A 137,267-nucleotide genomic window follows, 5' to 3' on the forward strand; every position below is an offset into this window, starting at 1 on the left:
TTTCACCGTGTTAGCCAGGGTGGTCTCGATCTCCTGACCTCGTGATCTCCTGATCTCGATCTCCTGACCTCGTGATCCGCCCGCCTGGGATTACAGGCATGAGCCACCGCGCCTGGCCAGGGTATTCTTAATTTATGGCAATTTGCACATGTGCAAGAAGAATCTTATGATGGACACAATTGGAGACACTAGTTATTTTACCAGGACTTTCACTGGAATGGCATGTGTTCAAATATAAACAGACTGCTTTTGTGTTTTGTTTTGTTTTGTTTTTTTGAGATGGAGTCTCGCTCTGCTGCCCAGGCTGGAGTGCAATGGCCGAATCTCAGCTCACTGCAAGCCCCGCCTCCTGGGTTTACGCCATTCTCCTGCCTCAGCCTCCCAAGTAGCTGGGACTACAGGCTCCCGCCACGTCGCCCGGCTAGTTTTTTGTATTTTTTAGTAGAGACGGGGGTTTCACCGTGTTAGCCAGGATGGTCTCGATCTCCTGACCTCGTGATCCGCTCGTCTCGGCCTCCCAAAGTGCTGGGATTACAGGCTTGAGCCACCGCGCCCGGCCTGTTTTGTTTTTGAGACTGAGTCTTGCTCTATTGCCAGGCTGGAGTGCAGTGGCATGATCTCAGCTCACTGCAACCTCCACCTCCTGGGTTCAAGCGATTCTCCTGCCTCAGCCTCCAGAGTAGCTGGGACTACAGGCACCCACCACCATGCCCAGCTAATTTTTTTTTTGTATTTTTAGTACCGGCGGGGTTTCACTGTGTTAGCCAGGATGGTCTCGATCTCCTGACCTCATGATCTACCCGCCTTGGCCTCCCAAAGTGCTGGGATTACAGGCGTGAGCCACCATGCCCGGCAACGGACTGCTTTAAGGAATCAAAGTTGACTTAGCCAATAAAAGCCGCTTGGGAGTACTGACCTCGTACCTTGTCTGTATAATCTCTGTATGGGATTCCTAACCTGCGGTGGGTAAAGAATGTCACTTTCTGACAGCTCCAAGAGACCCAAGTTATCTTTGGGCCTAGAGGAGAGAAATTCACACAATTCATGTAGTATTGGTAAGCACAGGTAAATCCGTGGCTGGGTCGAAGGTTTTAAAAAGTCTAATCTGAGATTCCTTATGGAAAAAAGTTTCAGCAAAGCCAACTTCAAAACCAAGCTAGATGGCAAATAATTATTCTTGCTGCACTTTATGCAAATAATCTGGCCAAGCATGGTAAGACTAAGATTTGTTCTACTATGATTTGTCCTGAATAAAAACGGAGACTAGAGAGAGAAAAATGTTTCAGAAACACCATAGTAGTAAACCTGTTGTTAGAGTCTTGTTCATTGTTTTTGAGTTTTTATTGTTTTCTGCAATGTGATCTGAGTCCTGAATTGTTTCTGGGCTACAAGTCCCCACACTAATACTTTCAAATTTGTCTTTTGTTTTTCTGACCTGGACTCAGTGAAATTGCTACTTTTTCCTGAGGTCCAGAAAGTTGAAGTTATTCTTTGTAATACAGGTGAAAACATTGTGTCAGACTGCCAGGGGCTTCCTCCTCTGTATCTAAAGATGCTTTGAGTCTAACATCTGGATAGTTTGTGTCCAACAGTAAACTTTGTTTTTCTTCTGTTTTCACAGAAATGCCTCTTATTAAAAATATGTTCGGCCGGGCGCGGTGGCTCAAGCCTGTAATCCCAGCACTTTGGGAGGCCGAGACGGCTGGATCACGAGGTCAGGAGATCGAGACCATCCTGGCTGACATGGTGAAACCCCGTCTCTACTAAAAATACAAAAAGAAAACTAGCTGGGCGAGGTGGCGGGCGCCTGTGGTCCCAGCTACTCCGGAGGCTGAGGCAGGAGAATGGCGTAAACCCGGGAGGCGGAGCTTGCAGTGAGCTGAGATCGGGCCACTGCACTCCAGTCTGGGCGACAGAGCGAGACTCCGTCTCAAAAAAAAAAAAAAAAAAAAATGTTCACCTCCCTTATATACCTAAGTCTAGCCCATCTGCAGTGCTGCCTCCTGTGATGGGAAATAGCTGTTTAACTGAACTGATCTTGTCTCAGGACCCGGAAATCAACTAAAAAGATATGTGACAGTGTATCTAAATTTGTTCTTTCCTGTCTATCCCAATGTGTATGTCTTTTTTTTTTTTTTTTTTTTGAGATGGAGTCTTGCTCTTGTCGCCCAGGCTGGACTGCAGTGGCGGGATCTCAGCTCACTGCAACCTGTGCCTCCGGTGTTCAAGCGATTCTCCTGCCTCAGCCTCCTGAGTAGCTGGGATTATGGGTGTGCGTCACCATATCCAGCTAATTTTTGTATTTTTAGTAGAGATGAGGTTTCACCATGTTGGCCAGAGTGGTCTTGAACTCCTGACCTCGTGATCCGCCCACTTCGGCCTTCCAAAGTGTGGCGTGAGCCACCATGCCCGGCCCAGAGGGATCTTTTGAAAATGAAATTATAACACTTCTCTGCTCGAAATCCTCCAGGGGAGATACCCACCACACCAGTTGTTGGTGTGGACACAGGAACTGCTGGAGCACTCACACCTCCCAGCAGGAACATGAAAAGGCACAACCACCATGGGAGAAAGTTCATGCATCCTAAGAATTAAAGTCACTGCACGTGACCAAGCCATTCTGTTGCTAAATATTGCCGAGGAGAATGAAAGCATATCTCCACACAGTGATGTACACACAAATGTTTATAGTAGCTTTTTTTATAATAGCAAACACTGGAAACAGCCCAGACGGCCATCAACAGGTGAATGGATAGACACAGTGTGGTCATCCATGGATACTCAGCAGTAAGAGGGATAAACCACAGACATCTGCTGCCACATGGATGTGTCTCAAAATAAGTATTTTTTTTTTTTTTTTGAGACAGAGTCTCACTCTGTCACCCAGGCTGGAGTGCAGTGGTGTGATCTCGGCTCACTGCCAGCTCCGCCTCCCGGGTTCATGCCATTCTCCTGCTCCAGCCTCCCGAGTAGCTGGGACTACAGGCGCCCACCACCACACCCGGCTAATTTTTTGTATTTTTTTTTTATTAGAGACGGGGTTTCACCGTGTTGACCAGGATGGTCTTGATCTCCTGACCTCGTGGTGATCCACCAGCTTCAGCCTCCCAATGTGCTGGGATTACAGGCATGAGCCACCACACTCGGTCTCTTAACAGCTTTGTTGAGATAGAATCAACATACAATAAATTGCACATGTGTAAGGGTAGAACTGGATAGATTTTGACATATGTATACATCTGAGAAACTACGACCATGATCAGTGATGTGATGAGCATCAAGAAGGGAGCAGATAGGAAACCTATCTTCCATCAACAGATGAATGGATAAAGAAAATGTGGCACTTTACACAACGGAGTACTATTCAGCCATAAAAAAGAGTGAGATCCTGTCATTTGCAACAACATGGATGGAACTGGAAGTCATTATGTTAAGTGAAATAAGCCAGGCACAGAAAGACAAGCTTTGCACGTTTTCATTTATCCTCCATTTATTGTGGAGGCTAAAAGAAAATTAAAACAATTGACCTGGCCAGGCGCAGTGGCTCAGCCTGTAATCCCAGCACTTTGGGAGGCTGAGGCAGGCGGATCACGAGGTCAGAAGATCGAGACCATCCTGGTTAACACAGTGAAACCCCGTCTCTACTAAAAATACAAAAAATTAGCTGGGTCTGGCGGCGGGTGCCTGCTGTCCCATCTACTCAGGAGACTGAGGCCAGAGAATGGCAGGAACCCAGGAGGTGGAGCTTGCAGTGAGCCGAGATCGTGCCACTGCACTTTAGCCTGGGTGACAGAGCAAGACTCCATCTCAAAAAAAAAAAAAAAAAAATTGGGCTGGGCGCGGTGGCTCACGCCTGTAATCCTAGCTACTTGGGAGGCTGAGGCAGAAGAATTGCTTGAAACTGGGAGGTAGAGGTTGCAGTGAGTCGAGATCACACTACTACACTCCAGCCTGGCAGAAGAGCGAGACTCCGTCTCCCACCCCTCCCCCTGAAAAAATTAGGAAGGCGTGGTGGTATGTGCGTGTAGCCCTGGCTACTAGGGAGGCTGAGGCAGGAGGATCCCTTGAGTCCAAGAGGTTGAGGCTGCAGTGAGCCGAGACTGTGCCACTGCACTCCAGCCTGGGTGACAGAGTGAGACCCTGTATCAGAAAAAAAAAAAGGCTGAGAGAAATTTCCAACGGCTCCTATCTCACCACAAATCAAAGCCAATGTGTTTACCATTAGCTCATAGCCTCCCATCTCTGGTCCTCTCCCCTCACTTCACCTTGTGCTAAACTCCAGCCACATGGACCTGCTTCAAGTTCCTCACTCATAGGAGGCTCTTTTGGTTCCTTGAGGGCTTTGCACTTGCGTTTCTACCTTGATGCCCCTCCACTCTTCAGTGGTTCTCTCCTTCTGACCCCTGAGTCTTGGCTCAAGCATCTTCCTTCCCTGATCTCAGTCACTGTCTCATCAAACTGTTTATTTCCTTCTTGGTGCTTATCACATCTCTGATTAATTTGCATCTTTGCTTATTGTCTGGTTCCTTGAGTGATGGGACCTTGTCTGTTTTCTCACCACAGTGTCCTAGTGCTTTGACCAGAGCATGGCATATAGTTGGTGCTCAATAAATTTATTTGTGGTGGCTCATGCCTGAAATCCTAGAATTCTGGGAGGCTGAGGTGGGCAGATCAATTGAGCTCAGGATTTGGGGACCAGCCTGGGCAACCCCATCTGAAACAAAACAAAACAAAACAAAACAAAATAGTAAATGTTCTAAACCAGTATATGAATTCTCTGTAACTGTAGATTCTCCCAGAACTCTGGGATGCTAAGGCTGGAGGATCACTCGAACCCAGACAGTCAAGGTTGCAGTGAGCTATGCTCATGCTGCTATGCTTAAGCAGAGTGAGACCTTGTCTCTTAAAAAATACGAATAAAATAGGGCCAGGCGTGGTAGCTCACGCCTGCAATCCCAGCACTCTGGTAGGCTGAGGTGGGTGGATCACTTGGGTCCAGGATTCCGAGATCAGCCTGGGCAATGTGGCAAATGTCTCCACAAAAAATACAAATAAAATTAGCCAGGTGGTGGCGCTTGCCTGCGATCCCGGCTACTCCGGAGGCTGACGTGGGAGAACCACTTGAGCCTCGGAGGTGGAGGTTGCAGTGAGGTGAGACTGAGCCACTGCACTCCAGCCTGGATGACAGAGCGAGACCCTGTCCCAAAATAAATAAAAATTTAAAAATTAAAAGTGTTGTTGAATGTCTACAGAGGAATAGAGATGGTCATGACACACTCTATGTTTGTTTGTTTACTTATTTATTTAATTTTAGAGACAGGTTCTTGCTCTATCACCCAAGCTGGAGTGCAGTGGGCCACTGCAGCCTCAGATTCCTGGGCTCAAGCAATCCTGCCACCTCGGCATCCCAAAGTGCTGGGATTACAGGCATGAGCCACCGCGCCCAGCCCACACCTTCTGATTAAGAAAGTAGACTTTAAACTGCATGGAGAGTGTGGGTTTATCTTTGTATCTCCTTGGAGGAGGGTTCCCATTGCTTTTGTAGACACTGGTTCAGATCAACAACCGGTTCTAACATGCATCTGGGCAGTGGGTCATCTGCTGGGTGGAACCTCCTTCCTCTCAGGGCCAGCCTCAACCGGGGACCCATTCCTTTCTTAGTCTATGTGAGGAGGCACCCTCTGTGTCCAGGCACTGGCTTCACCGCAGCAAAGAAAGGCAACAAAACGCTGCCTGCAGCTCTTAGCTTCTGGTGGTTGAGGGGTGGGGTTAAGAAATAATAAATAGGCCGGGCGCGGTGGCTCAAGCCTGTAATCCCAGCACTTTGGGAGGCCGAGACGGGCGGATCACGAGGTCAGGAGATCGAGACCATCCTGGCTAACACGGTGAAACCCCATCTCTACTAAAAAATACAAAAAACTAGCCGGACGAGGTGGCGGGCGCCTGTAGTCCCAGCTACTCGGGAGGCTGAGGCAGGAGAATGGCGTAAACCCGGGAGGCGGAGCTTGCAGTGAGCTGAGATCCGGCCACTGCACTCCAGCCTGGGCGACAGAGCGAGACTCCGTCTCAAAAAAAAAAAAAAAAAAAAAAAAGAAATAAATAAAAATGTGCAAAACAGAAGACAACAGTGACGAGTGATTAGGGAGATGATGAGTGAGTGAGGGGAAGGGCCCTGCCTCCCAGAGATCACTGAGTACCACTGAGCAGAGGCAAGGAGGAGATGTTCGGGTTACTGGGGAGGAGTGCTCCACAGAGGCTCAGCCAGGCAGGGGCCCCACTGGGAGTGGGCCTGGCCTGTTGGGAGAGGAGCCAGGAGGTGAAGGTGGGGGTGGGGGTGGGCCTGGCCTGTTGGGAGGAGTCAGGAGGTGAAGGTGGGGGTGGGGGTGGGCCTGGCCTGTTGGGAGGAGTCAGGAGGTGAAGGTGGGGGTGGGGGTGGGCCTGGCCTGTTGGGAGGAGTCAGGAGGTGAAGGTGGGGGTGGGGGTGGGCCTGGCCTGTTGGGAGGAGTCAGGAGGTGAAGGTGGGGGTGGGGGTGGGCCTGGCCTGTTGGGAGGAGTCAGGAGGTGAAGGTGAGGGCTAACTTCTTCCCAAGGCCCCTCTGACTGCCAGGCTGAGGATGAATTGTGGGGCCCAGGTGGGACCTGAGATGGGGAGGGGCTTTTCCAGAAGGAGGAGCTGGGAGAGAGGCCAGGTGGACGTGGAATCTCTAGGACTGAGGACCTTGAAGCAGCAGACAGAGCGGCAGCTCAAGGCAGTCTCCCTCCAGATCTGAGTGCATGGAGGAGCACAGGGTCCGAAGCTACGCTGAGCTGGGGTGGAATCTTGTTCCGCACCTTCTGAGCAATGTGGCCTTGGTGGGGCCGATGGAGTTGCCTGTCCTGTAGGTGACTGCTGGCCCCCAGGCTTCGACAGGGTTAAATGAGATGGTGTTTGTTTGGACAAACGGAGGCAAGATGGCGCAGTTCCAGGTTCTTCACCCGTCAACTTTCCGGCCACCGGGAAAGACACAGGTCGACTGCGCAGGTGCAACCCGACCTCCGACGGAGAAAAAGCGGAACCTGCCTAGCCACGCCTACTGCCCGCGGGACCCGCCTATGTCCCGCCCACTGCCCGCCCACTCCCAGGCCTAGGACATAAAAGCTGCTTCCCGCGGGCACCGGGCGTGAACTTCTCAGCCCCCACTCCTGTTGGGACTGCATTAGGAACCTCCCCGAGAGCTCCACCGGGCGACTCCCTTGGCCTCCACTGTCGGAGACCGAAGGACCTCACCCCTCCCCCACAAAGCTGGCTGACCAAAAAATAAATTTGCAGTTTTGCTCCTAGCCTTGCCTACTCGCTGGTCCTTTAATACTCGCCCTGGTGAGCCTAGAAAGCAAATCAGTGTTGGGAACAGGTCCCCCAAAATCTGGCCATAAACTGGCCCCAAAACTGGCCATAAATAAAATCTCTGCAGCACTGTGACATGTTCATGATGGCTGTAACACCCACGCTGGAAGGTTGTGGGTTTACCAGAATGAGGGCAAGGAACACCTGGCCCACCCAGGGCAGAAAACTGCTTAAAGGCTTCTTAAACCACAAACAATAACATGAGCGCTCTGTGCCTTAAGGACATGCTCCTGCTGCAGATAACTAGCCAATCCCATCCCTTTATTTCAGCCCGTCCCTTTATTTCCCATAAGGAATACTTTTAGTTAATCTATAGAAACAATGCTTACCACTGGCTTGCTGTTAATAAAATACCTGGGTAAATCTCTGTTCAAGGCTCTCAGCTCTGAAGGTTGTGAGACCCCTGATTTCCCATTACACACTCTATATTTCTGTGTGTGTGTCTTTAATTCCTCTAGCGCTGCTGGGCCAGGGTCTCCCCGACCCAGCTGGTCTCCCTAAGATAGTGTGTGGCTCCCACTGGGGAGGCCCCCAGTTACTGGCACTGTCATCACGATGCCCACTGAACAAAGTGGGCCAAGCCCAGAGGCAGCCAAAACCACATCTTTCTGCACAGAGGGGAAACTGAGTCCGCGAGCTCAGGACAAGGGCACCAGGCCCATATGCTGGCTTTCATCTGTCCTCAGCTCCTCCCTGCGGGCACAAGCGGGGACAGGTGAAGAATCTTCCAGCTGAGAAGTGTAAGAGTAGGGATATGGGGGCGGGGAGCAGCAGGCCTGCTCTGTGTATAAACAGCAGGACAGCAGGAACGATGCCAGGGCCCACAGACACCAGCTGCCTCCGAAGTCCCGCTGCCCGGCGCCTCCATGGAGGAGCCTCCTAAGCGCAGCGTGGCCGTGTCCTCCGTAAAGAGGGTGGAGCCGCACGGAGCCCCGCGCTCTCCAGCCGTGAAACCCCCGCCGGGCCCTGCAGGTGGCAACCCGCAAGCTGCCCGCACACGCTGGTTCTCTGTTCCTTTTTTCTCCTCAACCGCTGGGGTTAAAAAAAAAAAAAGTTAAAAGCCACCTGTTTTTTTTTTTTAAACGTGTTGTGGCTTGGATTTCAGCCAGACCTTTTGTGGTGACAGGAAACCCAGGCCAGGCAGCCCCGGCCCAGGGGCGCGGGCCGGGCGGACTCCGGGGCTCGCAGACGCGGGGCCCGCGTGCCATGAACCTCCGCGCCGGAGGCGGCAGCAGCGGGCGCCGGGCGGATCAGCGCAGCGAGGCGGCCGAGCGGATCCAGCGCAGCCGGGAGGCCGGGCAGATGCGGGGCGGCGCGGCGGCGGTCAGGTGAGCGGCACGGGGCTGGCGGGGACGGGCTGGGAGGGCGGCCCGCCCGGCGCGGGGCCTCGAGACCTCGGCCGCCCCACCCCGGGGACCCGCCGCTGCTCCGGCGTCCACACCAGCTACGTGCGGGGCACCCGGGCGGCCCAGGGGACCTGCGTGGCTGTGTCCCCTTCCTGGGCTGCTCCGAGCCTCAGTTTCCCCATCTGTGGAATGGGGGGGTGGGACAGACCTGCCCCGCGAGGAGCCCGGGACACCAGGGTACCCCGAGCGAGCTCCTGCGGGTGTGGTAGGTGGGGGAGGCACAGTCCTGGGGTGGCTTCTCCCTGCAGCAGGTGGCGAACCCACGGCCAGGCTTCCGTGGCAAGCAGCCCTAGAGGAATGACCGTCCTGTCCCTGAGAGCCCCTGGGCCCTGGCAGGCGATCCAGGTATGGGCAGACAGGGTGCTGTTGACTCCGCACACCGCGGTGACTTCTCAGGTTCTGGGGGTGGCAGCTGCAGTGATGACACCACTTCCTGGTGGTCACACCGCGGGCAGGACGCGGGAGGCCAGCTCCATGCATCCGGAGTGTCCTGAGCTTCAGCCCAGGGTCCCTCTGTGTCCCGGAGCCCCGCCGGCTGTTCTTCTGTTTCCTTTCAGTGCTAAGTTGTGGAGTCCTCCCCATGAGAGCAATGGGCTCTAGAGGAGGGGCCGGGGGTGGCCGGACCTCAGAGCAATGGGCTCTAGAGGAGGGGCCGGGGGTGGCCGGACCTCTGCTTTCATTCTCCTACTTCCTGCCTGCTCCTTTCTGAGGCCAAGTCCGACATCTGGGTGCAGAACTGGTGGGTGAGCCTGGTGGGAAGGGCAGGCTGGCATTCTGCTCAGGGTCGGCCACTGCGGCCAGCATCCCCAGGTCAGCGTGTGGGGAGATGCTAAGGCTGTGAGGCCAAAGGCCTCCCCTCATTCATCCCCTGCCCATGCGCCAGGCCTGGGGCTGGCACTGACTCTCAGTAAATAGGCAAATAAAAGATGCCTTTTTTTCACAGCCCAGAGGAGAGCTCGTAGCCTAGAGTACAGCTGCTGGGCAGAGCAGAGGTGTCCGTGCCAGCGTGCCTGCTTTGACGCTCCTCTGGCCGTGTTTTACACAGCAGGAGGTTTCCAGGGGCTGCCCCAGGTGTAGCTCCTGCACCCTTTTTCCTGGGCTGGTCACCATATGTGACGACAGTGCCAGTCTGTTCTGAGCAGCTCTGGGCTCCTGGCTTCACTGACATCATCTACAAGTCCTTAGGCCTTCCATCCACCCCAGAAAGTAGGTGTTCCCCCCGATTTATAGGCAGGAAAATGGAGAACCAGAGTCTAAATCAGGGCTGATTTATTTTTATTTATTTATTTTTATTTTTTTTGAGATGGAGTTTTGCTGTGTTGCCCAGGCTGAAGTGCAGTGGCACAATCTCAGCTCACAGCAACCTCCACCTCCCATGTTCAAGCGATTCTCTTGCCTCGGCTTCCCGAGTAGCTGGATTACAGGTGTGCACCACCATGCCCAGCTAATTTGTTTGTATTTTTAGTAGAGACAGGGTTTCACCATGTTGGTCAGGCTGGTTTTGAACTCTTGACCTCAAATGATCCACCCGCCTCAGCCTCCCAAAGTGAGCCACTATGCCCGACCATGATTCTTTTTTTTTTTTTTTGAGACGGAGTCTCGCTCTGTCCCCCACGCTGGAGTGCAGTGGTGTGATCTCGGCTCACTGCCAGCTCTGCCTCCCAGGTTCACGCCATTCTCCCGCCTCAGCCTCCCGAGTAGCTGGGACTACAGGCACCCACCACCACGCCTGGCTTATTTTTTTATATTTTTAGTAGAGACGGGGTTTCACCATGTTAGCCAGGATAGTCTCAATCTCCTGACCTTGTGATCCGCACGCCTGGGCCTCCCAAAGTGCTGGGATTACAGGTGTGAGCCACTGTGTCTGGCTGCGCCCAGCCATGATTCTTAAAAGTAATGATACTAGGCCAGGCGTGGTGGCTCCTACCTATAATCCCAGCACTTTGGGAGGCTGAGGCAGGCAGATCACCTGAGGTTAGGTGTTCCAGACCAGCCTGGGCATCAGAGCGAGACTCCGTCTCTACAAAAAGTTAAAAAACATTAGCTGAGTATGGTGGCACACATCTGGAGTTCCAGCTACTTGGGAGGCTAATATGGGAGGACCCCTTAAGCCCAGGAGCTTGAGGCTGCAGTGAGCTATGATTGCACCACTGCACTCCCGCCTGGGTGACAGAGCAACACCCTGTCTCAAAAAAAAAAAAGTAATAATGATAAGTCGTAATCAGTATTTATTGGGTGCTTACTATGTGCTGGCCAGTGTTCTCTGAACTTAGTATTAACTACTTTAATCTTGATAATAACCCTGTATGGTACTATTGTAATCCCCATTTGAGACATGAGAGAATGGAGGCAGAGAAAGGTTTATCTACTTACCCAAGGTCACGCAGCTAGGAGCTGGCAGAGCTGGGTTTCAAGTTGGGCGTGTCTGTCTTGTTACCATGAGACTATTGGGATCATCAGTCAGAATCTTTTTTTTTTTTTTTTTTGAGGTGGAATCTCGCTCTATTGCCCAGGCTGGAGTGCAGTGGCTCAATCTCGGCTCACTGCAGCCTCCGCCTCCCGGGTTCACGCCATTCTCCTGTCTCAGCCTCCCGAGTAGCTGGGACTACAGGCGCCCGCCACCACGCCCAGCTAATTTTTTGTATTTTAGTAGAGACCATGTTGGCCAGGATGGTCTTGATCTCCTGACCTCGTGATCCACCCGCCTTGGCCTCCCAAAATGCTGGGATTACAGGTGTGAGCCACTGTGCCCGGCCCATATTTATGTAAAATTTAATAGAGATGGGTCCTCACTGCATTGGGCCTGGCCTAATGCCGTCCTCCTGCCTTGGCTGTCCAGAGTTCTGGGATTATAGGTGTGAGCTACCACACCTGGCCCGTTACTGTTATTTTCAGATAGCCCTGATTGAGTCTCTGGTTCTCCATTTTCTTGCCTATAAATCAGGGAGAACACGTACTTCCTGGGGTGGATGGAGGGGTAAGGACTTGTGTGTGTCAGTGAAACCAGGAGCCCAGAGCCACTCAGATCTGCCTGATCTTCTCAAGCCCAGAGCATCAGAACTCTCAGTCACTTTACTAAGTGTATCTGCTGGGGAGGCTGGGAAGTTGTGCGATAAACAAAAATGAGGCTCCCCATTCAGGAAGAAGGAGGAGTGATGTTGGGACGGCCTGATTTCTCCTGTGTCTTGGGTGCTCCCTGGGAGACTGGGGAGGTCCTGGCATCGGGCGGCCGCCTCTGACTCTGTGACCCACCGAAAGTCATCAGGTAATAAGAGAAAGAGGTGGGACTGGGGCCCACACCCCTTGTGTCTTCCCGGTGCCTCCCTGTTTGGGTCCACGGGCAGCCTGTCAATGGGTGCTGGATCCTTTCAGGCTGGCGTGCAGGTGCCCAACCCACACTCCTGCCCCACAGGCACAACAGGCAGGACAGGTCCCATAGGTGGTGTGGAGTCTTGCCCAGTTGCCGGGTAGTCATGTGGAGCTGGGGTGGCCTCCTTATCCCACTGCCAGTGAGGCAACAAGTTCAAATCCCAGTTCCCCCAGGCCACAGCGTGACTCTGAGCAGAGCCGTCCCCTCTGGGCTCACCTCTCTTTCTTTTGGGAGAAGGGGCAGAGGATAAATCATAGGATTGTTTATTCTGTTTGTGAATTATTTCAGGCTGTAACAGGTGTAGTGAAAGCATAACTAACACTGATGCGGTTACTGAACAACTTTAAAAAGACACCTCCGACTTCCTATAACATCAACAGACCTTACAGCGAGCTTACTTTGTGCTCAGTCTCTGTTAACTCATTTCACCCTCACAATGGCCCATTACGGATGGGGAAATGGAGGCAGAGAGGCTAAGGAATGTGACCCAGGAAGTTATGTGGGAGGGCTGCATGCAAACTGCCTCTACTCCCACCCCAACCAAAGTCCCTTCCTCCCTGCCAGGAGCCGTCAGCCCTGTGCATTCTGCAATTTTCTGAGCCTCAGGGTGGAAAAAGAGCGTTCTTGATACTTAGCTTCTGCCACGCGGAGAACTAGGCCCTTCCTGCCTGTTTCCTGGGCTCCTGAGGCACAGAGCCGTGGGCCTGGTTCAGCTCATGTTGCTCATCCCATGATCAGAACCCAGGCCAGAGAGCCTGGATGCATTTGTGGGGGCTTCTCCGTGTGCTGGCAGGGAACCCTCCCAAGATCCCCCACTCCTGGCATGGGGAAGGTGGGCCCTGCTCACCCACATGCGGCAGAGAGGAATGGGCCCTGGCACTGTCCCCAAGTGTCCAACCCTGAGTCCTGAGACAGGGGCTGTGGTTTCAGGCTCTGACAAGGAAGCACTTTTGGTTGGGGGCCCAGGAAGGAGGAACCCATTTCTGGGAGGTCTGTCTCATAGGAGCAGGTGGATAGCAAGCTAGAGTGGGGCTGAGTGAGTATCTGGGGCTGAGGCCTAGAGAGGATCCCATAGGTAGCTCTAGGGCTGGAGCTCTGCAATGTCGGGCCAGAGGACCCTGTGCTGGGAAGGAAGATGGGCCACATGCCCTCGTGGGACCCTCATTGTCACCGTGAGCTCTTTCCAAGGCGACACCACCAGTGGGGGCCTGGGCAGGATGCAGCAGAGGTGTTTCAGGAAAAGGCTGAAGATTGAGGCTGTGGTGTGAGGACTACCCACTTTAGGGAAGTGAAAGAGGCCAGCCTCACCCCAGACACCCCAGTGTGGTTGGGGAAAGGGGATGGTCCGTGGTGAGCCTGGTACCTGGGGACTCATCCTGGCCCTGCCTGGCCCTCAGGTGGGATGCTATGGAATATGATGAGAAGCTGGCCCGGTTCCGGCAGGCGCACCTCAACCCCTTCAACAAGCAGTCTGGGCCAAGACAGCATGAGCAGGGCCCTGGGGAGGAGGCCCCGGACATCACTGCTGAAGGTGGGTGCTGGTGGGAGTCAGGGTGGGAGCTGGGCAGGTCTCTGACCGTGTATGTGGACACCCCCGTCTTCCTGCTGCCTCCTGTGCAGCCCTGACTTTCCCACGGAGCCGTCACCTGCTGGCTCTTTTCTTTTTCCCGTCTGTTCTGTGGTTTGTTTCTGTGTCCCTGCTAGAATTCACACTCCAAGAGCAGGATTTGTGCCTGACCTGTCCCCGCTGTATCCTAGGGCCCAGCACGCAGCAGGTGCCCAGAGAACACTTGCTGAGTGAGGTCAGCTGAGACCTAGTGACAGAGAGGTTAGCCGAGGGAACGTGCTCTGGGTTCCCTTGTCAGAAGGTGGCGTGAGCCTTAGAAACTGCAGATGAGGCCATCAGGGAGTGCTTGGAGCGGGGCAGCTGCAAAGACGGCCTGGAGTCAACACTGGGGTTGGTGGACTTTGCCATGTAGCCATCCAGTGGTTTTTCTGTAATCCCCACGGTCATCCATGAGGTGTCTGCCTTAGAAATGGGATGTTTCTGTCATGCTATCTCGAGGACCTTTTGGCAGTGAGTATCATTCCACCTCCTCCTTTCGAATGTCTCTTTCCTGTCTGCACAAGGCTATGGGCTCCTCTGAATGCAAACTGGACGGTGTGCAGATTCTGAGTGGTGCCCAGCTCCCACAGTGCCTCCTTTCTGTGCAGCTTCCTGAATCCCTTTCCCACTCCTGGCTATCTCAGCTCCTCCCTAGGGGATGGGAGGCAGGAGGCAGCAGCTGACCCTCCACACCTGTCCCCGTCTTCCCCTAGAGGCCCTGCCTGAGCTGCCCCCTGGGGAGCCAGAGTTCCGCTGCCCTGAACGCGTGATGGATCTCGGCCTGTCTGAGGACCACTTCTCCCGCCCTGTGGTAAGGTTTCGGATCTGGAAGGGGAGAGGGACTGAGGGAGCCCCCAAGGCAGGAAGGGCCGGGGTTTCCATGTCACTCCCTCCCAGATGGCGGGACGGCGTCCTGTGAGCTGGGGTATAGCCTCACTCCATTGTCAGGCTCAGCAGCCCCCACCTCAGCCGGGGCTCCTGGCTTTGAGTCTGAGGCCTGCATGACACCACAGACCCCCACCCTCAGAGCCTGAGTGAAGGCAGGTTGAGACAGCTGGGGATTGGGGTTCGTGAACCTGGGGCTTCTCCTATCCCCTGAGCTCCATGTCTTCATGAAGCAAATGTGCAGAGAGTCGGTTCCCTCTGGGGTCCTTGAGGTCCTATAGACTTGCCGAGAGTCAGGGTGTGGGAGGTAAGGGGGAAGCTGCTTGTCTTCCTCCTACTGACCAGTCGGTATTACAGGGCCACTCTTGTTTGTTCTGTATTTTGTTCCATGGAAGCCTTGTGTTGAAGAAGAAAAGGGGGAGGCTATAATGATTTTTTTAAAAAGTTTGAGGCTGGGCGCGGTGGCTCACACCTGTAATCCCAGCACTTTGTGAGGCCGAGGCGGGCGGATCACGAGGTCAGGAGATTGACGCCATCGTGGCTAACACGGTGAAACCCGGTCTCTACTAAAAAACAGAAAAAATTAGCCCGGTGTGGTGGCGGGTGCCTGTAGTCCCAGCTACTCGGGAGGCTGAGGCAAGAGAATGGCATGAACCCGGGAGGCGGAGCTTGCAGTGAGCCGAGATTGGACCAGTGCACTCCAGCCTGGGCAACAGAACGAGACTCCGTCTCAAAAAAAAAGTTTGAAGACCTTTTATTTTTGTGCAAACCATCTCCAACTTTTGAGGGAAACATTACAGTAACATTGAAATGTAACTTTGAAATGATTTGGGCCAGGCACGGTGGCTCATGTCTGTAATCCCAGCACTTTAAGGTAGGCAGATCACCAGGTCAGGAGTTCAAGACCATCCTGGCTAACATGGTGAAACCCCATCTCTACTAAAAATACAAAAAATTAGCCAGGTGTGGTGGCAGGTGCCTGTAGTCCCAGCTACTCAGGAGGCTGAGGCAGGAGAATCGTTTGAACCTGGGAGGCGGAGGTTGCAGTGGGCCGAGATCGCGTAGCTGCACCGCTCCAGCCTGGGGGACAGAGCGGGACTCCGTCTCAAAAAAAAAAGAGAGACTTCATATGCGTGTTTCGTGTCTTTTTTTTTTTTCTTTTTCTTGAGATAAGGTCTCTCTCTCTGTTGCCCCTGATCTGGAGTACAGTGGCGTGATCATGGCTCACTGCAGCCTCGACCTCCTGGGCTCAAGTGATCCTCCCACCTCAGCTTCCTGATTAGCTGAGACTACAGGTGTGCACTACAATGCTCAGATAATTTTCAATTTTGTTTATAGACACGGGGTCTTGCTTTGTTGCCCAGGCTGGTCTCAGGCTCCTTAGCTCAAGTGATCCACCCACCTCCGCCTCCCAAAGTGCTGGCATTATAGGTGTGACCCACTGCACTCAGCTTGTTTCGTGTATTACAACATTTTGAGCACTTCCTTTAGGCCACAGACTGAGCTGCAAGGGGGAGGGGAGGGTGCCACCTCCCCTTTGCCTGGGTCTCAGAGCCCAGCAGCCTGGAGGAGGAGGATGGCTCCTGAGGGCAGGATCCAGGCCCCCAGCTCTGAGACCTGATCCCGTCTTCCCCAGGAGCACCAGAGTGTTCTGAGTCTGGGGCCTTGCTGGGCCCTGAGCCCCCTGGTCATTATGTGGCGAAAGCAGCCGGAAGTGCTGGGACTGGCTCTTGGCATCTGCCTGGGCTTGGCAGTTAAGCTGGAGGCCACTTACTCTCCTTCACAACAGCAAATGTCATTTCTCTAGCTTTCCTCCAAGAGGAAACTCTTCAGAAGTAAGTGAAGTGATGTAACAAAAAAAGCATCTGGATTTCTCAAAGAAGGAAGTTGTCTTTTGAAAAGCATCTTTCAAACATTAGATTTTCAGAGGCCCGTGGGCAGACAGGTCGGGCTGGGACTGTGCAGCACCAGGTGGACCTTGACTGTGCTGCCACCTTTCCTGTCCTTGAGCAAGTCCTCGGTGCCCTCTGGCTTCAGTTTCCTTCTCTGGGTGAGGGGTGTCGGGGTCTGCTCTGGGCCTGTCTCGGCAGATGGGCCTTAACAGGGAGATCCTGCAGGGTGGGTATTTGACTGCCCCCGCCCCCCAACCCGGGCAGGGTCTGTTCCTGGCCTCTGACGTCCAGCAGCTGCGGCAGGCGATCGAGGAGTGCAAGCAGGTGATTCTGGAGCTGCCCGAGCAGTCCGAGAAGCAGAAGGATGCCGTGGTGCGTCTCATCCACCTCCGGCTGAAGCTCCAGGAGCTGAAGGTGGGTGTGGGGCCGCCCCACCGTGGGGCAGCCTGGGGCCGAGGCCAGGACTGTGGAACCAGGAGGACCCTGCAGCCTCTGGATCCCTCTCAGGTGGTGGTCTCCCTCTTGGCCACAGGGGCTGAAGTAGAAAGGCTCCAGACAGGCAAGGTGGAAGACGGGCCGTCACCCCACGGCGGGAAGTTTCCCTGTTAGTCTAGACCCTCCTGTTGGAAGGAACACAAACCCAACCTTAAGTAGCTTAAAGCAGAAAGAAAAATGTATTTTCTTGGTGACTGGAAGGTCCTCCAATGTCAGGAATCTTGCTGTCTCCCAACTCGACTTTCTGTGTCTGATCCAGCCTCAGGTAGGCTTTCCAAAACTGTGCGGTGGCAGAGATGGTCCCGGCAACCACACCTTGCTTTCCAGCAGCCGAGCCTCCTGTGCAGATGACAGCTGCCTTTTCTCAGTGGTCATAGCAGGAACCTCAGGCCTGACTTTCATTGGCCAGTCCTGGGCCCACCCCTGACCTGATGACGGTGACTGATTGGCCAGTTCTGGGTCGTGTGCCCACCCCTTACCCAATGACAGTGGCTGATTGGCTAGTTCTGGGCTGTGTGCCTACCCACTGAGGCAAGAGGGTGAGCTGAGTTCCTCCCTGAGTGAGCCACATGACCTGGACAAGGACGGGTGGTGTCTTGAAGGTGACAACAAAAGAAGGTGGGGGCCCCAGGCCACAGATGTTCCTGATGCAGTCCTTGGGTCTGTGTGTGCTTTGGCCTGGGTGCCCTGTGTGCCCTGTGCTGATTCATGAGTCCCTGGGAATGCAGAAAGTAGAATATTCGTGAGGAAATAGGTAAATTGGTGGTAACAAAAAACCCCAAAACATAGTGGCTTAGAGAAGATGTGTTCGTTTCCTCACATAAAAATCCCATGGGTGGTCTGGGGCCCCTATGGCAGCTAATGGTGTTGGAGAGGGCCTCCTTTTCCATTGCCCTGCACCTAACCAGCAGAAAGCGGGAGGGGCAGAGAGGCCGCGTCGCTCCTGCTCACATGCCCGTGGCCCAGCGCAATCCCACACAGCACGTCGCTGCAAGGGATGCTGGGAAAGGTAGCAAGGGATGCTGGGAAAGGTAGCAAGGGATGCTGGGAAAGGTAGCATGTGACCTTGGTGGTGCTTGTCCAGCTGATCATTGTTTACTGTGAAAGGGAGAAAAGGGACGTGGCATTATGCTGAAACTCACAATCTCTGCTCTAAATGGTGCGTGGAAGAAATAAGCTGAGGGGCTTGTGCGAAGGGAAAGGAACTTCAGCCCAGCTCACCTGTGACCCCTCCCTGACTCACCCTCTGCAGGACCCCAATGAGGATGAGCCAAACATCCGAGTGCTCCTTGAGCACCGCTTCTACAAGGAGAAGAGCAAGAGTGTCAAGCAGACCTGTGACAAGTGTAACACCATCATCTGGGGGCTCATCCAGACCTGGTACACCTGCACAGGTGGGCCGAGACCCAGATGAGGAGTGAGGAATGAGAGACTCCGCTGGGCTCACGTTCAGATCTGAGCTGTCCAGTGTGGTGGTCACTAGCCAAATGTGGCCAAAGTTAAATGAACTAAATATACATTTCCTCAGTTGTACTGCCTGCATCGAACAGTGCTGTTCTGGATGAGAATTAAACTAGTGAATTACATGGTGTGTCAGTTTGTACAGTGAAGAAAAAGGGAAAGGAACTAGCACGTGTTAAGGTAAAGCGAATGTGACTTTAGGGCAGAATGTAAAGGCATCACGTGACTTTTTTTTTTTTGAGACGGAGTCTTGCTCTGTTGCCCGGGCTGGAGTGCAGTGGCCGGATCTCAGCTCACTGCAAGCTCCGCCTCCCGGGTTCATGCCATTCTCCTGCCTCAGCCTCCGGAGTAACTGGGACTACAGGCGCCTGCCACCACGCCTGGCTAATTTTTTGTATTTTTAGTAGAGACAGGGTTTCACTGTGTTCGCCAGGATGGTCTCGATCTCCTGACCTCGTGATCCGCCTGCCTTGGCCTCCCAAAGTGCTGGGATGACAGGCATGAGCCACCGTGCCCGGCCGGCATCGTGTGACTTTTTTTTTTTTTTTTTGAGACGGAGTCTTGCTCTGCCACCCAGGCTGGAGTGCAGTGGCCGGCTCTCAGCTCACTGCAAGCTCCGCCTCCCGGGTTCACGCCATTCTCCTGTCTCAGCCTCCCGAGTAGCTGGGACTACAGGCACCCGCCTCGTCGCTGGCTAGTTTTTTGTATTTTTTAGTAGAGACGGGGTTTCACCGTGTTAGCCAGGATGGTCTCGATCTCCTGACCTCGTGATCCGCCCGTCTCGGCTTCCCAAAGTGCTGGGATTACAGGCTTGAGCCACCGGGCCTGGCCCATCATGTGACTTTTAAGCAAAAACTTCAAGGTCAGGGAACAAGCCAAGAGAATATCTAGGGAGGAATGTTCTGGTGGGGGCAGCCGTGTGTGCAAAGCCTGAGGGGCAACTCCGTGGTTGATATGTCCGGTGCCTTGAGGAGAGGCAGAGATCCAGGTGTGGCTGCAGCTCTGTGTCAGGGGAGGTGAGCTCAGGGGTGGTCAGGGCTTTTCTTTAAGTGCAGTGGGGGCCACAAGTGGGTGCTGGACATACTTGGGCTTTAATAGGTTACCCTGCCTGCTGATTGAGCTTGGACTGAAGAGGGAGGTGACTGAGGAGAGGAGGATGACTCTGATTGGGTTGGGACAGGTGGTGGGAGTAAGGAGTATCTAAGTGCAGTGCCAGCTGAAGGTTTGGAAATGGAAAGTAACAGATGAGAAAATTGTCTGACTGGGTGCGGTGGCCCTCACCTGTAATCCTAGGGCTTTCAGATGCAAAGATGGGAGGATCACTTGAGCCCTGGAGTTCGAGGCTGCAGTGAGCTCTGACTGCACCACTGAACTCCAGCCTGGGCAACAGAGCAAGACCTTGTCTCTTAAAAAGTACAAAACAAAACAAACAAAAAACAGAGAGATAGAAACCTATCAGAGTAACTCATGATATTTAAGGGTGGAGCTGCTGAAACTGAGATGGGAAGCTGAGGGGCTTGGGAGGGAGGGTGGGGTTTCGTTTGTTCCATTTGGACAGGTTGGGTCTGGCGTTGGGAGTGGCAGGTTGGCACTGGACACATGAGACAAGTTGGAGGACAAGGTCTGGGCCACCTTTGGGGCAAGGCTCGGGCCAGGGACAAGAGGATCTTTGAGGTTCTAAGGCTTCCCTTGGTGCCAGGAGGTCTTAGATTGATCAGGGCCTCGGAATGGAACCCATGGGGAGGGGGCAGGCCAGCTGAGGGTGGCCTGGGCTGCAGGTGCACCCTTCCCCCCCCTTTTTTTTTTTGAGACGGAGTCTCGCTCTGTCACCCAGGCTAGAGTGCAATGGCATGATCTCAGCTCACTGCAAGCTCCGCCTCCTGGGTTTACGCCATTCTCCTGCCTCAGCCTCCCAAGTAGCTGGGACTACAGGCGCCCGCCACCTCGCCTGGCTAGTTTTTTGTATTTTTTAGTAGAGACGGGGTTTCACCATGTTAGCCAGGATGGTCTCGATCTCCTGACCTCGTGATCCGCCCGTCTCGGCCTTCCAAAGCGCTGGGATTACAGACGTGAACCACTGCGCCCGGCCCCTTCCCACGTTTGAGAAGCATGTGTCCCTCCACTCTAGGGTGTTATTACCGCTGTCACAGCAAGTGCTTGAACCTCATCTCCAAACCCTGTGTGAGCTCCAAAGTCAGCCACCAAGCGGAATACGAACTGAACATCTGTCCTGAGACAGGGCTGGACAGCCAGGATTACCGCTGTGCCGAGTGCCGGGCACCCATCTCTCTGCGTGAGTGTTGGCAGGGAGAGAAGAGGGTGAGGGAGCTGTTCCTGGCAGGGGAGCTGGGTGCACAGGTGTGTAAGGTCACATAGGTCAGACAGCTGAGTGAGGCCCTGGGGCAGTCCCTGCTTGTTATCCTTGGGAAGTGATAAGGGTCTGTTGCTGCCATTTTTTCATTTCTCACTGAAGCAGACTGAGGTTCCAGGCATTCTGTAACTCGCCCCGATCACTGAGGAGCACCTGGAGGGCTGGGACCCAGCCTCCGCCTTCCTGTGTGAAAGCCTCCTAGACGGGGACCGGGGAGAAGTCACACAGCACAGAAAGTCTAGACGGGGACCGGGGAGAAGTCACACGGCACGGAAAGTCTAGACGGGGACCGGGGAGAAGTCACACAGTTGTCATGCACGTGCGTGTCAGCTCTTTTTTCTAGAGAGTTGCTGGTGTTAATTCATGAAGTCTCTGCCGCAGTCCTACACTGAGGCCCTGTTTATATCTCATTTTACTGATGAGAAAACAGGTCAGTGAGACGCTGGGACTGCCTGAGATCTTGTGACTGAGGATAGGATGAGTCAGGAGGGAACCCTTGGCCTGGCTGGCTCTCTCCCTGAGGGTTGTGGTCCATGGGAGGACAGACCATGAGGCTGGAAAGCTGAGTGGGGCTTTGGTGAGGCAGGGACACTCATGGCCCCTCTGACCCTGCAGGGGGTGTGCCCAGTGAGGCCAGGCAGTGTGACTACACCGGCCAGTACTACTGCAGCCACTGCCACTGGAACGACCTGGCTGTCATCCCTGCACGCGTGGTGCACAACTGGGACTTTGAGCCTCGAAAGGTGGGAGTTGGAAGGTGGGGGCATCCCACTGGGGAGGGAGAGGAGGAAGGAAGATGGGGGTGTGGAGCCGTTGTACCCCGGGGTGTGTGCTGCTGGCTGCACGGGCCCTGGGTGGGTGTGAGAGGTGTCACCCGGCCATGCCTCGCAGGTATCTCGCTGCAGCATGCGCTACCTGGCGCTGATGGTGTCTCGGCCCGTGCTCAGGCTCCGGGAGATCAACCCTCTGCTGTTCAACTACGTGGAGGAGCTGGTGGAGATTCGCGTGAGGCTGGAGCCCTGGAGTGGGGGGCAGGGGCGCCGTGTCAGATGGGCCCTAGGGCTGGGCCAGTACCCTCTTCTCCTCTGGGCCATGGGAGGTTCTGAGTAGAGGAGGGAGGCCACCTGCTTAGGGTCAGCTGGGCACCGTGGCTGCCCTTTTGGTTGAAGATGCTGGAACCGTGTCCAGTAGTGATCTGATACCAGGCAAGAACGCAATATTAAATTTTCTAATAGCCATGTTAAAAAAGTAAAGAGCTGGGTGCGGTGACTCACGTCTGTAATCCCAGCACTTTGGGAGGCCGAGGTGGGTGGATCAGTTGAGGTCAGGAGTTCGAGACAAGCCTGACCAGCATGGTGAAACTCCATCTCTACTAAAAATACAAAATTAACCAGGTGTGGTGGCGCACGCCTGTATCCCAGCTACTCGTGAGGCTGATGCAGGAGAATCACTTTAACCCGGGAGGCGGAGGTTGTTGTGAGCCGAGATCATGCCTCTGCACTCCAGCCTGGGCAACAAAAGTGAAACTCTGTCTCAAAGTAAAAAGAAATAAGTGAAGTTAATTTTAATAGTATATTTTATTTAGCCCAGTATATCCAAAATATTATTTCAACATGAAATCAATGTACATTTTTGAGATCCTTACATTGTTTTTTTTTTTTTTTGAGATGGAGTCTCGCTCTGTCGCCCAGGCTGGAGTGCAATGGCATGATCTCGGTTCACTGCAAGCTCCGCCTCCCAGGTTCACACCATTCTCCTGCCTCAGCCTCCCGAGTAGCTGGGACTACAGGCACCCGCCACCTCGCCCAGCTAGTTTGTTTGTATTTTTTAGTAGAGACGGGGTTTCACCGCGTTAGCCAGGATGGTCTCAATCTCCTGACCTTGTGATCCACCTGCCTCGGCTTCCCAAAGTGCTGGGATTACAGGCGTGAGCCACCGCGCCCGGCCAAGATATTTACATTCTTTTTCTTTTTGTGCCATGTCTTTGGCTCTAGCATGTGTCCTCTGCTGAGTCGCACTGCAGGGCAGCCACTTCCATGTGCTCCATGGCTGTGCATGGCTGGGGGCCACTCTCTTAGCCAGCAGTGAGGGAGGAAGTAGGGCGGGAGCCGAGGGCAGACGGGAGCTGCAGTCCTGGCAGGACGTGACGGTGTCTCACACGAGGTGGTGAAAGGAGTCAGGTCCCATTTTACCCAGGAGGAAACTGTGGCAGCAAGTTGAGTTGCCAAGGCCAGGGCTGGGGAGGCAACTGGGATTTCTCTGGAACTTTGGCTTGGTCCTGAGGCTGCTGGCTCCTAGACAGTTGTCTGCCTGTGGGGCTGGGTGAGGGCAGAGGGAACGGAGGGTTTTCTGGGCCATGGTAAGCGAGCCTCACGGTCCTGCCCAGCCTGGGAGCTGTGATTTTGGGCTTTGGTGAAGCACTCAGATCTCAGCCCATCGTGGGGAACCAACCCCTCCTGGCCCTGTCGTGGCCCCGGGTGTGAGGCGAGACGTCTGTGAGCAGGGCTCCCTGTGAGTCCCACACAGGGGCAGCCCTGTGTCCTGGCTGAGGAGGCCTGCCTGCTCCCGCCTTGTTTGCAGAAGCTGCGCCAGGACATCCTGCTCATGAAGCCATACTTCATCACATGCAGGGAGGCCATGGAGGCTCGTCTGTTGCTGCAGGTCAGACTGCCAGCGGGACTGGCGCCCGATGGGAAGTGCAGCCAGGGCAGTGAGGCACCTCTGGCTCAGGTCTTTTCCAGACAGCTTGTGCATGGAGTGCCTTTAGCAGAGGGTCTCCTCACCATGGTCCCGAGGAACAAAGCAAACAGGCGTTCAGCCCACGAACGAGTTCTCCCATTAGTTCAGTTCGGGAAACCTGTAGCCTTTCTGTGAATCTCCATAGGGTGGGTCCAGCCCAGCCCTCCTCAGGCCGATTGACCACAAAAACAATTTTCAAGGTTCATCTAATCATTTATTCAACAGATACAGATGTTCTAGATTCTGGAACAGTGAACGAAAAGGCAGTAAGGCTTGCCCTTAGAGAGTGCCTTTCAAGTAGGAAAGACAAGAAAAATAAGTTGTGTGTTGGCGTGGTGAGCTGTGTGACAAGACAGAGAAGGAAGGGTGGGGAACACGGGGATGCAGTGTGGCTGGGAGGGGCTGCACTGGGGAGTGGACCCGGCTACACGGGTCAGGAAATGTGGCCCAGGTCCATCGTCCTCTGTTGGCTTCTTGGGGCTCCTGGATTCTCCTGGGGCCCAGACCCTTCTGTAGCTCGTTTCTCTGTGGACACCCGGGCCCTGACCACTGGAGCGACCATGGGTGGGCAGTGGGAGGGGCCCTCCCCAGTGCAGGGGTCACAGCTGCTGGGACTTGGCAGCTCCAGGATCGGCAGCATTTTGTGGAGAACGACGAGATGTACTCTGTCCAGGACCTCCTGGACGTGCATGCTGGCCGTCTGGGCTGCTCGCTCACTGAGATCCACACGCTCTTCGCCAAGCACATCAAGCTGGACTGCGAGGTGGGCCTCTGCCCGAGGGCCGCTTTTCTCCAACCCCAGCCCTGAGGGGGGATTGGCAGGAGAAGCAACCCAGCCCAGTGTGTCCCTGGCCTTGGAGTGCCCAGAGGGGCTGGCACTGACATGCTCGTGACCCAACCCCACACTGTTCCCCCCAGCGGTGCCAGGCCAAGGGCTTCGTGTGTGAGCTCTGCAGAGAGGGCGATGTGCTGTTCCCGTTCGACAGCCACACGTCTGTGTGCACTGACTGCTCTGCCGTCTTCCACAGGTGGGTGTGGCCTGCACCCTGCACTCAGGGGCTGGGGCTCTGCCCTGTCCTCTGGGGAGCTGCCCCTTGGCCTCCGGTAGGATGATGCCATGGGAGCTGGCACTGCTACCCCGAGAGAGGGGAGACGTAAAGACTCTGACTCATAGGGCCTTTGCTGACCCTGAGATACGAAGTCAGACCCTGATGTCTGTGACTAAATGAGAAGTTCCCTTAGGAGCAGCACCTGGGGGATGAGGGGGCTGCCCCTCCCCAGGGCCATCCCGGACCAGCCCCTGAAACTCCAGCTTGGTCTTGGATGTGTTCATAGCATCCCAGCTGCTCCCTTTCTTCACTAGGATTGAAGTCACTCTTTCAGGGTTAGTATAGGCTAGAGATTCCCAAACTTATAGTTCCTGTCACCTTTTAATGTCTCAGTAATTTTTTCAAAGTGTTTCTAAGCCAAAAGAAATTCCTGGCAGGGGCGCGGTGGCTCAAGCCTGTAATCCCAGCACTTTGGGAGGCCGAGACGGGCGAATCACAAGGTCAGGAGATGGAGACCATCCTGGCTAACCTGGTGAAACCCCGTCTCTACTAAAAAATACAAAGAACTAGCCGGGCGAGGTGGCGGCGCCTGTAGTCCCAGCTACTGGGGAGGCTGAGGCAGGAGAATGGCATAAACCCAGGAGGCGGAGCTTGCAGTGAGCTGAGATCCGGCCACTGCACTCCAGCCTGGGCCACAGAGTGTGACTCCGTCTCAAAAAAAAAAAAAGAAATTCCTAACACTTTGATTTATTAAGTACTTATGCTCTCCTTGTTTTTTTTCCTAGCCACTAGACCAACAGGGAAAAATATTTATGTTCAAACAACTTTAGAAGTACTTATATCCTAAAGATTCAGTGGCTCTTTGGAAAAATAGTATACACAAATTAGAAGAAAAACATTTTAATTTCATTCTTCAGTAAGTATGATTACTTACTCATGATACGAGCGCACCTTTTGGGCCCCGCACATCTTCCAGACCTGGAATCAGAGGGAACACTCCCCTGCAGTTTCTGTCCCCTGATTTTTGTCTGGAATTTGCTACTTTTCATAGCAACTGCTGAAATCCCAGCTCTACAGAGCTACGGGGTCACACAGATGGGACTGTGGCAGAAACTAAGGTTGAGACTGACTGACTTGAGCTAGTCGTTTGCTCAGTGTCTGACAGATGTTAATTACTACTGTGTTCTGTTTAAAAGTTTGAACTAGGCTGCAGTGCCCCAGGGTTCCCTGATGCACAGTTTGGGAGCCAGGGGAGGTGCCAGGCACACTGGGATAGGAACAGCTGGGAATCGTGAGGAAGGGCTCTGAGTCTGGCGTGGCTTACCGGGCTCAGCCCCTCAGCTGTGTGAACTGGGACCTGTGTGGTCGGGGGATAGCAGGGAGCGTGAGGACCCCCTGGAGGTCCACATCTGCACGCCGGTAAGCGCTCTGCACACGGCCATACAGTCATTTGCATCTGGGTGCAGACCCCGATTCTGCCCTTTGGTAGTGGCTGTAGAGGGGATGACAGGAGCTGATCTAGGATGCTTCGGGGCTTCAGTGCTGGAGTTTCCTGTGCAGAGAGCCCCAATCTGTTTCTGCCCCCAGGGACTGCTACTACGACAACTCCACCACGTGCCCCAAGTGTGCCCGGCTCAGCCTGAGAAAGCAGTCGCTCTTCCAGGAGCCAGGTCCCGACGTGGAGGCCTAGCACTGAGGAAGAGTGCTGGGCACCCTGCCTGGCCCGCTGGGACCCACCCTGCCAACGTCAAGTTGTTCGTCCTGCTCTGGAGACCCCTGGGGTGTGGCCCCTGGACCCCTCCACCCCTGCTGGGTGGGCAGTGTCGAGGACCGAGGGGGTGGGTAGTGTCAGGGACCGTTGTCTCCCAGGTGCTTGCTGGGACTCGGGGCGGCCGCACCTGGGTGTGCTGCTGTGAGGGGTCCTTGCGTGGCCCCCATCCTTCCCCCAATGGGCAGGGAGTTGGGGGGACATCTCACCTCCCCCATGGCACAGAACCTTCCACACCCCTGAACCAGGGCATCTGGGCCCTAGAGATTCCACAGCTCCCGTCCTGGCCACCCTGGAAACTCATCAGGCCAAGACCCCAAGAGAGCTGCAGAGGAGTGTTGAGTAACACCTGAGGCTGTGGCTGCACACACCGAGGAGTGTTGCGTAACACTTGAGGCTGTGGCTGCACACACAGAGGAGTGTTGAGTAACACCTGAGGCTGTGGCTGCACACACCCCACCAAGGGCTGGGTCTCACCTGCGGTGGGGTTTCGGCTCTGCCTGGAGGCTCTATCCCTTTCAGCCACTCGTCGCCTTGGGGACTTCTGGTTGTCCCCAGCTGAGGCTGTTCACAGTTGTCACCTGTAGACCTGCCTCTACCCTGGCCTGAGATTCAAAGGCCTCATTGGGTGGTCAGTTCAGTGGGGTTACCTGTTGTTTCTGTACAGCAGCAGGGAAGGAGGCCATGGAGCTTTTCCCTGCTGGGCACTCCTGCCTTGGCCCAGCTCCTTTCCTGGTGCTCCAAGCTAGGAGGCCGTGGCCCCAGCCTGAGGAGGGTGTCCTGGCCTCCAGGTGTGGAGCAGGGACTGTGTACTGTGGGAGGTTTCAGTTAGGCGATGGGATCCTACAGGGGTCTGATGGCATTTCTTGGAACCAGATTTGCCTGAGGAACTCTGTCCTGCTGCCTGTGGAGGGCTCTAGATAGCTCGGAAATGACCAGCCAGTGGCCTTTTGTTTGGGGGCCTGAGGTCAAGAGCTGAGAGTATTTGCTCGACAGCCCATTCAGGAAGATCAGGGCAGGGGCGTGTGGGAGGTCCCTCACTCCACAGGACAGAGGCCCCTGGACAGCAGAGGAAAACTACAGCTCTGGGTGAGGGGACACTTGGCTTTGGTGTTTGCACTTTACAGATCCTGCGGTCCACGAGGGGCCTCAGGAGAGGACATGTCAGGACATGGCTTCCCAGCCTTTTACCTTGGGAAGTGGGGGTGCTCCTGTCCTTTTCCCCCACACCCTGGACTGCACTTGGCTGTTGGTGCACATGGTTGGCACACATGGTGGGCAGAGAATGTCACTGCTTGGATATTTGTCCCCTTTGACCAGGAAGCCCAAGAGGAGACACCTCAGCCAGCAGAAAGGCCACCCAGCTCACTGGCTCATTCCAGGAGCGGGAGAGGTGGCAGGGTCTCCTCTTTGCCCTCCGTCATCAGGAAGGGGATGGTGTCCTCTTCCGACTGTGGTGGCTTTAGGCAAGGTTCTTACTGTCTGCTCTGCCTCGGTTTCCCCATCTGGAAAATGGGGGCAGGGGTACTGACCTACCTCAGGTGGCAAGGTGAGCAGGGAACATGTTGGAGTCCTTTAGAGAGTGTGATGTGAGGTTGGATCAACAGTGTGGGTTCCTGTCCTGCTTCCCCTTCCTCTTTGGGGCTGAGGAGGGGGTTAAAGGCCAAATGCTGTTTCCCAACACCCCGAAGTCTGCACACGTCTCATGAATGCATCACATATGGATATTAGCCATTCCGAAATCTGTGTAATCAACTTCACATTATTCAAGTTACAAATCACTGTGTCCATAGAAAAACTATGCTGGCATTTGCTGGACAAAGGGTTGGCCCCTTTTATTTTTACCTGCCACCCAGCATCTTCCCCACCTGCCCCTTCTGGGTGACACAGTCTGTAAACAGAATCATGTATAGGTCTTTGTCTGAGTCTGTAGCACAGCAGGAAAAGCCCAGCAAGGACCCAGTTTGCACCGCCAGCACCCACACCATGGGTGGTCCCACAGCACGGGACCAAGCTGGCCTGAGGGATGCCCAGTTGTAACAATGCTGCTGTCACTGTCTCATTAAATATATGTCCTTTTGCCTGGTGTGTGTGTGGTGAATTGGGGACAAAGTAAGAGAAATTGGTTTGTTGACATACAAGCCATTTGCAGGCTTAGGAAAGAGCTTTTGCCATCCAGTGGGATTGAATGTACTATGGCGTGAGGTGAAATAACATGTCCTGATCGGTTGGGAGAACGACCTGTGGTGGTGTCACACAGACTTGTTGAACATCTCTGGGCTTAAGCTGTTCTCCGGCCTCCGCCTCCCGAGTAGCTGGGACTACAGGTTGGGAGAACGACCTGTGGCGGTGTCACACAGACTTGTTGAACATCTCTGGGCTTAAGCTGTTCTCCGGCCTCCGCCTCCCGAGTAGCTGGGACTACAGGTTGGGAGAACGACCTGTGGTGGTGTCACACAGACTTGTTGAACATCTCTGGGCTTAAGCTGTTCTCCGGCCTCCGCCTCCCAAGTAGCTGGGACTACAGGTGCATGCCACCACACCCAGCTAATTTTTTGTATTTTTAGTAGAGACAGTTTTACCATGTTGGCTAGGCTGGTCTCAAACTCCTGGCCTCAGGTGATCTGCCTGCCTCGGCCTCCCAAAGTGCTGGGATTACAGGCGTGAGCCATGGCGCCTGGCCAGGCATCAGTTTTTCTCAGTGTCAGATGTCCTTCCAAAAGGGCATTCCCACCGGCAGTGTATGACAATGTCCATTACCCTATAGCCTCAACAGCAGATTGTGTGGTCATACCTTTCAATGCAGTGTGAGAAATGTCTATTTGTCATTTTAATTTGCATTTCTCTAATCATGAGTGAGGTCAAACTTCTCATATGTTTCAGGATCTAATTTATTTATGAATTATGTGCCCATTTTTTCGATTGGGTTCTTGGTATTTTTTCTTCTTAATCTTCTGAGTTTCTCACATATTGGGGATATTAGCCTGTTATTTGTGAGATGTAAATATTTTCTTTATGAATTGCCATTTGACTTTGTGGTATTTTCTTTCCTATGGCAAAGTTTTATTTTGCTTACATTTTTTTTTTTTTTGAGACGGAGTCTCGCTCTGTCGCCCGGGCTGGAGTGCAGTGGCCGATCTCAGCTCACTGCAAGCTCCGCCTCCCGGGTTCACGCCATTCTCCTGCCTCAGCCTCCGGAGTAGCTGGGATTACAGGCGCCCGCCACCTCGCCCGGCTAGTTTTTTGTCTTTTTTAGTAGAGACGGGGTTTCACCGTGTTAGCCAGGATGGTCTCAATCTCCTGACCTCATGATCCACCCGTCTTGGCCTCCCAAAGTGCTGGGATTACAGGTATGAGCCGCCGCGCCCGGCCTTGCTTACATTTTTATATGGTCACATTGATTAATGTTTATTTCATCTAGGTTTTAATGGCTGGAAGGGCTAGTCTCCCCTTTGCAATTTTTCTTTTTTTTTTTTTTTTTTTGAGACGGAGTCTCGTTCTGTCACCCTGGCTGGAATGCAGTGGTGCGGTCTTGGCTTACTGCAAGCTCCACCTCCCAGGTTCATGCCATTCTACTGCCTCAGCCTCCCGAGTAGCTAGGACTACAGGTGCCCGCCACCATGCCCCTTTTTTTTGTATTTTTTTAGTAGAGACGGGGTTTCACTATGTTAGCCAGGATGGTCTCGATCTCCTGACCTTGCAATCTGCCCGCCTTGGCTTCCCAAAGTGCTGGGATTACAGGCGTGAACCACCGTGCCTGGCCTCAATTTTTCTTTTTTAACAAACGTCTTCCGCTGGGCATGGTGGTTCACAATTTCAATCTCTGCACTTTTGGAGGCCCAGGCTAGAAGATCACTTGAGTCCAGGAGTTCCAGACCAGCCTAGGCAACATACAGACTTCTTCTCTACCAAAATAATTAGCTGGGGGTGGTGGCATGTCCCTGTAGTCCCAGCACTCCAGAGACTGAAGTGTGAGGATTGCTTGAGCTTTGGAGGTCGAGGCTACAGTGAGCCAAGATTGCGCCACTGCACTCTAGCCTGGATGATGGAGCGAGACCCTGTCTCAAAGAAAAAAAAAGTTTTCCTGGCGATTATTACACATATATGAGCTTTTCAAAGCATATATTTAAATAACATTTTGGCCGGGTGCGGTGGCTCAAGCCTGTAATCCCAGCACTTTGGGAGGCCGAGGTGGGCGGATCACAAGGTCAGGAGATCGAGACCATCCTGGCTAACACGGTGAAACCCCGTCTCTAATAAAAAATACAAAAAACTAGCCGGGCGAGGTGGCAGGCGCCTGTAGTCCCAGCTACTCGGGAGGCTGAGGCAGGAGAATGGCGTGAACCCGGGAGGCGGAGCTTGCAGTGAGCTGAGATCTGGCCAGTGCACTCCAGCTTGGGTGACAGAGCGAGACTCCGTCTCAAAAAAAAAAAAAAATAAATAAATAAATAACATTTTAATGACAAAATTTGATACTCTCAAGCATCAAAATGGAAATACCAACAGCAAGGTTTCCAGGGATGTTGAACACCACAGAGCAGAGAGGCCTGCCTGGGTCTCCACTGCTGAGGTCATCATGGTGCTTCTGCTTTATTCTGATTAACTTTTGGTTACACACATTGAAAAATGACCTAAGATAGTCGTTTTGAGCAGTGCTTTTTCTCATTGTACAGCTTCTGGTAGCAGTTTATTGCATCATTGGTTGCTCTGGAAACTGAGTTTTCATCATTAGGGCTGTTACTAGCAAGGACCTGCAAGCCAGCCTCGAAATGTGAGAGGGCTGCTGACAGTCTTCCTGTGGTTAGCTGCCGCAGTGCCCAGGGACCATCTTCCCTCTCCTCCTCCCCCACTGCCAGCTCCTATTCCAGCTGCATTAGTTCCTCATTTGAGAGATCTTCATGGGACTGCAGCAACTGGTCCACAGCAGCCTCAGCAACCTCTTCAAAGGCCACATTTCTGGCAAGGGTCACAATGTTTTTTTTAAGCTGTGCAATGTTATCTGCCTGGGAAAAATGCTGGGCCTGAACACACTCAGGCCAAATCTTCTCCCACACGCTGTTCATTATCGCTGGTTTGAGCTCCTCCCAAGTACGGCAGTGTTGTCCACAGCATCCATGATGCTGTAGTTTCTCCAAAATTCCCTGATCATAGCTGTATCCTCACCATCTGTTGCTTCTAGGATGTGCTCAAAAGTCCTTCTCAGTGAGCTTTGAAGGCAGAGGCTACACCTTGACACATGGGCTGGATTGAGTCAGTTGTACCGTCATGAATGTATTATACTCTTATGTTATCAGAAAGATCGCTCAAATTTACAGGGTAGCATGACGCATTGTCTAGTATGAGCAATGCTTTGTTGGTGAGATTATTTTGGGCACAGTATTTTTCAACCGCAGGGCAAAAAAAGTAAGCGAACCATTCATGAAAGACGCTCCTGGTCCCCCAAGCTTTTCTGTTGGAGCGCCAAATCACGGGCAAATTGGGCTTCAAGTACCCTTCAGAGCCCTGGGGGTTTCCGAGCGGTACACCAGTAAGGGCTTCAACTTAAAGTCCCCAGCGGCACTGCCACCAAGCAGCAGCATCAAGCGATCTTTGGATGACTTAACCCCTGGCTCAGCATTCTCTTCCTCGGAAGTGAACGTTTCTTCGGGCATTCTCTTCCAATCAAGTCCTGTCTCATCTACGTTAAAGACGCCCGGGGGCGGACTCACCTTCTTCGATGATGACGCTTTTCAGCATTTCTGTGTACATGTTCTTGTTGCCGGGAGTTGCGCTGTTCAACTTGAAGTGGGGCAAACAGTGGCGCTCCTTGAATCTCACAAGCCACCCTTTACTCATAGGAAACCTCTCCGCTTGAGAGCTTTCGCCATGTTCACGCTGTAAGTCATCGAACTTAGCCTTCTGAACGATGGCGGCGTTCAAGGGCGCATTTCGCTGCCTCTGGTCTTCCAGCCACAAGCTCAGCAGCCGCTCCACACTCTCCATCACTGCACTTCGATGGCGAGTCAACCGTGAGGCTCTCAAAGGAGTAGCTATTTGTGAACTCGCTTTGATTTTTTTCTTTACTATCTCAGATGGTCGCCACTGTAGGGACAGCAAGACCTAAGGCCTTTGCGATCTGAGCTTCTCACCCGCTTCGAATCGCCGTAACACTTCCAATTTGAGGCCGAGGGTAATCGCTTTCCGTTCCCTTTTGGCACTAGGGATGACCGTTTTATCTGTGGGCCTTTCCCAGGCATTTCTGCCTCCAAAATGTCAGAAAATCACAGCGGTCTCAAGTGCGAGAAGGCTGTGGTTCCTCTACGCCCCCCTGCAGAACTCGGTAAACAGCAACGAGGCTGCGAAGAGGCTCCGGCTGATGTCCTGGAGACGTGGACGGGTCGCCATGGGCAGGCCCAGCCCCACTGCCCAGCCCTGCTGCTTCACTGTCCACTCCGAGGAGGCCGCGCGGGTCTCCCGGTGCCGCTCCAAGTCCGCGTGCTGGGGCCGTGCGGCCGCAGGCACATACAAGCGGCCTGGGTTCTGGGGCTCCAGAGAAGGTTGCAGCCAACCAAGCAGACAAACGGAACTCCGTGAGGGGGACGTCCCGGGGCGGTTTTCTATTGCAGCGGAGGGCGGGCCGGGCGGCTGTTCGGTTTCGGGAGCTGCTTTCCATGGAGGATCCCAGAAATAAGTATGGATGCAGATGCCCGATTTAAGATAAGCCTAAAGGCGCTGGGTATTCCCTTAGCGCCCAGCTGTCTGGGCAGGACGAGGCTGCGCTCGCGATCAAACCCTCGAACTGTCAGGCGACGGTGTGGACACCCAAAACGGGGGCCCAGCCGGCGCCGCGGCTCTGCTGCGCATGCGCGAGGCCTCCCTGGGCGCGCGGGGCCGTGGGACCGCTCTCCCGTTGCGCATGCGCGCGCTCGGGCGGCGCGGGCTCCGGGTCTGGGGATGTGGTACCGGCCGCTGGCGGCGGCCGGCAGTAGAGCGGTGGCCGGGCCACTGGCCTTGCTGTGGCGATGTGGTGGTCCAGGAGGCAGCAGGACGGCCAAGACCAGCGCGAGGGCCCTGGACACGGCCCGGCAGGTGAGCGAGGAGGCGCTGTCCGCCGGTTCCGGGCGGCTGTTCTGCGCTGGACGCCGCGTGACGCCATTCGCCTGCGCCGGCCGCGGGGGAGCGCGGGAGCGCGGCGGCCCTGACCTGGTCCCCACAGTGAGGCCGACAGCCCCTGCCCGGAGCTTCCCGCCGCCCGCTTCCTCCCGGGCGCCCCCTCCGTCTCCAAACTCCTCTTCTCCCCGCTGCCTCTTCCACCCACTTCTTGCGGAATTCCCGCTGTTTCCTGGATGCCCGCTCACCTCGGACATCGGAACCGGGACCTCCAGCCTCCTTGCTCGGCTCTGTAGAGAGCCGGGCGTTGAGCGGTTTGCGCTTGAGTCCCACCTGCTCGCGAACCAATTTTGTGGCCCCGCGTGCCGGCCCGTTTCCTCCTGGGCTCGGCGGCATTCGGCTGTATCCACCTCCCTGTTACTCAATGGACCAGATACGATAAGAGGCGTGAAAGGGTTTTGCAAACTGTTCTTCATTCAGCGACCAGTCCCTGTCGTAACAGCTAATACTGAGAGCGAAGGGCTTTACGCGGATTGTCTGTCTTACACCCGCCCTGTAGGTAGATATGGCTGTAACCCTATTGTAATTTATTGTATTATTTTTAAAATTTGGGAGCGGGGCCGGCGTCTCGCTGTGTTGTCTAGGCTGGAATCGAACTCGTGGGCACAAGCGATTCTCCTGTCTCAGCCTCTGGAGTAGCTGGGACTACAGGCTTGAGCCACCGTGCCCTGCTGATAACCCTGTTTTTTATAGGGTTGTGGTCTAAGGCCGGGAATAGTCTATATTTTAAGATTGCTTTATTTTTATATTGATACATCCCAGTGGGCAGCAGTAAAGTTGAATTTTTTTTTTTCTAATGCAGAGTTTTTGAATTTTGATCCCAGAAAGCTGTCATGGTTTTCAGACAGTAGTAAAATAAGAAGAAGGGTTCCGTGAGTATTTCTGTCCTGTCTTCAGGAATGAACTTTCCCTTAATCTCCATTCGTTTGGGAAACTGTATGATGGTTTTGTTTCTAGCAATATGAGCGAAAGCCGTCTTTCACCTGTGGCCATGTGGCATCAGCATTGCAGAGGCCCTCCTGGTTGTTAACACATGCTGAAAGTCAGCAATATACAATATCAGTGTGTACAGCCTAATACAGCCCAGGAGAGTTTTGAATCATTGAACTGCTATAGACCCCTTTAAGAAGGGAGGACGGACGTTGAGTGATCTTTGAGTTCCTTCCCAGGCTGGGTCTTTCATCTGTATCTCATTTACTAGAGATAGATGTGTTAATCATCTACCAGGGAATGTCTTGGTGAACACGACAGGCAAGGGCTCTGCCCCACTGGCTTGCTCTCCTTTGAGAGCTTAATGACTTGTGGACTGAGGGTGACATGCAGAAGTTGGAGAGGTGGCAGCAATTTGCTTTTTTTTTTTTTTTTTTTTTGAGGTGGAGTTTCCCTCTTGTTGCCCATGGCGTAATCTCGGCTCACCGCACTCCGGCTCCCAGGTTCAAGCGGTTCTCCTGCCTCAGCCTCCCAAGTAGCTGGGATTACAGGCGCATGCCACCACACCCAGCTGATTTTGTATTTTTAGTAGAGACGGCCGGGCACAGTGGCTTGCGCCTGTAATCTCAGCACTTTGGGAGGCCGAGTTGGGTGGATCACCTGAGGCGGGGAGTTGGAGACCAGCCTGACCAATGTGGAGAAACCCCGTCTCTACTAAAAAGATAAAATTAGCCCGCGTGGTGGCATGCGCTTGTAATCCCAGTTTCTCGGGAGGCTGAGGCAGGAGAATTGCTTGAACCTGGGAGGCAGAGGTTACGGTGAGCCAAGGTTGCACGGTTGCACTCCAGCCTGGGAGTGAGACTCCGTCTCAAAAGAAAAGAAAACAAAAAAAACACCCTAACAGCTCTCCTCATGGATGCTTATGTTGTGTAGGCTTCCATGCAGTCATCTTTCATTCATTGAGCTACCTACTTTATACTTGTTCTCATGGAGTTTACGTGCTGTGCACGGAGGAACCAGACAATAAATAAGCAAGTATTAGGCATGTAAGGAAAAGGAAACAGAGTAAAGAAAATAGAAAATGAAGAAAGGGAATGGAGGAGGGATAAACCCTGTTACTTGTTGTGTCCCCTGCAGGAAGTGAGGGATTGAGATGAGCTTGCTCGGAAGATGGAATAGAAAGTGCCCTGCCCTGCCGGGCGCGGTGGCTCAAGCCTGTAATCCCAGCACTTTGGGAGGCCGAGACGGGCGGATCACGAGGTCAGGAGATCCAGACCATCCTGGCTAATACGGTGAAACCCCGTCTCTACTTAAAAATACAAAAAACTAGCCGGGCGACGAGGCGGGCGCCTGTAGTCCCAGCTACTCGGGAGGCTGAGGCAGTAGAGTGGCGTAAACCCGGGAGGCGGAGCTTGCAGTGAGCTGAGATCCGGCCACTGCACTCCAGCCTGGGTGGCAGAGCAAGACTCTGTCTCAAAAAAAAAAAAAAAGAAAGTGCCCTGCCTTAGGGTAGGTCCAGCCTTGTATTTGTGTGATCAGCATGAGGAAGAGGTTAGTGAGAGACAGTAAGGCCAAGGAGGGGCAGGGCCTCGTAGACCTGCTGAGGTTGCACCTGTGTGCTGTGTGTGAGTCTGTGGGACCCAGAATAAGGGTCAATTCATTTATGGTCTGACTGGAAAGAGGACAGCAGCACTTTGCCCTGTTTAAGGGAGTTTGTGTTTTGCCCACCTTCACATCTTGGCTTTGCATATACAAAAACTAATTTAGCAAGATTATCTACTGTGAGCTGTGAACTGACTTGCAGAAAACTCCAAGAAGGAATGGTAGACTCCTGTCTCAGTGTTTACGTTTACTGTGAGAACTACATCTGACTTAACCAGATTGTGTGCTAACCAAATCACAAAAGGACTAAATTGTGAATTAAAGCAAAGGAATTGGATGTTTTATCAAGTTTTGGAAGCCTGAAGAGTCATACTTTGTACCTTCAGGGCTGTAGGCTACCTGGTATCTACCCGGCCGCCAGGACCAGCACCACGCTGTCTTTGGGGTGGTCCTGGAAAAGCCCTGGAAGATTGGGGCATCAAAATTCTCATTGCACACCTCAGCGACCAGCTGTCTTCAGGCACTCACATTACCTCTCAATTTCTACTTTCTCAGATGAGCAGTGGGGATCAAGTGAGGTAAGAGGCACTTGGCACCCTACAATGTGCAGTACGACCGCCTTCTGTTCTTTGCGTAGGTTTCCTGTTGACCCACGCCTTGGGTTCCAAACCCCCATTGGGGAAACACACATTCGTGGGACCCTTGGAGAGTCGTTGCTCGCACTGTGTCGGGTGCTGGGATGGCTGCTGCAGATGGATTTCATGCACGATGCAGGAGCCTTTGCTAGCCCCACAGCCTTTACTGTCAGCATTCTCTTTCTGAGTTGCTTTTTTTTTTTCTCCTGATTTTAATATCTTTTTCATAGCATGTCTTACTTTTTAGTCTACTGTGGTCTTTTACAGGGATATTTGAATAATGTAGTTAATTAGAAAGTTATTAATGGGGGAATGAGTTTACTTTAGGGTAATAGCCTACAGAGTCAGCATCACCCTGAATGTTGACACAGCTGAAATAACATAGGTATTACGTCAACTATGGGTCTTGTTTCATTATAACAAAATATTGGAGGCTCACGGCTATCATCCCAGCAGTTTGGGAGGCTGAGGCAGGTAGATCACCTGAGGTCAGGAGTTCAAGACCAGCCTGACCAATATGGGGAAACCCTGTCTCTAATAAAAATACAAAAATTAGCCAGCATGGTGTGTGCACCTGTAATCCCAGTACTTGGAAGATAGGGAGAATCGCTTGAACCCAGGAGGCAGAGGTTGCAGTGAGCTGAGATCACGCCACCGTAGTCCAGCCTGGGTGACAGAGGAAGACTATCTCAAAAATAAATAAATAAATAAAATATTGGGGACAATATAAATTCACTGGTTATGTTGGGATTTTGTTGGATACAGTTAGTACTGGGTTATTGAGTACTTAGATTTTGTTTTTTTATATATATATTTGTGTGTGTGTGTGTGTGTATGTGTATTTTTTAGACAGAGCCTCACTGTCGCCAGGCTGGAGTGCAGTGGCACGATCTTGGCCTACTGCAACGTCCACCTCCCAGGTTCAAGCAATTCTCCTACCTTAGCCTCCCGAGTAATTGGGAATACAGGTGCCCACCTCCATGCCCGGCTAATTTTTGTATTTTTAGTACAGACAGAGTTTCACCATGTTGGCCAGGCTGGTCTTGAACTCCTGACCTCACGTGATCCTCCTGCCTCAGCCTCCCAAAGTGCTGAGATTACAGACATGAGCCACGGCACCTGGTGGATATTTTCCTCCTTGAAGACTGAAGAAAATACAGAGCTGCTGGAAAAATTGTTTTCTTGGCCTGACAAAAACTTACCTCTTGCTGGATGCCATATTACCTGCCTGTTGTCCCTGCTGTGAATAGCCGCTGCACTCCAATGAGACTCCATCTTAAAAAAAAAAAAAAAAAAAGGCTGGTCTCACGCCTGTGATCCCAGCTCTTTGGGAGGTGAAAGTGGGCAGATCACCTGAGGTGAGGAGTTCGAGACCAGCCCAACCAACATGGTGAAACTCCATCTCTACTAAAAATACAAAAATTAGCCAGGCAAGGTGGTGGGCGCCTGTAATCCCAGCTACTTGGGAGACTGAGGCAGGAGAATGGCGTGAACCCTGGAGGCGGAGGTTGCAGTGAGCTGAGGTCACACCACTGCACTCCGGCCTAGGCAAGAGCAAAACTCGGTCTCATAAAAAAAAAAGAAAGAAAAGAAAATAAATTAACCTCTTGGTTGACCGAAGATGAATCACAGTGTATTTCAGTATTTAAATTTTACACATTTATATGTTTTAGTCTTACAGTCTTGTTTTTGAAGCTGCAATATTTTAAGTTACTAAATAAAATTGCCTCAGTTTCTTAGCCATGTTTTTTGTTTTTTTGGGGAGCTTTTTGCTTGCTGTTGGAGGCTATAGCTGTAAAAATTTGCAGTGCATTTCTGCAGTGAACTTGTTCCTGTTTAGTTCTATTGAATCATATTTCTAATGGGATATTTAAGGCAATAAGCTCAGACCTCATCCTGCTTCCTGCTGTGGTTGTGGCCAGTGAGAATGTCTAGTGTTGTATTGAATAAGAAGTTGATAAGCTCATCTGGTGTCTCGTTTCAGTGCCTCCGGGGGATCCACTTTCAGAAACCGACTCTGCAGGCGAGATCAACGTTTTTTTCCTGGTGGCTGTGTTCAAAACCACCCAAAGGTACCTGTCTTTCATCCACCATCATTAGCAGCATGAGGTTTACAGGAACTGAGTGTGACTTTTACAGTGAGTGACCAGGGGGTGAGGATCAAGACAGCTCGGCATACCCCACTCCACCCCGCCCCATTCTACCCCTTCCTGGCTTCCATACTGAGCCACACAACATCCACCACCTTCTCCATGTCTTTGTGGTGTTGATATCTCAGTGAAGCTGGTGAGAGAAAAGCTCTTTCCAAAGGAAGGTGCTAGATGAATCTTTTGGAAGGCATGGGAACAAACCTTGGTTTCTGCATATCTTACTCTGAGGACCAGCTAAGCCTCATGTTTGGAAAGCAGAACAAAAACAATGTTCAGACTGTCATTAGCTCAGAGCACACTTGCCCACTTGGAGTCCTTCTGTAGGCCATGGACCTGGGCTTTGTGCTTTGTGTACAGGGACAGTGTTCACTGAAGTCCCTGGAGACCCTGTGTCCCCACAGAGTAGAAGGTGCTCCCTGCACTTGCCTCATTGTTAGGACCTGAGGGCACATGCTGATTGTATGAAGCAAGAAGAGAGAGACAGGAGGAGGGAAAACTCGCCTGTCTCTCACTTTCTCTATGGCGACCTGACAGTATGGTTGCTTTTCTTTTTTTTTTTTTTTTTTTTGAGACGGAGTCTCGCTCTATTGCCCCAGGCTGGAGTGCAGTGGTGTGATCACGGCTCACTGCAAGCACCGCCTCCCGGGTTCACACCATTCTCCTGCCTCAGCCTCCCAAGTAGCTGGGACTACAGGCGCCCACCACCACGCGCAGCGAATTGTTTTGTAGTTTTAGTAGAGACAGGGTTTCACCGTATTAGCCAGGATGGTCTTGATCTCCTGACCTCGTGATCTGCCCGCCTGGGCCTCCCAAAGTGCTGGGATTACAGGTGTGAGCCACTGCGCCTGGCCAAGGAGTGTGTCTATGAAGACTCATGTTTGTCCTTAACATTTATGCAAATTTTTACTCCATCTTGTAATATGTTTGCCATTCCTGGGGTCCCACCTTGGCCTTCTCTGGCCTTTCATGTTGCTACTTTGCGGTTGTTGGAGTAGCACTGTATTTGTGAAGGGGACAGTGTCATAGCTTACTTGTCCTGGAACTTGTCCTGGAACATTACAGGAGGAGGCTGGTAGGTCCGTGGGTCACAAGTGTATGTAGGAGGCCAGATTTTTTGGAGGAGAGGCAGACTCTGCTTAGAACAGGTGGTTTGTGTTCCCTAGTTCTCTTGAGAAGGGAGACCACCCATACCAGTCTGCCTTATTATCATTTTCTTCCGTTCTTTCTTTCTTCTAATTACAGCCAATTTTGGGACTGTTACCCCAAAAAAGTTTGCTATTAAAGCTCAATATTAAGCCAACAAGGTGAAATTTTAGGGATTTTAGATGTGTCTGAAGCTACTTCTCACCAGTATCTTCCCAGCCTCATCCTTTTCCCGGTGTCTGTTTATTTCCAGAAGGCACTGGTGTTATTACAATTGTGTGTTGGAAAGTGTTTTCCTATTTTCTGAGTCCTCTTTCTCTGGAAAATTATATTAATTGCTTTTTGAAGTCAGACTTTGTTTTCTCTCAGAGACTGGTGAGCTAAAGAATGCCAAGCCTGGAGGAGATGGAGGCAGGAGAGGAGGGAAGCGGGATGACGTTGCCTGGTGGAGGCGGATGCAGAAGGTTTGTGTGCATTCTTGTCTGCGCCTGCTGCTGTAACAGAATACATCAGACTGGATAATTTATAAACAGGATACATTTACTGCTCATGGTTGTGAAGGCTGGAGGTACAAGGTCACAATCTGGACAACATGGTGAAACCCCGTCTCTACAAAAAATACAAGAATAAGCCAGGCGTGGTGGCGTGTGCCTGTAGTCCCCGCTGCTCAGGAGGCTCAGGCGGAGGATTGCATGAACGTGGGAGTCGAGGCTGTGGTGAGCCGTGGTCACACCACTGCACTCCAACCTGGGCGACGGGTTGTGAGGGCACCAATCCCACTCGTGAAGGCAGAGCCGTTGGGACCTAATCCCCTCCCAGGGGCCTCATCTCTTAATACCTTCGCCTTAGGGGTTGAGTTCCAACATGGAAATTTTGGGAGAACACATAAATTCAAACCCACATCAGTCTTTCTGCTTGTTTAAAGGTGAGCTGTTGAATTAGTTCATAAGTTTCAGAGAAATTAGTTTCTAAAAATGTCCTGAGGCCGGGTGCAGTGGGTCATGCCTGTAATCCCAGCACTTTGGGAGGTGGGAGGATTACTTGAGCCTAGGAGTTCGACACCAGCCTGGGCAACATAGTGAGACCTCGTCTCTACAAAAAAAAAAAAAAAAAAAATTAGCCAGGCGTGCTGGCATGCACCTCTGGTCCCAGGTACTCAGGAGGCTGAGGCAGGAGGATTGCTTGAGCCCGGAAACTTGAGGCTGCAGTAAACCATGATCGTGTGACTGCACTCCAGCCTGGGTGACCAAGTAAGATCCTGTCTGAAAAAAAAAAAAAAAAAAAAAAAATGCTGAGATTTCTATCTGGATTTTATTATTATTATTATTTTTTGAGATAAGGTCTCACTCTGTCATCCAGGCTAGAGTACAGGGATACGATCAGATGCGATCACTGCTCACTGTAGCCTTGACCTCCCAGGCTCAGATGATTCTCCCACCTCAACCTCTAGAGCAGCTGAGACCACAGGCTTGCACCACCACTCCTGGCTCATTTTTTAAAAATATTTTGTAGAGACGGGGTCTCCCGAGGTTGCCCAGGCTGGTCTCAAACTCATGGGCTCAAGCAATCCTCTCACCTCGGCCTCCTTGAGTGCTGGGACTACAGACGTGAGTCACCATGCCTGGCCTCTATCTGGATTTTAACCGACTCACAGAAGAGATAACCCCAGCAACAGGGGCTCAAACACAGCTCTTTGTGGGCTTCCTGCTTCTCCTGGGGCGTCCGGTGAGCTGCGGCTTTCAGTATGTTTCTACGCCACGTGAAGATCTTTCCTCATGAGAGGAGCTGAGGCTACGTTGTGTAGGGTCAGGAGAGGGGGGTTGGAAAACTTTTCTAATAACATCTGAAAAAGGAAATAGCCATTTTCATGAAGAGACTACCTTCATTTAACTGGAAAATGTGTTTTCTTTTTCCCACAGGGGGACTTCCCCTGGGATGACAAGGATTTCCGCAGTCTGGCCCTTTCGGGGGCAGGTGTTGCCATGGGATTTTTCTACCTCTATTTTCGAGATCCTGGAAGAGAAATCACTTGGAAGCACTTTGTACAGTATTACCTGGCCAGAGGTCTGGTGAGAGGCATTTGTAGTTTACCTACCTGGGAAGGAGTCCACTGTAGTGTGTACACGTGGTCTGCAATGCCCGTAAGAAGCTGTGAGCTCTGAGGCCTGGGTTGAAAACGCGTTGTGTGGTAGGTGTGCTGGGCAGTCCCACCCTCTGGTCATAGATGAGACACAGTTTTACTTTTCCCAGGAGTGACCCCAACAGAAGGTGAGTAAGACACAGTTTTGCTTTTCCCAGGAGTGACCCCAACAGAAGGTGAGGAAGGTGAGGAAGCTCATTTTCGTGCTAGGTGGAAGCTTACGTAACACCCTGGCTTTTTGTTTTTTTTTTTTAGCTTCAGCTTCTGTAAGTTCTGCTTGTCTGTGTCTGTTTATCATCCAGTGTCAATTTCATATCTAATTCAGATCTTTTCTTTCCCTAGTGTACCCGGTCCCCTCCTGCACCCCCGTCCCCTGCTGAGTGGCCCTGGATAGCGGTAGGGGGCTTTGTGTCTGTGCACAGGGGCATATGGCACCAGCAAGCCTCCGCCTGTCCTTCACCGGGCCTGGGTCTGTCAGGTTGCTGAAGGCAGGTGAAGCACTGCTCAGGCTTTAGTGTAAAGTTACATGAGAGCAAGTGCTGTGCTTCTCAGTTGCCCTCAGAAAGATGTTTGTTAAGTGATGCAGTGTTAAGATCTGAACTTCTTTCTGTAGGAAAGTCTTGTTTTCCCACCAGGGTTTGTGGCTAAGGCCTTTTTTTTTTTTTTTTTTTTTTTTTGAGACAGAGTCTTGCTCTGTCACCCAGGCTGGAGTGCAGTGGTGTGAAGTCTCGACCTTCTGGTTCCAAGCCAGCCTCCCACCTCAGCCTTCTGAGTGTCTGGGACTATAAAAAACATAATTTTTTTCTTTTTTTTTTTTTGGAGATGGAGTCTCATTGTGTCGCCCTGGCTGGAGTACAGTGGCGTGATCTCTATTCACTGCAACCTCCACCTCCCTGGTTCAAGTGATTCTCCTGCCTCAGCCTCCAGAGTAGCTGGGATTACAGGTGCACGTCACCATGCCTCCACGGGAGGTGGAGGTTGCTAATTTTTTGTATTTTAGTAGAGACAGGGTTTCACTGTGTTGCCCAGGCTGGTCTCGAACTCCTGAGCTCAGGCAATCCTCCTGCTTTGGCCTCCCAAAGTGCCAGGATTACAGGCGTGAGCTACTGTGCCCGGCCCGCAATTTCTTTTTTTAGTGACAGTGTCTCCGTATGTTGCCCAGGCTGGTCTCAGACTCCTGGGCTCGAGTGATGCTCCCACTTCGGCCTCCTGAAGTGCTGCAATTATAGTTGTGAACCACCACCCAAGGCCTTTTTGTCTGGCCACAGGGCACACAGCTGTCTTCAGAGAGGTCCGTGACGACTCCTTATGGGAGGAGGGGAGAGCTGCTGCAGCCCCTCTCTGCCGTTCACACACAGCTGCTGCCGTGAGGAGGGGTGAGACAGATAATTTGGCCCACGATGCCTGCTGGTGTGTGGGTTCTGGACAGATCCCAGAGCTTCTGCGAGGGCCTTTTCAGGTGTCTGATACGCTGACCGTGCCACGGTTGTGGTGTTAGGCTCGAGACACACCTGTCATAAACACGTTCATGTTGGTCGCGTGACCCTGAGTAGTCAAGAAAAGTTGTGTCGTGGTTTCCGTTTCTGTGGAGGGGAAAGAGCAACGCTGTCGTCATCATACCTGACGAAATGGCTGCCCCCTCACGAGCTTTTGCTGCACACCGGCTCTCAGGCTGCGTTTGCCGCTGGGTGGCTGCATGGAGGCCTTTGGGGTTGCGTTTTCATTCTTGGCACCATTTTCTTGTGCTATCTGCAGCTGTGTGGGCGAAATGTTTCTGGATGAGTTCTGGAAGACTTTGCTGTATTATCAGTCTGAGACTTCTATACCTTTTAGATTTTTTTTTTTTTTTTTTTTTTTTTTTTTTTCAGATGGAGCCTCACTCTTTTGCCCAGGCTGGAGTGCAGTGTGCAATATTGGCTCACTGCCACTGCCGCCTCCCAGGTTCAAGCAGTTCTCCCTGCCTCAGCCTCTTGAGTAGCTGGGATTACAGGCGCGCACCACCACATCCGACTAATATTTGTATTTTTGGTAGAGACAGGGTTTCACCATGTTGGCCAGGCTGGTCTCGAACTCCTGGTCTCAAATGATCCACCCTCCTCAGCCGCCCAAAGGGCTGGGATTATAAGTCTGAGCCACCGCACCTGGCCTTCCTTTTAGGTTTCAAGTCACTCTGGAGTCTTTGGTGCTCGGATCTCAGATGTACCAGGTCTGAGCCACCGTGCCTGGCCTTCCTTTTAGATTTTTAAGTCACTCTGGAATCTTTGGTGCTCAGATGTACCAGGTCTGAGCCACCATGCCCGGCCTTCCTTTTAGGTTTTAAGTTACTCCGGAATCTTTGGTGCTCTGGAATCTTTGGTGCTCAGATCTCAGCTGTACCAATTTGTAAATCCTCTGAATTACATGCACAGGCCAGGCTAGAAATGTCCAAATCAGTCGGAAAACAAAACTCGGATCTGCACAGCAGAGTGGATGCAGCTTCTCAGACACTGTCAGAGTCTCGGTCTGCACTGTGGGACTAGTCTGAGGATGAGGCCTGAGGTTTAGTATCGAATATGATACTCACTGCTTTAGCCGTGGGCTGGTCTGAGGGTGAGGCCCTGTTTACTGTTGAATATCATACTCACTGCTTTAGCCGTGCTAATTATATTTTTCTTTTTCCCAGGTGGACCGGCTGGAAGTCGTGAACAAACAGTTTGTGCGTGTTATTCCTGCCCCTGGGACCTCTTCTGAGGTGAGGAGTGAGTTTGAGGCTGAGTACTCCAGACATAAGTTTTTTCAGTAAAATACTCCCTTAGTATCCATCAACTACTCTTTAATGTGATTTTTTTTCTCATTGGCATGTGTCAATAACAAAGCTTTCCAAGTAGGACAGGAGCCCTTATAAGACTAACTAGGATTCAGATTTGCCAAGCAGTGTCTGAGAGCAACTTATCGAGAATTGTAGGGAGAGGAGAGACAAACATAAAAGAGTGAAAAGCAAAAAGGAACGGCTGGGCACGGTGGCTCACGCCTGTAATCCCAGCACTTTGGCAGACAGAGGTGGGCAGGTCACTTGAGGCCAGGAGTTCAAGACTTGCCTGGCCAACATGGCGAAACCCCATCTTTACTAACAATACAATAATTAGCCGGGAATGGTGGCGGCGCCTGTAATCCCAGCTACTCGGGAGGCTGAGGCAGGAGAATTGCTTGAACCCGGGAGGTGGAGGTTACAGTGAGCCAAGATCATCCCACTGCACTTCAGCCTGGCGACAGAGGGAGACTGTCTCAACGAGAAAAAGAGACAGAGGCACACCCCAGCAGTCGTTGGACATTTTACACTTTTGTCTGGAACTTAAAGACTGTAATTTCGTGAGGCCATAACCAGAGTTTTCTGCTGTTAGTAGAGTTTCCCTTGGAGCTAGCCTCGGCACAGGCCTCGTCCATGTTGTGGAGATGAAGGCTAGGAGAAGAGGCAGTGGGAGGTGCATGTGTGAGGGTGGGGCTCAGTGTGGGACACAGTGGTGCACCCTAAGCTTGCTCTTGCTCTCTGCAGAAGTTCGTGTGGTTTAACATTGGCAGTGTTGACACCTTTGAGCGGAATCTGGAGTCTGCTCAGTGGGAGCTGGGGATCGAGCCCCTCAACCAGGCAGCAGTGGTCTACACCAATGAGAGTCACGGGTGAGGAGGACGGTGAAGAGCCTCTGTTTGAACACAAAACAAAAATGCAATGTTGAACCTGTTTTGGAATGTGTTTCTCAAACTTACAAGCATCTATAATAAGCAATGTCTGTAGTAAAAAATGTATATATGTACTTTTTTATATATATGTGTGTGTGTGTATATGTGTGTATATATATATGTCTTTTACTCTGTTTTTCATGAGAAGAGAATTGAAGCAGGGAAATATTTGGCTACACAGCCTTAAAAAAGAAAACCAGTCGTTTGGGTGTCATCGTTGTAGCAGAAATTCCCTGAAGTCCTGTAGGAAGCCTTCCACAATTGGCTGTGCAGCAGGATCACTACGGGAGCGCTATTAAAATGCTCTTCTGGCATTTCTACCTGCCACTCCAGAACTGTCGAATTAATGTCCAGAGGTGGGGCTTGTGCACCTGTGACTTCCCCAGACTCCCTGTTGGGCAGCCCTGACCCATCCTCCCAGGTGCTGGGGGTCCCTGCTCACAACCCGGCAGCTCCCATGTAGTACCTGACACTTGGTCTTTCTTCTTTTTTTTTTTTTTGAGACAGAGTCTCGCTCTGCCGCCCAGGCTTGGAGTACAGTGGTGCAATCTTGGCTCACTGCAAGCTCCACCTCCTGGGTTCACGCCATTCTCCTGCCTCAGCCTCCCAAGTAGCTGGGACTACAGGCGCCCACCACCACGCCCAGCTACTTTTTTGTATTTTTAGTAGAGATGGGGTTTCACCATGTTAGCCAGGATGGTCTCGATCTCCTGACTTTGTGATCTGCCTGCCTGGGCCTCCCAAAGTGTTGGGATTACAGGCGTGAGCCACCGCACCTGCCTGACACTTGGTCATTCTAAGCTTCCCATGGTTCTCATGTTATCTTGGATTTCCACTGCATCGTATGTTCTTAAAGTGATTATGGACATGAGGGCAAAGACCAGATGAAATACTCTGTGCATCCCAGGACTCAGCACAGAAGTCAGTGTTGCTGAGCGTGGATCCTGTTTTCATGTTTACTTCCTGGGAATGTCATTGCTCTGTCTTCTCTGGCCCTTCTGCCCAGAATTGAAAACTGAACCGAGAGAGAGTACAAATCCGGTACCAGCTTTAGCCAGGAGGGTGTAAAAATTGGAATTGTATTGGTTTTGGTGGTTTCTTTGAGACATATGTTTAAGCATAGAGTAGGGGCTGCAGTGGGGTGAGAGAAGGTGAGGCAGGTAGAAATCTGGAGATTAACTCTCAGATTCTAGTGGCAGGGCTCAGGCCTGCGGTCTCCTGCTGGAGCTCCTGGATGTCATCTGGGTGCTGTTTATTGCTGACTTGGGTTCTATCTTTGCTTGTTGAGTTGCCGGGAATGCCTGGTTGTATGTGGGGCTGAAAGGGACTGCAGAGCCACTGGAGGAGGGATGGCCTCTGAAGAGCAAGAGCAAAGATAAATAAAGCAGGGAGACATTTGGTGTCTTCCTATGATAAAACAAGCCTGGTTGGCCCTAGATGCCAGGAGGCCTTGCTGGGTCTGCTGGAGGCACCTCCTGGCTCCTGGGAGAGATGTGGTGTAAGCTCCAGCAGGGCTGCTTGGCCGGGTGGAGGAGGTGGTGGGTGGTGGAATTGGTCACCCTCCCTGCCCCACCAAGCCAGCCACAGGTTACATCAGGGAGATGGAAATGCCTGTGACTAGAGCATTCAGAACTGGAGAGGCCTAGTGCTGGATGGACTTTGACACATTTTTTAAAAAAGAGGCTGGGCAGGGTGTCTCATTCCTGTAATCCCAGCATTTTGGGAGGCTGAGGCAGGTGGATCATGAGGTCAGGAGATCGAGACCATCCTGGCTAACAGGGTGAAACCCTGTCTCTACTGAAAATACAAAAAATTACCCAGGCGTGGTGGCGGGCACCTGTAGTCTCAGCTACTTGAGAGGCTGAGGCAGGAGAATGGTGCGGACCCGGGAGACAGCTTGTAGTGGGCCGAGATCGCACCACTGCACTCCAGCCTGGGTGACAGAGCGAGATTCCGTCTCAAAAAAAAAGGACGAGGGCCAGGCACGATGGCTCACATAGGTAATCCCAGTGCTTTGGGAGGCTGAGGAGGAAGGATCACCTGAGACTAGCAGTTCGAGACCAGCTGGACAACGTAGTGAGACTGCATGTCTATAAAAAGTTAAACAAATATCTGATGTGGTGGCACGCGTGCCTGTGGTTCTAGCTACTCAGGAGGTTGAGGCAGGAGAATCTCTTGAGCCTGGGAGTTCAAGGTTTCTGTGATCGTGCCACTGCCCACCAGCCTGGGTGACAGTGAGACCCTATCTCAAAAAAAGGAAAAAAAGGCCGGGCGCGGTGGCTCAAGCCTGTAATCCCAGCACTTTGGGAGGCCGAGACGGGCGGATCACGAGGTCAGGAGATCGAGACCATCCTGGCTAACATGGTGAAACCCCGTCTCTACTAAAAAATAAAAAAATACAAAAAACTAGCTGGGCGAGGTGGCGGGTGCCTGTGGTCCCAGCTACTCGTGAGGCTGAGGCAGGAGAATGGCGTAACCCCGGGAGGCGGAGCTTGCAGTGAGCTGACATCCGGCCACTGCACTCCAGCCTGAGCGACAGAGCGAGACTCCATCTCAAAAAAAAAGGAAAAAAACCTGCTCCCTTTTGTGTAGCAAAACAAAGTCCTAGAGCAGTCTCTTCTAAGAGGGTTTTGCTTTGTCATCCAGGCTGGAGTGTAGTTGTGCAATCATGGCTCACTGCAGCCTTGCACTCCCAGGCACAGGCAGTCCTCTCACCTCAGCCTCCTGAGTAGCTGGAACTACAGGCACACGCCACCACGCCCAGCTAATTTTTGTATTTTTAGTAGAGATGGTTTCACCAGCTTGGTTAGGCTGGTCTGGAACTCCTTACCTCAGGTGATCCACCTGCTTCGGCCTCCCAAAATGCTGGGATTACAGGTGTGAGCCACCACGCCCGGCCATTTTTATATTTTTTGTAGGGACAGAGTCTGGCCATGTTGCCTAGGCTGGTCTTGAACTTCTAGGCTCAAGAGATCCTCCCAAGGTGGCCTCCCAAAGTGCTGGGATTACAGGCATAACCCACCGTGCCTAGCACAAAGGTGCTATTTCTGACCTCCTGAGCGTGACAAGTAGTTCTCTTGGATTTTCCAGCTCTTTATTGCAAAGCCTGGTGCCCACCCTTCTCCTGGTTGGCATTCTCCTCTATGCTGCCAGGAGGGGCCCTATGGGAGCCAGGCGCGGTAGACGAGGAGGGGGCCTCTTCAGTGTTGGTGAGACAACAGCCAAGATCTTAAAGAGCAACATCGATGTGCGATTTGTGGATGTAGCTGGGTGTGAAGAAGCCAAATTGGAAATTATGGAATTTGTGAATTTCCTGAAGAATCCCAAGCAGTATCAGGACTTAGGAGCAAAAATTCCAAAGGTACTGATTTTAGAAAACGTAGTAATCCTCTGAGCTCCAAGTCAAAGCCAGAGATGGCTGTGGGTCAGAGTAGGTTCTTACTCCTGTTTTATTAGTTTGTTTAATACTTATTACATAGAACAACAGGTACAACTTGTATGAACAGGCTTGGGATCAGATGTAGCTGCCTCTTTTAAGCCCATGACCCAGACAGCGGCTAGGTGTGTGCAGCCAGACCGCAGCTAGGTGTGTGCAGCCAGACCGCAGCTAGGTCTGTGCGGCCGGACCGCGGCTAGGTGTGTACGGCCGGACCGCGGCTAGGTCTGTGCGGCCGGACCGCGGCTAGGTGTGTATGGCCGGACCGCGGCTAGGTGTGTGCAGCCAGGCAGTCAGCGCGTTGTGGGTGGTGTGGGTCAGGGTGCCAAATCTGGCTGCTGGGCACACAGAGCAAGTTTATCTCTTGGTGCCATTTTGGGGTCATGACTCTTTGGGGGCCTGACAGAAGCCATGGATTTTTTTCCCAGAAATATTTGCATTCACAGAAACTTGATTCACACACCCTTTAAATCACCTCTGGGCTTTGGACCAAGCTGAGGACACCCAGATCCTTGCAGTGCCATTGCACCCCCACCCCCAGCACCTCGCAATGGGGTGGGCATTCACTGGACAGTTTGTTCCAAACAACAAATAATGATTATGCCAAGCACTGTGAACCTGGGGAGAAGCCAGGAGGTGACAGACCTGTTTTCCACTTTGGTGAGCGTGAGGCTGGGAGGCAGGTGTGTGTGACGGACGTGAAGAGCCAGGGCCTTCTGCTTCTGTTGGAGCTCCACCTCTGCTCATAGTCAGGTGTTGCAGTGGGTGGTTCTCTTTGCCTTTCAGAAGGTTTTTTTTTTTTTTTTTTGGAGACAGAGTCTCGCTCTGTCGCCCAGGCTGGAGTGCAGTGGCACGATCTTGACTCACTGCAACCTTCGCCTCCCGGGTTCATGCCGTTCTCCTGCCTCAGCCTCCCAAGTAGCTGGGATTATAGTCGGGTATCACCATGCCCAGCTAATTTTTGTAATTTTAGTGGAGACGGGATTTCACCATGTTGGCCAGGCTGGTCTCAAACTCCTGACTTCAGGTGATCCGCCTGCCTTAACCTCCCAAAGTGCTGGGATTACAGGTGTGAGCTACCGCATCCGTTTTTGTTTTTGTTTTTAATTTATGTCTATTGCTGCTGAACAAATTATAGTTTTTTTCATATGTATTTGCTGGGGAAAATCTGTATGAGAGAGGGAGTGGGTGAGGCAGTCAGGTACCAAGAAAGGCCCCTCACTTGGTGTGTTAGTCCCCGTTTCCCAGCAGGCAGGGGCTCCTGCGAGAGGGGGCTCTGTCAGCCTCTGTGTTACATCACAGGCCTGGTGCTGTGCTGTGGATGTCGGGAAAGAGTTCGTGGGGTCCGAGCCCATCTGGCTTTCCCGTTATTGGGTGTGAGGTACAGTGATTTCCCAAAATTACCTCTGCCTGTGGCATCCCCTGTGAGAATCCATCATGAAGAGCTGGCTGTGTGTGCGGCCACGGTGGTGCCTTTCCTGGAGCACACGGGTAGGACAGAGTGTGCTGTGGGCAAATCTAGCCCCCTCCTGCCCTCCAGCTCCTTAGCCATCCTTGATGGGATTCTTCTTAGTCAGTCTCAGAAGTCACCAGTGTAAGCAGCTTTCTGTCCTGTGTACCGTCTGCTCCCCTGTTAAGAGCCCGATGTTACCATTCTGTTTCAGGGAGCAATGCTCACTGGTCCTCCTGGTACCGGCAAGACCCTTCTTGCCAAAGCAACTGCAGGGGAGGCCAGTGTGCCCTTCATCACTGTGAACGGGTCCGAGTTCCTGGAAATGTTTGTTGGCGTTGGGCCAGCAAGGGTAGGTCGACGGGAACCTGCTGCAGGTGGCCTCAGCACTGTGCCTTGACCAGGACTGGTCAACTTGAATAGCTTGGTGTGGGGCCCTGGCCCTGGCCATGGGCATGTGTGGTAGGTGCTGGTGCACCGGGGCGAAGTGGGTCAGAGGTTTCTGAGGAGAGGGTGGAGGATAATTGGCATTCCCGTCTTCCTACCAGTAGCAAAACAGATTCTCTGTGGGTTTCTGTTTCAGGTTCGTGACATGTTTGCAATGGCCCGAAAAAACGCTCCATGTATCTTATTCATTGATGAGATAGATGCAATTGGCAGGAAGCGAGGCCAAGGGCACTTTGGAGGCCAGAGTGAGCAGGAGAACACCCTGAACCAGATGCTTGTGGAGATGGACGGTGTGTGTAGGCTGCAGCCAGCCTGTGGTGTGCAGCTGTTCCCCTGCAGCTGCTTAGGGACAGTCTGCACAGCCTTTTTCTGTACAGTCACCCCCAGAAGAGAATCCCTGATTATTCTGTTTTTAAGGAAGGCTGCTCTCAGGCAAACGTGATGGAGAAAACTGTGTTAGATTCACAAGCCGCCTCCAGTGCCTGTGATAGGATGGGGGCAGTTCATTCCCTTGCCCCTAGGTGGAGGGGGGTTCTCTGGAGTGTGGAGACACCTGCTTCTCTGGGGAGGGGGACCAGGTAGAGGAGCATGGCTGCTCCTGACGGTGCCCACAGGGTGGTGTGTCCACAAGCCATGCTCCTTCCGCTCTGAGCTTTGTCTTGCTGCCCCTGCATCACCCAGAATCTCACAGACCCCCCCCCAGGCCCGTCTCTTCTCAGAGTGATTCTAGCTAAGATGTGACTGACCGTCGCCTGTCAGTCCTGCTAAAGCCTCGTCGGACTCGTTCAGGTTCTGTGCCAACTTTCAGATTTGGAAAAACTTTCACTTAGACCTTTGGCAGATTTGATTTTCACTTTGGCTTCAGGGCTGTGTTGGGGTCCCTAAGACCACCCCAGATGTGGTGACTTGCTAGGAGAAGTCACAGGACTTGGCCTATAGTAGCACTCAGGGCTGTGTTAAAGGAGGACACAGCAAAATCAGCCAGGGTGCATTGGGTCGCGAGGAGACCGGGTGCAGTGTTGAACCCTCCCCCAGTGGAGCCACATGGGACGCGCTCACTTCCCCCAGCATCAGGCTGTGACCACGCCTGCTGGATGTTGACCAGGAAGCTCAGGAGAGACTCGGTTCCCAGGGTTTTTGCTGGGGGCGCACAAAACGTTTGGGCCCAGGGAGCTGTTTGTCTCCGGGAATGGTGGGAATGCCCCCAGACTCGTAGCACCAGACACTGCCCTGCGGGCAGGCCTTTCTGAGGACAGCAGTCAGGCCTGCTGTGTTCAACACTGTTCTCTGCGGGCCAAAAGCATTTCCTAAGTATTTTTTTGTCTTTAGTAACCGATAGTAATTCTAATTAGATTATGACTTTTGATACCTGGAGGAGACGGATGGGAGACAGGACGGACGTGGGGCACTCAGCCTTTCTCCTCCCGTCCCCTCTGTTGGGCATCCCATTTCCTGTGCAGCCCCTGGCCTGCCCTCATCCACTCCAGCACGACGTGGTGTCAGAGGCTGCAGGAACCAGTAGTAAGTCAGGATGAGGGCCCACGCCCTGGACTTGTCTACCCCCTGAGCCAGGCTGTGGGGTTCCCAGTTAGCGGAGGGATGGCTGGTTACCTGCCATGCCCACATCGGGCTTGCTACTGAGGCTCACCTGCTTCTCCCGTGTCCAGGGTTCAACTCTGCCACCAACGTCGTGGTGTTGGCTGGCACCAACCGCCCTGACATCCTGGACCCAGCCCTGATGCGGCCTGGCCGGTTTGATCGCCAGATTTACATTGGTGAGTGCCCCTTTCTCAGGGTTGGGCCTTTATCCCCTTGGCCACAAAGTTTGTTTAGGTGATTTGCAGTGTATTTGGAGGGGATTTTGATGGTAATTCTGAAGCAGTTAATGTAACATTTTGAAAATGTGTGAGAGCCGCAAGTTGCTGCTGTCAGTCCTGCCCTGGCAGTCTACTTTGGCAGGAATACATGCAATTGGGCCTGCAGGGATGGTGCTGCAATGCAACACAGGTGGGAGGGATGTAACAGACACTTACTCTCCAGCTTTTTTTTTTTCACTACTGTAAAAATTTGATAATCAGTCAAGTGTGGTGGCTCACGCCTGTAATCCCAGCTCTTTTGGAGGCCGAGACTGGCTGATCATGAGGTCAGGAGTTCGAGACCAGCCTGGCCCATATGGTGAGACCCTGTCTCTACTGAAAATACAAAATTAGCTGGGTGTGGTGGCGTGCACCTGTAATCCCAGCTACTCGAAGGCTGAGGCAGGAGAATTGCTTGAACCTGGGAGGCGGAGGTTGCGGTGAGCGGAGATCTCACCACTGCACTCCACCCTGGGCAAGAAGAGCGAAACTCTGTCTCAAAAACAATAAATAAATGAAAAAATTGAAAATTGATAATTTAGAAGACAGCAATTTACCCCTTACTCTTCACCCTGACGGTCAGCCATCATTGCCTTCCCCCTCCCCTCTCGTGTTTGTTAGGAAGCATTAATCCTGTGTGGCCCTTGTGTTGCTTGCTGTCAAGTGGCATGGCCCTGAGTTGAGGGGTTTAGTAGCTGTGGAACTGGATGTGCGTGTGCCCTGGCTGGTTTCTGCCATTGCTTCCAGCTCTGTCTGGAGGATGACAGCAGAGAGCTCCATAGGGACCCCAGCTGTCTTTGCAGTTCTGTGATATGGTTGTGTGTGACTGTTCTGAAGACCCAGAAGGCACAAGAGCCCGTGCCTCTCTCTCTCTTTCATTAGGCCCCCCTGACATCAAAGGTAGGTCCTCCATCTTTAAGGTCCACCTGCGCCCACTAAAGCTGGATGAGAGCCTCAATAAGGACACCCTGGCGAGGAAGCTGGCAGCGCTCACCCCAGGCTTCACTGGTGAGTGTTGGGGGCTGTGCTGTCCCCTTGTGGTGGGAGCCATGTATGCTCTGCTTCTTGCCATGGGGAGTGGGGACTGGCCCTCCTCATCTAGTTCTGGCAGTGCTCACCCTTGTCTGCAGGACTTGTCACCTGTTGAGAGCGTTCAGAGGCCTCAGAGATCAGTTTGCTTAGCCCCAAAACCAATTTGTACCCACTTGAATTTCTGTTTTAATTCCAGTCAGACTTAGTCTTACTGCAGAGCTGACAGTAAGCTAATGTCGGGGTGGGGAGGATCTGGCAACTTGATGCTTCCCTCCACGTTTTCGCCTGGGGCTTGCCCTCCCTGCTGAGGAAGCTCATTTGCTTTTCTCTCTTCTTTTTAATGAAATCCTGGTTTATGCTAGGAAACCTACTTCCCTGTCTAGGCTGGATCACCCTGAGGAATGAGTGGGGACTTTTCCGGGGATTCCTGTCCTCCTCACCCATACCTCATGGTTATGCAGCCATTGGCCACGGCCTCTGACCTACGCTCACCTGCTCCCGCCACCCCTGGAACATTCTGCTGTGGCATCTCATCACCTCCAGCTGCCTTGGCACCCCCAATGGTACCCATCCCCTAGGCTCCCCACAGTGTCCTGCCTAGTGTCAGGTCAGGTGTGTTCACACGGGACTGTACATCTGTCTGCTGCAGGATGGTGAGTGAGGTCTTGCCTGGCAGGCTCCTGAAGGGTGTCATGTGTCTTAGACACAAAATGTGCTTCCTTTTGTTCTCTCCTCTGGCTGACTTCAGATGTCTGTTTACATACCAAAGATAAAATGCTGGAATGTTACCAAGACTGCTTTCTTCTGCCCCTAGAGGGGATGACACAGCAGGGATGAATCAGCACTACCCCTCAGCAGGGATGACTGATGATTCTGATTGCCCCTCAGCAGGGATTACTAAGCACTACCCCTTAACAGAGGTGACTCAGCAGGGATGACTCAACAGGGATGACTCAGCAGAGATGACAACACTATCCCTCAGCAGGGATGACTCAGCAAGGATGACTCAGCACTGCCCCAAGCAAGGATGACTCAGCAGGGATGACTCATTACTGCCCCTCAACATGGATGACTCAGCAGGGATGACTCAGCACCGCTCCTCAACAGGGATGATTCAGCAAGGATGACTTAGCACTGCCCCTCAACAGGGATGACTCAGCAGGGATGATTCAGCAGAGATAACTCAGGGATGATTCTGACTGCCCCTCTGAAGGGATGACTCAGCAGGGATGACTCAGCACTGCCCCTCAACAGGCATGACTCAGCACTGCCCCTCAACAGGCATGACTCAGCACTGCCCCTCAATGGGGATGACTCAGCAGAGATGACAGCACTGCCCCTCAACAGGGATGACTCAGTAGGGATGACTCAGCACTGCCCAACAGGGATGACTTAGCAGGGATGACTCAGCACTGCCCTTCCACAGGGATGACTCAGCAGAGATGACAGCACTGCCCCTCAGCAAGGATGACTCAGCAGGGATGGCTCAGCACTGCCCCTCAACAGGGATGACTCAGCGGGGATGACTTAGCACTGCCCAACAGGGATGACTTAGCAGGGATGACTCAGCACTGCCCCTCAACAGGGATGAGTCAGCAGAGATGACAGTGCTGTCCCTCAGCAGGGATGATTCAGCAGAGATAACTCAGGGATGACTCTGACTGCCCCTCAGCAGGGATGAGTCTGTTTTGCTCCAATGGAAGCATCCCCAGTGTCCATCAGCAGGTAAATGGCCGAAGTGGCATATACTGTAGTCAAATTCAGCTATAAAAAGGAATAAAGTATTGATGCATGCCACAACATGGGTGAACCTAGAAAATGCTGTTCTAAATGCAAGAAGCCAGACACAAAAGGCCGCAGAACATATGGTTCCATTTATGTGAAATGTGCAGAATAATAATAAACATGTATAGAATAGCAAATCTGTAGGGACAGACATGAGGTGAGTGGTTGCCAGAGGTGGAAATGGGAATTAACTATAAATAGCACAGGGTACCTTACAGAGATGATGGAAATGGCCTAAAACTAGATGATGGCAATCGTCGCACTACGCGATCAGATTGATGTGTACATGTAAAATGGGTGGATTTTATGGTTTATAAATTATACCTTAATAAAGGTTGACAAAATGTGGCTAAATAATAGTGACTGGTGGACAGCTCCCATTACCTTTAAGTTCTCTACTGAATTTCAGTAGAGAACTTGGTCTCTCTGCTGGAGATTTTCCTTAACAAAACTGATCTGGGTCAAGCTCCAGCGGTCAGGAGCAGCACTGACTATTGGCTGTTTCTCCCTTCCTGGGTCAGGTGCTGATATTTCAAATGTTTGCAATGAAGCAGCCCTGATTGCTGCCCGGCATCTGAGTCCTTCTGTTCAGGAGAAACACTTTCAGCAGGCCATCGAGAGGGTCATCGGAGGTGAGCCTGGGAGCCCTTGGGGAGGGAGGGGTGTTTGCAGCTCTCGGCCTGGCAGGCTCACCCTCTGGCCCCAGTTTGAATTCTGCATGCAGGCTGGGCGCAATGGCTCACACCTGTAATCCCAGCACTTTGGGAGGCCAAGGCAGGTGGATCACTTGAGGTCAGGAGTTTGAGGCCAGCCTGGCCAGCATGGTGATACCCTATCTTGATTTTTAAATACAAAAATTAGCCGGGCACGGTGGCACATGCCTGTAGTCCCAGCTACTCAGGAGGCTGAGGTAGGAGAACCTCATGAACCCGGGAGGCAGAGGTTGCGGTGAGCCGAGATCACGCCACTGCACTCCAATCTGGGTGACAGAGCAAGACTCTGTCTCAAAAAAAAAAAAAAAAAAAAATCAATTATGGATGCAGGAACCAATTTTCTAAACCAACATATGGGACTTGGGATCTACCAATAGCTTTCATGCCCCTTCTGGGAGCAACATTTAGAAATTGAAAGGGATAGGCCTTCCAGGCCATCAGAGGCCCAAGGAAGCATATTAGAACCAGGTTTGAACGCCTACTGTGGAGGGCAAAGGAGCTTTCTTCCCTGAAGGGAACGGATGAGATTTCCTGGGACAAGCCTCCTGGAAGCTGTAGGGACCTTCCCGAGCCTCCTCAGGACAGTACTGTTGTGAAAGGAGTGAACAAAGTGAATTTCCTTTTTTTTTTTTGAGACGGAGTTTAACACTTGTTGCCCAGGCTGGAGTGCAGTGGCATGATCTCGGCTCACTGCAACCTCTGCCTCCCGGGTTCAAGTGATTCTCCTGCCTCATCCGGAGTAGCTGGGATTACAGTCACGTAGCACCACACCTGGCTAATTTTTGTATTTTTAGTAGAGATGGGGTTTCACCATTTTGGTCAGGCTCATCTCGAACTCCTGACCTCAGGTGATCTGCCCACCTCGACCTCCCAAAGTGTTGGGATTACAGGTGTGAGCCCCTGTGCCCAGCCTTACAGTGCATTTTCTTCAGCTTGGTGGGGAGCGGTATCCATCTCTGTCTTCAGCTCAGCAGACTATAGAGTGGGCCGGGTCACACAGCCTTCTGCAGCTAGGCCAGCTTGGGGAACTGGAGTCAGCTGTGAGGAAGGGTCTCCTGAAGCTGCCACACCAGGCAGTGCCAACACGGCCTTGCTTGGCCTGGTGCTCCCTGGTGCAGTTCTGAGGCTGGAGAAGAGGGAAGTGGCCAGTAGCCATCCTTCATGGTCCACCCTAAGCTGTGAGAGCTGACATTGGTCAGGTGAAAGAGTGTTCTAGCTGCTGCTTCTTTATGTGACCATTTATTGAAGTATAATATACATAAAGTACTTATGATACTGAATATCTCAAAGCAAACACCAAAGCTGCTGCCTTTTTTTTTTTTTTTTTTTTTGAAGTGGAGTGTTGGGATCTTGCTCTGTCTTCCAGGCTGGAGTACAGTGGTGCGATCTCAGCTCACTGCAAGCTCCGCCTCCTGGGCTCAAGCAATTCTCCTGCCTCAGCCCCCCGAGTAGCTGGGACTACAGGCACACACCACCACGTCCAGCTAGTTTTTTGTATTTTTAGTAGAGATGGGGTTTCACTGTGTTAGCCAGGATGGTCTTGAATTCCTGACCTTGTGATCTGCCTGCCTCGGCCTCTCAAAATGTTGGGATTGCAGGCGTGAGCCACCGCGCCCATCCCAAAGTTGCTTATTTTTATTTAACTTAAAAAAATTTAAAAAATTTTTTATAGAGATGGGGCCTTGCTATGTAGCCCAGGCTGGTCTCGATCTCCTGAGTTCAAGTGTTTCTCCAACCTCGGCCTCCACAAAGTTCTGGGATTCCAGGTGTGGTCACCGTGTCCTGCCACCAAAGCCTCCTGAGGGCTGTCCTGGTGTGATGAGAGGGGTCTGGGGAGGGCTGGCTGTGCCTCCTGAGGGCTGTCCTGGTGTGATGAGAGGGGTCTGGGGAGGGCTGGCTGTGCCTCCTGAGGGCTGTCCTGGTGTGATGAGAGGGGTCTGGGGAGGTCTGGCTGTGCCTCCTGAGGGCTGTCCTGGTGTGATGAGAGGGGTCTGGGGTGGGCTGGCTGTGCCTCCTGAGGGCTGTCCTGGTGTGATGAGAGGGGTCTGGGGAGGTCTGGTTGTGCCTCCTGAGGGCTGTCCTGGTGTGATGAGAGGGGTCTGGGGAGGTCTGGCTGTGCCTCCTGAGGGCTGTCCTGGTGTGATGAGAGGGGTCTGGGGAGGGCTGGCTGTGCCTCCTGAGGGCTGTCCTGGTGTGATGAGAGGGGTCTGGGGAGGGCTGGCTGTGCCTCCTGAGGGCTGTCCTGGTGTGATGAGAGGGGTCTGGGGAGGGCTGGCTGTGCCTCCTGAGGGCTGTCCTGGTGTGATGAGAGGGGTCTGGGGAGGGCTGGCTGTGCCTCCTGAGGGCTGTCCTGGTGTGATGAGAGGGGTCTGGGGAGGTCTGGCTGTGCCTCCTGAGGGCTGTCCTGGTGTGATGAGAGGGGTCTGGGGTGGGCTGGCTGTGCCTCCTGAGGGCTGTCCTGGTGTGATGAGAGGGGTCTGGGGAGGTCTGGCTGTGCCTCCTGAGGGCTGTCCTGGTGTGATGAGAGGGGTCTGGGGAGGGCTGGCTGTGCCTCCTGAGGGCTGTCCTGGTGTGATGAGAGGGGTCTGGGGAGGTCTGGCTGTGCCTCCTGAGGGCTGTCCTGGTGTGATGAGAGGGGTCTGGGGAGGGCTGACTGTGCCTCCTGAGGGCTGTCCTGGTGTCTATGCTTTTCCTTTGTCCTGTTACCTGCCCGTACACTGGGCTGTCAGGGCACTGAAATCATCCCTGTCTGTCCTGTCATGCTGTGCTGTCATTTTTAGTCAAACCAGAGGATATGGTGCTTTTCTGTGTTTCACATGCAGCTGTTCCCATTGGCTTCAAACGGGCCTGTTTTAAGGCTTCGTGTGAGGTGTGTGGGATGTGGGTTTCACTGCAAAGCAGAAGGCAGCATGGAGCTGGGCTTGGCCTCTGCTGTCTGGTATAGACAAGCCTGGGGATCAGGTGTAGCTGCAGACACGGCTGGGCGCAGAGGGAGGGACCTCATTTCCCAGCCACCTATTCCTGCCCTGCCTCACTCCCCTGGGAATGTGATAATGTGATGTGTAGGTCTTGAGAAGAAGACCCAGGTCCTGCAGCCTAGTGAAAAGACAACTGTGGCCTACCACGAGGCCGGACACGCGGTGGTGGGCTGGTTCCTGGAGCACGTGGACCCCCTGCTGAAGGTTGGTCTTCCCACCCTGAGTGGGTCTGCCCAGCAGGCTGGGCCTGGAATCTGCGCCAGCCTGTGGTCGTGTGGGCATGGTACATTCAAGGGTTGGCCCTTTAACTTTTTAAGGAATATACTGCTCTAGAATTTGTCAGAAGATCCCTTTGGGGTGGGAAGGAAGAGCACTGGGTTCCAAATGGGGCCTCGGCCGTGCGACTCGAGGGAGCAGCCTCAGTGTTAAACCCCCTCACTCCTGAGCTCTGGGTTCGACCATTGGTCCCTCCAGAGCCTCTGCAGGGCAGGCAGAGCAGAGGTGGTTTCCATGTGAAGCTCCCAAAGGCAGGTGCACTTCTTGGGGCATCCCCATGGTGTATGAGGGGCCTGGGTCAGGCTCTCTTCTCTCACGTTCCAGTGAAAGGACCCGTGGTCAGAGCTAGGGTCAGGTGGCCTGGCCGCTCCAGGGTGGCTCCTGGAGGAAGCAGGGACCGTGTTTGGGGTGACAAGGGCATGGGTCCTGTCCTCAGGTGTCCATCATCCCCCGGGGCTCGGGGCTCGGCTATGCACAGTACCTGCCCCGGGAGCAGCACCTCTACACCCGGGAACAGCTCTTCGACCGCATGTGCATGATGCTCGGAGGCCGGGTGGCCGAGCAGCTGTGCTTCGGACAGATCACTACGGGGGCTCAGGACGACCTGAGGAAGGTCACCCAGAGTGCGTATGCCCAGGTAAGGGTGGGCGTCCCCCAGCGCGGGCTGCAGGAGGCTATGTTGGGCGCAGGCTCATCCTGGGTTCCGCACTTACAGATTGTGCAGTTTGGGATGAGTGAGAAGCTGGGCCAGGTGTCCTTCGACTTTCCCCGACAAGGCGAGGCCCCAGTGGAGAAGCCGTACAGTGAGGCAACCGCCCAGCTCATTGACGAGGAGGTCCGGTGCCTCATCAGCGCCGCCTACAAGCGCACCCTGGACCTGCTGACACAGTGCCGGGAGCATGTGGAGAAGGTGAGTGTGGCTTCTGCCCAGACGGGTCGTGGGTCCCATGTTGGGTCACGGTCAGGCCACACCCGAAGGCCACACCCATCCTCGAGCTTGCTTAGGTTTGGTCTGTGAGCATGTCCTCAGAGCTGTCTGACAGGTGGGCCGTTGTTTCCAGGTGGGCCAGCGGCTCCTGGAGAAGGAAGTGCTGGAGAAGGCAGACATGGTGGAGCTGCTGGGCCCTCGGCCCTTCGCGGAGAAGTCTACGTATGAGGAGTTTGTAGAAGGCATGGGCAGCCTGGAGGAGGACACGTCCCTACCCGAGGGGCTGAAGGGTTGGAACCAGGGACAGGAGGAGGAGGACATGGAGCAGCCTGTGCAGGGGAGCTCTGCGTAGCCTGTGGTGGTGCCTGCACCTGCTGCTGGGTGGAATTCAGGTGACTGCCACTTACCTGGGGCCTTTGCAAAGCAGCTGTGGAATCTCACCCAAAACAAATTAAAACGTGACAACTGTGAACGGGCGTTTTAGATCAGGGTGCTCTGAGCCCACATGCAGGGAGTGGGAGTGGGCAGAGGGGGTACCCTGAGTCCCTGGGTCCTGCTGCTGGAGTCGGGTCCAGGGTTAGATGGGAGAGGCCCAGGGCTCTGGTCCCTGTGGTGCTGAGGCAGGTGTGAGTGTGGCTTCAAGAGGGACTTGCGTGGGGCACCTTCTGTGGAGGCGTGTTGGTGTGGCCGTAAGTCACTCAGAGGGGCCTGGGTCCAGCACAGAAACCCTCACGGTTTGGTAGAATTCAGAAAAGGAGAGCGTCAGCCAGGTGTCAAGGGTGAGTCAGGTTTCTAAAGCAGCTCTTTGGATTGGTGGAAGCTGATCTGTTGATCTGTCCTTAAAAAGGATTAAAAAGGAAAGTCCACACCACCCACAGGTGCGTGGCTGAGGGAGGAGGAGGAGCTGTGGGGCCTTACACCTGGGTTCCTCATCGGGCATCCCCCCACCCCCGTCTGCACCTTGGCTCTGTGGCAGCACTGCTCTGAGTGTGAGGGACTTGAGTTGCTTAAAAAACCTGGCCCCTGTCCTTGGGTGGAGGTGCTCTCACTGCAGGATGTATCTGGGTCATCAGTTCGGTTCCTGCGATCCCTTTTTTTTGGAGTCCTGGAGGGGGAAGCTCTGCAGGGCCCCAGCCGGCTCAGGGGTGTTTGTGGAGAGGCTGTGATCTGAAGCCTCAGCACGCGGCTGCCTCTGACCCTGGTGCCTGTTCATGAACCCTTTTCCTGGGGTTGGGTAGCTCCTAATTTTTATTAGGAAGGCCCCTTCTGGGCTCTGAGCTCCAGGCCCTTTGGTGCCTTGAACTGAGGGAGGCTTTGCTTTTTCTTATCTGGGGTATGTGGGACTCGGTGAGGATGCCCCTTGCGCTGTCTCCAGCACATGACCTACCTCTAGGACTCACTGGGGTCAGCAACAGCAGGGCAGTGTCAGCCTCAGCCACTGCCTTGGGGTGGGTGGATGCGTGTCTAGGTCACCTGGGATGGGACCTGGGGGATGCCCATTTGCAGATGTCCTGGGTGAGCGGCCGTAGGAGGAGGCCCTGCTTGCTGTCCTGGGCACTATTTGTTCTCAGCCTCTCTCTCGACCTAGGCCAGATCAGACACTGGGGCTTTGTAGTACATTTTATAAATTGCTTGTTACGTTGGCCTTGGAGCCTCAAAAATATAATTTCCAACTGGGGGTGAACACGTTCAACTTTTGCTGTTTGTAAAATGCGTATTATTGGACTCAACAACTCTCCAGCACTCAACCTTCATCATGGCCTCCACCAGACCCAGAGTAGCTGAGCCACTTGGGGTCCGGTTGGGGCCTGGTCTCAGGTCCCTCAGATGGAGGTGGGGGTGCTTCCTCAACCCCACCCTTCCCCGGTGACATCGTGGCATCTGGTGGCCTCCAGGATGCAGGGTGGTCATGGGCTCATGGCTCCAGCCCCACTGTGGTTCCCTCCAACACCCCTGGGAGAGCCTGGGTGTCCGTTTCGCCACCTCCCAGCCGGCTGCACATGCCTGGGGTCCTTCATGATGATGTGGGTGTGGGATCCTTGTGCCTCCCCTACCGGGCTGTTCCCTCCAGACCTGTCTCCTCGGCGCCCGCATTCACCCTCACCTCTTCAGGGCTGTCACGCGCCTTCCCCTCAGCCTTCCTGCATGTGTCCTTCACAAGCTGTTCCTTATGTCAATCAGGAGTCGTCTCAGCCCCTGAATCAGACACCATTTTCCACAGCCTTTTCCCCCCTGTCCTGGGCGTGACCTGCAGTCTGCCTCATCAGCCTGTTGATGGTGGCTCAGCCTGTTGATGGTGGCTTTGCTGAGAAGCTCCATCGGCCAGAGTGACACCTGCGGGTGCTGCTGTCTGTGCTGTGGCAGTCTGTTCACCCTGCGGGGACACGAGGCAGTCTGTGCACCCTGCGGGGACACGAGCCTTCAGCCTCTGTATTTCTCAGCCTGCCTGCCTCCCTCCCTCTGCCAGAAGGGAAGGTGGAATGGGGTGGATTGCGTGTACCTGCCGGTAGCTGTGTACCCTTTCCAGAAGGTACGTCACTGACGGAGGCCGTTTTCTGGGTCCGTGGTCGTAGGACACCTGACTGAGAATTTTCATGTATGGGAGGCCCCAGGCTTCTCCCCTCAGAGCCCAGCACGGAAACACACAGAGACCCATGGGTCTGGCAGAAGGGAGGTCAGCCCTGGCCAGGCTCCGTGGCCATCTCATTTCATGAGTAGTGACAGTGGACAGGAGTTTTGGCCTCATCTGGTGCCTCTCCATGACCAGTGCCATTGGCCTCTGGGACAGGAATGTGTTGAGAGCGACTCCTTTGCTGGGGAGTGACTCCCTCCCCTGGCCCGGGCCACCTTTACGAACACGTGGGGCATGACTTTCACTTCCTTAATGATTCCTTCTGTTGTGTAACTTTGGGACTAGAAATCCAGGACACTCATCCCCCAAATGTGACCCAAGGGAGCACAGCAGAGAGCCCTTGGGCTGCTGCAGCTGGAGAATGATCAGGGCATGGAGCCCAGGACAGCTCAGCCCACACCCCTGAGCAGGCACCTCATGCACTCTGGTGTTGGAAAGGAAGAGACCGCGACCAGGCCTTTGAATGCGCAGTGATGCTTTAATCCCACTGTTTGCAAACGAGCTCTGTGGAAGCTCAGCAGGAAGGATGGAAGATTGGGGAGGAAGACCCTGGCGGGTGGAGGTGTGGCCAGGGACATAGGCTGCCTTTATGGGACGGAAAGAGAAAGCTGCTGGGCTCTGTGTGACTGGAAACCAGGGAAGGAGGCCTGGCTGAGGCAGGAACTGGGTTTGCCAGCAGTGCTGAGAGGCAGCGGGTGGCTCAGAAGTGGGAGCAGGTGCCGCCTCTAAAGTCCTGTACACAGAAGGAGCTCAAGGCATGCCTGGGGCATCTCCAAAGCTCTACTGACAGTGAAGGCCAGGAGCGTGTTTTCCTTCCCCGAAGTGTGCTCATGGGAAATGGGCCGGGGCAGGTTGGCTTGCGGATGGAAAGTAAGCGTACACTTTTGTATTACACTCATTCTTTGACTTGCTGTCAGGCAGGAAGCCCATTTTGTGAGCTTCAGCATACAAGCATTGGGAGGGCATGAGCTGGGGCCCCCAGACACCCCAGAGCAGAGGAGCAGGGCCTGTCAGCCTCCTCTGCTGCTGCCGGACACAGACCCACGGGTCCCATGGGCCCCAAACCTGCCCAGCAAGTTTAAGGGCTGTGGGCAGGCCGTGTAACCGGGCAGTGGGATGTGAGCAGAAACAAGGATATGGCCTCATAGTGGATGCAGGACAGGGAGACGGTGAACTCCTCCCCGAGCCGAGAGCATTCCAGGAGGTGTCACCAAGTTTCTGAGGCAGTCTGGTGATATTTGGTGTTCTGAGCTAAGGAGGGAATGGACTTTCCTGTCACGCAGGGACCAAGAGAAGCAGGTGCAGGTCTTAGAGCTGAGCCTTGGGGAGGGGACCCTAGTGAGACAGTGCCTCGTGGAGTAGAAGGGGCAGGATGGAAATCAAGGTGGGAATTTTGGGGCCGCTCCTCCATGTGCTTTGCTGGACAGCACATTGTCCCATTAGCCACTACCAAACCTGCCTCTGGCTTCTGAGCTTGGTAGCACAGGTAAGCGCGGAGCTTGGAGCACCCCCTGGAGTTCCTGGAGTGGCTGTCACAGGCCTGGGTCCCCCTCACCCCAGGGCCGCCATGGGCCACTCCACTCCTCACCACATTTCCGGCAGTGACTCTGTGACGCTGTCTTCCTGACTCAGGGCCCAGGAACAAGCTGGACGTAAGGCCACTGGGCTGTGCTTGTGCTGGGGCTCCCAGAGGCATCCAGGGGCCCCATGTGTCCCCCAGGAAAGCCGGCTGGTCTCCACGTGAGGCTAAGCCCCGTGCCCAACAGACAAGGCAGGCCTTGGGGCTGGCAGGGAGCTGCCCCCAGGATGTGCGTCAGGAGGTGACGGCTGGAGCCTCGTGGGGGTGCGAAGTGTGTCTGCTGGGTCAGGACTGCCCAGATCTGCCATCATGGTGTTCTGACTCCAGCCCTGCAGGAGCTGGAGGGCAGGCGGAGATGGCCTAGTCCTCCTGGGGCCTCTCCACAGTGAGAAACGTGTCCAGGACTGTGGCCTGCCGCTCAGGGTCACCTAGGGGCTGCTTCTCACGGTTCTGCTCAGCCCTTGTCCTTGTCCAGGAAGGGGAGCGCAGGCAGCCAGCTCGGGGCAGCGGGTGCAGACCTAGGGGGATGCGGGCAGGGCAACTCAGCGTGGCCGAGAGGCCTGGGTGAATGCAGGAGGGCTTCAGGTCCCGCTGGCCTCCTGGGCCACTCCTGCCAATGCTCTGCACCGGCCCCTGCACCTGGCATGCACACATCTACCTCTAACAGGAGGCCCCCACCACACACTGGCTCCACCAGAGAGGTGGACATTGTGGTCTGGGTGGGGCCTGGACAGGGCCTTTTCTGGTGCTCCCCAGAGTCACTACAGCCTAGGCTGAGCCTCTCCTGCGTGGTCAAGTGACCCTGGTGGGGCCTCCCCAAACCACCCCCTGGCAGGTGTCCCAGCTCAGCCAACCACTCCCGTGAGCCCTGCAGGCCTCTTGGAGCCTCTGCCCCATCATGGGCCTTGTGTCTCCGCGGTGCGGGCTCTGTGGGGCTGGGGATTCTGGTGGGCTGGAGTCTGAGCCCCTCACTCTCACTCCACCTCCCCAGCCACAGTAGTACATGCCTGGGCTCATAGGCTGGGTGGGAAGAGTTGCCACCAACATGGAGATGGTGGGAACTGGCCAGGGTCAGGCAATGGCCATGTCCTGGAGGTGAGCTGGGGGCTGACTCACCAGGCCCCATTCCCTCCCAGACACCTGGGGCTGCAGCAGCCCAGGACACACAGGCTGACACCCCTTCCTGACACCTCCAGGAACCAGGGGAGCAGCTGGCTGCTGGCAGGATTCACAGTGGGGCTGGTCCTTTTAATGAGGTCCTTGGTGGTCTGGGGGGTGGGGAAGCAGAGGCCAGGCCAAACCGTCCCATGCAGGGAAGGCTCAGCCCGATGCTATCACAGTTATCACTGAAGTTCACACAGGTCGTGTCAGTGCCCTTCACTGGTCACTGTCAGAAGAGACTAAGGACACGCTGTCGCAGCCTCAGTGGTGAGTCCTGTGCTCTGGTCATGCTGAGCACGTGGCCGTGCCAGGGGCCCTGCTCGCACGCAGTGAGGACACTGGAGCTGCCTTCAGGCCAATGGCAACGCTCCATGGGAATCAGAGGAAGTTAAGTGAGCTGAGGAGGGGCCCGGGCTGGTGATCACCCCCACCTTTCGTTCTTGGCCCAATTTATGATGAAAATTCATGTTCATTAAATTCTGCTTTTGAGGGGACAGTGGCTTTAGCCTTCAGTTGCTCACTTGAAAAGTAAAGTTTTAAGCAGCTGTGATGGGGAAATTGCTTCAAGTTGGGCAAATAGCAGCGTGGTGAAATGAAGTGGTGACGGATTCTTGCTAAAACACACGCACACCTCCCAGGACTTCCCAAGGGGCCTCAGCCCACCACGCACACCTCCCAGCCCCGATGCTGGCCTCACCTGCTGGGGACTCGGTGTTGAGGTTCTCATCGTCTGAGTCAGCAAAGACCTCGGCCAGCTCCTGGTCGGACATGTCGGTCAGCTCAGTGAGGTCCAGGAGGTCGAAGTGGACCTCCAGAGAGGAGACACTGCTCAGAGGCTCTGAGGGCAGAGGGGGTAGGGTCAGCCCTCAGGCCCTCCCACAAGGCTGCTTAGAGCCCTGGGGGTCTAGGAGAGTGTGCGCTGTGTCCTCCCACAAGGCTGTGGGTGAACCACAGCTTCCCGCACAGCCCAGCACCATCAGGATCTGATGGGTATTGCGTATACTCATGACTAGAAGGCTTTCACTTGACAGATGGTGCAGCTGAGGCCCAGAGTACCCAAGCTGCAAGAGTCTAGCGCACAGCGCTGGACCCAGAGCCCCCAGGGAGTGTTTGGACAGGTAGACCCTGCTGCCTTGTCTCCTGGGGGAGCTCACGGGGTCCTCATAGAGTGCACTGGGCAGGGAGCAGTACTTACGCCTCCTCTCTGTGACCTGCAGGAGCCCCGGTGCTGGTATGGGGATGCCCCCCACCTCCTCCTCCACAGGCGTGTGGCCATTGTCCCCTGTCCCGTGGGCTGGGACGCCCAGCGCAGCCTGCAGCACCTCAGTCTCCTTAATGATCTCTGCATCCAAAGACACAGGATGTCACCTTGAGACCCACAGGGCTCCCACATCCCCCCAGGACGCGGGGCTGGGTGTGAGGACTTGGCACATCCAGTCCTTTGAGACTCTGGGCAGTGACCAGCAGGTGATGGGATGGCTGGGCTTGTGACCTCATGCCTGGACCCCAGACAAGGGGTTGGGGGGCTTCAAGGAGGCTGCCCCTTCCCCTTGGGCCCTGGCCTCCCCTAGTGAACAAGGACTCTGAGGTCCAGATCACCCTTGGTACTCAAGCACCCGTGAAAGCAGCACCATGCAGGCCTGGAAGTTCCACCAGGGCCCGCGTGGCTCATCCCAGTGCTGTCCTGGCCTCTTGAGTTCTGGCTCAGCCCAGGGTCCCCTGAAGGATCGCCTGTGAGTTTCCATGCCCAGCCTCTTGGTCCCCTTCAAACCAGAACAGCCCCTCTCCACTGTTCCTTTTAAAAACCGATGTTGTGTTTGAGTTCAGAATAACACATTCTCATTAAATGAAAGTTAGAAACCAGGAGGAATAGGCAGGCCTGCCATTCTGTGATCACTTGGCCACCAACCACGCCTCACAGTCGAGCAAATATTCTTCCAGGTTTTTCCCTTTTTTTTTTTTTTCGAGATGGAGTCTCTCTCTCTCACCCAGGCTGGAGTGCAGTGGCGCAGTCTCAGCTCACTGCAACCTCTGCCCCCTGGGTTTGAGCGATTCTCCTGCCTCATCTGCCTGAGTAGCTGGGATTACAGGCATGCACCACCATGCCCGGCTAATTTTTGTATTTTTAGTAGAGACGGGGTTTCACCATGTTGGCCAGGCTGGACTTCTGACCTCAGGTGATCCATCTGCCTCAGCCTCCCAAAGTGCTAGGATTACAAGGTGTGAGCCACCGAGCCTGGCCTCATTTTTTCACAAACGTAACTGTTCCTTTTTTTTTTTTTTTTTGAGACAGAGTCTTGCTCTGTCACCAGGCTGGAGTGCAGTGGCGCGATCTCGGCTCACTGCAATCTCCACCTCACGGGTTCAAGCGATTCAAATGCCTCAGCCTCCTGAATAGCTGAGACTACAGGTGTGTGCCACCATACCCAGCTATTTTTTTTTTTTTTTTGTAGTTTTACTCGTGATCCACCCGCCTTGGCCTCCCAAAGTGCTGGGATTACAGGCGTGAGCCACCGCACCTGGCCCAACTGTTTCTTTTCTATACTTAACAATTGTTTCGTCAGACGAGAGCAGGAGGCCCCTTGGCTGCTGACCCAAAGCTAGAGACATTGGCGACTCTTACGTCCATCCCTCCACAGATGCCCTCAGCCCTCCCCAGCTGCTCACCCTCTCATCCAGGGCCACATCATTCTAGCAGCCACCTCACTTGCCACAGGCAGCCAGAGAGTCCTGTTAGCCAGAGTCAGGCCTGTCCCTGGGGGCATGCTCCCCTTTGGCCCTCGGCCCTGTGGGTCCATCTCTTAGGGAAGAGATAAAGCACTTGCTTTTTGCCCCCACCCACTGCTCCTGCAGGAACCTGTTTCCAGATGGCCCTCCTTCCCTCAGCTGCTTCCTGGACCCTGCGTGGCAGGGGCCTTCTGGGGACACCAGCACTTCCCACCTGAGTGGGTGCTCAGCACACGCGTGTCAGATGGACAGGTGCCCTCCCACTTCTGCCAGCAGCACCCTGAGGACCCTATGAGGTATTTTTGGCAGCCCCCAGTGGTGTGCACTGATCGTAGCTGGGTGTGCTTGAAGCCGAGGGGAGCAGCTGGGATTCGGTGCCAACAGCTGCCTGGGAGGGGTGGGCCTGTCCTCCCCCATGGCACTAGCTGGCAGCCTAGATACTGCCAGGTGAGCCTGGTGGGTCTGTAGCATTCGTCCTAGTGCACCCCCACCCCTCCCCAGCAGAGCCGAGGGAGGTGCAGGCCCGCAGGTGCCCAGCCTCCTGAGTGTAGGGCTGGGAGGTCCCCATTGGCTTAAGAACTGGGCAGTGTGGCTGTAGGCAGGTGACCTGGCAGCGAGCCGAGTGTTAGGCTCTGCCTGGGCAGCAGCCCTGTGGCCTGACAGTGGCCCACCTGCCTCCTGTCTGAGGAGCCAAGTGCTGTGTCATCGCATGGCCCATTTCAGGCCTGGGGGTTGGGCAGGCTGGACGGGGCTCGCAGAATCTGGTTTCTACCTCTCCACTGGCATCTGGAATGAGGTTTCTGAGCATCCTAAGGGGTCAAGTTACTGGTGTCTTGGCCCACCCCCAAGTCCAGCAGGGATACCTGCCCGCCCAGAAGGCGCAGGGGACAGGGGATGGCATGTGGACTCTGTTCTAAGGCTGTGAGCAGGGGGACCTACCGGACATCAGCAGGAAGAAGCCTGCTTGACCACTGTCCGTAGCGCTGAGGGGGTGCCCAGGGGAGGGGACGCCCCCAGGAGGCCCAGCCTGGCCCTTGGGCCCTTCCTCAAGGAGAGACAGTGTAGCCTGCAGTCCCAGGTCCCTGCCCACAGGTCCCTGCCCACAGTGTGCTCATGTCCCGCTGGATGGTGCTGTGGTCACCGTTCCAAAATGCTTCCACACAACTCACAGCAGTGGCCATGGCTGCAGAGGGCGTAGCTCTGTCCCAGCCTTGAGTCTCAGGAGGGTGCTGCAGGGGCCTCAGACCTGCCAGGTCCAGGACAGAGCAGGGGCTGCCCCTCTGGCATAGCTGATCCAGAGCCCTGAGAGCAGGTACGAGTGGGGAACCAAGGTGCAGGGGTAAGTCACTGGCCAGGAGGCCCTGCTCTCAGGATCCCCAGCTGAGGAAGGCTACAGGGGCTCTTACCTCCCCAGGTTTACAGGCCAGGCATGTCCCCCATGGGCACCCTCACCCCAGAGCAGGACCCTGGGGTATAGTCCTCAGCTCCATCTCTGTCCCTCCCTGCCCCTCCTTCTGTCCTGAGGGGCACCCCCTCCTATTTTTTCTTTCTTTTTTTTTTTCTGAGATAGATTTTTGCTCTTGTTGTCCAGGCTGGAGTGCAATGGCACGATCTCGGCTCACAGAAACTTCCGTCTCCTGGGTTCAAGCGATTCTCCTGCCTCAGCCTCCCGAGAAGCTGGGATTATAGGCATGCACCACCATGCCTGGCGAATTCTGTATTTTTAGTAGAGATGGGGTTTCTCCATGTTGGTCAGGCTGGTCTCAAACTCCTGACCTCAGGTGATCCGCCCGCCTCAGCCTCCCAAAGTGCTGGCATTATAGGCTTGAGCCACCACGCCTGGCCTCTCTCTCTTTTTTAAGAGACAAGGTCTCACTGTTGCCCAGGCTGGAGTGCAGTGGTAAAACCATAGCTCACTGCAGCCTCAACTTCTTCAGCTCAAGCGATCCTCCCACCTCAGCCTCCTGAGTAGCTGGGACCACCACTCCTGGCTAATTAAAATTTTTTTTGGTAGAGACAGGGTCTTGCCATATTGCCCAGGCTGATCTCGAACTCCTGGGTTCAAGCGATCATCCACCCTGGCCTCCCATCCCCTCCTCTCTGGCAGCCCCCTGATATCAAGGAAACCTGGGGCAAAAACAGTTCTGCAGAGAATCTCTGTGGGGACAGCACCCTCAGAGGCAGGGTGGGGCAGGTGGTTCTGGGTTAATAATGACAGCTGGGTGTGGTGGTACACACCTGTGTGGCAGCTACTTGGGAGGCTGAGGCAGGAGGACTGCCTGAAACCCAGGAGGTCAAGAATGCAGTGAGCTATGATCGTGCCACTGCATTCCAGCCTGAGCAACAGAGCAAAACCCTGCCTTAAAAAAAAAAAAAAAAGGCAGTGGCTTATGGTTTTCTAGGACAGTCCCAGCATTCTGTGTTTATTGACTAACTCCATTCTCACCTCACCCTAACTCCCAGCTACATGGGGAAGACTCTGAGATTTGTACTTGAGAGGAAGAAGCTGAGGCACTGAGTAGCTCAGCATCTGTTCCCAGCATGCAGCACAGGGCTGGCCACAGACGCAGCTGGAGCTCTCAGCCATCACCTGTGAGCCTGTGCCTGATCATGGCATGGGGCTGGGAGACAGGGATCCTGGTTCAGGGCCCAGGAGAGGGAGCAGAAAGTCCCTCACTTGCTGGCTTAGGTTCCCTGGGTCCTGACCCCGGGGGAAGTGGATCTCTGAAGGAAGGTGGGACAGAGGTGGAGTCTCCCCTTGTAGCCCCCCTCTCGCTGGGCGGGGCCCCTCATCCAGACGAAGGCTCTCATTCATTCACCCAACCAAGCCTTCTGAATCACCCTCCGTTCTGGGGACATGGCACAGACAAAATAGATGATTCCTGCCCTTCTGAGGGGCAGTCAGTGCAGGGAGCAGTGTGGGGCTGTGCTCCCATTTTAGGGAGGATCTGGGGAGGGTGCTCTACCAAGACTTGGAGGAGAAGCCTGGAGGTGGGAGGGAGCCGTGTGATACTGGGGGGACATGCATAAGGGCCCCGAGCAGAGTGCATTTGAGGACAGCTGGGGGCTGTGAGGCAGGGCAAAGGTGGGTGTGTGCAGGTATGTGGACCTTGTCAGGACTTTGGTTTCCACACCAAGTGAGCTGGAAGAAGCTGCTGAAGGGTTTGAGTCTGGGCCAACATGGCGAAACCCCATCTCTACTAAAAATACAAAAATTTGCCGGTGTGGTGGTGCATGCCTGTAGTCCCAGCTACTCAGGAGGCTGAGGCAGGAGACTCGCTTGAACCTAGGAGGAGGAGTTTGCAGTGAGCAGAGATCATGCCACTGCACTCCAGCCTGGGTGACAGAACGAGACTCTGTCTCAAAAAAAAAAAAAAAAGCATCTTTTCATATTTTTTTTTTTTTTGAGACGGAGTCTTGCTCTGTCGCCCGGGCTGGAGTGCAGTGGCCGGATCTCAGCTCACTGCAAGCTCCGCCTCCCGGGTTTACGCCATTCTCCTGCCTCAGCCTCCGAGTAGCTGGGACTACAGGCGCCCGCCACCTCGCCCGGCTAGTTTTTTCTTGAATTTTTAGTAGAGACGGGGTTTCACCGTGTTAGCCAGGATGGTCTCGATCTCCTGACCTCGTGATCCGCCCATCTCGGCCTCCCAAAGTGCTGGGATTACAGGCTTGAGCCACCGCGCCCGGCCTCTTTTCATATTTCTACATTCCTGAGACAGCAACGCATCTGTAGCTAATGGTGTCAGCGTAGATGGGATTCAGTCCTGTAAGCATTTGAAGCTACTAGGTATCTAGTCTGATCCTTCTCCACCTCCCTTTGGCAGTGGCCTGGTCTTTATTCTGTATACTCTGGTGCCTTGGCCTGTGTTGAGGCTTTGGGGAAGGAAAATTGGGAAGATGCAGCTTTTCCCATCAGGACACTAATTTTTTGGCCAGAAGAATGTGATGCCAGGGACACAGAAGACCGGAGCCTCCAGGAGGGGCAAGATTGATCTTGGCATGAAGAGCGTGCAGCTGCTGTAAGGCGCGCACGCGATTCCTCCAGTGACTGAACCTACTGTGTAATCCTCGCAGCATACAAATATGTGTTCGTTAACCATATCCGTAAAGCTCTGGTCAACAGCAGGCTATTAGCAGTTAAGTTTTTGGGGAGTCAAAGGTTCTATGTGGATTTCTGACTTTGAGGGAGGTTGGCACCCCTAACCCTTATGTTGTTGATGACTCAGCTGTACACGCATGTTCACAGCGTGATTCGCAGGAGCCCAAAGCGGAAGCAATCGAATGTGTGTCAGTGGCTCAATGGATAAACAAAATGTGATTCAGCCCAAGAGGGACCGCGGCACCGACACAGGATACCACGTGGATGAGCCTGATCACCTCACTTGAGTGAAAGCCAGGCCCACAAGGACAAATACTGCATGACACCGTTCTTACGAAGTGTCCAGAATAGGCAAGTGCATAGAAATCCGATCAGTGATTGTCAGAGGCTGGGGGGTCGGCAGTGGAGAAGGGGAGAATGGGTATGGGTTTTTTTTTTTGGGGGGAGAATGAAGATATTATAAAATTAGATAGTGGTGGTGACCTCACAATTTTGTGAATATACTAAAACAGTGAGTTGCACACTTCAAAAGGGTGAACTGTATATGTGAAAAATATCTCAATTTAAAAACAACCCTTAATGAAAACAAAGGTTGATCTTGGCTAGAGTTGATACTCGCATACACTGTGAGTCAGCCATGCACCAGACCCCCAGGCTCAGCCCCAGAGCAGGCTGGGACTGGGTAGAGCGAGAAGCATCCGCTCCAAGCAGCTTGTATCTAGTTCCTGGCTGCATTCCTAGGACCAGGCACACAGTGGGTGCGCAGTGAACAAATGAGGATGAATCAAGGAGCCCACTAACCCACAGGTAGTAAGGAGCTGTGCTAGGAATCACCCAGGCCTGTCTGACACCCTCTCAACAAGCTTGTGGGGAGAAGAAAATTTCTCACGGGCAAGACCTGCTGCTTTTTCCAGGGTGGGAACCAGAGGCTCAATGACAGGCAGGCATGGGGGCGGGTGCTGGCAGCCCCCAGGGCCTCCAGGGCCAGGGCAGAGGCAAGCAGATGTTTCTGATGCCCCAGGAAGGACCCCGGAGTGTGGGGTCACAGCAATGTTCTGGTCCTTACCCCAGCACAGCCCCTATCAAGGGGGACCCAACCCCCCTGCAGGGGCTGCTGGTGCCCTGGCTGATGAGTGGGCATTGAGGAAGCACCCCAGTGAGGGAGCCAGGAGTTGGGGTGCCTCAGCCCAGCACCCCCACCCCAGGCTTCCCTGAGGGCCGATTGCTGATGCCCTGTGCTCTGCTGCTGACCTACTTTCCAGCATATTCTCGACTGGAAAACTTGGCCCAAATCCTGTTCACTGTTGTGTGCCCAGGGCCCTGCCCAGAGCATCGAGGAGGCACTTGGCACACCACTGTATGGATGAATGAGCTAATGAAGTGAATGAATGAATATCATAAACTAAATGGCTGCAGAGAAGGCGAGATGGTCGCAGAGGCAGGGGCCACCATCCCCCAGCACCTTCCTCTCTGGATTTGGACCCCCCAAAGCATTTCAGGGATGCTGGGGTAGCCCTGTCTAGACTCTCAGCCTCCTGAGGATCCCTCTCTTTCTCCCTGCGGACCCTCGGGCAGATTGAGTTGGGGGTGGGTTACAGCCCTGGCTTCCAGGTGGGGCCCTCAGAGAGGGCACACGTCACATTCCTGTGCACACATGTATTCTACATTTAATATTAAGAAATAATTCCTTTAGGTGCAAAAATAGTGTTTTAATAATGCTTTATAAAAATCATAGTTTATAGATATTTCTGAATTATTTATCAGTGAAATAATATGTCTAGATTTGGTTCAAACCACTAATGAAGGGAGGTTGGTAGTAGTCTGGAGAGGAGGCTGTGGGCCTAGGGGCTGGGATATCACACATGGGCTTTTGTCATGCTGTTCTCTCTACTTTTGTAAGGTTTTCAAAAGTAAGTGATAAGCAATGACAGTTATAGTCACCAACGTGTGATCTCATGAGGTTCCACAAAGTAGGCATCACTGGCCACTTTGCAGACAAGGAAACAGGCATTGGTGTCAAGAGTGTGAGCCCTCAGAGGACAGGGCCCTATCTTCCCACTAAGTCCCCACCCCGGGGAGGGTACTGTGCAGAGCCGTGACCTGTAGGTAAATACCTGTGCACTGATTGAGTCAGGTATCTGAAGCCCCCAGCCAGTAAGTGATGGGCTCAGAAACTGAACCTGCTTTCTCTGCCTTTTAAGCTGCTGGGAAGTCCTCCTTTTTTCCCAAAGGAGGAGGGAAAAGAGATTAACCTCCACTCCCAAATGCCTTGGGCTTCCACAGCCCTGCAGGGGAAGCAGAGCTGTCTCCACTGACAGACACGGAAATTGAGGCCCAGAGGGGCCCGACTGCCCACAATTCACAACTGGAAACAGGTCTGAGACCCCCAAGCCCTCACTCCCAACTTCCAGGCTTCCTGTGTCCACAAAGCTGCTATTGGCAAGACCCAGGGGACTGGGACTATCAGTGTTAAGAAAGAAATCTGATCCCTCCCACAAATGACAAAACAAAACACAAATCCACCAGCCCTGGGGCATTCGTCCCTCCACCTTGGACTGCAGATACACAGGGTGGGTGGACCTGCTCCTCCTGGGGACGCCACTGTGTGTGGCTGGGGGACTGAGAGGTTCCTATGTAGTTACAGAGTGGCAGGCTGGCCTGTGCTCTCAGGTACCTGCTGGCTCCCTGGAGTGGGACCTCTAGGAAACCAGGAGGTGGTGGGCTTGGCTGGGCAGGTGGAGGTGTCTGCAGTTTGCATCCAAGTTCCTACCTAGGCCAGTGGAACCCCGAAAGCCCTTTTGGAAAAGGCTCTGGGAAGCGGGGAGAGTCTGAGAGCTTTCTTCCCGTTACTAACTCCAAGGTCCTGCAGTAGGGCCTCCACCATCAGGGCAGGGAGCGCTCCACGCGCACATACCCTCCCCGGTGAGCGTGCGCCTGGGCCGCGCCCGGACTAGCCACGCTTGCAGCTCTGGAGCCCCCGGCAGGCCGCACCCGTGCATGCCCCACGCCCCCACCAAGACCCATCTCAGCCCCTCGCCCCTGGCAGGATCCCTGCCACGGTCTACGGCCCTCGCCCCCGGGACTCGCGGCTGGGCGAACAAAGCGGACGCGCTTGCAAGCGACCAGCGTCGCCCCCACGCCCCACCGACAGGGACCCCAAACTCCAGCCTCGGAACGTCCCTCCCCCGCTCCCCGTGTCACCGGCTGACTCGGCTGGGAGGGGGCTCAGGACGAAACTCCAGGCCACCCACCAAGGAGCGTGCCCGGCAAGGCTTCCCGGGCCGGGAGCGCAGAGAACAAGGGGGCGGAGACTCGGTCTGTGTGCCCCCAGCCCCGCGCGGGGACCGCGCCCGGGAGGTGTCCCTGGCCCGCCGGACGCCCCCGAGTTGCCCAAGGGGTCTCCCGGGAGCCGCGAAGGGTGAGCCCTGGGGGGAGGGGCTGCGGCTCGCTGCGGGAAAGCGCTGCTCGGGGGTCTCGGGGGCTGGGGCTGAACTCACCTCCGGGGCCGGCGCCCTCCGGGGGCTCCATGCGGCCGGCGGGGTCTGGGAGGGGCACGGGCGACGGCGGTGTCGCCTGGCCCGGGCGCCCCAACAGCTGCGGCAGCTACTCGGCCCCGGCTCCCGGCGCAGCGCATCGGGGCAGCAACCGGGGGGCCGCGGCGGCAGGGAGGAGCCCGCGGGGCGGGGCGCGCAGCTGCTCCCGGGCCCCGGCCCCCTCCCAGCGCCCCCCCAGCCGCAGGACAGGTGCGGCCCCGCCCCGGCCCGCGCGCGCCCCCTGCCGGCCCCCGGCCCCGCGGACGCCTCCCCCGCCGACCCTTGCCTCGTGGGCCGCGCCCCGCCGCGGACCCCACCAGGACCCCGCTGCGACCTCCCGACCCCGGCCGGGCGTCCGGGGCTCCTGCGCACTCACTCGGCAGCCGCGCCCGCTTGCGTCCTCTTGTTCTCTTCCAGGTACGTGCGTGTGGGGCGCCGACTGTGTGCGGGCGCCCCTCGGGGCTGGCGAGGGGCACAGGAGGGGCCTGACTCGGGCGGGGAATGACAGGATCGCAGAGCGCACTGGATGGTGTGAATTAACGCGGGGGGTGGGTGGGGGCGAGGACGTGTACTTGGGAGGCCGGAAGGGGCGGGGTGGGGGATGGGAGGCAAGGAGAGGGCGGCGGGTCCAGGGCTGCAGAGAGCGCCCAGGCAGCTTCGATGAAATCCCACCTCCCAGCAGGCGCTCAAACCCCTGCCGCGTGGGGCCGACTCTCAGCGCACAGAGCTCCCGTGCAGTGTCTCCTTGCTTCTCCCGCTGACCCTAAGAAGAAGGTATCCTTTCAGGTGAAGAAGCACAGAGACCATAGGTAACCTGTCCAACGATGCAGTCGGGTGCTGAGAAGCTCTGACTCCAGGCCCGTGCTCTGCACTTGAAACCAAACAAACCAAACCAAAGTGTCAGGTAGGAAGAATTTGTTCCCAGCTGGGAGTGAAAAAGGCAGTGAACTTGACAGATGGACTTGAGCGGCCCAGATTGCGGGAAAGGCTGTCTCAGAGGCCAGTGGTCCGTTCAGCTTCCACCAACCACAGTCAGACCTCAAGGCCCTGGCTGCCCGGTCCAGCCTGACTCCTGCCCCAACTCCGGTTACGGGGTAGAGCATGTCTTTGAGTCTGGAAGTCAGTGGGGCAGGCTTTTAGTTTCCCTGTTTCTTTAGTTTACAAAACAAAAACTGCTGTTTAAAAGCCTATGAAATGATTTCATGACCCACTGGCCTCCTCGCCACCCTGAGGGGTGAAGAGTCTTGCCTCTCAGGGAGGCAGTGGAGCTGTGGGGTGTGGACAGGAGCAAGCTAGTGGTTGCCCTGGGAAGTGGGAACAGTGCATGGGCGTAGACCACCCAGAGTTGTTTGGGGTGGCAGGTTGTTTTTTCTCAAAATGACCACAGCAATAGTTCTGATCCCCTGTGTCTTCCAGAACCTTCCATTCCCATCAAGACAACCCCACCCATGCTGCTTCTCTGTAAACATTATTGGGGCTTGGGACTGCTCTGGCCAGTAGAGGGTGGGAGAAGCGATGTCATGTGACTCCCAAGTCTGGGTCTTGAGAAGCATTCAGCTCTGTGGAAAGGTTCCTCCTGGAACTAGAACTTCCTCCATGTTGTGAGGAAGCCCAGGCCACATGGGAGGACACCTGTGTGTGTTACTGCTGGCGGTCCCACTGAGCTCTCCGCCAACAGCTGGCCTCAGCTGCCGAAGTGAGTGAGCCTTTGAGCTGTCCTGGGGAGGGGTGATGAGTGGGGATGAGGCCAGCTGTCCCCACTTTGTCATGGCCAAGTTGCAGATTCATGAGCAGAACAAATGTCATTGGATTAAGCTGCTGTGTTTTAGGGTTGCTTGTTACGCAGCTGTGGTAACTGTAACAGTCATCATTGTGTATGAATGATTCCCATTTGAGAGAGGAATAAATGATACAGAGGGGTCTTGTCAAAGATTGCCCTGCTGGCAATCAATAGGCAGTCCGACTCCAGAGGACAGTGTCTATTTGTCTTTAACTTTTTATTAATAACATTAGCAAACACAAAAGTAGAGAGAATGGCACAACTGACCCACATGTACCTACTGCCCAGATTCAGCGATTACTAACTCCTGGCCTGTGCCGTTGCTTCTCTGTCCTGATTCACTTCCCTCCACTGCTGGGTTATTTTGAAGCAAATTATTTACACATTAGATCACTGCATTTGTAAATACTTCAATATTTATCTCTCAAAGAAAGTCCATTTGCTGGAGCATTGACTCATGCCTGTAATCCCAGCACTTTGGGTGGCCGAGGTGGGAGGATAGCTTGAGCCCAGGAGTTTGAGACCAGCCTGGGGAACAAAGCAAGACACTATATCTTCAAAAAAGAAAAATAAGAACATAAGCCAGGTACAGTGGCTTGGAGGCTGAGGTAGGAGGATTGCTTGAGCCCAGGAGTCCAAGGCTGCAGTGAGCTATGATTGGGTGTCTCAAAAAGAAAAGAAAAAGTCTAGTCTTCATAAACACTCTTGTTAGCCCAACATCCAGGCCTTCGCTGAGTTGATGCAGTGGCCTGAGGCAGTTTACCTGGTGGATAGTGGGCGGCAGGAAGCATCGGACATCAGACAGAAGGCAGTTGGTTTGTCTGTATTAACATTTGCTCTGGGATTTTTCAGGAAACTCAGATGCCATTTATCTGGGTTTCTGAGCTGCACAGCTTGACACTGAATGAAAGTATCTTAAGCCATATATGTGAAGAAAAGGCTCTTTTCCAAAAATCTGAACTCAAATTCAATATGAAAAGAACAGGTTGCAGTGGGCCCTGTCGGGAGCCCAGGGAGCTGTAATTCAGGACTCACTAAATGATTCATTCATCTCTGCAGTCCACACCGACAGACCAAGCTGTGCTCTTCACTTGTGAAAAATGAATACCCTGTCTAGGCTATCCTGAGCTAACCCTCCTATTCTTGCCCTTTTTGCTGAAAGGAATTATTGTTAATACAGCTATTTAATTCAGGACTCTCATCCAGACTTCTGAAGCAAAAAGCCAATCAGCATGAAGCTGCTAGCATATTGGTTTTGTGAAGTAAGTGTTAAATAATAATAATAATTACCCCCACTGTACTCTCCAGTGTCACTGTCTGACCACCCTATCCCAGGGGGAGGAGGCCCCCCTCAGGCCAAGGGAGTCTGGCACAGTGACCAGCCAGACTTCACCAAGGCCTCAGGGCTTACTACAAATCAATCATGGCTTTGTACAAGCTGAGCCAGTGCAGTTCTTCCAACTGGCTGCTCCTCTCCAAGAACAATCAGGACTTGGGTGTGCAAACAGGAAGTCTCTCATCACGATGGTTCTCAGATTCCCACCACTGTGTGGGTGCCCGAGGCCTGAGCAAGCCCAGCTCATGTGGCAACATGAGCTGGACAGGAAGACCTAAGTCCACCTAAGCCTTTCATTTCTCACTCTTCACCCCCAGCACAACTTTCTATGAGCATAGATTCTGGAATCTTCGTCCCCAAGACACACAGGAGAACAAGATCTGCTGCAAGACCTTTTTTTGTTTTTTCGAGACATGGTCTCAGGTCTCACTGTGTTACCTAGGCTGGAGTGCAGTGGTGTGATCTTGGCTCACTGCAGCCTCCACCTCCAGGGCTCAAACGATCGTCCCACCTCAACCTCCCAAGTAGATGACCACTTTTTAAGAAGATGTTAAAGATGAGAGCTTACGGCTGGGTGTGGGGCTCACGTTGTGCTCCCAGCACTTTGGGAGGCTGAGGCAGGAGGATCGCTTGAGACCAGGAGTTTGAGACCATTCTGGGCAATAAAGCATGACCCCATCTCTAAAAAAAACTTCTTTAAAAAAGCTGGGTGTGGGCCAGGCGCGGTGGCTCAAGCCTGTAATCCCAGCACTTTGGGAGGCCGAGGCGGGCGGATCACGAGGTCAGGAGATCGAGACCATCCTGGCTAACACGGTGAAACCCCGTCTCTACTAAAAAATACAAAAAACTAGCCGGGCGAGGTGGCGGGCGCCTGTAGTCCCAGCTACTCCGGAGGCTGAGGCAGGAGAATGGCGTGAACCCGGGAGGCGGAGCTTGCAGTGAGCTGAGATCTGGCCACTGCACTCCAGCCTGGGTGACACAGCGAGACTCTGTCTCAAAAAAAAAAAAAAAAAAAAAAAAGATGGGTGTGGTGTCTCACACCGGTAGTCCCAGCTTCTCAGGGGGCTGAAGTGGGAGGATTGCTTGAGTCCAGGAGGTCAAGGCTGCAGTGAGTTGTGATCACAGCCTAGGCGACAGAAGGAGACCCTGTCTCCAAAAAAAAAAAAAAAAGAAAAGAAAAAGAAAAAAAGAAAGAAGCACCTGTTGATGACAAACTCGGCCTTCTGGATGACATAGATGGTTGTATGTAGGTAACAGGGTGGTTTCAGGGATGGCAGGTTCACTTTAGAAATTGCAAAATGCCTAACGGTCTTCAGAACAAGAGATTAGTTAGAAAAGGAAAGTGACAACTGTGTGTTTTCTGCAGGGCCTGTCAGAAAGTCTCTGGTTTCTCTTCATCCCTGAGGTCTGGGAAGGAGGCCTTTTCAGGAAGAGCAGTTTATTTTTGTGAAAGGGATACTTCCTGATTTCAAACATTTGGAACTAAACTGGAACCTATTTTTCTTTCCGATTTCTACGTTTTTGAGGTGTGTGTAAACCCACCAGCGCGGCAGCTGGGAGGACCCCTCAAAGCGGGGCGGGTTGGGTGAGTGAATCCCAGAGGGTAGAGTCTTTGCCCAGATTTGAATCTCATTTGGGTAACGTTTCAGAGCCCTGGGTGGCAGATTGACCATTTATTCAACGGTCCTTCATTCACTCATCCAGCCACTCAGCACATCTTTACTGAGCACGTGCCCTGTGCTGTTCTAGGCGCTGAAGGATAGAAGTGAACGGTTCTCTCCTCATGGAGCTTAGGTTCCAGCAATAAGCAAAACGTGCTGCAGCGAAAGGCTTCTGGGCTTCTGGCGGCGGCGAGATCTCCCCAACTTTCACAACCGGGTTCCTTCCTGACGCCCGTCTCTAGGGACGCACTCCCGCGGTTGGCAGGGCTGGGGCCCGGCGGAGTCTCGCGAGGATCTGGTGACTTATCGCGGTAGCGCCCAGCGGTTGCCGGGAAACGGCGTGGCTTCCGGGGGGCGGGCGCGTTGGTCCGGGAGTCGCGGCTGGGCCTGTCCGCTGGCGTCATGGTGAGCAGGGTTTGGAGCGGGGCTGAGGTCCTCGGCAGGGGCCTGGAGACCTCGGGGCAAGGAGGCCTCGGTACACAGAGACCCTGGGAATGGGAGGACTGGAGCGCTGGGTTCCTGGAATTGAGAGCTCGGTGCTCTTGTCAGGGTCTCCGTGGGGCACACTCAGGATGCTCCTGGCCCCGGGGCCTGCCCGCACTCGGAGCTGAGACCTGGGCTGCCAGGGGTGGTCATAGAAAGCCCAGGACCCAGGGTCCGCAGCGCACGGCCCCCAGAAGAGTGAACATGCGTCAAGGGGACTCCCATCCTGGAATGGGAGACTCGGTCTGTTGGATCCCTGGGACCTGGGGTTTCACTTCACAGGGGCTTTGCAGCGCACCAGGGTGCTCATGGAATAGAGCTGGGGGCAGGGATTACCCTAAGCCCTTTGGTCTCCGGAATGGAGAGCCTGGGGCACACCAGAGTGGCTAGAGATCCCTCTACACCAAGGAGGCCTGGACAGGTCCAGTGCCCTTGGAGTGCGCAGGGCACAACCTTGGGATACAGGAACCACTGTTCCCTTGGAAAGCCTGGCAGGAGTCAGGCCCAGACCGAGAAGAGGAAGGAGGAGCTCGTGGCCTCATCAGCGCCATCTCTGTCTTTCTCGTCTAAAGGGCTCTCCCTTTGTGATACAGGAATTGTCAGTAACTCAATTTCTGGGCAGGTGTGGCAGAGTGGGTTTCAGCTGGTGGGGGAGGAAAGCTCTGGGAGCCCCACCAAGTCCCTGCAGCTGGCTGTGAAGGTCCCAAATGCTAAATGATGCTGAACCTTCCTCTGCGGCCTTTAGGGCTTTGTGATGAGGTAGCCTTCTTGGAGTGGAGGGATTAGAAAGAGAGCAGTACATTACGAATTAAGATTTAAGTGGATGAGTTTTTTGACCCAGGAATGGTCTTCTGAAACAGACTGTGAAGGAAACTACCAAACTAGGCCAGGAGTCTGGGTGCGGTGGCTCACACCTGTAATCCCAGCTCTTTGTGAGGCCGAGGCAGGCAGATCATGAGGTCAAGAGATCGAGACCATCCTGGCCAACTTGGTGAAACTCTGTATCTAGTAAAAATACAAAAATTAGCCAGGCGTGGTGGTGTGCGCCTGTAGTTCCAGCTACTTGGGAGGCTGAGGCAGGAGAATGGCGTGTACCTGGGAGGCGGAGCTTGCATTGAGCTGAAATCGCACCACTGTACTCCAGCCTGGCAACAGAGTAAGACTACGTCTCTAAAAAAAACAAAACAAAAACAAAAACAAAGGCGGGGCATGGTGGCTGACGCCCGTAAACCCAGCACTTTGGGAGGCCAAGGTGGGTGGATCACTTGAGGTCAGGAGTTGGAGACCAGCCTGTTCAACATGGTGAAACCCTGTCTCTACTAAAAATACAAAAAAATAAAAAAATTTCCAGAGTGTGGTGGTGTGCACCTGTAGTCCCAGCTACTTGGGAGGCTGAGGCAGGAGAATTGCTTGAACCTGGAAGGTAGAGGTTGTGTAGTGGGATTTTTAAGGAATCAGACTGAAGCAGTTCAGGAGGATATTTATTATTTAGGTGCACTGGCCCAGTCAGATTAACATCCAAAGGACTGAGCCCTGAACAAAGAGTTAAGTTACCTTTTTTTTTTTGAGATGGAGTCTGGCTCTGTCGCCCAGGCTGGAGTGCAGTGGCGCGATCTCGGCTAACTGCAAGCTCCGCCTCCTGGGTTCACACCATTCTCCTGCCTCAGCCTCCCAAGTAGCTGGGACTACAGGCGCCCGCCAACACGCCCGGCTAATTTTTTGTATTTTTTTAGTAGAGATGGGGTTTCACCATGTTAGCCAGGATGGTCTTGATCTCCTGACCTTGTCATGCGCCCGCCTCGGCCTCCCAAAGTGCTGGGGTTACAGGCGTGAGCCACCGTGCCCGGCCAAGTTACCTTTTAAGCATTTCGTGTGGCAGACGGGAGATATGTGCAGGGGGAAGCATACTATAGACGCAAGAAGCAAAGGCAGTTGTTCAGTTGAAACATGCATTACATCATTTCTTCCTTTTTTTTTTTTTTTTTTTTGAGATGGAGTCTCGCTCTGTCGCCCGGGCTGGAGTGCAGTGGCCGGATCTCAGCTCACTGCAAGCTCCGCTTCCCGGGTTTACGCCATTCTCCTGCCTCAGCCTCCTGAGTAGCTGGGACTACAGGCGCCCGCCACCTCGCCCGGCTAGTTTTTTGTATTTTTTAGTAGAAACGGGGTTTCACGGTGTTAGCCAGGATGGTCTCGATCTCCTGACCTCGTGATCCCCCCGTCTCGGCCTCCCAAAGTTCTGGGATTACAGGCTTGAGCCACCGCGCCCGGCCATCATTTCTTACTTTTTAAGGAAAAACATGTTTTGCGACTTGAGTTTATCTGCCTAGTGACCTTGCAGCTGCACTAGAGAAACAGGGTCTTCACAATGCCTGGGAAGGGAGGAGAGATCAGGCTCACTACCACTGAAAAACAGGCAGTTAATTTTTTTTTTTTTTTTTTTTTTGAGACAGAGTCTCGCTCTGTCGCCCAGGTTGGAATGCAGTGGCCGGATCTCAGCTCACTGCAAGCTCCGCCTCCCGGGTTTACGCCATTCTCCTGCCTCAGCCTCCTGAGTAGCTGGGACTACAGGCGCCCGCCACCTCACCCGGCTAGTTTTTTGTATTTTTTAGTCGAGACAGGGTTTCACCATGTTAGCCAGGATGGTCTCGATCTCCCGACCTCGTGATCCGCCTGTCTCGGTCTCCCAAAGTGCTGGGATTACAGGCGTGAGCCACCGCGCCCGGCCCAGGCAGTTAAATTTTAAAGCACTCTAGCTCTTTCTCTTTCAGGGGGAGTTGGGTTTTCTTACATACAACTGAGTTTCTGCTTACACACTTTTTAATTTCTTTTAATTCCTGTTCCAGTTGCAGTGAGCCAGGATTGTGCCACTGCACTCCAACCTGGGTGACAGAGCAAGACTCCATCTCAAAAAACAAACAAACAAAAAAACACTACCAAACTACTTCTATTTCTATTAGGTTGTGGGAATATGGGCCTCGGTCTGTTGGATCTTTGGACCAAGGGATATGGGTGATATTTTTTCTGTTTTCTTCTCATCAGTGTTTTCTAAAATTTCCACATAATATTTTTTTTCTTTCTTTCTTCCTTTCTTTCCTTTCTTCCTTCCTTCCTTTCTTCCTTCTTTCCTTCTTTCCTTCTTTCTTGTCTCTCTCTGTCGCCCAGGCTGGAGTGCAGTGACGCAATCTTGACTCACTGTAAGCTCTGCCTCCTGGGTTCACGCCATTCTCCTGCCTCAGCCTCGCGAGAAGATGGGGGTGCAGGTGCCCGCCACCATGCCACGGCATCTGGCTCCACCTAATACTTTCACTCAGGACTAAATGAAACATAAATGAAAATAAATGGGCCAGTCGTGGTGGCTCACACTTGTAATCCCAGCACTTTGGGAGGCCGAGGCGGGCAGATCACGAGGTCAGGAGCGTGAGACCAGTCTGGCCAACATAGTGAAACCCTATCTCTACTAAAAATACAAAAAATTAGCCAGACGTGGTGGTGCGCGCCTGTAATCCCAGCTACTCAGGAGGCTGAGGCAGGAGAATGGCTTGAACCCGGGAGATGGAGCTTGCAGTGAGCCGAGATCACGCCATTGCACTCCAGCCTGGGTGACCGAGTGAGACTCTGTCTCAAAAAAAAAAAAAAAAAAGAGTTCAAGACCAGCCTGGCCAACATGGGGAAACCTTGTCTGTACTAAAAATACAAAAAAAAAAAAAAATAATAATAAATTAACTGGGCGTGGTGGTGGGCACCTGTAGTCCCAGCTGCTCGGGGAGGCTGAGGCAGGAGAATTGTTTGAACCCAGGAGGTGGAGGTTGCCGTGAGCCAAGCCAGCCTGGACGACAGAGGAAGACTCCATCTCAAAAAAAAAAAAAAAAGGATAAATGGATATAGGTTTTAATGTTTTTAAAAAATAAAATTTCCACATGAAATTTGTAATTTTAAAAAACTTACATAGCTGGGCACAGCAACAGTTCTCTCCTGTGGTCCCACCTCCTGCAGAGGCTGAGGTGAGAGTATCAGTTGAGCCCAGGAGTTGGAGTCTTCAGTGAGCTATGTGACCACGCCACTGCACTCCAGCTTGGGTTGCAGAGCAAGACCTTGTCTTTAAAAAACGTGACCGAGACACGTAGACACAGAAAAGCATGGGCTGAAGACTATTGGGAGTAGCAAAGTCAGCAGGATAGGATATGGAAATTTGGTATCTGCTTGAGTGCTCTGTAAATGGGTGGCCAGACAGAACTGCTCCTGGTGTTACACTGTTTTCAGCAACTTCCACAAGGAGGTGGGGTTAGAAGGTTCTCTCCCAACCTTGTCAAAGTTGGTAAAACCACACACAACGCCATGTGCAGTTCCGTCTGGCAGTCCATTACAGAGCTCTCGTGGTGGGTGCTGTCCGCCCAGGCTTTCTTGACCAGGCTTCTCTGAAGCAATTTTCTCTTTGGAAGAAAGGAAACTTCTGGTTGTCACAACCAGTTGCGGTTATGGAGGCTTTTCTCCCTACGCTTACAGAGTGGTGTCTTGCAGGTCTTTTCCATGGTGGTCACCAAGTGTTGCTGCCAGCATGGTAACATTTGGCAGTGTGGTATTGAGGCTCTTGCCTCTGGAGCCCAAGGACGTTTTGCATGCACAGCAGAGGTCTTTATTGTTATAAGAAGTGAGTGGGTTTGGAATGGGTTCCCCCTCTCTTAGTTTTTGGAGACAGGGTCTCGTTCTACTGCCCAGGCTGGAGTGCAGTGGTGCCACCACAGCTCACTGCAGCCCTTAAACTTCTAGGCTCAAGTGATCCTCCTGCCTTGGCCTTCCAAAGTGCTGGGATGACACGTGTAAGCCACTGCACCTGGTCACCATATACCAAGGAATGAGTGGGTTTGGAGTGGGTTCCCTCTCTTTACTTTTTTTTTAAAGGTACAATTTTCTTTTCTTTCCTTCTTCCTTCCTTCCTTCCTTCCTTCCTTCCTTCCTTCCTTCCTTCCTTCCTTCCTTCCTTCCTTCCTTCCTTCCTTCCTTCCTTCCTTCCTTTCCTTTCCTTTCCTTTCCTTTCCTTTCCTTTCCTTTCCTTTCCTTTCTTTCCTTTCTTTTCTTTCTTTTCTTTTCTTTCTTTCTTTTTTTTTTCTTTTTGAGACGGAGTCTCGCTTTGTCGCCCAGGCTGGAGACGGAGTCTCGCTTTGTCGCCCAGGCTGGAGACGGAGTCTCGCTTTGTCGCCCAGGCTGGAGACGGAGTCTCGCTTTGTCGCCCAGGCTGGAGACGGAGTCTCGCTTTGTCGCCCAGGCTGGAGACGGAGTCTCGCTTTGTCGCCCAGGCTGGAGACGGAGTCTCGCTTTGTCGCCCAGGCTGGAGACGGAGTCTCGCTTTGTCGCCCAGGCTGGAGACGGAGTCTCGCTTTGTCGCCCAGGCTGGAGACGGAGTCTCGCTTTGTCGCCCAGGCTGGAGTGCAATGGTGCGATCTTGGCTGACTGCAACCTCTGCCTCCCGGGTTCAAGCGATTCTTCTGCCTCAGCCTCCCGAGTAACTGGGACTACAGGCACCTGCCACCTCGCCCGGCTAGGTTCCCTCTCTTTTCTAGAAGGAATGTTCTCCTCGAAAGGAAGGTTTCTCCTTTGTGCTTATCCAAATGCAACAGCAGGATGTGTGTGTGGTTAAGGGTGGGAACACTCAGGGCAGTGACGTGCTCCAGGTGAGCAGAAGGGCGAGCGGTTCCAGAGCCTTTTCTGCCAAATGTCCCTGGGAGCAAATCAAAGCCAGCCAAGAAGGGGAAGCGGTTAGAGTCTCTCTCACTTACTCCATTATCTCCACCAAAGGCACCCAAAAAGAAAGGGAAGAAAGGCAAAGCCAAAGGCACCCTGATTGTGGATGGGCTTGCTCCAGAGGACATGAGCAAGGAGCAGGTGAGCAGAGCGGGCTGTGGCCCAGTCCCTGGGTGGGCGTGGGTGGGCGTCATGCAGGGCGCCTGCATGAACCTCTCACGTGGCTGCACCATTTGTCCATCTCGCCATGTGGATCCTCCGTTCTGTCCAAGCCAGAACACCCTGCCCCTGTGGCCCCTGATTCCCATCAGAGGCAGAGCTTTCGGGTGCACTGTGTCTTTTCCAAAAGGCAATGAGGCCGTTAAAGAACTTTGTAATAGGCCGGGCGCGGTGGCTCACGCCTGTTATCCCAGCACTTTGGGAGGCCGAGGTGGGCGGATCACGAGGTCAGAAGATCGAGACCATCCTGGCTAACACGGTGAAACCCCGTCTCTACTAAAAATACAAAAAACTAGCCGGGCGACGTGGTGGGCGCCTGTAGTCCCAGCTACTTGGGAGGCTGAGGCAGGAGAATGGCGTGAGCCCGGGAGGCGGAGCTTGCAGTGAGCCGAGATTGCGCCACTGCACTCCAGCCTGGGCAACAGAGCGAGACTCCGTCTCAAAAAAAAAAAAGGAACTTTGTAATAGGGCGGTAGGGATGTGGAAGGACATATTTTTCTGATCTGAAAGCTGTTTTTAATTTCATGTATTCTCCTTCATCTTACCCTTTTTTGCACCTGATGTGTATGGACTTACCATAGTACACATACTTAGCATTCTCCTTTATTTTATTTGCCATTAAACATTATCTCAAAAAGAAGTTTTTAAAGGAAAGATGATTTACTTAAAATCACCTCTGAATCTGATTAATCATTCATTGTTTTTGATAAAAGTCCCAACAAGGAGTAATAGCATCAGGGCTGCCTTTTTCTTGTTGCCTATGCTTATTTTGGGGAGGAGGTGATGTTTTTATAGTTTCTTTGTAGGAGTTTAAGTCCCTTCTTCATTTGGATGTAGTTAAGGGCTACAGAACATAATTATATAATTACAATTTTACCTAAAAGGCTCCTGAAGATGGCAGCGTGTGGCAAGCACGGTGCACCCTCTGGTCTCTGCCCTGATGGACGACTGCCCTTGGGCACCCGACATGGGACATGAAGACTGTGTCAACTCGGTGTTATTGTTAATCTTACCTTCTTTTAATAGTTGTAAGATAAAAAATCAGTATGAAGGAGACTGAAAGAGTCACATGTCCTGAAGTTGGAGCTGGGTAGAGGTCCTTGAACAATGGTAAAGAATGGCTTTATTTGACATGCAGGAAAGGCATTAGCAGTTTAAGCCAGTGGCTAAGCAGAGAGGTGATGGGGTCAGGTTTGTGTTCTGGAAAGATGTGTGGAGCTGCTGGGTGGAGAATGGGTTGGACATCGCATTGTCCCATCGTGTGAGCTGCTGCCCGCCTCCCTATTTGCTTCCCATTCCTGTGGAGATGGGCCTTGTGGGGCAGTGGCATGCAGTCTACTGGGCAGGCCCTTGCACTGCACCTTCACATTGAGCCACGGACTCAGAGGGCTTCTTCAGGGTCCAGGCAGGTGGGGAGGGATGGGGGCGACCCGGAGACTCCTGCCCCGCAGCAGAGGACAGTTTTCGTCAGTTCACTGCGGATTGCCCTGTGGGCCTAGGACTTCAGTGCTGTTTTTTTCTGATTTTCCAAGAGAAGCTGGAAATCTGGATATTTATAAGAAATCTGAATATTGAGTGATGGCAAAATCTCAACACTGTGTGAGCCAAACAGACCAGTCAGAAACCCTGGTTCGGGCTCCGCACAGGAGACACTAAAGGTCTGTGACGTGAAGACATTTGTCATTGTGCTGAGGCACTGCTTGGATTCGGGGGTGCTGTGCCTCCCTCATGTGAACCTAGCCCCCCGCCCGGCATCCTGAGCTCAGAACCCCGCCTGCTGCTCCTTCTTGATTGGTCGTTGTCTTGTGTTCTTTTGAGGTGAGAAATGTGGTTTCCCTGTGGGGAGTGTGCTGTTGAGAAAGAAAAAGGCTTACAGTAAGTGACCCGGGGCTGTGCCCAAAAAGTAACTGATACTGACGGAGTCTTGCTGTGTCGCTCAGGCTGGAGTGCAGTGGCGTGATCTCAGCTCACTGTGCGAACCCGCCTTCCAGGTTCACGCCATTCTGCTGCCTCAGCCTGCCCAGTAGCTGGGACTACAGGTGCCTGCCACCACGCCCGGCTAATTTTTTTGTATTTTTAGTAGCGACGGGATTTCACTGTGTTAGCCAGGATGGTCTCAATCTCCTGACCTCGTGATCCGCCCGCCTCGGCCTCCCAAAGTGCTGGGATTACAGGCGTGAGCCACCGTGCCTGGCAGTAACTGATTCTTAAGGGAAATGAGCTCCCAAGAAAGCTGGAAGCCTGTCCTACTTTTTTTTTTCTATTTGCAGATTCGCAGTTGAACCCTCTTGAGGGTCAGGAGTCTGCTGGTTATGTGTGTTTTTTGCTTAACATTATATCTTTAGAGGTGAATTGTTTTCATTTAGCATTGTCATATGAATTTGTTTAAATGCTGCTACATCATTTGCCTGTATATGTTTTGGGTTAATGTGATATTTCTCCTAGTTGATATGTTCTAATTTTCCAACCATTTCTATATTTATTTATTTTTTTAGAGACAGGGTCCGCTCTGTCACCCAAGTGGAATGCAGTGATGTGATCACGGCTCAGTGCAGCCTCGACCTCCCAGGTTCAAGCAATCCTTCTATCTCAGTCTTCTGAGTAGCTGGGACTATAGGCACGTGCCACCACTCCTGGCTAATTTTTTTTTTTTTTTTGTTAGAGACGGAGTTTTGCCATGTTGCCTGAGCTGGTCAACTCTGGGGCTCAAAAGATCTTCCCACTTTGGCCTCCCAGAGTGGCGGGAGCCACCATGCCATTTGTGTATTTTTTGAGACAGAAGCTCACTCTGTCACCCAGGCTTGAGTGTAGTGGCATGATCGTAATTCACTGCAGCCTCAGCCTCCTGAGCTTAAGTGACCCTCCCACCTCAGCTTTCCCAGTAGCTGAGACTAGAGGTGCCATCATGCCTGGTTAATTAAAAAATTTTTTTTGCAGAGATGAGGTCTTGCTATGTTGCCCAAGCTGGTCTTAAACTCTTGGGCTCAAGGGATCCTTCCACCTCGGCCTCCCAGAGTGCTGGGGTTACAGGCGAGAGCCACTGTGCCTCGCTCATTTCCCGGTTTAAACTGGTCTTAGATTATTTCCTTTTTGATATTTTTGCTGTTGTAATAATGGTGTGGGTAATATCTTTGAGCAAGATGTTCTTATATTTCTTTTGAGAAATTTCTTAGGCATAAATTCTCAGGAATGGATGAAAGGATATAGTTATTTTATGATTGTTGGCCAAATTGAAGAGAATTCTTCCATTTGCTGAATGTATTCTGTCTCTGGAGCTTCCTAGCCTTATATTTTAACTTTTTTACATTCAGCTGTTTATTTTTAGGTGAAATTGAGTCCTCCCTCTTTCTTCCTTGCCTTTCTTCGGCCACACGCCCCTTTGCCGTGCATGGGCCCCTGCTCAGTGCCTCACCTGACCCACTGCACCTGGCCAGGTGGAGGAGCATGTCAGCCGCATCCGGGAGGAGCTGGACCGCGAGCGGGAGGAGCGAAACTACTTCCAGCTGGAGCGGGACAAGATCCACACCTTCTGGGAGATCACACGGAGGCAGCTGGAGGAGAAGAAGGCTGAACTGCGGAACAAAGACCGGGAGATGGAAGAAGCTGAGGAGAGGCACCAGGTGGAGATCAAGGTGAGTGGGGCCAGCCTGCCTGTGGCCACGTGGTCACCACACAGCTGCAGAGGAGCTGGACCCAGTGAGGGTGCAGGCGGGACATTTTCTGTTCTTGGCTTTAGGAGTCACAGCCCTAAAAGTGTTTTTTATAAAAGGCTGAGGGAGAGAACCTGCAGGTCCTGAGGGTTTGAAATGCAGTTTCCACAACCTGGAAGGAGTATGGGCTCTGGGGGCAGACTGGCCTGTTTGCAACTCAGCTCTGCCACTTAACACCCCATGAGCTGGGGATGCACCTCACCTCCCAGCCTTGGTGTCCTACTCTGTGCCTCAAGTGTACAGGTTTGCATTGGTGAACAGGCATGTGTAGCTGTGTACAGGTGAGGTGGATGCAAGTGACGACGTGTGTGCAGGTGAGGAGGCGTGGGCAGGTGAGGAGGCGTGTGCAGGTGAGGCGTGGGGAGGTGAGCAGGTGGGGCAGGTATGTGCAGATGAGGAGGTGTGTGCAGGTAAGCAGGTGTCTACAGGTATGACAGGTGAGGAGGTATAGTACAGGTGTGGTGCAGGAGACCAGGTCTGTACAGGAATATGCAGGTGACAGGTGAGGGGGTGTGGTACAGGTGACCAGGTATGTGCAGGTATGGACAGGTGAGTAGGTGTCATGCAGGTGACCAGGTGTGTACAGGTATGGACAGGTGAGGAGGTGTGGTACAGGTGTGGTGCAGGTGAGCAGGAGTGTACAGGAATACGCAAGGTGAGGAGGTGTGGTAGAGGTGAACAGGTGTGTACAGGTATGGATAGGTGAGGAGGTGTGGTACAGGTGTGGTGCAGGTGAGCAGGAGTGTACAGGTATGTACAGGTGAGGCGTGGTACAGGTGTGGTGCAGGTGACCAGGTGTGTAGAGGTACGGACAGATGAGATGTGGTACAGGTGTGGTGCAGGTGAGCAGGTGTGTACAGGTATGGACAGGTGAGGAGATGTGGTACAGGTGTGGTGCAGGTGAGCAGGAGTGTACAGGTATGTACAGGTGAGGAGGTGTGGTACAGGTGTGATACAGGAGACCAGGTGTGTACAAGAATATGCAGGTGAGGAGTTGTGGTACAGGTGTGGTGCAGGTGAGCAGGAGTGTACAGGTATGTACAGGTGAAGTGTGGTACAGGTGACCAGGTGTGTACAGGAATGTGCAGGTGAGGAGGTGTGGTACAGGTGACAAGGTGTGGACAGGTACGGACAGGTGAGGAGGTGTGGTACTGGTGCGGTGCAGGTGAGTGGGAGTGTACAGGTATGTACAGGTGAGGAGGTGTGGTACTGTTGCGGTGCAGGTGAGTGGGAGTGTACAGGTATGTACAGGTAAGGAGGTGTGGTACAGGTGTGGTTCAGGTGACCAGGTATGTACAGGAATGTGCAGGTGAGGAACTGTACAGGTGTGGTACAGGTGACTGGTGTGTACAGGTATGGACAAGTGAGGAGGTGTGGTATAGGTGTGGTGCAGGTGAGCAGGTGGTACTCCCTTTGTCCTGCAGGTGTACAAGCAGAAAGTGAAGCACCTGCTGTATGAGCACCAGAACAACCTGACTGAGATGAAGGCTGAGGGCACCGTAGTCATGAAGCTGGCACAGAAGGAGCACCGCACACAGGAGGGTGTGCTGCGCAAGGACATGCGGGCACTGAAGGTGGAGCTCAAGGAGCAGGAGCTGGCCAATGAGGTGGTGGTGAAGAACCTACGGCTGGTAGGTGTGGCGGGGGCATGTGGAGGCTGACAGGTGGTTGGGACGGCGAGCCTAGTGCTGCATGAACTCCTGTTTATTCAACAGCAACTGGGAATTCATGTTTTTGTGTAAGACCTTCTGCATTTTTGCAATTTGTTGAAAAATTTTTTTAAAGCATGCATCCAAACAAACTCCATTTTGGGACCAAGTACAGAATTCTGTTTCAGATCTGAGCAAAAAATTGATGTCCCCGAAGAAAAAAATCCAGCTTAGGATCTTTCATGTGCTGCTGACACCTGACACCCAGAGACTTTTCCTAGGGAATAGTGTCAAATGCATTTAGTAGAATGCAAACCAACCATGAAAATGTCCAGTGTGTTGACTCCTGGGCAGCTGTGACAGTTTGTCACACAAGCTGGTCTGATTTTTACTTTTGAGGCAGGGGGTTTCCAGGGCAGCACTAAATTCATCTGTGCACCTGGTTGAGTGACTCACACCCATAATCCCAGCACTTGGGAGGGTTAGGTGGGAGAATTGGTTGAGGCCAATAACTTGAGACTAGCTTGGGTGAAATAGTTGAACCCCATGTCTAAAAATTAAGAAACCATTAACTGGTGTGGTGGCTCCTGCCGATAGTTTCAGCTACTTGGGAGGCTGAGGTGGAGGGTCCCTAGAGCTCAGAAAGTCAAGGCTGTATGAGCTAGGATTGCGCCTCTGCACTCCAGCCTAGGTGACAGAGTGAGACAAAACAAAAAGGAAAGAACTCACTGGCTGAGTGTCCACTAGCTGCTAGGTCCTGATCTGATCTCTGACAAAACGCCTGCCTGAATGGGGCTGATGGTCTAGAAAGGAGAGACAACAGGTGAGCTGGAAGACAAAATAAATGTGTCAGATACAACAGAGTATCTGGTGGGGAAGAGTGCCACAGAAGGAGCAAAGTGGGGAGAGATGGGGTGCAGTTTTGTACAAGTAGGTGACCAGCTGGGAGAGGGCATGGGCCAGTGGGAAGGCCCAGAGTAACAAGGAGGAGAACACTGGAGGAGAGGGGTCAGAGCTTGTCCGCCTTGAAAGCTGTGGTGAGGAGTGGGACTTTGACCCTGGGAGAGTCGATTGCCCTCTGAGAACCTGGGCAGAGGAGAGTTGTGTCTGACTAAGGTTCTTCCTGGCTGCTGGCTTGAGGAGACTTTCCTAACACATTTGCCTCATGCCTGGAAGCAGTCCAGCCTCAACTGAATCTGGAAGAAACTTGGTGATATTGCTGACTTTGCAGCAAAGCGTAAGAGTGCTGAAGTCTTGAACCCTCCAGAATTATCTGGTCTTAATCCAGGTCCTGGATATGGTATTGTTACAGAATCAGAGTTTCCTGTTGGGTAAAAATACGGCTTTAGGCCGGGTGTGGTGGCTCACGCCTGTAATCCCAGCACTTTGGGAGGCCGAGGCGGGCGGATCACAAGGTTGGGAGTTTGAGACCAGCCTGACCAAGTTGGTGAAACCCTGTCTCTACTAAAAATACAAAAATTGCCCAGGCATGGTGGTGCGTGCCTGTAGTCCAAGCTACTTGGGACACTGAGGCAGAAGAATCGCTTGAACCTGGGAGACGGAGGTTGTGGTGAGCCGAGATTGTGCCACTGCACTCCAGCCTGGGCAACAGAGTGAGAATCTGTCTCAAAAAAAAAGAAAGATTGCTGCTTTAAAAATAATTGGCCGGGCGTGGTGGCTCACGCCTGTAATCCCAGCACTTTGGGAGGCCAAGGCGGGAAGATCACAAGGTCAGGAGATCGAGACCACCCTGGCTAACACAGTGAAACCCCGTCTCTACTAAAAATACAAAAAAATTAGCTGGGTGTGGTGGCGGGCACCTGTAGTTCCAGCTAATCGGGAGGCTGAGGCAGGAGAATGGCGTGAACCTGGGAGGTGGAGCTTGCAGTGAGCTGAGATGGCGTCACTGCACTCCAGCCTGGGTGACAGCGAGACTCCGTCTCAAAAAAAAAGAAATTAATTTTTAATGCAAATTTTAATATATAATGTGTATTTCAATATAATATATAATAATTGCTTATTTTAAAATATATATATTTATTTTTAGAGATGAAGTCTCACTCTGTCTCCCAGGCTGCAGTGCAATGGTACAGTCGTAGCTCACTGCAGCGTCGAACTCCTAGTCTCAAGTGATCCTTCTGCCTTAGCCTCCCAAGTAGCTGGGACTAAAGATATGAGCCACCACACCCACCTAATCTTTCTTTGTTTTTCTTTTTGATGGAGTTTTGCTCTTGTTGCCCAGGCTGGAGTGCAGTGGGGTCATCTCAGTTCACCACAACCTCCGCCTCCTGGATTCAAGCAATTCTCCTGCCTCAGCCTCCTGAGTAGCTGGGATTACAGGTGTGTGCCACCACACCCGGCTAATTTTGTATTTTTAGTAGAGATGGGGTTTCTCCATGTCGGTCAGGCTGGTCTTGAACTCCTGACCTCAGGTGGTCAGCCCGCCTCTGCCTCCCAAAGTGCTGGGATGACAGGCGTGAATACTTTGAAAATGCTGCTTTAGGCAGCAGTGCAGCAGGTTGGAAACTACACACGGCACCTGGAGAGACCCCACAGCTCTGTGTGGATGTGGCTGCAGCTCTCCAGGCTGTGGGATGGTTTGGTGAGGGAACCAAGCTGGGTTCAGCGCTCATGACGTCTGTTCATGTTCTCTGAAGCTTAGAGGCGACGTTAGTTGTGGGAGGTGAGTTAGGAAACGTGCAGGTGAACAAAACCGTGTTACTCTGGGCATATTTCATGAACCTGGAGGTGAGGGGAACCCAGTAGCCAGCGGCAAAATGGGGTTTGTGGGGCTGGGTTTTTCATGGAGTTGAGGAACAGGGTCAGCCTGAAGGGAGTGGGCTTGCCTCTGTGTCTGGCTGTGCAGTAACAGCCTCTTTTCACCTGTGCAGAAACACGCCGAGGAGACCACCAAGATGCGGAACGATTTTGAGAGGCAAGTTCGAGGTCAGTTTCTCATGTGCTCGTTGTGTAGGACGGTGCCAGAGACACCCTCCCTAGCCCTCCTCCATCCGAAAGGAATTTACCTCCAGAGCTCGTTAACTCAGGGAACACAAACTAGATGAAAACAGCCGAGGCAAGAGAAAGAATGTGGAAGTTTCCAAGGCCAGCAGGCCCACTCAGAATCCCAGAACAACCTGTTTCCATGTGAGTTTGGGAGGCTGTGATTACCACACACTTGCCCACTCCTAGCTAAAATCAGTAGTTATCAGCAGGTGGTAGCTATTCAGTGCCATGGGCAGCATTTTTAAAATAGTCTTCTCCATGGCTCCTGGTCTGAGAAGGCTCCAATTTCAGCAGTCTGTTTTACTAATAAAAGCAGATAGTCTGTGGCTGGATGGCCACACAGGCCTTGCTTACTGCTCACTGGGGTCAGCTGACATGCAGCTGTTGGCACCCCCAGTGCAGGGAGCGATTAGCAATGCCTGTCGCTGGCAAAGGCAGGCCGACAGTGGTGTGTGTGCTGAGTATGAGCATCAGCAGAAAACACTCAGTCTAAACCCCTCTGTTCTCTTGCAGAGCTTGCTTGCAAAGCTGTTCTGACCACAATGGGCGTTTTGGGCCCCTGTTTACAGGCTCCATGTTCTGTAGCCATAGGGGCACCACTTCTTCCTCTGCCAAGCTGCTGTTTGCTGCTGCCTTTCAGAAATTGAGGCCAAGTATGATAAGAAGATGAAGATGCTGAGGGACGAGCTCGACCTGCGGAGAAAGACTGAGCTCCACGAAGTGGAGGAGAGGAAGAACAGCCAGATCAACACGCTGATGCAGCGCCACGAGGAGGCCTTCACCGACATGAAGAAATACTACAATGACATCACCCTCAACAACCTGGCCCTCATCAGCTCCCTCAAGGTGCTGCGCCTGGGTGGGCTGGGGAGACACACTCTGCCTGTCCTAGAATGTGGGCTGCAGAGTCCTGGGGATCCAGACCCCAGCTCTCCACCCCAACACCCCCGATAGTTTTTATAAGATTATTTGACAATGCCCCTCTTGTATCCTTAATTGAAATTTCTAAATAATGTAACTTATCTCTACCTATTGTTAAAAGCAGTCAGGATATTGCCCTCACCCTAGTGCAGAGGGGGAAGTAATCAAGTGTATTCTGATTTGTAAAAGCTCAGGTGGAACTGCAGTGAGTGACATGATGTGGCTGGAGTGGATAGGTGTCATTGTCACTACATGCTGGCAGTGACAGGATTTTCTACAGTAGACAACGGCCCTTGGTGGAATCTTGAACAAAAGGTAGTCCCTCAGTGTGCATGGAAGCTGCATTCCCAGAAAACTCAGAATAAATTGAAGCTGCAGAAATACTGTTCATACATAGAACAGGTCTAGGTGCTAGCATGCCTGAGGCTGGCAGGATCTGGTGATGGGCAGGAGCGCACCCAGCTCTCACCCTGCAGGCCACAGCCCCTTTGGTTCTGCCTGCTGAGCCCCTGCCGGGCCTGTGTTTGTGCCTGCAGGAGCAGATGGAGGACATGCGGAAGAAGGAGGACCACCTGGAGAGGGAGATGGCAGAGGTGTCTATGCAGAACAAGCGCCTGGCAGACCCTCTCCAGAAGGCTCGGGAGGAGATGAACGAGATGCAGAAGCAGCTCGCCAACTACCAGAGGGACAAGCAGATCCTGCTTGTGAGTTTCCTGCTGGATTCTTCTCCTTCCTTGGCACGAGTTAGCCTATACTCAGGAGGAAGGAGCATCACAGGAGCAGGAAGGGAGATGGGGGAGGCCTGCATTTCTCCTTTTTCTGCCTTGTGTTCTCCTGGGGAAAGTAAAGTCTGGGGGTGTTTTGGAGACAAGGCCCTCATCTTCCACCGTGTGCTACTGACCTGCCTTGGTGGGGCTCAGCTGCTTGTGTCCTGGAACCACGTTTTTCTGGCGATTATTTTTGGCCTTGCCATCTCCCAGGAGCCTGCGTTACTTGGATAACTGTGAATCTTGAATACTTTCTATCCCCTACTCCCTGTTTTTCCTCCAGTGCACAAAAGCCCGTTTGAAAGTCACGGAGAAAGAGCTGAAAGACCTGCAGTGGGAGCATGAAGTGTTAGAGCAGCGGTTCACCAAGGTGAGTGGGCACCAGGCTGGCCCTGCAGTGGGGGGTGGCACCCCTGCTAGTCAGGGACGGGGCTCTCCTTGTGGCCCTGGCCTCTGGACCAGCTTCAGATACCTTGGCCAGGTTTTGGGTTCTGAAGCTGGGAGCCCTATTCCCTGTAACTCATTCCACAGCTTCTAAGAAGCAAAAACCTTTGGCCTATTCCACATGCATATCCTGCAGAAGGCCTGAGGTCTCATGGGGAGCAGATCACACATGACTTTTGGCCCCTTAAGAGCTCACCTCTCAAAGCACATGAGGGATGCCTGGCCCCTGCAGCAACTCTTTTCTTCCAGGGGTTTATGTTTCTAAGTCCTACCCTATTACCTTCTCATTGTAAAGAAGTCATGGGGTCTTAAGTGTAAGTGAAAATTAGCCTCCAGCGCCTCACGCTGGCGAGTTTTATGAGCTCCCTTCCAGGTTTCCTGCATGCTCTAGTGTGGATGTGACTTTGTGTGTTACGAACACGGGATCAGGCCATAAGCACAACTTGCTTTTTAATCTCACAATGTATCAGGCTGCACACAGGAAGCTGTTTCATCCTTTTCACAGCCACGTGGTGCTGCATTTCATGAATGTTTGATCATTTAGCTGACTCCCCGTTTCTAATCCTCTGCGGTTATAAGCATTGCTGCCTCAATCCTTTTAAATTTGTCTTTGTGCACTTGTGTGCTTCTTAGGAAAACCAGTTCCTAGCAGTGGGATTGTTGGGTCTGAGGGGTCTGTGTTGAGCGTTCTGATCTTCTGTCCAGAGGGCTGCTCTGAGTCACACACCTGCCAGGGTGCAGAGGGGCCGTCTCCATCCTTACCTGCACCAGATCTGACAGGTTTAAACCTTTGCAGAAGTGACTGGGGGGAAAACATTTCATTTCGTGTGCACTTCCGAGATTGCCAGTGAGTGGTAGGGATGCTTGGTCCCGTCTCTGTCCCTCAAAGAGACTCCTTGCCTCTGTTGAGTTTCAAAGTTCTGGCCAATGACCAATCCTTGCACCATGGGGCCCTCAAGGCTTTGTCTGTGGTGTGCGTGGCCAGAGCATCTTATCTTGAGCTGCAGTTACATGTGCTGTTTTTGTTCTCTAACCTAATTGAAATTTATGAACACAAACGGTTGTAGGATTCGCCCCTTGGAAACATCCCATCTGTCTGTCAGATCTAGCCCCACTTTCAGAGACACCTCAGGTCCTACATGATGTGCACTGCTAGGCTGCGCCAACTCTTGGCACCTAAGGGAAGGGTGCCCCAGTGAGACTCTGAGGACTGCTGTGTTAGGGGCCCTTCCTCCTCCCTGTGAGTTTTGAGGTGGACATTATTGGGAAGAGGAGAGCAGAGACGTGCCTGGGTTGGAGTCTTGTTCCCTGCCATATTTTCTTCCATTTGAATGTGGTTCCTGACAGTGTCAAAGTCAGTGTCTCTTCCTAGAGAACTGAGAGCTCAAATTTGTCAGCAAAATTTAGAGACCAAAGGCACTTATTTATTTTTATTTTTTGAGATGGAGACTCACTCCATCGCCAGGCTGGAGTGCCGTGGCGCGATCTCGGCTCACTGCAACCTCCGCCTTCCAGGTTCAAGTGATTCTCCTGCCTCAGCCTCCTGGGTAGCTGGAACTACAGGCGCCCGCCACCTCACCTGGCTAACTTTTTGTATTTTTAGTAGAGACGGTTTCACCGTGTTGGCCAGGATGGTCTCGATATCTTGACCTTGCCATCCGCCCGCCTTGGCCTCCCAACTGGGATTACAGGTGTGAGCCACTGCACCCGGCCCAAAGGCACTTATAATCCACGTGCCTGTGGACAGGGAATTGGATTTAAACAAATCTGGGGAATTCTAACTAACAGCAGTGAGAAGGGATACGGGGCCAGGTGCTGTCTTGGAGGTGCTCCAGGTATCACAGGTCATGCTTTGAAAAAAGCTGCAGTATTTTAGCATCCTGTTTTCTTCCAAACAGTCATAAATGTTTTTACATGTATAGAGAACATTCTGGAAGGGGTCACACCAAGTGTTCACAATGGTGGCCTCTGGGAACTGGGGTTAAGGGTGTTCACTTTTTTTTTTTTTTTTTTGAGATGGAGTTTCGCTCTTGTTGCTCAGGCTGGAGTACAATGGCGTGATCTTGGCTCACTGCAACCTCCACCTCCTGGGTTCAAGCAATTCTCCTGCCTCAGCCTCCCGAGTAGCTGGGATTACAGGCGCTTGCCACCATGCCCAGCTAATGTTTGGTATTTTTGATAGAGATGGGGTTTTACTATGTTGGCCAGGCTGGTCTCGAACTCCTGACCTCAGGTGATCCACCCACCTCACCCTCCCAAAGTGCTGGGATTGCAGGCGTGAACCACCGTGCCCTGCTCAGGGTGTTCACTTTTTTATAGTCTTCAACCAGGTCTAGATTTTTTTTAGAATGTGCAATTAATAAGTAGAAGAGTTAGGAGGTAAAAAAGAATAGTCTTACTGGCCGGCAGGCAGCTGGCTCCAAGGCCATGCTCCAGATCCGCCATTTATGGGGGCAGACAGCATCTGTCCTGTGATGCCAGGATCTGGGGCGGGCCAAGGGAGCACATCCTCCAAGGGGTGCCACCTGCAAGCTCTGCCTGCTGGATGCCCTGGATCTCACATCTCACCTGAGCCCACAGCCCTCACTCGGGCAAGACCGGCCTCGGCCACCCATGGAGCAGCTTTCAGGGTGGGGCTGCTCTAGCTCTCGCCAGGACACTCACAGCTTCCAGAGACACCTTCCTGAGAGGAGGGCTCGTGCCGATGTTTTCCTCCTGCCTTCCACTGTGTGGCGGCTGTTCGGAGGGCCAGGGTGCAGGCAGTGTGGCCCACACCCCGGTGCTGTGGGAGTGGAGGGCCAGGGTGCAGGCAGTGTGGCCCACACCCCGGCGCGGTGGGAGCGGGCGTTATTGGAAAGCCACCTCCCATAGAAGCAGCATGTTCCAGGCAGGTGCAGAGGTGGGAGGCAGCGTCTTGCCAGCGAGATGTCCCCAGGTGAGGAGCCTCATCGCCCACCCCAGCGCTGTCCCTGCAGGTGCAGCAGGAGCGGGACGAGCTCTACCGGAAGTTCACTGCAGCCATCCAGGAGGTGCAGCAGAAGACAGGCTTCAAGAACCTGGTGCTAGAGCGCAAGCTACAGGCTCTGAGTGCTGCTGTGGAGAAGAAGGAGGTGCAGTTCAATGAGGTCCTGGCTGCCTCTAACCTGGACCCCGCAGCCCTGACGCTGGTGTCCCGCAAGCTTGAGGTAGGCCCTAGACAGGCTCCTGGCCCCCCAGTGGGCAGCCTCTTCCGTGTGGCAAGGGTCTTCAGTTCTGTGCTATTCCCCCTCAGACGGGCACAGAGACCCCTCGGTTAACCACTGGGGAGGGGGCATTCATGGGTTTCCTGTGGCCTGAGAACAGAGCGGGGTGCTGTAGGCATGGATGCCTCTCACCATCTGCACCGGCAGCCTCTTCTCATCAGTTCTGGTCAAGTCTCTCTTGGATCTTCCCTTGCCCCTGTGTGACCTCATGGTGACTCCTAACCTCTGAGCCTCTGCCCACTCCAGTTCTCGGGTCTGGCTCTTCTGAGCACGTAAGGCTCTAGTCATCTAAGTGCAGCCTGAGGATGGCCTTGGGAGTGGAAAAGCCACTCTTGGAATCTCTGTGGCCTGAACTCCTCTGTTGGTGGTAACAGACCCAGACACAGGCCTGAAGGATGGCAGTACTTCCTGAGCTCTCAGCCCAGGGCACTACCCACATCCTGGGACAGAGATGGTACCGGGAGGCCCTGAGATGGGCTGGTTTAGGACATGGACAGTTTCGGATGGGGTAAGTGCAGGGCCGTGGGAGCCTGGGGAGCCTGACCCCACCTTTGCAGGTACTGGGGACATGAAGTCTAAGCAGAGCCCAGAACATTCCCTCATTCTGTGTCACAGTTATTTATGGTGCTGCTCTGCTAGGGTGTCCCTGGCATGGGCGAGGGCAGTAAAGAAAGCAGATGAGGCCTGGGCCCCCCACAGGGAGAAACAGCATCAGCTGGAGGATCAGGAGGAGGCTGGAGCCTACAACTGCCTCACAGGTGGTCTCTTACCTGTGTCTAGCTTCTGGACCTGGGCCTTGCCTCTGTTCCCTGGACCTCGTTGGGGGAAGTCACAGAAGGAACAGGACACAGGGCAAAGGGTCTTTGACTGACACTGGAATCCTGGCCAGGTGAGGCCAGGCCTGTGGCTTCCTCGGGGCCCTCCAAGTTGGATGACATGTGCCCCTGGCCCAGCTGCTGCCCCTGAGCTGGAAACAGCTGGTCTTGAAGCCTCTACCAGCAGCCCCAGCACAGGGAAGCTGGGTTGTCACAGAGATGCAGCCTTCGGGCCACAGGGTACCCATCTGTCTTTGTGCTGGACTCGTCCTTCAGTGGAACAGATGCCTGGGACATAGGCTTGAGGCTGCTCACTGTCTGGGCAAGCATCTTTTATCCTGAGAACTATCACCGATGGCATTTTTGTTTGTTTGTTTTCAAGACTAAGTGTTGCTCTGTTGCCCAGGCTGGAGTGCAGTGTCATGATCTCAGCTCACTGCAGCCTCTGCCTCCCAGGTTCCAGTGGTTCTCGTGCCTCAGCCTCCTGAGTACCTGGGATTACAGGCATGCGCCACCACGCCCGGCTAATTTTTGTATTTTTAGTAGAGACGGAGTTTCACCATGTTGGTTAAGCTGGTCTTGAACTCCTGACCTCAAGTGATTCGCCCGCCTCGGCCTCCTAAAGTGCTAGGATTACAGGCATGAGCCACCGCACCCAGCCACAGATGGCTTTTTTTGTGTGTGTAAATTATTTCATTTCTTCCTTGATGATTTAGAGGGACTATCTTTAAACGAGTACAAATAGTTCATACATAATACCTGGCCATTTTCTTCTGAAATCTCTCTTTTTTCCCCCCCCCCGAGACAGGAGTCTTGCTCTGTCACCCATGCTGGAGTGCAGTGGCGCCATCTCAGCTCACTGCAACCTCTGCCTCCCAGGTTCAAGCAGTTGTCCTGCCTCAGCCTCCTGAGTAGCTGGGATTACAGGTGCCCGCCACAGCACCCAGCTAATTTTTTTTAGACGGAGTCTCTCTCTGTTGCCCAGGCTGGAGTGCAGTGGCGTGATCTTGGCTCACTGCAACCTCCGTGTCCTGGATTCAAACGATTCTCCTGCCTCAGCCTCCTGAGTAGCTGGGATTACAGGCGTGCACCACCACGCCTGGCTAATTTTGTATTTTTAGTAGAAATGGGGTTTCACCATGTTGGTCATGCTGGTCTCAAACTCCTGACCTCATGATCTGCCCACCTCGGCCTCCCAAAGTGCTAGAGTTACAGGTGTGAGCCACTGCGCCTGGCAATTTTTGTATTTTTTTAAGTAGAGATGGGGTTTCACCATGTTGTCCAGGTGGATCTCGGACTCCTCACCTTGTGCTCCGCCCACCTTGGCCTTCCAGAGTGCTGGGATTACAGGTGTGAGCCACCGTGCCTGGATACCTGGCCATTTTCTAACCAGCTGGGTAATTTGTTGCACAATAAGCTACCTCACGTCTTTCGGCAAGAAATACATTACATTTGAGTAGTAAAGACATTACATAATGAATTAGGACACAATTAAAATTTGCTTTAAATATTTCTTTGGGGGAGAGGGTGCCATACTTCTACTCACTGAAGAGAAACATTTTATAGTCCAGAGGTCTTGTGTTTTTTTAACACCTATGATGCCATGAATTCACAGGGAAGAGGTTCCAGCAGCTTGGGCTCCTTCCCGTTGGTTCTCACAAAGCTGCTTCTCTGGGTGGAGCAGGCTGGCGCTTCAGTTGAACCCACGTACCTTTCTCTTCGGCTTTTCTTCTTCTGATCATTTTCCTTCACACATTTCAGGAAGCTGTCTCGGCTCTTAGAGTGCTCATTGTGCTCAATACACACCTTAATTCTCTCGGCAAGAATCTTGCCCTTGTTTGTTTATAACAATGCCAGCAGCGTGCTGGGGAACACTGCAGACTCCCCAGTTCAGCCATGGCAGCACTTGTGGGGCTTCCTTTTGGAACAGTACCCATTCCCTTGATGTCTGCAGTATCAGCTTTCTTACAGATTCGCATGTACGTGGCCAGAGGAACAACTCTGTTTTCTAAAAAGCCAGAGAACGTGTATCGGGTGCCTCTCCTCTTTCCCTTTGTGTTTGTCATTTGGGCGAATTATTGGAAGATGGAGGTTCCGGCCGCAAGGCCACAGATGGCGTTTTTAAGGTGATTGGTCCACATGCAGTTCAGCTGAACACAAATCCATGTGCTCATCGCTGACACCAGGCCAAGGGTTAACCTCATTCAAGTCACCTAATGTCTTTTTTTTTTCTGCGAGTCTTGCTGTGTCGCCCAGGCTGGAGTGCAGTGGCACAGTCATAGTAGTGAGCCCCTCGCTGAGCCGCCCTGGGGGCACCCAGGTGTTGGACAGATGCAGGACTGGGTTGAAAAGGCTGGTTCTGAAAGGCCTGTCAGCTGTGCCTTTGAGTTTCGGGCCAGTTGGGAACTATGGAAGGGCTGGGCAGGGGGAACCAGATCAGAGCCCACTCTGCTGCTGATGGGGAGCATAGGGCTGGAGGGGCCGGTTGGGGCCAGCACACAATGGGGACAGGCAGAGGGTTTAAGAACTGCCAGGAGGCTGAGTCCACAGGTGGGGCTGGGAGGGGCCGAGGTGACTTGGTGTTCGCACATGGGGGAACCATGGGTCCTGGCCCAGTGGGCCGTGGTGCCTGTGGGACCCTGGTCATCTGGGATGGCCTGGCTCTCAGGGCCTGAGGCAGTAAGGCTGGACAGGAGGGGCCTCACCTGGGCCAGAGGCACTGTGGCCCCCAGACTGAAGACTCATCTTTGCTGGTCTGCTCAGCACTGGGTCCTGTGAGCACAGGCAGGTGAGGAGTCACTGCTGGGAGGCGGGGGAGGTGTGTTTCCAGCTCCTGGCTGACGGCTGCACCCGGCCTGCTGCTGAGCCACCGAAATGAGGGTGAAGAGAGCAGTCGTGGCCTGTGAGAGTTGTTGCTGCGCCCACGCACCAGGGTGAGGATGGAGCTAAATGTGGGTCAGCTTCTTTCCTGGTCATTGTTACCTTGACTTCTAAGTGAGGAATCTTCTGGGGGAAATGACAGAGGCCCCCCGCAGGGACACTGCAGGCAGGCTGGGGTGTGAGGGGGCTGCTGTGTCAGTGGGCAGCAGAGACGGCTGTAAAGCCAGGCTGGGCCCAGCAGTGCCCCACAGGCAGGAGCCCAAGAAGCCCCCTGCCTTGCCAGGTGGTGAAACCCTTGCCCACATCTGGGTGGGGCCAACGTTGCTGAAGACTATTTTTTTCTGTTACAAAAAAGTGGGATGGCAGGGCGCGGTGGCTCACGCCTGTAATCCCAGCACTTTGGGAGGCCAAGGCGGGCGGATCACAAGGTCAGGAGTTCAAGACCAGCCTGGCCAAGATGGTGAAACTGTCTCTACTAAAAATGCAAAAATTATCTGGGTGTGGTGGCAGGTGCCTGTAATCCCAGCTATTTGGGAGGCTGAGGCAGAGAATTCCTTGAACCTGGGAGGCGGAGGTTGCCGTGAGCCTAGATCGCACCACTGCACTCCAGCCTGGGCAACAGGGCGAGACTCCATCTCAAAAAAAAAAGTGAGATAGTACATTCACAAGCCTTAAGAAATGTAATCTAAGCAGTATGCGAGTGGTGTTTCGTGTCCCGTCTCCACCGTGTGGCTGCCTGCTGCCTGCCCTTGCCTCGTCTGCATTTCTTGTGTGTCTGGACCGTTTTTGGGGTTTTTTTGAGGTGGTGTCTTGCTCTGTCATCCAGACGAGAGTGCAGTGGCTCAATCTTAGCTCACTGCGACCTCTGTTTCCCAGGTTCAAGCGATTCTCGTGCCTCAGCCTCCTGAGTAGCTGGGATTACACAGGTGTGAGCCACTGTGCCCGGCTACTTTTTGTATTTTTAGTAGAGATGGGGTTTCGCAACGTTGGCCAGGCTGGTCTCAAACTCCTGACCTCAAGTCATCTGCCCTCCTTGGCCTCCCAAACTACTGGGATCACAGGCGTGAGCGGCTGTGCCCGGCTCAGACTGTTGATGGAGATGCAGGTTGTGCGAGCACAGGCTCCCAATTCTCTGTTTCTTCCTTGTTGTTTTCTCTCCACCCTTGGAGACCTTTTTCTGCTGATGACTTTGTGTGGATGGATGCATCCATCAAACCAGGCTGCTTTTCCCTGCATCTCTGAGGACCCCCACTGGAACCCCCAGGCCACCCCCATTGCCTCGGCCAAAAGATGAGTCTCAAACTCCATCACCTCTCTCTCCTCAGGATGTTCTGGAATCGAAGAACAGCACCATCAAGGACCTGCAGTATGAGCTGGCCCGGGTCTGTAAGGTACGGATGTGCCCGGCCCTCCCTCAGGGCCACCCCCTCAGTGCCCAGCCTGTTCTAAATGAAGATGGTCTCAGAGGACCGCACCCATTCCCACTTTGTACCTCGTTTGACAAGGCAGCTGTCACTGTCCCCAGCCGAGAGCATCTGGATTCTGTGTGGTCTGGGGCACAGCACTGTTGTCTAGGCCACATCTCTGCTGGGATGGGTGTAGGGGGGGACCTGGACCCTTCCCTGGTCAGCCCCTTCCGCTGGGCAGGGAGTCAGAAGGTGCTGTGCCCACCAGGGAAGGTAACAGACGTCATTCAACAGGGGCAGGGAGGGCGTGAAGAACCTGAGTGGGAAACACCCAACCAGGGCCCAGAGCCCTCCCAGACCACAGCTCTGCCCTGAGTGTCCCTGCCCTCTGCCTCTGTCTCCTCATTTGTGAAATGGGAATAGGAACAGCCTCTCCCTGTCGTGCTACCTGAGCCAATGCAGTGAAGGTGCTTGGTGCTGTGTCCCACACAGGAAATGACTGATAAGCCTTTGGCTTTATCCTTCTACACTGTGATGCTCACGTTGCCCCTCCACGGAGCTGCACTCAGCTCTGGTGGTCCTGAGCCTGAGGATCCTCAGCTCCCTCACACTGCCCTGTCTCCACAGGCCCATAACGACCTGCTGCACACGTACGAGGCAAAGCTGCTGGCCTTCGGGATCCCTCTGGACAACGTGGGCTTCAAGCCCTTGGAAACAGCTGTGATCGGGCAGACGCTGGGCCAGGGCCCCGCGGGACTGGTGGGCACCCCCACGTAGCTGCCCCATTGGGGGGCCACAGCCCAGAGAGCCAGCCTAGGAACACTCTGGATGGCAACCCCTTTCACACCAAGGACAGCAAGTTTTTTAGATTTTATCATCAGCAAATGAAAGCTTTTCACATATTCTTGCCATCCTCATTCCTGGCTCTGTGGAGGAGAACCACCTGCAGGACCCTCACCCATGGTGTCCCTGTTGCTTCCTTCCCTGGGTGCATGTCCGGGCTGTGTCCAGGCCTACTCCCTGGTCTCACCTCCGACCACAGGCAGCAGCACCTTCTCGGAGTGCCCCGCACTCACCTGGGGGCTGGGGCAGTGCTGCACTGTGCTGCCTGTCTTCATGCCACTGTTGTCTCATCAAATGGACAGCTTTGCAGGTGCTGGCACTGATTTTATTGACACCTGAGTCACAGCCGCCCAGTGGGATTCTCCAAGGGGCCAGGACTTTCCCAGGAACTGGTGACACCAGTGCTCCCCGATGAGCATGAAGCCCACTCTGTTGAGGGCTGGGTGGGTGCAGCCAGCGTGCGGGAAAGGGTAGACAGCCTCCTGCTGCCAGTCTTCGCTCTAGCTCCCTCGATAGGTGGTGTAGGACCAGGGGCTCAGCAGCAGGGGCACGTGGAACTTCTGGGCATTGCTGGTGATGGTGAACACAACCTGAGACGGAGAGAGGGCCAGGAGAGAGTATAAGGGGATGGCAGCAAACCACCTATCTGGCCCCAACACACCTGGGAGAATTCAGTAGCCCAGACTGAGGGTCTGGGATGGGGTGAACCCTCTGCACCAGAGGGACACTCCACAGAAGCTGCAGCCCAATAAGTCAGGTGCTGCTGTGGCGGCTCCAGTGTGGGGTGAGGCAGTGAGGTCAGGCCCAGAGAACTGGAGTTGGCTCAGATGAAAAGCTGTGTCAACAAAGAGGGGATGAGTGGCCCAGCCTCCCCACAAAGCCTGACCCTGAGCAGGTCAGCGATGGGTGTGTCCTCATAGAGTCTATTGCTGCCTGGACACCTTTCTTTTGGGAGCTCAAAGCAAGTGAGCTCAGCTACCTGCCACCGCCAGGACCAGTCTGGCCACTGTCTAAATGATGCCCGGCCAGCAGGACCTGGCCTGCAGATCCCAGTGAGTCATGGGCCTCAGGCCCTCCATCCCACCGGGGCTCTCACCTCCACGTATGGGTAGAAGCTTTCCTGCCCCCTCTTCCTCCAGTAGCCCTCAGTGTCGAAGGTGAGCTTGTAGGTGCCTGCCTTCATCTGGTCCGGCATCAGGAGTCCAGGGCAGCGGCCATCTGGGTCTGTGTAGCTGGGGAGAGGATGAGGCTGCAGAGATGGGGATGAGAAGCCCCCACCCCAGCTTTCCTGCGTCTGTACCCCAGTGGGCCTCAGACACTGCCCTGCCACCCGTCAGACTTGGGTGAGCAGACACAGTGGGGCTGTTAGGGCCTGCAGTTCCAGAGCAGTTCAGGGACACCACTGCCCTGTCTTTAGGAAATCACAACACGCAGAAGCAAAAAGGGAAAAAGTCTCCCACAATTTTTATAGCTGGCATGTATTTTTCCAGATTTTCTCTATGCATATTTGTTTACAAACTTATAAAGTGGATTATACTATTTGTATTGTTTTATAACCTGTGGTTTTCACTTAAAATATTGTGTGTGGCTGGCTGGGCACGGTGGCTCACGCCTGTAATCCCAGCACTTTGGGAGGCCGAGACGGGCGCATCATGAGGTCAGGAGATTGAGACCATCCTGGCTAACACGGTGAAACCCCGTCTCTACCAAAAATACAAAAAACTAGCCGGGCGAGGTGGCGGGCGCCTGTAGTCCCAGCTACTCGGGAGACTGAGGCAGGAGAATGGCGTGAACCCGGAGGCGGAGCTTGCAGTGAGCTGAGATCCGGCCACTGCACTTCAGCCTGGGCGACAGAGCGAGACTCCATCTCAAGAAAAAAAAAAGGAAAAGTGTGTGGCTTTCTGCCAAACTCTCACCCACAGAATGGGCCTGTCCAGCTCCACGGAGCGTCCGGGTTATGTGCCCTGGTCCCTTATCAGGGTTCTGAACAACTGTGGCTTGGCCCATAGTCGCCTCTGGAAAACCTCACATCATTCTTGCCAGCTGGTCTTTAAAGTGCGCACTTCTACTATGATTAGAAGGAGCAAGCCCGAACAAGGTGGCTCACACCTGTAATCCCAGCACTTTGGGAGGCCAAGGCAGGTGGATCACGAGGTCAGGAGTTCAAGGTCAGTCTGGCCAAGATGGTGAAACCCTGTCTCTACTGAAAATACAAAAATTAGCTGGGGGTGGTGGTGAGTGCCTGTAATCCCAGCTACTTGGGAGGCTGAGGCAGGAGAATCTCGAACCCAGGAGGCAGAGGTTGCAGTGAGCCGATATCACACCATTTCACTCTAGCCTGGACAACAAGAGAAACTCTGTCTCCAAAACAAAACAAAACATAGCATGTGTGCATGGGGGGAATGGGTCTCTGTGACCCACCACGGACGCCCAGCCCACACAGTGCCGTCCTAATTTCTCACGTGGGACCTGGACCCCTCATGTCTCAGCTTTTGTGAAGGACCAAATGAGGACCGGCACAGTCAGACTCTGATCCTACGGGCCCAGCCCTGTCCTTCCGGCTGGAAGGGAGGGGCCTGCCTCTCATGCAGGGGCCATAAGGCCTGGGCAGGTGACATCTGCCTCTGGAAGTGCCCCGCAGAGCCTGTGCCTGGGGCAGTGGGCAAGACCCCATGGAGGCTGAGGGACACACTGCCCCTCAGGCCTGGCTGGGAATCCTAGCATGTACCTGGGCTTGCTGCCTCAGTCTTCCCATGTGTGTAGAAGGGGTAAGTATGGTGCTGGCCCACGGGGTGTATGGAGAATGAAAAGAGTGGAAATGGTGTCCAGCGTACTGCCTGTCACAAGGTTACCCAAGGTTACCGTGATCTCAGTGACAGTGAGGTCTTCGATTCCACCTCAGGCCTCACCTAACCACCACCCCCCACCCTCGCGCTGCCAGGGAGAGGCAGAAACTCACTCCCACCCCATCAGGGTCACAGGGGCCTGAGGCTGGAGGGAGGGAGGAAACAGCTCCTCTCCTCATCCCTGTATTTTCAGAGGAAACGGGCTGAGAGAAGCAGAAGGGAGAGCTCCCAACCTAATCCCCAACCCAGGCTGAGAGGAGGGTCAGCAGCGGTGAGCTCCACCCTCTAGCCTCACTACCTGGCTCCTTAGTTCCCGCCATGTCTCAGGGCAGGACTCCCCCTCCCAGGGCCTCTCTCCTACCTTGTCCTCAGCTCCATCCACTGCTGGCTGTGGTCCTCCAGCCAGGACAAGCGGAGACAGAGGCCTTTGGCTGGGAGCCCCGAGGCGGTGTCCAGCACATGGGTGGTCAGTGGGCTGTCCCTAGGCTCCATGCTGCTGCCCTGGGCCAGGAGAAGGAGACCAAGGTGAGCCTCTGGAGCCCTGTGCCCGGCCACCCACCCCAATCCTGCGTCCACACCAGCTGTGGGGCATAAACAGCCCTCTGGACAAGTTCTCCCAGCTGCCCAGGGGACAGGGGGCAAGGGTGACTGGAACTGCCTAGTCAGCTGATAAGGCACCAAACTTAAACAGCGCGCGACCTGTGCCTCCCGACCCTCCCCCACCAATCCCTCTGGCTCCCCTGCCCCACTGGGGACACCCACTCTCCCACCCACGCCCCCACGTAATGGCCATCTCCCCCCAGGCCCTCAGTTCCAGCCCCTGGGGTGGTTCTCCCGGAACTAGGCTCTCCTCCGCGCCCCGATTCCTGGGCCCTGGACGCTCAGCCCCCCGCAAGCAGCTGAGAGGACAGGAGCTCTGCAGGTCCAGGCCTGGCCCCCTAACCTCCTGGGGACCTAGGTGTCGCTGGAGCCTCAGCAGCCGCGGGGCGGCCCGGGAGCTCATCCTGCCCTGCCGGACTGCGACGCCCGCGGGCAAAGGGAAGGGCGGGGCCGGTCACCCTGTCCCGGACCACCTCGTGCCCACCAGGAGGGCCCCAGCAGGGCTTTGCCCAGGAAGGGGGCGCTGGTGGGGAATCAGGGCGAACAGACCTGGGGCCCGGAAGCGGAGTCGCGAGGACCCGCTCGGGGGTGGGTGGGGGCCGGGGGCGGGGCCGCGTTGAGAGCGGATGTGGGGGCGGGGGCGGGGCAGCGGGCGGGGGCGGGGCAGCGGGCGGGGGCGGGGCAGGGGGCGGGGCAGCGGGCGGGGGCGGGGCAGGGGGCGGGGCAGCGGGCGGGGGCGGGGCCACGGTGTCGTCCTGCTCTGGGACCTGGGAACTTTTTTTTTTTTTTTTTTTTTGAGACGGAGTCTCAGCCTTCGGAGTAGCAGGGACTGCAGGCGCCCGCCACCTCGCCCGGCTAGTTTTTTTTTTTTGTATTTTTTTGGTAGAGACGGGGTTTCACCGTGTTAGCCAGGATGGTCTCGATCTCCTGACCTCGTGATCCGCCCGTCTCGGCCTCCCAAAGTGCTGGGATTACAGGCTTGAGCCACCGCGCCCGGCCTTTTTTTTTTTTTTTTTTTGAGACGGAGTCTTGCTCTGTCGTCTAGGCTGGAGTACAGTGGCGCGATCTCGGCTCACTGCAACCTCCGCCTCCTTGCCTCAGCCTCCTGACTAGCTGGGATTACAAGCGCCTGCCACCACGCCCAGCTAATTTTTGTAGTTTTAGTAGAGATGGGGTTTCACTGTGTTGGCCAGGCTGGTCTCGAACTCCTAACCTCGTGATCGGCTTGCCTCGGCCTCCCAAAGTGCGAGGATTACAAGCGTGAGCCACCGCGCCTGGCCGGGAACGTCTTTCTTCTTGTCAAACTGCGTTTGCAGTTCTTGGGTGGTCAGCGTGGGTTATTTGTAGATGAAGAATTAGGCCACTCAAAAGCAAGGGAGGAGACCCCTCTCAGCAAAGGTTGGGAGTATTCTGGCCTACAACTACTTTGGGACTAGTTAGGAAACATCTATTTGGAATTCAAACACGCATGACATTTGTTGTAGATTCTGTTTATAGGAGATAATCCCAAAGAGAAGCTCACACCTGTTATGGCAAATGCCCATGGGTGCCAGAGACCAGAGACAACCAGACTGGCCCTAGTGGGGAAAAATTACCTAAACACCAGGGTACTCTGCAGCCCTTTAAAAAGCATGAGGCCCAGTTGTGTGTAAGATGAGAATTCTCCTGCAAAACAACTAGTGACAAAGGACAAAACAGTGTATAAAAGGGGGGAAGCTTGTAAATTCATATCTCGCTTTCACTGACTTGCAAGGATTAGCTAATTTAATCCTCATAACAACCTCATGCTGTATTGTCCCTACCTTACAAAGCAGGAACTGAGGCACAGGGAGGCCATATATTGGAATATTTCATAAAAGGAGACACAAAACAGTCATCCTAGTGACCACCTCTCGAGATAGGCAGTTACAGATGGAGTATATTTATTTTTACTCTTTAATCTTTTGTACTCTGAGAAATTCTAGTGGGCTTTTATCACTTTTTCAAAAGTCTGAAATGTTATAAATAAAGTGACAAAACAATGATCCTTTTGGGGGTTACTATGTAACCTTCCCCCTCTCCTGAGACTCTCCCTGCAGGGAAGGAGAAGCTAGTGGCCTGAGGAGGGAGAATGGCAGACCAAGGAGTTGTCAGAATTCCTCTCCTGGCCTCTCCAGGGTAAATCCCCCATCTTGCACCCACCTAGACCAAGAGGGACTGCAGGGTCCCCTTTCCCAGGGAAACTGAGACCCTCAGCTATGCCTGACCTCCTGGCATCTGCCCCTCTCTGAAAACCAGGGTCACCACTGGCATGTCATGTGCTGTGCTCTGGACACTTCCTTAATGAGAAGACCAGGCTCCACACGCCAGGGCCTTTTTTTTTTTTTTTTTTTTTTTGAGACAGAGTCTCGCTCTGTCAGCCAGGCTGGAGTGTAGTGGCACGATTTCAGATCACTGCAACCTCCACCTCCTGGGCTCAAGCAGTTCTCCTGCCTCAGCCTCCTGAGTAGCTGGGATTACAGGTGTGTGGCACCACGCCCGGCTACTTTTTGTATTTTTAGTAGAGACAGAGTTTCACCATGTTGGCCAGGATGGTCTTGAACTCCTGACCTCAGGTAATCTGCCTGCCTTGGCCTCCCAAAGTGCTGGGATTACAGGCGTGAACCACCGCGCCCGGCTGAACACCCTGGGGCCTTTATGGCACCTTCAGGCAAATTTGAAAAAGAAGCGTCATCTTCAAGACTCTTATCTTCCAGAAAATTGTCATAATAAATATCCAAGTAGCCTATCTTTGGTTTTTAAATAAGTTATAATAAAATACAAAAACATTTCAAAATTATAAAGATGTCTGCAGTGTGATGTCTGAGATATGGAATAATGACACACTGTACAGCCTGAACACATTTTTCTGTCTGTAGAGCCAACCTCCTCCCTCTGACTTGTTGGAACACATTTTATTTTGTGGAATGAAGTGTTGCCTGATTCTAGAATTGCAAATGAGGTCAATTGAGATCTTTAAACTGAGTTTGTTGTAGTTTTGTCTTCAGACAGGTTTCTGTTCTCCTGCAGAGACTGGGAGACAAGAGGCCTCACCCTTGCTGATGATCACCTTTCAAAGGGAGGGCTCTCAGGCTTTGAGAGAGGTCCTTCTGAGTCGCAAGACATGCTTACAAACTGAAAGCTTTTTAGTAAATGCTCCAAGAAAGGGAGGTCGGGGCCTATCATCAGAAGTTGGCTAGAGCAGAGGTCCCCAAGCGGGCCACATAGTAGGAGGTGAGCGCATGGGTAAGCGAGCAAATGAAGCTTCATCTCTATTTCCAGCTGCTCCCCATCAGTGGCATTCCGCCTGCTGAGCCCCGCCTCCAGTCAGATCAGCAGCAGCGTCGATTCTGATAGGAGCACGAACCCTATTGTGAACCGCGCCTGTGAGGGATCTCGGTTGTGTGCTCCTTGAGACTCTAATGCCTGATGGTCTGTCACTGTCTCCCAGATGGGACCATCTCATGGCAGGAAAATGAGCTCAGGGCTCCCACCGGTTCTGCATTATGGTGAGTTGTACAATTATTTCATGATATATTGCAATGCGATAATAATAGAAACAAAATGCACTGTAAATGTTCATTTGAGTCATCCCAATCCTCCCCTCAGCCCATCTGTGGAAAAATTGTCTTCCGTGAATCTAGTCCCTGATGCCAAAAAGTTTGGGGACATCTGGGCTGGAGCATGGTGAGATTTCCTCACTGCGCTGAGCTTTTGCAGGCGGATGTTTTAGTGGAAGCAGCAAGAGTGCAAGTGCTGCTGGGCCATCCTAGGGGCGCAGTCTTATGCTGCTGGAAGTCTTGCTGGATACTTCTGTCAAGTCTCCTAGTGTGCGGGTTTGGATGAGTTGTCATGTGCTGAGGGTTCAGCAGTTCTCCGTGGGTCCCTGTCCACTTCATTGGCCCCTAATAATTGTTTCTGAAACTAAATTTTAGCTTCATTTCACACATACTGCCTCTAGCTGTTTTTCTCTACTGCCTCGTGTATTTTGGGGAGTTACAGCTTGACTGAATCAATCTCAGGTGATCCCTTTTATTCTCGTAGGAAAAATCACTAAGAGCACTTCTACATATGTTCTTTAGGTTTGTCAAGTCAAGAATGACGAGGTTTCCCAATTTGGAAAGAAAAGCTTTATTTCTCATAAAGAGTTGCAGCCTGGTCATTTGGACAGGCTGGAAAGCAGAGCCTCCGGCCAGAAGCCAGAAATAGGGACTGCAAGGAGCAGAAGACTAAGACGGGGATTTCACTGAATGGCTTGGCCAAATATACATACCCCCATAAGCTATACGAGAAGTCATGAATATGCATGAGAGGAGAAATGTGTGCATTCGTGATTGAGCTTCCTGCCTCTCCGTGGGTCCAGTGTTCAGAAAATGGCACTGTTAGCATGACTTGAGGGTGGAGTTTTTGGGCCTCTGACCTCCAAGGTGAAGTAGAAGACTCAATGACCCTCACTATGCATTATCCGTAGACGGGCTTAGAACCACTGCCTGGTCATTCTCTGTCGTCCGGCTAGAACCACTGCCTGGTCAATGGTCTTTCAGCAGGGAGGAATGCTGGTTAGTTGTGTCGAAACTGCAAAAATGGAAGGGCCATAGTCTGGCACTTGATGGATATCAGTGGTGGAGTCACCCCAAAGGGCTGATTGCTGTTTCGCCCTTTGGGAAGAAAGCCTAATGATGCTTAGTGAGGAAGGGGATATAACAAGGTATGTCTGAGCTCCTGTCCAATCATGGCTGGGAACTCAGTTTTCAGGCTTTCTCTGGAGTACCCTTGGCCACAAGGGTTTCTGTTCAATCAGTTGTGGGGTTGTTTAAGTGTGTATTGGCTGGGCACAATGGCTCACACCTGTAATCCCAGCACTTTGGGAGCCCGAGGCAGGCAGATAATGAAGTCAAGAGATCGAGACCACCCTTGCCAACATGGTGAAACACTACTAGCTGGTGTGGTGGCAGGCACCTGTAGTCCCAGCTACTCGGGAGGCTGAGGCAGGAGAATCGCTTGAACCCAGGAGGCAGAGGTTGCAGTGAGCCGAGATGGCGCCACTGCACTCCAGCCTGGTGGCAGAGTGAGACTCCATCTGAAAAAAAAACGTGTATCACCTCCAGCCTCGCTCTCTCTCTTCCTCCTGCTCTGGCCATGTGATGTGTCTGCTCCTTCTTTGTCTTCTACCATAATTATAAGTTTTCTGAGGCCTCTGCAGAAGCCAAGCAGAGACTGCAATGCTTTCTGTACAAGCTGCAGAACCATGAGCCAATGAAGCTTCTTTTCTTTATAAATTACCCAGCCTCAAGTATTTCTTTTTTCTTTTCTTTTTTTTGAGATGGAGTCTCACTCTGTCACCCAGGCTGGAGGGCAGTGGTGCAATCTCAGCTCACTGCAAGCTCCGCCTCCCAGATTCATGCCATTCTCCTGCCTCAGCCTCCCAAGTAGCTGGAACTGCAGGCACCCACCATCACACCCAGCTAATTTTTTTTTTTTTTTGTATTTTTACTAGAGATGGGGTTTCACCATGTTAGCCAAGATGGTCTTGATCTCCTGACCTCGTGATCTACTCACCTCGGCCTCCCTCCCAAAGTGCTGAGATTACAGTCATGAGCCACTGCGCCTGGCCTCAAGTATTTCTTTGTAACAATGTGAGAACAGAGTAATACAGAAAATTGGTACCAGGAGTGGGGCGTTGCTATAAAGATACCTGAAAATGTGGAAGTGACTTTGGAACTGAGCAACAGGCAGAGGTTGGAGGACTTTGGAGGGCTCAGAAGAAGACAGGAAGATGAGAGAATGTTTGGAACTTCCTAGAGACTGGATAAATCATTGTGACCAAAATGCTGATAGTGATATGTATAGTGACACAGGCTGACAAGGTCTCAGATGGAAATGAGGAAGTTATTGGGACTGGAGCAGAGGTCATTTTTGTTATGCCTTAGCAAAGAACTTGGCAGCACTGTGCTCCTGCTCTAGGGATCTGTGGAATTTTGAACTTGAGAATGATGATTTAGGGTAACTGGTGGAATAAATTTCTAAGCAGCAAAGCATTCAAGATGTAGCCTGGCTGCTTCTAACAACCTATGCCCATATGTGTGAGCAAATAAATTATTTAAAATTGTAATGTATATTTAAAGGGTACACAGAGGGTAAAAGTTTAGAATGTTTGCAGCTAGGCCATGTGGTAGATAAGAAAAGCCCATTTTTAGGGGAGGGATTCAAGCAAGCTGCATACATTTACGTAAGTTAAAAGGAGTCAGGTGCTAATAACCAAAACAATGGGGAGAAGGCCTTGAAGGAATTTCAAAGACCTTCAAGGCAGATCTTCCCATTACAGGCCTGGAGGCCTAGGAGGGTTGAATGGTTTGGGCCAGCCCCAGATCCCTGGCAGCCTCGAGATGCTGCTCCCTGCATCCTTGCCACTCCAGCTTCAGCCATGGCTCAAAGGGGCCCAAGTACAGCTCTGGTGGCTGCTTCAGAGCGTGCAAGCCATAAGCTTTGGCAGCTTCCATGTGGTGTTAAGCCTGTGGGTGCACAGAGTGCAAGAGTTGAGTCTTGGGAACCTCTGGCTAGATTTCAGAGGATCTGTGGAAAAGCCTGGATGTGCAGGAAGGAGCCTGCTGCAGGGGCAGTGCCCTCATGGAGAAGCTCTACTACAGCAGTGGAGAGGAGAGGAAATGTGGGATTGGAGCCCCAACACAGTCCCCACTGGGACACTGCCTATTGGAACTATGCGAAAGGGGCCACCATCCTCCAGACCCACCAATAGCTTGCACCCTGTGCCTGGAAAAGCCTCAGGCTCTCAATGCCAGCCCATGAGAGTGGCCATGGGGGTGCTGAACCCTGCAAAACCACAGGGTCATAGCTGAGCAAGGCCTTGAGAGCCCACCCCTAGCATGCTTGGATGTGGGACATGGAGTCAAAGGAGATTATTTTGGAACTTTAAGATTTAGTGACCGCCTTGCTGGGTTTTGGGCTTGCATGAGGCCTGTAGCTCCCTTCTTTTGGGTGATTTCTCCATTTTGAAATGGGAATATTGACCCAATGCTTGTACTCCCATTGTGTCTTGGAAAAATATAACTTGTTTTTGATTTTACAGGCTCACAGGTGGAAGGGATTTGCCTGTGTCAGATGCGACTTGGAACTTTGAACTTTTGAGTTAATGCTGAAATGAGTTAAGACTTTGAGGGACTATTGGGAAAGCATGATTGTATTTTGCAATGGGAGAAGAACATGAGATCTGGGGGGCAAGGGTTGGAATGATATGGTTTGCATCTGTGTTCCCATCAAGTCTCATGTTGAATTGTAATCCCTGGTGTTGGAGGTGAGGTGTGGTGGGAGGTGACTGAATCATGGGGGTGGATTTCTTATGAAGAGTTTAGCACCATCCCCACTTGGTACTGCTTTCACGACAGTGAGTGAGTTTTCATGAGACCTGGTCATTCAGAAGGGTGAGACATAGCCCTCTTCCCTCTCTCTTGCTCCTGCTTCCACCATGTGAGATGTCTCACTGCCCTTTGCTTTCTGCCATAACTGGAAGCTTGCCAAGGCCTTCCTACAAGCAGAAACCACTATGCTTCCTATACAGCCTGCAGAACCATGAGCCAACTAAACCTCTTTTCTTTATAAATTACCCAGTCTCAGGTGTTTCTCTATAGCAATGTGAAAATGGAATAATACAGAGGGCTTATGATTTTATTTTTACTTCTCAGATTATGTTTTAGTAGAAGAAAAGAGCTAAGTGAGCCGGGTGCGGTGGCTCACACCTGTAATCCCAGCACTTTGGGAGGCTGAGATGGGTGAATCACAAGGTAAGGAGTTTGAGACCAGCCTGGCCAACATGGTGAAATGCCATCTCTACTAAAAACACAAAAAATTAGCAGGGCATGGTGGCACGTGCCTGTAATCCCAGCTATTTAGGAGGCTGAGGCAGGAGAATCGCTTGAACATAGGAGACAGAGGTTGCAGTGAGCTGAGATCACACCACTGCACTCCAAACCTGGGCAACAGAGTGAAACTCCATCACAGAAAAAAAAAAAAAAAAAGAAAAGAGCTAAGTGTAGCTGTGGCAGGCCAGGTCTCACTAACACAGGCCTCTGTTACAACTATCTCAGCACTAACTGAGTAGTTAGGTTAAATATTAAAAGCTAATTGAGCCAGTGCCCTTGTAGTAGGACAAGCCGCAGACAAAACCCCTCAGACACTGAGTTAAAGAAGAAAGCAGTTTATTCAGCCGGGAGCATCAGCAAGACTCCTGTCTCAAGAGCCGAGCTCCCTGAGTGAGCAATTCCTGTCCCTTTTAAGGGCTCACAACTCTAAGGGGGTGCGTGTGAGAGGGTCGTGATTGAGCAAGCAGTGGGTATGTGACTGGGGGCTGCGCGCACCAGTAATTAGATTGGAACAAAACAGGACAGGGATTTTCACAGTGCTTTTCCATACAATGTCTGTAATCTATAGATAACATAACCAATTAGGTCAGGGGTTGATCTTTAACTACCATGCCCAGCGTGTGGTGCCGGGCTGTCTGCTTGTGGATTTCATTTCTGCCTTTTAGTTTTTACTTCCTGTCCTCCTGGAAGGGCTCAGGAATCAAGCCTCCCTGTACCTCCCAGCAGACACATGACTGAAATGTTCTGAAGTTTCCTCCAGAAGAAAGTTGAACAGGGGTGGTGTGGAGAAGAAGGAAGTGCCCCAGATGCATGGGCCATCAGCTTTGCTGCCACAAACAAACTCAGCCTTTGGTTCTGAATCTGATTCTTGAGGTGAGAGAAGGGCTCTCAGATCAAAATGTCCCCAGGGCATGGAGAGTCAAGAGGGGAAATGGAGTGCTCAAAATCGAGTCAGTTCCCTGCTTTGAACAATCTAAGTCCCTTTTCTCATTCAGTTAAAGCCAGTGGAATCCCCAGTTGGGACTTGGTAGTAGAGGGTATCTGCTAGATGGTACTAGCCATCAGGCATTTAACGAGGGGAAATTTCTATGAAAATAAACAAACACGAAGGCTAATAGTTGGAAACTCAGTTTCTGAGTCCACAGGGCAGTCGGTGGAGAGGATTTCTAGATGCCTTCAAACAACTGCCCCCAGGCATAGGTGTAGAGAGCATGATTGAAGTCCCACACTTGTTTCACTGGGGGCCTGATAAAATTTGCACACCTCACATGGCTCAGACTGCTCTGAGCTATTTTTCTTTTCTTATCTTCTTTTACAATCTAGAACATGTAAAGGATTGTCCTACATATCAGCCAGTTCAGAGACATTTCAAGTAAAGCAGCTTCAGATCTATATATAACTATCATTATAGTTAGCCTTTTCTGTTCCACTGCAGTGATCTAAGCCATGACGGTGCTCCCAGACCAAACCAAGGGTCAGGCTGCTTGTTCTCATCACCAATAACAAGATGCGGATGAACTGGGAGAGGAGAGAATTTTTATTTTTGTAACTGGTTACAGGGAGAAGACCTGGAAATTATCACCAGACCAACTCAAAATTACAAAGTTTTCCAAAGCTTATATACCTTCTAAGCTCTATGTCTGTGTGTAAGTGTGTATTCATGTAAATACGTAAGTGGTTAACTTTTAATCTATTAACTAAGATCTGAGTCCTGAAAATCTTCTCTGGAGCCTCAGAAATACATTTAAACTCAATGGGTCCAGGTGCTGGGGTGATTACCCTTATCTCCTGCTAAATCATGGAGGCTTGGGGAGTTCCTTTAGACCCTCAATAAACTTACTTGTGGTAGTGTGAGGAGTTTCTTCAGAACCCCCCAAAAAACTTGTTTAATCCTAAAAGGGTCCTGTTAAGAATTCCTTCATTATCTTGTCATGTTTCAAGGCCCAGGAAAGGCCTAGGAAAAACTCTTACTGGACTCTTTGTTACATTCCAGACTTTGTATGAGGGTAAGGGAGGAGACCACCCCTCATATTGTCTTATGTCCAATTTCTGCCTCCGTGAGCTTGGCTGGGTCTTGACAGAGAGCATGGATCTTAATTAAAAAAAAAAAAAACTCTCCCTTTTCATCATCTTTTTTTAAAAAAGAGTAAGGTGTTTGTTTTTACATTTTTGTTTCTCTGTAGGAGACTGAGGATCTAGGATTCCCCTGGAGGAAGCAGGGGCATTCCTTCTATGATTGGTACCCTCAAGTGGACACACACACATATATACACAAGTACATGCACATACGTGTGCGGACACACACACACACACAAATACATGCAAATATGTGTGTAGATACACACATGCACACACACCTGTGGGATATGATGAGGTTTCTCTTCAAATAATCTGATCAATATTTTATTCTTTAACTCATAGTACCCGACACACATCCCTGTGAAGAGACCACTAAACAGGCTTTGTGTGAGCAACAAGGCTGTTTATTTCACCTGGGTGCAGGTGGGCTGAGTCCGAAAAGAGCATCAGTGAAGGGAGATTTCCGCTGAAGCCACCTCAGAGCTGGGGTGTGCAAATGTGTGGTGACCAAATGTGTGGTGACACATAGGGCTTCTCCCCTGTGTGTATCCTCTGGTGGTAGCAGAGGCTTGACTTCCAGCTAAAGCGCCGCCCACACCCCCTGCAGATGTAGGGCTTCCCCCCATGTGTGTCCTTTGGTGTCTGAGGAGGCTTGACTTCTGGCTAAAGCCCCACCCACACCCCCTGCAGATGTATGGCTTCCCCCCGTGTGTGTCCTTTGGTGTGTAATAACATCTGACGTATCACTGAAACCTTGCCCACACTCTCCATACTTGACTTTTGCAATTCTTTAGATTCCTACCCCCACAAATAATTTGCCTGTGTTCCCTGGATTCGCTTTCTGGCCTGTTCTGGACTCTTCTTCCATCATTCTTTCTCCCACTCTAGAGCTCCCCATTTGTCCTTTGGGTGGGCTAGAAAAAAACCCTTGGAATCTCCCTCTGCCATGTCCTTTTATTCAAGAGTTTGGACCTTTCCTTGATCTCTTGACCTTTGGTTTTGTCATTACAGCTGGATCAGAATATTGCTGATTCTGATCCCCTGGGCAGGGGTTCTCTGGTTGGAGGAGTTTTCTTGCAGATGGTCCTGGGAAGTTCTGAGAGGAGTGATTGCGTTCCACATGTTGACTGAGAAATTTCTGACTTGAAAAGGTCAGACAGCATGAGGGACATGGATAGATCTCTGGCTTTGGTTCTGAAAGAGGAAGTTTTTGGTCAGGGTAGACGTTTTGTTCAGGCCTTACCACATACAAAGGTATGAAGATCAAATGAAAACCAGTCATTCTTCATATGTTAACAATGCAAACTCTCTCCTACCAAGTGCTGGATGGACCTTTACAGTTCATTTTTCCATTCAACTTTTATTCACTACATCTTAAAAATTTCAGAAATCCCACGTCTTGGGCCTTTTCTACACATCAGCCGGACGAGGTGAAACCTCAAGCAGCACCAGGGGCAGCGTCATTCCTTACATAGATGGAACTGCAGTGACCTTCCCCCACAAGTCCTATAGTCTTCCCTGATCACCCTCTGCTACATCCTCCCTCCCTGGTCCCTGGGCACTTTTGCTGACACGAGGTCTTCAGCTATTTTATTCTATTGAGAAATAGCACTCTTGGTGACTTAGGTGAGATTGTCCTTAGTGACTTCCTAAGAGGGGAAAAGGATCTATTAGGAGAGCTCAGCCTGGAGATCCACAAATGTGGTTAAAGAGATGTGTGAGCAAATCTGAATTTTGGGTCTCCTCATTCAAAAGGACGTATTTAATTGAGGACTGTTATGTGCCTGGTTCTCCATCACGAGGTGGGATTCAGGTTGGCCAACACAGAGTGGTCCAGGTCCCACTGACTAAAGGACTCTGGGTCCTGCTGCCCCAACTAGGTGCATGAACTGCTTCTATTTCAGATTCTACAAATCATAAAATGAGGATATGCTCTTTCTCAGGCTGCACGTCAAGTATTCATGTTTGAGTTATTTCATTCAGTCTGAGCCCATTTCAAATACAATAGAAGTCTTTTTTCAAAATATATCCCTGCTCAGGCTTACCTCCATGCTCCCCACCTTCATCCTGTCCACCATTCTCTCTCACCTGGAAACTGGAGCAGCTCTGAGGGGATGACCCACCACAGCCTGTTTTCCAAAAATGAACAAAAGCTGAACTATTACTGGCCTCAGGACCATTGCACTAGCTGCGCCCTGTGCCTGGAACCCTTGGCCCACAGGCACTTGCACTTCTCAAATGCTGTCTCCTAAGAGAAACCTTCCCTGACAATCCCCTGCAACACTCTACTCTCACCTCACACTGACCCCCAGGTCTCACACTGACCCCAGGTCTCACATTGACTCCAGGTCTCATGCTGATCCCCAGTTATTCTTTCTGGATTCATTTTCTTCAAAGCACTAATCACTGTCTGATATTACACATATGTCTGTATGTCATCATATGGTTCCCTGATTCACATGTCATCTGTTCAAGAGCAGTTTTTCCGATTGTCTGGATCAATCTGTATTTATACTCCCTGCAACATCATCTGGCACAGAGTAGGAATTCACATGACAGCTAATTGAGATAATGAATGAATGAATAACAGCGCATGCATATCATTAATAAACATCACCGAAATGCCAGAAGAAACTACCTTGTTGGGAGAGCTGGTAGGTGTTTGAGAACCTGATTTTTGTCTTTAAGTCTTTTAGTACTATATGCTGTTAAATACTTTGTGCATGGAGTACTTAGAATATAAAATCAGAACAAAGATTTAAAACAATAAAAATTGTTCCAAAGAGGCAAAGTCATATAACATGAATATTTAATTTTGGAAGCCACTGATGTGAAATTTTACTGACTTTAGATGGTATTTTACTCTCTAAGATTAACGCCGGGCGCTGGCTCAACCGTTCCCAGCATTTGGGAGGCGAACGGGCGGATGATCAGGAAAGACCATCCTGCTAACAGTGAAACCCATCTCATTCTAAAAATACAAAAACTAGCGGCGAGGTCGGGTGCTGTCCCCTACCGGGGGCTGAGCAGGAGATTAAACCGGAGCGGAGCTTTCAGTGAGTGATCCGGCCTATCAGCCTGGCGACCGAGCGAGACTCCCAAAAAAAAAAAAAAAAAAAAAAAAAAAAAAAAAAAAAGCCATGAAATTCCTAGCTCTTTTTCTTTTAAGAGTAGTAGTTGCCACTTCCCGGCATGACTCTTTCCCCACTTGATGCCCATTTCCTGGCTGTACTCATTATCCCCATCCCCATCACCAGACCAGCAGTTTCACACCTGGCCTAATGACTCGGCATGTCCATAGAAGTCTGCTGTGGTACTGGAAGGACCACCAGGTTTCTGCTCTCATCATCCTGGGCACAGTTCACATACCTGGGTACAAGACAAGGCAAAGGGAAAGAAAAGAGGCAGTGAGTTCCCAGTATCTGTCAGAATCCAGGTCTGACCCATCACCCTGCCTGGTCTAGGCCGCTATGGTCTGTTGGCTGACCACTCCCCCACCACTCCTCTGGGAACCTTCTGCTCATTCCTAAATCTCTTTCACAATGTCATATGAACTTGCACCTCTGACTACACTGCTCATCCTGCCTAGAATGCTTCCCTGCCGTGCCTAAATAACCATTTTTTCAAAGCCCAACTCCAGACCTATCTCCACCTTGATTGGCCATAAAACACATTGACCTCTAGCTTCTCTAAACTTTAAATTAATTCTGTTTTAAACACAGAACTTGGTGCTGGATCATGTGCTCTGTTTCTAGATTAGCACACATCATTCCAAACTCAGCCCAAGTCCATCTTTTTTGGACAGGCCTTCCTCTAATCACCCTACAGTTCACTCAGGTGCCATTCACCTGACTTCCCCAGATTCCCAGAGAAATTTAGAAGTCTTTTTCTCTTGGCCCAATAACATAGAACAGTAATAGTTGATTTGTTTTTTCTATTCTCTGATAGAACAAGAGCCCATTGTGGAAAGGGGCTGGGTCATCCTGCAGCTCGCTTCTGTTCAAGTAGTGAACTTCACTTCCTAACCTGGAACATACTAAGTGCTTAATAAATGTGGATTACATATATTAAAGCATGAATTCAGTGTCCCCCGTGAATCTAGGCTTCTCAAGGTTTATGTTGGTGCCTCAATTTTGTCTAACATACATATTTATGTTTTGATATAAATAAATCATAATATCTATATTGTTGTTTTTTATTTCTAAATGTTGACAGTATAAAACAGCATTGTATGGAGAAAAATAGAAACAGGGGATGTGAAAATCACTGAAGGAGGCATAATGAGAAGGAAGGAGATCCAGGTTTGTGAGAGATGAAGGTTCTGTCTGAAACTCAGGGAGCTACTGGCCTTCCCTCATCCAGTTGGCCCAGGATTTATCTTTTCCATCCACATACTCATAGCAGTTTCTCCCCTTGGTGATCTGAGTTTCAGAAAAATAAGGTAAAGCTTTTTAGAGGGTAAAAATCAGAAGAATTATTTTACTCCACTGTCATCAATGGCCTTTGGGCCTGCAGCGCTTCAACTGCCAACTGAGACCACATGGCCTGCACCTTAGTCATCATCTACACATCTCAGTTGGTTTGTCTAGTCAGAGTAGAAGCTCCACAAGGGAGGATGCACTTCTTTGTCTTTGTACCACTTTGCTCCCAGGTACCCTCTGCTCTCTAAATAGGAGTTCCATGTTCATGCAAAGACCCTTGAGTACACAGAGCTAACCATGTTATCCATACCTACATCCCAACATGTAGAAGGTGATGTCTCACCAAAGGCACAGAAGGGATGTGGGAAGACAGAACAGGGAAACAGTAGGCTCTTTTTACCAGCCAGGAGTATCCATTGTTGGCTGCCTCTTCTGTAATTCGGCCCTCATAGGGGCCAAAGTGCAGACCCAGCAGCAGATCAGATGCCTCGTTCCATACTCCAAGCCCAGCCTGAGGGATGCCTGATGGCCCAATTCTCAGCCCCGGGGGCAGACTGAGGGCTGAACGGTTGGGATGCCCTTTGTTCACTGCACTGTCCTTTACAATGTAGGGGCTGATGAGCAGCACAGCTGTCAATGAAGAAGTTCTGACACATCTCATAATCTGGAAGTGAGGGAAGCAGGGATTAGGAAAGTTATAATGCATGCTCCTCGATATAAGAGCTTCGGAAAGAGTTCGGTGCTCACATTATTTAGCCCCAATCCTGTACTCTAATTCGTTAGAGTGAGGGAATGATTTGTGGGCCAAATGATGAAATTATTGCACCAGGACATAACAGCAAGCTGTGAGAGTGGCCGAAAGGGCCGACAGAGGTAGTCATCATCCTGGGGCTCACTGACCTCTTTGTATGCATGACCCTTTCTTTCTCTCAGGCTATACATCTTTCCTTCAGTCTCCTTCCTCCTGAGCTCTAGGTTGGAGAAGAGTAGATAGGTAAAATTGGGAGTCTGGAGTGTTCGTCCTTGTTTCATAAGAAAATGTGAAATCTCCTACCATCAAATTAGCATCTACATTTCTACATCCTCTAGTCTCCCCTTCTTTACTGCTTCAGAGAGACTTAGACCCCACACCCACACTGACTGTAGATGCCTATTCAATTTTAGTTTCTGCCTGTTCTCATTATCCCATTAACCTCCCAACCTTTCTACTTACAAAATGGTTCATTCATGCATTTATTCATTTATAAAATATTTCTTGAGGGCACATTTCATCTTAGGCATTGAACAAAGGCCTGGACATACAACACCAAGAAAGTATAATCTCTATAAGAGATCTTCTATAAACTAGTTGACGTGTGATGGGAGAGGAAATGTAGAAATGCACAAAAGAAGATCTATTATCAGAGATACTTATTGGATGCCTTGCATGTATCAATTCATTTATATTTAATTTAATGATTTCAAGCAATATATGAGCTGTATATACTTGGTCTCATTTTACAGATTACCATTCAGGAGCTCAGAGAATTTATAAGATTTGTCCAAGGCCCCAATGCTTCTATGTGGATTATAACTCAAGTGAGTGACCAAAGTTAATGTTCTTACATGCTATTCAATAGTGTATCCAAGGCTGGGCATGGTGGCTCAAGCCTGTAATCCCAGAATTTTGGGAGGCTGAGGTGAGCAGATCACTTGAGGCCAGGAGTTTGAGACCAGCCTGGTCAACATGGTGAAACCCTGTCTCTATTAAAAATACAAAAATCAGCTGGGCATGGTGGTGCATGCCTATAATCCCAGCTACTCGGGTGACTGAGGCATGAAAATCGCTATTTTCATGGAGGCAGAGGTTGCAGTGAACCGAGATCACGCCACTGCACTCCAGCCTGGGTGACAGAGTGAGACTGTCTTAGTGAACAAATAAATAATTTTAACAAAATACTGCATCTAACTTCTGCTCTCACAGTTGAGTCCAGCTTAAGCCCAGGCCTATCCAAAGTCCACCCCATATAGGTAGACTATACTCATCAACCTTTCTAGAGGACATAGAGGGACTAAAGTCCCCCTATACTTTTTCTTACCCAGTTTTAGTCTAGAGTGCTGTCCAGAGGTACTTGCTTCTCCAGGAGGGGACGCTGGTTTCTGAGCCTGCTCTGAGCCACTTGTACTCAGTAAATTTGGTGTTCCTGACAATTCTTTCAAACTAGATTCATTATTGAATGATGTCTTGGGCATTTCCTTTAATGTGAGAGTCACGTATTAAAAGATAACATGCATTTCTTTAGTTCTTTATGGCTTGCAACATGTTTTCATATGCACGACTCTAGTTAATGTTCAAACCTTGGAAATACCTAGAGTACCTAAATACTAGAGGGAAAAGAAAGGTCTAAGTGGGTAGTGAATCTGGGACTGTAACCCATGTCTTAAGGCTCTTTCCTTCAACTTTCTCCCAAAATGTTCTATGGAAGTTAAAGGGAAGGAGGAAGAATACTTGGGAAGACTAGCTGGAGAATCAAGGATATCTGTGAAAGAAGGACTTACAGAGAGGAGGGAATCTTCCGTAAACTAGTAGACTTTTGATGGAAAGGGAAATGTAGAAAAGCAGAGGGACAAAGCACATCCAGAAAATGAGGTAATAGGGCAGTAAGGTTGGGAACAGAACAAAGAGATGATTGGCAAAAATATATCTAGACAACTAAGAAAATGATGTCAAAGTTGCATGTTGCCATATCCTTGAAAGAATATTTGGCTTTGGAATTAGATTAGTTAGTTCCTGTACCAATTCTGCTTGTCTGCTTGAATAAGGGTGTATTGTTAGCTAATTCTCTTTAGTTTCCTGATCCAGAAATTGGCATGCATGCTTGCTTTTTCTTTTTTTTTTTTAGAGTCTTGCTCTGTTGCCTAGGCTGGAATGCAGTGGCATGATTTCAGCTCACTGTAGCCTCCACCTCCCAGATTCAAGAGATTCTCCTACCTCAGTCTCCCGAGAAGCTAGGATTATAGGCACCACCATACCCAGCTAATTTTTGTGTATTTATTAGAGACAGGGTTTCGCTAGGTTGGCCAGGCTGGTCTCGAACTCCTCACCTCAAGTGATCCACCCACCTCAGCATCCGAAAGTGCTGGGATTATAGGCAAGAGCCCCTGCATCCAGCCCATGCTAATTTTTTAATTCTTTTATTTTTTGTGAGAGGGAGTCTCACTGTTGCCTAAGCTGGAGGGCAGTGGCACGATCTCAGGTCACTGCAGCCTCCATCTCCCAGGTTCAGGTGATTCTCCTGCTTCAGCCTCCTGAGTAGTTGGGATTACAGGTGCCCACCACCATGCCCAACTGATTTCTGTAGTTTTAGTAGAGATGGGGTTTTACCATGTTGGCCAGGCTGGTCTCAAACTCCTGACCTCAGGTGATCTGCCCACCTCTGCTTCTCAAAGTGCTGAGATTACAGGTGTGAGCCACTACCCCTGGCGCTAATTCTTAATATTGTAGCGAACATGAAGGATAATAATGTTCACTAAGTGTTTTTTGAGCTACTTAATACAGTATGAATGTGAGATTCATAATTTTCCTCGCCGGGCGCAGTGGTTCACACCTGTAATCCCAGCACTTTGGGAGGCTGAGGAAGGCAGATCACCTGAGGTCAGGAGTTTGAGACCAGTCTGGCCAACCCCGTCTCTACAGAAAATACAAAAAACTAGCTGGGTGTGGTGGCAGGCCCCTGTAATCCCAGCTACTCGGGAGGCTGAGGCAGGAGAACAACTGGAACTCAGGAGGTGGAGGTTGCAGCGAGCCAAGATCGCACCACTGCACTCCAGCCTGGGTAACAAGAGTGAAACTCTGTCTCAAAAATAAAATAAAACAAAATAAAATAAATAAATAATTTTTCTCACAGACTGGGTGTGGTGGCTCACGTCTGCAATCCCAGCACTTTGGGAGGCCGAGGTGGGAGGATGGCTTGAGCCCAGGAGTTCAAGACCAGCCTGAGCTACATGGCAAAACCCTGTCTCTACGAAACACATAAAAATTAGCCGGGCATGCCGGTGCATGCCTGTGGTCCCAGCTACTCAGGAGGCTGAGGCAGGAGGATCACACTAACCTAGGAGATGGAGGCTGCAGTAAGCCAAGATTGAGCCATTGCACTCCAACCTGGGCAAAAGAGCCAGACCCTGTCTCAAACCACCCCCCACCCCCACAGAAAACTAACAAATGAAAATTATCTCATCGTCCTGATGTCATCTCTACAGTTGAAATCTAACTCAAAGATATTTCCAGCATCTCTTGACCCTGTTACTTATAGTTTAATTCATAAACTTGGAATCAGTCATTCAGAAAACACTCAGGAGGCTGTCAGAGGCCCTGAGCTGGGCTTGGGAGTTCTGAAAAGAATCAGGTATGGGCTAGACTTCTGAAGAGCTCACAATGAAGAGGCAGCAGGCAGGCTAAACAAATAATTCCAAACAACATGACAGTTCCCTAACTGGAGCCCAGAGGAAGGAGCTGTTACTGTCTTCTACAGGAATGAGCATTTGAAATCGATTCCAGAAGAATATATTTTTACTTAATAGGGTATAACCTATATGAAGTCCTAAACCATTTTCTTATTTGTTGTTTCTCAGTCTTCAAACCTCAAACTCCTCAGGGCTGGAAGCTGCTTCCTCTGATCAGAATGGGTCCCTTATGAGGGTAGGGACCCTATCTCCTTCTGGGACCATCCACAGTATGAATTGTCTATTTACTTGGAAGCTTCCCTTAATCAGAGTGTTTTAGTGCAAATCTCACTTTACCATAACAGAAAAACGGAGGTTGAAAAATCAGTTGGACGAATGATGTAAAGACATATGGGTAAGACAGCATAAACTTTAAAAAACTATGAAACTTTTAATGATCTTGTAAGTGCTTTAGAGAAGGAGTTTTGGATTAGACTGCACCAACACTGTATGTGAGCCCAGGGATATAATTGAACATTTTTATACCTCAGTTTTCTCATCTGTAAAATGGCTATAGTTATAGCATCTACTTAATAGGTCCTATATGTAAAGTTGAATAGGTACTATATATAAAGTTTATTCATGTAAAATGCTGAAAACAAAGTCTGAATATACTGAGAAAATAATACCATGGTAGCGATTATTGTTGCTGTTCTTATTAACTCTTAAAATAATGATGACATCAGACACTGTGCTAAAGAGATCAGGAAAGGAAGGCAGTAGTTGCTAGGATAGTCTGTACATTCTCCTTCTCTTACCTGTATTTGCATCTTTGAGGAAGGTTTCTTGTCAATAGGATTTGGGAAATACTTACCTTCTGGTGTTTACTCTGTTCCACTCTGAAGGCCATCCAAGGAGGTTTGACTAAAAGGTGATGAGAAATCAGTGGTTTGCTTGGTAAATATTTCCAAACTCTAGAGATTCTCTTTTTTTTTTTTTTCTTTTTGATACGGAGTCTCCCTCTGTTGCCCAGGCTGGAGTGCAGTGGCACAATCTCCACTCACTGCAACCTCCGCCCCCTGGACTCAAGCGATTCTCCTGCCTCAGCCTTGAGAGTTGTTGGGAACTACAGGTGTGCACCACCACATCTGGCTCATTTTTGTATTTTTAGTAGAGACAGAGTTTCTCCACGTTGGCGATGCTGGTCTCGAACTCCTGACCTCAGGTGATCCACCTGCCTCGGACTCCCAAAGTGCTGAGATTACAGGTATGAGCCACCATGCTTGGTCTAACTCTGGAGTTTTTCATTAGAGACAGAGAATTCTGGATCAGAGAGTGATGATTCCAAGTATTATCCACGGGTGATTTGGAAATGTTTTCTGAAGTGTCATTAAGACCTATGCTTCTATTAGGGGCATCGTTACATTTCTTAAGATTTAAAAAAATAGATAAAAATTCATCTTTGTTTCATCATATCTATTAAGATATACCTAATAAGGTATCTATTACATTAATTTTTAAAATGTAAATTGATCTTTCATGACAAACACACTGAACAAACTAGGAATAGAAGGAAATCACCTCAACATAAAAAGGTCGTGTAAGACAAGCCCCTTTTTTTTTTTTTTCTGAGACAGAGTCTCGCTCTGTCGCCCAGGCTGGAGTGCAGTGGCCCAGTCTCGTCTCACTGCAAGCTCCGCCTCCCGGGTTCACTCCCTTCTCCTGCCTCAGCCTCCTGAGTAGCTGGGACTACAGGCGCCGCCACCACGCGCGGCTAATTTTTTGTATTTTTAGTAGAGACGGGGTTTCACTGTGTTAGCCAGGATGGTCTCGATCTCCTGACCTCGTGATCCGCTCACCTCGGCCTCCCAAAGTGTTGGGATTACAGGCATGAGCCACCGCGCCCAGCCGAAAAGCCCGTTTTTAACATCACAGTCAATGATGAAAAACTGAAAGCCTTTCTTCTAAGATTATAAACAAGGTAAGGATTTTCAGTCTTGCTACTGCTATTCAACATAGTCCCGGAAGTTGTAGCCTGAACAATTAGGCCAGTAAAATAAATAAAAGGCACCCAAATTGAAAGGAAGAAGTAAAATTATCTCTGTTTGCAGATGACATGATCTTACATGCAGAAAACTATTAAGATTCATTAGCTGGGCATGCTGGCAGGAGCCTGTAGTCCCAGCTACTCGGGAGACTGAGGCAGGAGAATCACTTGAATCTGGGAGGCAGAGGTTGCAGTGAGCCGAGATCGTGCCACTGCACTCCGGCCTGGGTGACAACAATTAGGACACTTGCTCATTGTTGGCAGGTAGCATAGTCTGTTTTCTGCTTCTTTCCTAGAATGCAACAGAGTGAGTAATTTATGTTTTCTTATGTTCTCTGCATTCCCTGACCCTCACTTTTTGTGTAAAGTTTTGTGTATTACCTGATGAATAGAACAAAACTTGTTTGTGCCCATTAAACAGGTAATTCATGTTTTCAAAAGATAAGCATATTATCTTTCCTTTATCACTTCTAATAATTCAACTCTGTAGTCCTGATCAGTGTGGCTTACAAACTGGAAGACAAAAGACATTTTAAAAAACCTAATAGCTAAGTTAGTTTTTGAAGCTATTAATATTGCTAAAATTAATGCTATAGAAAAGAGAAAAAAGCATGCTGAGTAGAACTCTGTTCTTAGAGATTTCTCCTGAAAAACTCACATGTTATTTCTTCTCACCTCCATAGGCAAAAAAAAAAAAAAAAAAAAAAGCTACGTAGTCATGCAAAAATTTAAGCAGGTGGGTTGGAATAGTCAGAATGCATTCATAAAAACTGAACTGAAAATATTTGGAGAACAGCACCAATGACTATCGTAAATGCCAACATGCATCCCTAATAACCCCGTGCTGTTACTCTCCAAACTTTTTGTGTCTTGCAAAGTATTAGAACTTCCTATCTGAAGCCATACCACTCAGAGGGACTGCAAAATAGGTAATGACATCTCCTTTAGGATGTCCTTAGAGAATTCAAGGAAAAGAAGTTAAATAATTTAAAAAGTGCTTTTGGGTACAGCTATTTAGCAGTAGGGGGTAAGATTAGAGATAGATTGTAAAGATAATAGTAGGGTTAGGGTTAGGATTAGGGTCTGGGTCAGAGTCAGGGCCGGAAGTATGGTTAGAGGTGGGGTCATGGTCAGGGTCAAGATCAGAGTCAAGGTCAAAGTCAGGGTCAGAATTAGGGACCAGGGTAGGGATCAGGGTTTAGGGTCAGGGTCAAAGTCTAGAGACAGGATTGGGGTTAGGATTAGAACCAGAGCTTTGTTCTCCTCAGGACCCATGCAAGAAGAGGCCATGGTTTTGGAGCACCTGGTAGTGTGTCCACAGTGAAGACCAGAGTTTCGTTGTCCTCAAGACTGACCTGGGGAGACGTGGTTGATGGCCAGTGAGGAAGGTGAGGCAAAAGCTTCCTGTCTGCTCCCTGGGTGCTAAAGGGAGCTCTGCCATGGGCTTTACTTCACACGTTATATCCTGCAAGTCTTGTTTTACAAAAGCATCCCTTCCTCGAGGCTTTGGTTGCTCATCATCACGGCATGTCATAACACATGATAAGACTTGGATTTGCTTCAGCGGGGAGATCTTGGTATAGAGAAAGGAGAAATGCTTAGAGCCACTGTCAGGACAGTTGGGATGAAAGCTGGAGATGGGCAGAGGCTGGAGGAAACATGTGCACCCCCTGTAAATGCTTTTATTCCTGTTTTCATTACTCATTTTTCTTACAGTGTTAAATTAGTAAAAATAGTATTGAAAAATTGAAAAGTAGGCATATTAAAACTTGCAACATTACTTAGGTTTAAATATATTATTTGTACCTCATCAACGTTTTTTATTTTGTTGAGAAAGTCTAAGGTTAATTGGCAGCATATTTTTAATAGTAGATAGAATAATGTCTGTTTTATAAACATTGACATCCTACATTACATGTGTGAACCCTGAAAATCTGAGACAGGTCTCAGATTTTTTAGAAAGTTTATTTTGCCACGTTTGAGGATGCGCCCGTGATGCCTCCGCAGGAGGTCCCGACAACACGGGCCCAAGGTGGTCGGGGCCCACCTTGGTTTTACACACTTTAGGGAGACATGAGACATCAATCAATGTGTGAAAGATGTACCTTGGTTCACTCCAGAAAGGTGAGACAACTTGAAGAGAAGGCCAGACCGGGAGCTTCCAGGTCATAGGTATGTAAGAGACAAATGGTTTCATTCTTTTGAGTTTCCAGTTACCCTCTCCTGGTGAGGCACTCAGATACGCATTTCTCTCGGTGAGCAGACGGGTGACTCTCAGAGGGAGTCCTGTGTTGGAGACAAGCATTCTGACCTGTAACTGATTTCAGGAGCTTTCAGGAAAGCATCAGTGGGAAATAATATCTAAATGACAAAAGGTATGAAATGGCTGTGATGAAAGATCTGATGAGAGTTCATTATACCACAACTGACAAAGATATCTGATTTTTTTTTCTGTAGCATACAACATTTAAAATAATAACTGGAATTATGATTCATAACTCTATACCAGCACATAGCATGAATAAGGAGGACGTTGACAAATTTCCAGGAATTTTATATAATTTCTGAAAACATAACATTTTACCCATACAAATATAACACAGGGAAGATTAGGTATCTCTTTTTAGTTGTATATTTTGTATGGCTTTCCTTATAAAATATTACATCCTATTTTTCTTGCAAAACATGCCCTACTTTTCTTACATACTTTGCATAGAGTTGTTTCTAGTTATTCTATTATTTCTAGTAGTTTTTTTTTTTTTTTTTTTTGGAGACAGAGTCTCGCTCTGTCCCCCAGGCTGGAGTGCGGTGGCATGATCTCAGCTCACTGAAATCTCCACCTTCTGGGTTCATGCCATTCTCCTGCCTAAGTCTCCTGAGTAGCTGGGACTACAGGTGCCTGCCACCGTGCCCAGCTAATTTTTTGTATTTTTAGTGGAGACATGGTTTCACCGTGTTAGCCAGGATGGTCTCGATCTCCTGACGTCATGATCCACCCATCTTGGCCTCCCAAAGTGCTGGGATTGTAGGCATAAACCACTGTGCCTGGCTTGTTTCTAGTAGTTTTATTTACATATATTGATTATAATTTTAATACTTTTATTTTCCAGAGAAAACTAGGACATAGACCATTTTAAACTGTCATATGTTAGCATTCTGTAGGAGATTAGAAAATGTATGAGTATACCATCTTCCAACATCGGGATGTGTTTTCTCATAGTACATATGTTTTTCATAGTACACAGTACAGAGTGGTAGTTTCTCATAGTACATAGTACAGTGTGGTAGGCAAAAACATGTTTATTAACAGGCCAAAATATCTAGTTTCTCTGTAAAAATCAGAAGCCAAAAGTATATAAACTTGAATTATGTCCAGTAATTAATGTTTTAGTATTGTATCTTATTTATAAATGATCTAGATATTTAATGGAAATATTTTACTTAGCTTAACTTTAAGGTTAAAAATTACCAAAAGTCTTTTGGAAACTACTATTAGGCAGATTTACTGTAAAAAACTTATTATTGAAATAATGTTTTTCGCTTTTCACAAGATGGCACCACAAGCGAAGAAGGAAACTCCTGCCCCTCCTAAAGCCAAAGCCAAAACAAAGGCTTTAAAGGCCATGAAGGCAGTGTTGAAATGTGTCCACAGCCCCCCCGAAAAAGAAGATCTGCACCTCACCCACCTTCCAGCGTCCCAAGACACTGCGACTCCAGCCCAGATATCCTGGGAAGAGCGCCTCCCGGAGAAACAAGCTTGACCACCATGCTATCATCAAGTTTCCACTGACCACTGAGTCAGCCATGAAGAAGATAGAAGACAACAACATGCTTGTGTTCACTGTTGATGTTAAAGCCAACAAGCACCAGATCAAACAGACTGTAAAGAAGCTCTGGGACGTGGATGTGGCCACGGTCAACATCCTGATTCGGCCTGATGGGAGAGAAGAAGGCATATGTTTGACTGACTGGCTCCTGATTACGATGCTTTGGATGTTGCCAACAAACTTGGGATCATCTAAACTGAGTCCCGCTGGCTGATTCTAAATAGATGTATATCTTTTCACCATTAAAAAAAAGGAAATAATGTTTTTCATAAAAATGACGACTTAAAATCTTAAAGCTTATAGATTTGATTCTAATTATCTAGTAAGTATAATATTAGCTTCTTGTAAGCACTCAAGCAGGGTAGAAACTTGTTTGTTGGCCGGGCATGGTGGTTCACACCTGTAATCCTAGCACTTTGGGAGGTCGAGGTGGGTGGATCATGAGGTCAGGAGATCAAGACCATCCTGGCTAACACTGTGGAACCCTGTCTCTACTAAAAATACAAACAAAATTAGCTGGGTGTGGTGGCAGGCGCCTGTAGTCCCAGTTACTTGGGAGGCTGAGGCAGGAGAATGGCGTGAACCCAGGAGGCAGAGCTTGCAGTGAGCCAAGATCGCACCACTGCACCCCAGCCTGGATGACAGAGAGAGACTACATCTCAAAAAAAAAAAAAAAAAAAAACTTGTTTGTTTTATATTTAATAGTGATAACTCTGAAGATATAGTTGTTTTATTACACAAAAAATATTAAATTTATCTTATTTAACTAAGTTGTATCCAAATCGCGTTAACTTGAAAAATATTTGGATCAGTTCCTATATTTCTAGGAGTTTGGGGAATATTTATTTATAAATGATTATTGTTTTTCCAAGCCAAGTTAGAATAGAACACTTTTAGAGGATTTTATAAATGAATTTTGCAATGCTACATTTCTAGTCATTGGATTACAAGTTGTCAGGCATCCAAAATGATTAACAAATGAAGATCTCTAGGGCTTCTGTGGGAGAGTATGGAAGGTCTTTTTGAACTTTTTAATGCTGTCAAATGAAGAATGATGAGCTTCATAAATTCAGAAAGTAGAAATTTCATTATGTTTTTGTTTTTTTGAGTCGGAGTTTCACTCTTGTTGCCAAGGCTGGAGTGCAGTGGAGTGATCTTGGCTCACTGCAGGCTGCACCTCCCAGGTTCAAGCGATTATCCCGCCTCATCCTCCCTAGTAGCTGGGACTACAGGCATGTGCCACCATGCCCAGCTAATTTTTGTATTTTTAGTAGAGAAGGGGTTTCACCATGTTGGCCAGGATGGTTTCGATCTCTTGGTCTCAGGTGATCCACCTGCCTCGGCTTCCCAAAGTGCTTTGATTACAGGCATGAGCCACTGCACCCGGTGAGAGATTTATTTCCTATAAAGGGTTGCAGCCTGCAGGATAGTCCTGACAGGCTAGGAAGCATAACTCCAGCCAGAAGTCAGAAACAGACACTTCAAGGGAGAGGTAAAGCAAATAGTAATTTATACTGAGTGGCATGGCCAAATACACATATTTAATAAGCTCTAGGAGGAGTCATGCATATTTCTGAAAGGAGAAATGCATGCATGCGCAATTGACTTTCTTGCTCCTGCATGGGTCCAATGTACAAAAAAAATGGCAGTGTTAGCATGATCCCAGGGTGGAGTTTTCAGCCCTCTGACATTAAAAGGTGAAGCA

The 137,267-nt window shown here is 51.8% G+C and overlaps 9 protein-coding genes and 1 long non-coding RNA gene across 21 annotated transcripts in view; 6 read left to right on the plus strand and 4 right to left on the minus strand.

Moving 5' to 3' along the window:
- The first annotated feature begins 8,538 nt into the window (after window positions 1-8,538).
- On the plus strand, window positions 8,539-28,505 carry DEF8 (differentially expressed in FDCP 8 homolog). 6 transcript variants are annotated; one of them, XM_030925461.1, is made up of 13 exons: window positions 8,539-8,712; window positions 9,039-9,257; window positions 13,555-13,691; window positions 14,480-14,577; window positions 16,808-16,957; window positions 18,291-18,432; window positions 20,628-20,792; window positions 21,486-21,613; window positions 21,762-21,875; window positions 23,451-23,531; window positions 24,232-24,372; window positions 24,528-24,637; window positions 26,246-28,505. In XM_030925461.1, exons 1-13 carry the CDS (start codon window positions 8,591-8,593, stop codon window positions 26,346-26,348), a joined length of 1,710 nt encoding a protein of 569 aa, XP_030781321.1. In that variant the 5' UTR covers window positions 8,539-8,590; the 3' UTR covers window positions 26,349-28,505. The 6 variants fall into 6 exon arrangements, with proteins under 6 accessions (XP_030781321.1, XP_010376773.2, XP_030781318.1 ...); XM_010378476.2 differs by having other exon boundaries at window positions 8,623-8,712; window positions 9,039-9,135; window positions 13,558-13,691; XM_030925460.1 differs by having other exon boundaries at window positions 8,623-8,712; window positions 9,039-9,135; window positions 13,558-13,691; window positions 24,283-24,372.
- A 2,361-nt stretch (window positions 28,506-30,866) lies between these two features.
- On the minus strand, window positions 30,867-32,678 carry CENPBD1 (CENPB DNA-binding domain containing 1; the record flags this gene model as incomplete). Its single annotated transcript, XM_030924435.1, is given in 3 exon segments — window positions 30,867-32,480; window positions 32,482-32,546; window positions 32,549-32,678. Coding segments are annotated over 3 exon segments (567 nt in total), but the record flags the coding sequence as incomplete, so codon positions are not given.
- On the plus strand, window positions 32,475-61,265 carry LOC104674222 (AFG3-like protein 1). The gene is given in 17 exon segments (XM_010378485.2): window positions 32,475-33,494; window positions 38,727-38,814; window positions 40,405-40,499; window positions 41,955-42,104; window positions 44,838-44,906; window positions 45,708-45,832; window positions 48,983-49,253; window positions 50,993-51,130; window positions 51,362-51,515; window positions 52,893-53,000; window positions 53,964-54,089; window positions 56,420-56,530; window positions 59,678-59,793; window positions 60,302-60,502; window positions 60,581-60,775; window positions 60,927-61,117; window positions 61,119-61,265. Coding segments are annotated over 17 exon segments (2,664 nt in total). The 5' UTR covers window positions 32,475-33,098; the 3' UTR covers window positions 61,249-61,265.
- Window positions 58,362-59,671, plus strand: LOC115895284. 2 transcript variants are annotated; one of them, XM_030925462.1, is made up of 2 exons: window positions 58,362-58,424; window positions 58,479-59,671. In XM_030925462.1, the coding sequence occupies exon 2, from the start codon at window positions 58,484-58,486 to the stop codon at window positions 59,465-59,467; it is 984 nt and encodes a 327-aa protein (XP_030781322.1). In that variant the 5' UTR covers window positions 58,362-58,424; window positions 58,479-58,483; the 3' UTR covers window positions 59,468-59,671. The 2 variants fall into 2 exon arrangements, with proteins under 2 accessions (XP_030781322.1, XP_030781323.1); XM_030925463.1 differs by having other exon boundaries at window positions 58,384-59,204; window positions 59,259-59,671.
- A 2,612-nt stretch (window positions 61,266-63,877) lies between the features above and the next one.
- DBNDD1 (dysbindin domain containing 1) lies at window positions 63,878-77,138 on the minus strand. 2 transcript variants are annotated; one of them, XM_030925005.1, is made up of 4 exons: window positions 76,901-77,138; window positions 67,361-67,507; window positions 66,863-67,003; window positions 63,878-65,522 (listed from the first exon to the last, which is right to left on the minus strand). In XM_030925005.1, exons 3-4 carry the CDS (start codon window positions 66,933-66,935, stop codon window positions 65,365-65,367), a joined length of 231 nt encoding a protein of 76 aa, XP_030780865.1. In that variant the 5' UTR covers window positions 66,936-67,003; window positions 67,361-67,507; window positions 76,901-77,138; the 3' UTR covers window positions 63,878-65,364. The 2 variants fall into 2 exon arrangements, with proteins under 2 accessions (XP_030780865.1, XP_010376797.2); XM_010378495.2 differs by lacking the exon at window positions 76,901-77,138 and adding an exon at window positions 76,489-76,728.
- Window positions 77,139-81,389: 4,251 nt separating this feature from the next.
- GAS8 (growth arrest specific 8) lies at window positions 81,390-108,968 on the plus strand. 4 transcript variants are annotated; one of them, XM_030925006.1, is made up of 11 exons: window positions 81,390-81,706; window positions 87,578-87,664; window positions 91,054-91,374; window positions 92,877-93,083; window positions 95,993-96,047; window positions 96,748-96,953; window positions 97,565-97,732; window positions 98,079-98,165; window positions 101,215-101,424; window positions 106,502-106,567; window positions 107,210-108,968. In XM_030925006.1, the coding sequence occupies exons 3-11, from the start codon at window positions 91,336-91,338 to the stop codon at window positions 107,357-107,359; spliced, it is 1,188 nt and encodes a 395-aa protein (XP_030780866.1). In that variant the 5' UTR covers window positions 81,390-81,706; window positions 87,578-87,664; window positions 91,054-91,335; the 3' UTR covers window positions 107,360-108,968. The 4 variants fall into 4 exon arrangements, with proteins under 4 accessions (XP_030780866.1, XP_030780867.1, XP_010376827.1 ...); XM_030925007.1 differs by having other exon boundaries at window positions 91,068-91,374; XM_010378525.2 differs by having other exon boundaries at window positions 91,177-91,374.
- On the minus strand, window positions 100,612-111,414 carry LOC104674240 (5-hydroxyisourate hydrolase-like). 2 transcript variants are annotated; one of them, XR_749618.2, is made up of 6 exons: window positions 111,215-111,414; window positions 110,633-110,772; window positions 108,522-108,657; window positions 107,659-108,015; window positions 101,063-101,332; window positions 100,612-101,021 (listed from the first exon to the last, which is right to left on the minus strand). XR_749618.2 is itself a non-coding variant. In XM_010378501.2 (4 exons), exons 1-4 carry the CDS (start codon window positions 111,272-111,274, stop codon window positions 107,926-107,928), a joined length of 426 nt encoding a protein of 141 aa, XP_010376803.1. In that variant the 5' UTR covers window positions 111,275-111,414; the 3' UTR covers window positions 107,443-107,925. The 2 variants fall into 2 exon arrangements, 1 of the variants encoding a protein (XP_010376803.1); XM_010378501.2 differs by lacking the exons at window positions 100,612-101,021; window positions 101,063-101,332 and having other exon boundaries at window positions 107,443-108,015.
- A 10,447-nt stretch (window positions 111,415-121,861) lies between these two features.
- PRDM7 (PR/SET domain 7) lies at window positions 121,862-125,922 on the minus strand. Its single transcript, XM_030924278.1, is given in 4 exon segments — window positions 121,862-122,039; window positions 125,190-125,266; window positions 125,667-125,883; window positions 125,885-125,922. Coding segments are annotated over 4 exon segments (510 nt in total).
- A 7,630-nt stretch (window positions 125,923-133,552) lies between these two features.
- Window positions 133,553-135,394, plus strand: LOC115895305. The gene is made up of 2 exons (XR_004055511.1): window positions 133,553-134,110; window positions 135,287-135,394. It is a non-coding gene; the product is annotated as an uncharacterized LOC115895305 (long non-coding RNA).
- Window positions 135,395-135,539: 145 nt separating this feature from the next.
- LOC104672140 (SH3 domain and tetratricopeptide repeat-containing protein 1-like) overlaps window positions 135,540-137,267 on the plus strand; it is a 32,045-nt gene continuing 30,317 nt past the window's right edge. Inside the window, 1 exon segment of the mRNA XM_030924436.1 lies at window positions 135,540-135,762. Within this exon segment, the coding sequence (XP_030780296.1) occupies window positions 135,540-135,762 (223 nt within the window).

This window comes from Rhinopithecus roxellana, chromosome 20, assembly GCF_007565055.1.
Source record: "Rhinopithecus roxellana isolate Shanxi Qingling chromosome 20, ASM756505v1, whole genome shotgun sequence".
NCBI classification, from domain to species: domain Eukaryota; kingdom Metazoa; phylum Chordata; class Mammalia; order Primates; family Cercopithecidae; genus Rhinopithecus; species Rhinopithecus roxellana.

Bases quoted from the DNA above. Each gene is read 5' to 3' on its own strand.
- GAS8 (XM_010378525.2), top strand. The intron at 97,733-98,078 runs GTGAGTTTCCTG...TTTTTCCTCCAG, and splicing joins GGGACAAGCAGATCCTGCTT to TGCACAAAAGCCCGTTTGAA. The intron at 106,568-107,209 runs GTACGGATGTGC...CTGTCTCCACAG, and splicing joins AGCTGGCCCGGGTCTGTAAG to GCCCATAACGACCTGCTGCA.
- DEF8 (XM_030925461.1), top strand. From the start codon at position 8,591: ATGAACCTCCGCGCCGGAGGCGGCAGCAGCGGGCGCCGGGCGGATCAG. The intron at 8,713-9,038 runs GTGAGCGGCACG...TTCTCCCTGCAG, and splicing joins GGCGGCGCGGCGGCGGTCAG to CAGGTGGCGAACCCACGGCC. The intron at 24,373-24,527 runs GTGGGCCTCTGC...TGTTCCCCCCAG, and splicing joins ACATCAAGCTGGACTGCGAG to CGGTGCCAGGCCAAGGGCTT.
- LOC115895284 (XM_030925462.1), top strand. From the start codon at position 58,484: ATGAGAGGGGTCTGGGGAGGGCTGGCTGTGCCTCCTGAGGGCTGTCCT.
- LOC104674240 (XM_010378501.2), bottom strand. From the start codon at position 111,274: ATGAGCTCCCGGGCCGCCCCGCGGCTGCTGAGGCTCCAGCGACACCTA. The intron at 108,658-110,632 runs GTAGGAGAGAGG...TCCTCTCCCCAG, and splicing joins TGGATGGAGCTGAGGACAAG to CTACACAGACCCAGATGGCC. The intron at 108,016-108,521 runs GTGAGAGCCCCG...TCTCCGTCTCAG, and splicing joins GCTTCTACCCATACGTGGAG to GTTGTGTTCACCATCACCAG.
- DBNDD1 (XM_010378495.2), bottom strand. From the start codon at position 76,519: ATGGAGCCCCCGGAGGGCGCCGGCCCCGGAG. The intron at 67,004-67,360 runs GTAAGTACTGCT...CTCTGCCCTCAG, and splicing joins GCAGGTCACAGAGAGGAGGC to AGCCTCTGAGCAGTGTCTCC. The intron at 65,523-66,862 runs GTGAGGCCAGCA...GCATCCCCCTAG, and splicing joins CAACACCGAGTCCCCAGCAG to GTCTGCACCCGCTGCCCCGA.